At 44.4% G+C, this 133,183-nt stretch overlaps 5 protein-coding genes and 1 non-coding gene across 9 annotated transcripts; all 6 read right to left on the reverse strand.

Annotated features, from left to right (window-relative positions):
* Positions 1-19,515: 19,515 nt before the first annotated feature.
* LOC143269793 (cytochrome P450 2D20) lies at positions 19,516-25,945 on the reverse strand. 2 transcript variants are annotated; one of them, XM_076556425.1, is made up of 10 exons: positions 25,747-25,945; positions 23,520-23,775; positions 22,602-22,773; positions 22,179-22,331; positions 21,941-22,101; positions 21,116-21,292; positions 20,790-20,931; positions 20,405-20,592; positions 19,865-20,006; positions 19,516-19,764 (listed from the first exon to the last, which is right to left on the reverse strand). In XM_076556425.1, exons 2-10 carry the CDS (start codon positions 23,706-23,708, stop codon positions 19,586-19,588), a joined length of 1,503 nt encoding a protein of 500 aa, XP_076412540.1. In that variant the 5' UTR covers positions 23,709-23,775; positions 25,747-25,945; the 3' UTR covers positions 19,516-19,585. The 2 variants fall into 2 exon arrangements, with proteins under 2 accessions (XP_076412540.1, XP_076412539.1); XM_076556424.1 differs by lacking the exon at positions 25,747-25,945 and adding an exon at positions 24,687-25,044.
* Positions 25,946-34,042: 8,097 nt separating this feature from the next.
* Positions 34,043-38,446, reverse strand: LOC102915164 (cytochrome P450 2D20-like). The gene is made up of 9 exons (XM_076556420.1): positions 38,083-38,446; positions 37,149-37,320; positions 36,702-36,854; positions 36,462-36,622; positions 35,634-35,810; positions 35,334-35,475; positions 34,950-35,137; positions 34,404-34,545; positions 34,043-34,303 (listed from the first exon to the last, which is right to left on the reverse strand). Exons 1-9 carry the CDS (start codon positions 38,269-38,271, stop codon positions 34,125-34,127), a joined length of 1,503 nt encoding a protein of 500 aa, XP_076412535.1. The 5' UTR covers positions 38,272-38,446; the 3' UTR covers positions 34,043-34,124.
* Positions 38,447-48,268: 9,822 nt separating this feature from the next.
* LOC102916204 (cytochrome P450 2D20) lies at positions 48,269-93,519 on the reverse strand. 3 transcript variants are annotated; one of them, XM_076556421.1, is made up of 11 exons: positions 92,962-93,519; positions 57,296-57,401; positions 52,310-53,179; positions 51,352-51,523; positions 50,909-51,061; positions 50,671-50,831; positions 49,827-50,003; positions 49,501-49,642; positions 49,117-49,304; positions 48,635-48,776; positions 48,269-48,533 (listed from the first exon to the last, which is right to left on the reverse strand). In XM_076556421.1, the coding sequence occupies exons 3-11, from the start codon at positions 52,496-52,498 to the stop codon at positions 48,355-48,357; spliced, it is 1,503 nt and encodes a 500-aa protein (XP_076412536.1). In that variant the 5' UTR covers positions 52,499-53,179; positions 57,296-57,401; positions 92,962-93,519; the 3' UTR covers positions 48,269-48,354. The 3 variants fall into 3 exon arrangements, with proteins under 3 accessions (XP_076412536.1, XP_076412537.1, XP_076412538.1); XM_076556422.1 differs by lacking the exon at positions 57,296-57,401 and having other exon boundaries at positions 92,962-93,370; XM_076556423.1 differs by lacking the exons at positions 57,296-57,401; positions 92,962-93,519 and adding an exon at positions 54,379-55,688.
* A 3,349-nt stretch (positions 93,520-96,868) lies between these two features.
* Positions 96,869-101,286, reverse strand: LOC102916829 (cytochrome P450 2D20-like). The gene is made up of 9 exons (XM_076556426.1): positions 100,974-101,286; positions 100,011-100,182; positions 99,564-99,716; positions 99,326-99,486; positions 98,471-98,647; positions 98,145-98,286; positions 97,766-97,953; positions 97,225-97,366; positions 96,869-97,124 (listed from the first exon to the last, which is right to left on the reverse strand). The coding sequence occupies exons 1-7, from the start codon at positions 101,160-101,162 to the stop codon at positions 97,784-97,786; spliced, it is 1,164 nt and encodes a 387-aa protein (XP_076412541.1). The 5' UTR covers positions 101,163-101,286; the 3' UTR covers positions 96,869-97,124; positions 97,225-97,366; positions 97,766-97,783.
* A 12,711-nt stretch (positions 101,287-113,997) lies between these two features.
* LOC121824537 (small nucleolar RNA SNORA28) lies at positions 113,998-114,120 on the reverse strand. The gene has a single exon (XR_006066477.1). It is a non-coding gene; the product is annotated as a small nucleolar RNA SNORA28 (small nucleolar RNA).
* A 10,495-nt stretch (positions 114,121-124,615) lies between these two features.
* LOC102910874 (cytochrome P450 2D20) lies at positions 124,616-129,010 on the reverse strand. The gene is made up of 9 exons (XM_015998784.3): positions 128,700-129,010; positions 127,726-127,897; positions 127,304-127,456; positions 127,064-127,224; positions 126,229-126,405; positions 125,903-126,044; positions 125,518-125,705; positions 124,977-125,118; positions 124,616-124,876 (listed from the first exon to the last, which is right to left on the reverse strand). The coding sequence occupies exons 1-9, from the start codon at positions 128,886-128,888 to the stop codon at positions 124,698-124,700; spliced, it is 1,503 nt and encodes a 500-aa protein (XP_015854270.3). The 5' UTR covers positions 128,889-129,010; the 3' UTR covers positions 124,616-124,697.
* Positions 129,011-133,183: the final 4,173 nt, after the last annotated feature.

A 133,183-nucleotide genomic window follows, 5' to 3' on the forward strand; every position in this document is an offset into this window, starting at 1 on the left:
GGGCAGTGGGGGAGGGTAGTTGGAGCCTATGTAGTGTTCACTTCATGTCTGAGGTCATCCAGTTGATCAGGAAAGCGAGCCACACTTGGAGATTTCTCAGATCCAATCTGAGAGCGCTGATCAATGGTCTGAGAATCCTTGGGAGGCGACTAAGTTGGGCCATGAAATTGTCACATGGTGGCCTCTGTCTCTTTTCAGTCTTTCTTTCTTGGTGAGTCAACATCTTCCCCAAAAGTCTTCAACATGGAGATATGGAGGCAATGTCTTCCTCATGCCAGAGGTCCCTGGTTAGGATGGGCAGCCATGAGGAAAATGGAAACATGACTCCTGAGCCATCCAACAAATGGCACCTGTGTCCTGGGCACTGCTGGGTACACTGCACATGTCAGCTCATCTCTCTCTAGGGTCAGGGAAGGTGCAGTCCATGTCCTATCTGGTGATCCAAACCTCTGAAGACCAAAGGCTCAGATGTCCCAGTGGAATCCAGGCGGGCGCTCTCTGCTGCCCCCTCCAGTGTGGCAGAGGGAGGCAGGAGCTGAGTGAGAGGAGATGGAGTCCACAGCATGCAGCTCCTCAGCAAGGACCAGACCCTGGGTCTCCTCCCTCAGCTGCCCCTGCCACCCCCTTCCCTGCCCATGTGTATGCCACTGGGGCCTGTGGGGGACTCCATGCTTGTTGCTGGCCTGAAGCCCCAAGTCAGCTCCTGTTCTTGTGCATAGCTCTTCCCCTGCCCAACCCACTTAGGAAAATATGTCACCCTAGATTGGGGCACAGAGAAGGTTCTTTACTCTAACTCGATCTCGGTCTGAAAGAAGCCCCGAATGGGAGTCAGGATAGCAGCATGGGTCACAGTCAGGAGTGGGACAGAGACAACTGTGCTCTGGTCACTGATTGGCTCAGGTGGTGGCTTCCTCTTGTTTGCTTCAGGACCCTCCCAGGGTAACTTTTGTGGCCCGATGGTCAAACCTGGACATTATTTGTCCCACATTCTGCCTCTGTTCATTTCTCTACCTCTCTTCTGTGTGTCATGTATGACATCATGAAAGAGCAGCATGGTATGTACTCATTCATAAGTGAATTCTAGATGTAAAATAAAGAACGATCAGAGCACAACCCACACCACCATGGAGACTATATATATATATAGCATGGGGGACCCTAGGACGACTGTGACTTATAAGTTTTGGTTTTACTCAATTACTGAGCAAGCCTCAATGAAACATTTCACAATTAAGATAAGAATACCTACTGTATCAAGCTGATAATAGAAAAATAAATAAATTAATTAATTTAAAAAATAAAAATAAAAGAAAAATGCAACTATTTAAAAAAAACCAAAAAAAAATATTACTAAAGTAAAAAAAGAGGGAACTAGGGACTCATATTCCTCTCTACATTCTATTCTTTCCCTTGTTTTATATATTTTACATTTTTTATCGGTGAATTCTGCTGGAGTATCCATTGCAGATAAGCACTGGAGGTCTCCTGTTGCAAATCACCCTCTGGAACGATGGAAGGATCTTTCTACTAGCACTTGGAGGAGAACCAGTCTGGTGTTGGTGTGGGCCTGGGGATCTGTTTATGTCTTTCCTCAGGACAATGAGGTTCCTCTTTGGGTTCCTGAGCACTGTGTGTGCCCTGTGGCTGATGCCGAATCCCAGCATGGCAGAGACCTATTGGGCCTTCATGAAAACCTCTCCCCTTCTGATGCCAATGGGGATTGAGAGCCCAATATGGCCAACCTTGGCAAACATTAACATAAGCCTAGGAACTGTAGCCATGAGGTTGGATTCTCCAGAAGGTAATATATGGTAGCTGCTTTTTCAAGTATGTTGGAGAACCTGTCACCCAGACACCTTGGAGATTAAGGATAACCCTGGAGGTCACTGACCTCCATTTGTTAACAGTAGCATGCCAGCTAAGCCTTTTCATTTTCACAATCCTCCTCAAAATGATGTAGTACCTACTTTTCAGGAGTGGCTCTGTGCAACATTTATTGGCCTCCTGAAATTCATTTAGCCCCCCTTTGAAGATACCTTAAAATTTATGAGCCTGAATGTAGCCATTATAAGACCATTAGTTATGCTCCTTATGAGCTGCCTGCTTTTTCTTTATGGTTCTTAGTTGTTCTTTTGCAGAGCTGCCAGCCTAAGTCATGCTGGGATCAAGAAAAATGGGCCTTGGCGCTTTGTGTTCCTGGAGTTGTATCCATGCCAGTGGATGTCCACACACTCCAGAAGAGAATTTGACATTGCTGCTGCCGTTGTTGCTGTTATAGCAGTGGCGGCCACCGCTGCTACTGTTTCTGGGATTACCACTTCATAATTGCTTACTACAGCTAGCATAGTGGAGACCCTGGCAGCAAAAGTAGCTACCACAGTTAGTTAATCTTTCATTCTATTGGGCATGATAAATTTAATTCAATAGTTATATACATTTTGATTGGCTTTGAAAATTATAAATTTATAAACTCAAGTTCCATTTGCTTTTGGGATACCATCTTACAAGGACTCCAATTTGCAGGAAGGCTCGTTAAGGAAGGGAATGGCTCAGTTGCCTTTAGCCTACTGGCTATGGGTGGGATAGGACCTCTGTTGGTCTTTTCTGTATTGAACACACAGATTGCAAGCCCAATGCCACTTTGAGATCTTTGGCAGCAGTTAACTCTGCAGCTCACACATGATTGAGCCTGTATGATAATGAGTATTCAGAGACGGGTAATTCCTGGGGGGTGCTCACCACCTAAGACAGAGCACCTGTGTGGCCTAGGCAGGCATCTCCATGAGGGGTAAGGTGACCTGCTGACATCCCACACAACCTAAGTCAGAAGCTCATTTTTTAGTAAAAGGGGGACCTGTAGGTCCCTGGCCTCCATTTTTGGTAGCTGTTGCCTTGCTTGCTGACCTTGACCTTGATATCCTCCTTATGCTAATTCCCTGCCAGGTCCCATCCTCCTGAGCACTTCAGGGAAGTTCCTTGTCTGTGTATTCTGCATAATGGCCATTAACAGCTCAGATGCAAGATTGTAAAACATCAGTAGCAAACTTCTGCCCTCGGGTGTTCTCCCATTATGCTGTAAGCCTGTATTTAAGACCTCTTCCCTCCTTCAATAAACAGCATTCGGCATTATAAATAAATAAATAAATAAATAAATAAATAAATAAATAAATAAATAAATCAAACAAAAACCAAGAACAAATAAGAAAAAAACAGCAAAAAAAAGAAAGAAAGAAAGAAAGAAAGAAAGAAAGGAAGAAAGAAAGAAAGAAAGAAAGAAAGAAAGAAAAGAAAAAGAGAAAGAAAAAGAAAGAAAGAAAGAAAGAGCAGCAATGGTGCTGCCTGGGTCTGATTTTCCTGCTTCAGGCTAAATGAGTTCCTGTGATCTAAGTGCACCAATGAGGTGAAGGATGTCACACACTGTGTGATGTAAATATCCTGGTCTGTCAGCTGCTCCTGGGAGATGACCTGGATGCTCTGGTAACTGTCTGCCTGCTTACACTGTTTGAATCTTTCTCCTCCATCCATGCCACCTAGCCACTTGAACAATTGTGGCCTGTCATGATGAGTGTGACTTCTTGGTGACTGGGGTCTTGATATTCATGTCAGCTGCTCAGGTGTGCCATGTCTACAAGAGCAAGCTGGAACTCAGTCCCTGGTCACCAGCATTCAGGGGTGCTCCCAGTTCACAATTCTCTGTACACATGTCAACAGATACTTGATCACTGTCCTTTGGACTCCACTGGATGAGGACAAATAGGAAGGACCTGGGCATGTCTCTCCTGGAGTCTGTTCTGTGTGTCATTTCCCTTTGCTGGCTTCAACTGTCTGGGTTCACTGAAGTGAAGACTACATTTGTCTAAGGTCATTCCTGGGACCCTGCTTTCTTTCCTTAGGCTTGGTGGGAAGTGCAAACCCAGTCGGCTTGGGAAGAGTGATGTGACTCCCTGGGGTGACTGTTGTCTCTGAAGCTTCTGTCTCAGGAACACTTAGTTTGGGCAAAGGAAAGCCAAGAGACTCTTTGTGGTTGGTGAAGCTCATGGCAGAGGCCACAGCACGAGTGTTGCCCATTGTGTTCCCTATGGGATCCCAAACCACAGAACTAACACTTGAGATGCTTCACACTTGGTATGTGAAGAAATGCAGCCCAGTGTGGTGTCACAGGCCTTTAGTCCCAGCATTTGAGAGGCAGAGGCAGGTGGATCTGTGAGTTCAAGGCTAGCCTTGTTTACAAAGCATGTTCCAGGAAACTAGCACTGTTACAAAACAAAGTAAAACAAAACAAAAAATCCAGACAAACAACACTACCAAAAAAAAAAAAAAAGAAAGAAAGAAAGAAAGAAAATGAAAAAGAAAGAAAATGAAAAAGAAAAGAAAAAAGGAAGGAAGATAACAGAAATAAATACAGAATTTAAATATTTTTATTTAAATGACAAGGTAAAACAAGAAGATAGTCAAAAGTCAAAACTGAATGGAAAGGGAATCAAAGTACAATGGAAGTGTATCAGTCAGGTCCCAGCGGGAACCTGATTCTAAAGAGACAAGATCAGGTCTAAGAACGGAACGCCATGATCCCAACATCCACAACCACTGAGGCAACTGTGCTTTATAAAGATCTTTGCTTTATAACTATTCATGATAGTTGAGGAGAACTTTTAGAGACATTGTGTACACCTAGGGTGAAGCACTGAGAGAGCCCCAAACAAAGCATTAAAGGGGTTTTGATATTGTGACTTCCTGTTGTGTTGAAGAGAAGGATTCATGGATTGCTGCACCACATAATTCTGCCAGAAATGGAGGGGACTGTGCTTGACCCCACCAAGCTGACAGGCATATAGGGAACAGTGCAGGACCACACCAGGCAGACAGGAATGTCGGGAACAATGCAGGACCACACCAGGCTGACAGGAAGGTAGGAACTGTGCTGGACCACACCAGGCTGAAGGATATGTAGGAGAACCAGAGAGAACTGATTCTGCAGAGGATTCTGTAGAACCTGCTGCCCACTTCACAGAAAAGAAAATGTTTGTGGGTAGTGTTGGAAAAGATACAAGAGAAATAGAGTTTAGCCAGACAGAGAACATAGAGGTTGTAGAAGACCGAGTGGAAGGTATTGAAGTCAGGGCAGGAATCGGATGGCAGAACTAAGGCAGGGACCATGGAGGAGTGCTGCTTACAGGTTCCTCAGCCTGGATCTCAGTGGCCTCATTGAACAGTTTAACTGCCCTACCACCTGTATTCTATCCTGTCTTTCTCTGCTCACTGTCCCCCAGGTCTGGCTCCGGAGCCCCCTCTGGCCCACACAGCCTCTTGCCTTTAGCTTTGGGACCAGCGTTCCAGTATTGAAAGACGGGTATTGGGGGGCAGTCTGCAGTGAACTCTCCACAGTTCACCAGCACTTCCCGAGCTGCCTTCAGCCCATTGATCACAACCACGGGCTTTCAGGACATCTGCAGGCTGAACACGTCACCATAGCGTTGTCGAAGCTGAAGGAGAGGGACAGAGCACTTAGGAAGTGAGGTGCCCACAGATCCTTGAACTAGTTTAATGCGTAAGTATTGGCACTGTGTCCATGTGTCCGTGTGTGTGTGTCTGTGTCATTGTGTGAGTGCACAATCAGTATGTGTACATATGCTTGTGTGTTTGTGTGTTTGCTTGCATATTTGAATGTGTGTGTGTGTTGTTTGTTTTGATCCTTAGTCCTTACATTTCCTGGGCAAAAGCTCTTCAACTGAGCTCTGTGCCCTGCCTTAGACCTGGCGCACTGTGGCTGTGGAATCCCATCCTTTAAGTTCAGCAAAGGACTCATGGTAGATATGACACCTGCTGTGATCTTGCCAGAGCCTAAACACTGTCCTGGGGCCCCTCAGCATCTCAGGACACATGAAGAAACTGCTTCCTTGAGATGGGCAGTGAGGCCAGAGACCACACAGTAGCAAGAGATTCAAGCAGCCACAGCCCCTCTCCCTGCACTCAATCTCCTGACAGACTTGCTGAACTTGTCCCATAATTCTGATCCACACTAAGACCTCATCTGGAACAGGACCATAAGGGATGTGGGGTCTTCATGATTGCTGCCCTCTCCAAACAGATATGAACCTTGCTGTCACTACCTGCCTCACCTTCTGGATTTCCCCCAACCCCCGCAAACCCTTTTGTCCTAGAAAGTAGAGTGTCCTCAGACCTGGCAGTGTCTGCAACCAGAGAGCTGTTAAGCCTGTCCCATCCTGGGGGCCCAGCTCCGGTCTAACCTGTGGCTACATCCCCAGGATGTAGTGAAACAGACACTGTAACCTCAGTATCCATCCACCACGGACTCCCTCACCTTGTAGAAGCTGTATGGCATGTACCTGATGTCCACCTGCAGCAGATAGCTCGGCACGGGCAGGCACACAGGGCCAGGTGGGTATCTAGAGTCCAGTGCTGGCACCAGGGCAAGAAATCCACCAGTAACATGAAAATGACTTTGACTATGGAAACAGACCCAGGGCATGCACAGTCAGCAACTCCATGGCGGCCCCACTGCTGTCCAGGCTTCCAGGAAAACAATGTCCAACACTCACCACAGCCTCCTGGGATCAGGAAGTCCCACAGATTGGAACCTGCGACCTTATAAGGGACAGCCAATGGTGCTCTTTTGTCCTTTGTCACAAGTTTCTGTGATTTGTTTGGCCAAGAGCAGTGAGGGGCCAGAGACCTTCGGTCCATCCTGAGAGCTGAGCGTCGCGGTTCTGCTGGGCTGAGCATGATGGGCAGATGTCCAATGGAACACCTGTTTGAAGTGCATAATCATTACCTGTAGAAAAATGATCAGGTTTGCCACCCATGTGCGGCTTCGGGGGCTTTAGGACACTGCCTTGGGAAGGAATAAGACCTCACCAAAGCTTCGAGGAACGTTGTGTTGACCAGAGAGGATGGCCTGACCGTCAGTACCAGTCAGTGGCTTCTGTGGGTGTGTGAGCAGTCGAGGGTGTCTCCTGCAGTTAGGGGAAGGAGGCTGCAGCCCCACGGGGTGAGTGAGGGGCAGTGTGGGAAGGCAGCAGGAGTCCCTGTGTGGTAGTGGGGGGCAGAAAGGAAAGGCAGCGAGAGCCCCAGTGGATTAGTGGGGGTCAGTGCAGGGAGACAGGAAAAGCCCCTCTAAGTAAGTGGGGTGCAGTGGGGAGATAGCTGGATCTCCTTGGCTTAGTAGGGGCCAGTGGGAAGGTAATTTGAGCCCATGTAATCCTCAGTGGAGGCCTGAGGTCCCACACTTGTTCAGGAGTGCAAGACACACAATTAGGAGATTTCCCAGATCTGATCTTAGAGAGCTGAGAAGTGGTCTGAAAAGCCTGAGGAGGCCACTAGGTTGGGCCAGGAACTTGTCCCACGGTGGTTTCTTTCCTTTATTCACACTTTCTTTCTTGGTGGGTCAATCTCTCCCCCAACAGTCTTCCATATGGAGAAATGGAGGCCGTTTCCTCCTCATAACAGAGGCTGTGGTTAGGATGGCAGCCTTGAGGAAAATGGAAAGATGACTCCTGAGCCTTCCAACAAATGTCACCTGTGTTCTGGGCACTGCTGGGCACACTGCACAGGTCAGCTCATCACTCACTAGGGTTAGCAAAGCTGCAGTCCCTGTCCTTGTTGGGGATCCAGACCTCTGAAGACCAAAGGCTCAGAAGTCCCAGTGGAATCCAGGCGGGCACTCTCTGCTGCCCCCTCCAGTGTGGCAGAGGGAGGCAGGAGCTGAGTGAGAGAAGATGGAGTCCACAGCATGCAGCACCTCAGCAAGGACCAGACCCTGGGTCTGTCACCTCCTCTTTGCTGCCCCTGCCGCACCCTTCCCTGCCCATGTGTATGTTACTGGGGACTCTGGGGTACTCCATGCTTGTTGCTGGCCTGAAGCCGCCAAGTCAGCTTCCTGTTCTTTTCCATAGCTCTTTCCCTGCCCAACCCACTTAGGAAAATATGTCACCCTAGATTGGGGCACAGAGAAGGGTCTTTACTCTAACTCGATGTCGGTCTGAATGGAGCCCTGAATGGGAGTCAGGACAGCAGCATGGGTCACAGTCAGGAGTGGGGACAGAGACAACTGTGCTCTGGTCACTGATTGGCTCAGGTGGTGGCTTCCTCTTGTTTGCCTCAGGACCCTCCCAGGGTAACTTTTGTGGCCTGATGATCAAACCTGGACATTAGCTGTTTCACATTCTGCCTCTGTTCATCTCCACCTCTCTTCTGTGACATGTATGACATCAGGAAAGAGCAGCACTGGTGCTGACTGGGTCTGAGTTTCCTGATTCAGGCTAACTGAGTTCCTGTGATCTAAGTGCACCAATGAGGTGAAGGATGTCACACACTGTGTGATGTAAATATCCTGGTCTGTCAGCTGCTCCTGGGAGATGACCTGGATGCTCTGGTAACTGTCTGCCTGCTTACACTGTTTGAATCTTTCTCCTCCGTCCATGCCACATAGCCATGTGAACAATAGTGGCCTGTCATGATGAGTGTGACTTCTTGGTGACTGGGGTCTTGATATTCATGTCAGCTGCACAGCTGTGCCATGTCTACAAGAGCAAGCTGGAACTCAGTCCCTGGTCACCAGCATTCAGGGGTGCTCCCAGTTCACAATTCTCTGTATACATGTCAACAGATACTTGATCACTGTCCTTTGGACTCCACTGGAAGAGGACAAATAGGAAGGACCTGGGCATGTCTCTCCTGGACCCTGTTCTGTGTGTCATTTCCCTTTGCTGGCTTCAACTGTCTGGGTTCATTGAAGTGACACCACAGTTAGTCTAAGGTCATTCCTGGCACCCTGCTTGCTTTCCCTAGGCTTGGTGTGATGTGCAAGCCCAGTCTGCTTGCGAAGAATGAAGTGACTTCCTGGGGTGACTGTGTCTCTGAGGGTGCTGCCTCAGGAACACTTAGTTTGGGCAAAGGAAGGCAAAGAGACTCTTTATGGTTGGTGAAGCTCATGGCAGAGGCCACAGCACGAGTGTTGCCCATTGTGTTCCCTATGGGATCCCAAACCACAGAACTAACACTTGAGATGCTTCACACTTGGTACGTGAAGAAATGCAGCCCAGTGTGGTGTCACAGGCCTTTAGTCCCAGCATTAGAGAGGCAGAGGCAGGTGGATCTGTGAGTTCAAGGCCAGCCTGGTTTACAAAGCAAGTTCCAGGAATTTAGGACTGTTACAAAACAAAGTAAAACAAAACAAAAAACCCAGACAAACAACAACACCATCATAAAAAAAGGGAAAAAGAAAAGAAAAAATGAAGGAAGATAAGAGAAATATATCTAGAATTTAAATATTTTTATTTAAATGATAAAATGAGAAGACAGTCAAAAGACAAACTGAATGAAAGGGAATCAAAGTATAACGGAAGTGTATCAGCCAGGTCCCAGCGGTAACCTGACTCTAAAGAGACAAGATCAGACCTTAGAACGTAGTGCCATGATCCCAACAACCAGAACCACTGAGGCAGCTGTGCATTGCTTTAAAACTGCTCATGATAGTTGAGGAGAACATTTTGAAACATTGTGTACACCTAGGGTGAAGCACTGAGAGACCCCCAAACAAAGCATTCCAGGGGGTTTGATATTGTGACTTCCTGTTTTGTAGAAGAGAAGGATTCATGGATTGCTGCACCACATAAGTCTTCCAGGAATGTCTGGACGTGTGCTGGACCCACCAGGCTGACAGGAATGTCGGGAACTGTGCTGGACCACACCAGGCTGAAGGACATGTAGTAGAACCAGTGACAGCTGCTTCTGCAGAGGATTCTGTAGAACCTGCTGCCCACTTCACAGAAAAGAAAATGTTTGTGGGTAGTGTTGGAAAAGATACAAGAGAAATAGGGTTTGGCCAGACTGAGACCATAGAGGTTGTAGAAGACCGAGTGGAAGGTAGAAAGTCAGGGCAGGAACCAGGAGGCAGAACTAAGGCAGGGACCATGGAGGAGTGCTGCTTACAGGTTCCTCAGCCTGGATCTCAGGGCCTCATTGAACAGCTTAACTGCCCTACCACCTGTATCCTACCCTGTCTTTCTCTGCTCACTGTCCCCCAGGTCTGGCTCTGGTCCCTTTTCTGCCCCCATACAGCTTTTTGCCTTCCACTTTGAGACAACACCCAGGTTTTTAAGACAGGTATTGGAGGGCAGTCAGAGGTGTCCTCTCCACATTTCACCAGCACTTCCCGAACCGCCTTCAGTCCATTGATCACAACCACGGGCTTCCAGGCCATCTGCAGGCTGAACACGTCACCATAGCGTTGTCGAAGCTGAAGGAGAGGGACAGAGCACTTAGGAAGTGAGGTGCCCACAGATCCTTGAACCAGCTTAATGCATAAGTATTGGCACAGTGTCCACATGTATGTGTGTGTGTGTGTGTGTGTGTGTGTGTGTCAGTGTGTGAGTACACAATGAGGGTGTGTGCAAATGCTTGTGTATGTGTTTGCATAATTGAATTGTGTTTTGTTTATTTTGATGCTTAGTCTTCATATTTGCTGGGCAAAAGCTCTTGCACTGAGCTCCATGTCCTGTCTCACACCTGTTGCCCTGTGGCCGTGGCATCCCATCCTTTAAGTTCAGCAAAGGACTCATGGTAGATATGACACCTTCTGTGATCTTCCCAGAGCCTGGACACTGTAATGGGGCCCCTCAGCATCTCAGGACACATGAAGAAACTGCTTCCTTGAGATGGGCAGTGAGGCCAGAGACCACACAGCAGCAAGAGATTCAAGCAGCCACTGGCCCTCTCTCCCTCCACTCGGTCTCTGCCAGACACGCTGCACTAGACCTAAGATCATGCCCTTCACTCAGCCCTCCTCTGTGACAGGATCCTAAGGCCTTGGGGTCTTCATGATTGCTGCCCTGTCCAAACAGATATGAACCTTGCTGTCACTACCTGCCTACCTCCTTGATTTCCTCTAATTCCCCCAAATCCTTTTGCCCTAGAAAGTAGAGTGTCCTCAGACCTGGCAGTGTCTGTAACCAGAGAGCTGTTAAGCCTGTCCCATCCTGGGGGCCCAGCTCCAGTCTAACCTTGGCTACATCCCCAGGATGTAGTGAAACAGACACTGTAATCTCCGTATCCATCCACCACAAACTCCCTCACCTTGTAGAAGCTGTATGGCATGTACCTGAAGTCCACCTGCAGCAGATAGCTCGGCACGGGCAGGGGCACAGGGCCGGGTGGGTATCTAGAGTCCAGTGCTGGCACCAGGGCAAGAAATCCACCAGTAACATGAAAATGACTTTGACTATGGAAACAGACCCAGGGCATGCACAGTCAGCAACTCCATGGCGGCCCCACTGCTGCCCAGGCTTCTGGGAAAACAATGTCCAACACTCACAGCAGCCTCCTGGAATCAGGAAGTCTCAGAGCTTGGAAGCTGCCACCTTATAAGGGACAGCCTATGGTGCTCTTTTGTCCTTTGTCACAAGTTTCTGTGATTTGTCTAGCCAAGTGTAAGGAGTGGCCGGAGATGTTTAGTCCCTCCTAAGAGCTGAACATAGCAATTCTGCTGGGCTGAGCATGGTGCGCAGATGTCCAGTGGATCCCTCCTTCAGGGTGCACCATGATGACATGTAGTAGAACGTTTGGTCTGCCCCACATGCAAAGAGCTTGACACACATTGCCTCAGAGAGGAATAAGACCTCACAGAAGCTTCACAGTATACTTTGTTGTCAAGACATGAGGGGCCGATTGTCACCTCCAGTCAATGGTTCCCATGGGTGTGTGAGCAGTGTGAGGGTGTCTTCTGCAGTTGTGGGGAGGCAGCTGTAGCCCCCGTGGCTGAATAAAGGGCCATTGGGAAATGCAGTTGGAGCCCTGTGGGTGATTGGGGGACAGTGGGGAAGGCGGCTAGATTCTGTGTAGTGTTCAGTCCATGTCTGAGGTCACCCAGTTGATCAGGAGTGCAAGACACACTTGGAGATTTCTCAGATCCAAGCTGAGAGAGCCGAGAAATGGACTGAGAATCCTGGGGAGGCCACTAAGTTGGGCCAGGAACTTGTCCCATGATGGTCTCTTTCCTTTATTCACCCTTTGTTTCTTGGTGGGTCAATCTCTCCCCCAACGTCTTCCACATGGGATATGGAAGCAGTGTTTTCCTCATGCCAGAGGCTGTGGTTAGGATGGGCAGCCATGAGGAAAATGTAAACATGACTCCTGAGCCTTCCAACAAATGGCACCTGTGTCCTTGGCACTGCTGGGCACACTGCACAGGTCAGCTCATCAATCACTAGGGTCAGTGAATGTGCAGTCCTGTCCTTGCTGGGGATCCAGACCTCTGAAGATCAAAGGCTCAGAAGTCCCAGTGGAATCCAGGTGGCCGCTCTCTGCTGCCCCCTCCAGTGTGGCAGAAGGGAGGCAGGAAGTGAGTGAGAGAAGATGGAGTCCACAGCATGCAGCACCTCAGCAAGGACCAGACCCTGGGTCTCCTCCTCTCTGCTGCCCCTGCCGCACCCTTCTCTGCTCACGTCTATGTCCCCGGGGCCTGTTGGGGACTCCATGCTTGCTCTGGCCTGAAGCCCCCAAGTCTGTTTCCTGTTCCTGTCCATAGCTCTTTCCCTGCCCAAACCAGTTAGGATAATATGGCACCCTGGGTTGGGGCACAGACAAGGGTCTTTCATTAGTTCCAACTTCTCTTGATGGGAGCCTTCAATGAGAGTCAGGACACCAGCATGGGTCACGGTCAGGAGTGGGGGACAGAGACAACTGTGCTCTGGTCACTGATTGGCCTAGGCTGGTGGCTTCCTCTTGGTTTGCCCCAAGACCCTTTGTGCATAGCTTCTGAAGTCTGATGATTAAACCTGGATGTCAGTTGTCCCACATTCTGCCTCTCTTCAAGTCTCCTCCTCTCTTCTGTGTGTCATGTATGACATCATGAAAGAGTAGCATTGGTGCTGACTGGGTACAGATGTGCAGTGTGGCATGTGCCAACTCAGGCATGATTACTGCTTCACAGTAAGTGAGCCCTCGTGATCTAAGTGCACCGAGCAGGTGAGGGATGTCACACACTGCGTGTTATAATAATGTCCCAGTCTGTCAGCAGTTCTGGAGTATGACCTGGATGTTCTGATAAACATCTGCTTGCTACCACTGTTTGCCCCATTTCCTCCTCCATCTGTGCCTCCTCAGCCATGTGAACAAATGTGTCCTGTCTGGATAAGTGTGATTTCCAGGGCCACTGGGGTCTTGGTATTCATGTCAGCTGCACAGGTCTGTCATGTCTACAAGAGCAAGCTGGAATTCAGTCCCTGGTCATCAGGATTCAGGGTGCTCCCAGTGCACAATTCTCTGTACACATATCAACAGATACTTGAACACTGTCCTTTGGACTCCACTGGAAGAGGACAAATAGAAAGAACCCAGGCATGTCTCTCTTTGTTTCTGTCCTGCCTGCCATTTTCTTTTGCTGGCTTTAACTGTCTGGGTTCATGAAAGTGAAGACCAACAGTAAGTCTAAGAGCCATTCCTGGGTTCCTGCTTTCTTTGCCTAGGCATGATGGGAAGTGCAAAGCCAGTTGGCTTGGGAAGAGTGAAGTGACTCCCTGGGGTGACTGTGACTTTGAGAGTTTTGCTTTGGGAATGCTGGGTTTGGGCAAAGAAAGACCTCAGGTGGGTTGGGGTTGATTAAGTTTTCATACCCAGATAGTTCCTTCACTCCTCATGATATGATGGGATGTTACATATTGAATTACAAACCACAGAACCTATGCTTCAGATGACATATGTAAAATATCGAGAATCCATCTCATGTAATTCCTGGGTAAGTGCTGTTTTTCCCACAACGAAAACTAAGGAGATGCTGAGCTAGATCATCACACTGAACTAATCTCAATTCCAACTTACCAAGTTGTAGAAGTAGTGGTCAGTGGGCTGAATCTGTTCTGGAACCAAGATAGGCTCATGACTTCTGGTAACAAAGAACAGAGTTCAAGGGGATGGGGTGTAGGGCACAGTTCCAGGTGTCACTGTTTCCTAGGCAGCTGGGGCAAGGTCGTCAGTCTCCTGAGAACCTGAGCTCAAATGGAATATGGTGGACACAGTGGAGGCTCTTGGTTCTAAGTGTAGAAGAAGTGTGAGCTTGTCTGTGAGACACAAGGCCACAGCTCAGTTGAGACAATGTGTCCCAGGTAGGGGGAAAGACCATATTCATTGATCATAGACTGTATAATTGTGCATGTAGGAAACATGAGGTTTCACAATACCTTATGAGAACATCAAACAAATTCAGCAAAGATACAAAGTCAACACAAGAAAACCACTTGTTCTTTCTTCATCTAAGAATGAAGTATCTGGAACCATGTGAGAACTGAATGACAAACAGTATTATATATAAAATAGCATTACAAAGAGCCGTGTTTGAGGGCAGGGCAGTGGCTCTCACAGTGTGGCACTTGCAGTTAAACATAAGGACATGCATTCATTCCGGGGCATCTGGACTCGCCAACCTCTTCTGCAATCCCAGTGCTAGGGAGGCAGAAAAGGGAGGTGCTCAGTCGCTGGCCAGCCAGTCTAGCTCATGAGTGGGCTCCGAGTTGATGGAGACATTGTCTCAACAAACAAGGTGGTGCTTGTCCCCTTAGTGACATTACCACAGTTCCTATGCAATGATCATTGTGGGGCCCCATCTTCAATTAGAGATGTCAAAGGTCACTGTTGTGACTGGTTAAGGTTCACTGCTGAAAACTTAAACATTTAAAATGTCATATACAGAATAGTCTTAAAACAGAGTTAATATTTATTTCTATGTAAAGTTTTAAATAATTAAAATAAAACCAAAGGATTATGAGACTATTGGCAATAGAGTAATCTCTACATTTTAATTTTCTTCTGTCCCACATCAGGTGGCTCTTCTGACATGAGACAAAGATTTTGGATTTTACTTTAACAAATATGCTTGAGTTTAGAGGAGAGAACCATGCTTCTACCCTAAAGTCAGCTTTAAATTTTAATTAAATTGGGACTACAAGAAGACCATTTGCCTTTTACCGTTGTAAAGAACAACAAAAACAAACATTTAGGAAGACATGAAATTTTATCCTGTTGGAATTATACTATACCATTAGGACAATTTAACTCTCAGCTATCTCCTCTCCTCATCAGGAAGGCTCTCCTGTTCAAATCTATTCTTTACCAATCTTGATGGTATTCATAGTTTTTCTTCTCCTGTGGAAACAAAAGCAAAACCTCTCCCCCAAAATAACACATATCCTGCTTTCCATTCTGAGTTTTAATACACTTTAAAAATAAATAGGTTGACTTAATTCATTAGTTTTTTTTATTATCCAATGTCTCTCTGCAGCTGTTGTCCCTTTTTCATTAGCATTTAAGAAATTTAAAGTTAATAAACATTGTACTTTTATCTCTGGGTGTTTTTGTTACTCCCTTCTGTTTATTAATCATTTCTTTTAAAGTTCAATTAGACCTTTCTGTAACTGCTTGTCCTGTGGGGTTGTGAGGTATAACTGTAATATGCCTTGTGTTATAATATTCAAAAACGGTTTCATTTTACTACACACATATGCTGGAGTATTGTCAGACTTAATTTGTACAGGTACCCCCATAATGGCCATTACTTCTAACAGATGTGTAATCATAGAATCAGCCTTTTCAGAACTCAAAGCAGTTGCCCATTGAAATCTTGGAATATATATCTATGGTATGGTATACACATTTAAATTTTCAAATTCTGCAAAATGAAACATGTCCATCTGCCAAATTTCATGTCTTTGAGTACCCTTTGGGTTACTTCCTGCAGGTAGTGGAGTTTGGTTATACAAGAAACAAGTAGGACATTTTCTTATAGTTTCCTTGGCTTGTTGCCCAAGTGAAGGAAAATTCCTTTTTAAGCCCTTGCTATTGACATGATGTTTTTTTCATATGAATAATTGATCAATTTCATCATTACCTTGTGCTAGAGGGCCTGGCAGATCCATACGGAATCCAATATGTGTTATCTATGTGGGATGATTCCTATTCCTGACTATTTCCTGTAATTGTATAAAGCTAATACAGACTTATCAGGAATAAGTTTAGTCATTTCAGTATGTAAGACAACTCTTTCTGTGTATTGAGAGACACTAATTATATTAAGAGTTTCTGAAATTCAAAGAATAACAAATAATTCTGATTTCTGAACTGAACCATAAGGGCTTTGAATCTGACTTTTTGTTTTGTTTTGTTTTTGGTTTTTCGAGACAGGGTTTCTCTGTGTAGCTTTGCGCCTTTCCTGGGACTCACTTGGTAGCCCAGGCTGGCCTCGAACTCACAGAGATCCGCCTGGCTCTGCCTCCCGAGTGCTGGGATTAAAGGCGTGCGCCACCACTGCCCGGCTTGAATCTGACTTAGAGCCTGCCTTTCCTGATTTACTTGCATCAGTATAAGATGTAGGGGCTCCAGAAATTGGGGTACCTTTTAATATATGAGGTAAAATCCAATTAGTTTTTTAAAATAAACTGAAATCTCTTGCTTTTTGGATAGTTGTTACTTATCTCCCCCCAAAAAATTACTGCAAGCTCTTTGTCAGTTTTCATTTTCTGTCTATAATGAAGCAATTTCATCATTAGTAAAAGGTACTGTAATTTCTGCTGGGTTCATTCCTGTCAATTGACAAAGTCTTAATTTTCCTTTTAGAATTAATTCAGAATCCTTTTCCACATACATCTTTAATTTTTTGCTCTGTTTGTGTGGTGAAAATGTCTACTCTAAGATAGCATTTTCTCTTTGCTTTAAAATCCCTGTAGGGGAATGCATAGAGGGTAAAATAACCAGAATGCACTCAAACTCTGGATCCAAATTATCCACATGAGCATCCTGTAATTTCTTTCCCACCAAAGCCAATTTTTTCTCTCAGCTTCAGCTGATAATTCTCTTAAACAGTGACATTTTAAAGTTTGAAACACATTACTCAGTTCTTGATTTGTTACTCTAATAGTGGGCCATAGATAGGCAATGTCTCTCAACAATTTTTGAAAATCATTAGGAGTATGCAATTGATCTCTCCAGATTTGTCCCTTTTGAGGTTGAATTTTTTGTAAACTTATTTTTTTTCAAGACAGGGTTTCTCTGTGTAGTTTTGGTGCCTGTCCTGGATCTCGCTCTGTAGATCAGGCTGGCCTCAAACTCACAGAGATCCACCTGCCTCTGCCTCCTGAGTGCTGGAATTAAAGGCATGCACCACTACTGCCCAGCTTGTATTTTATATCCTAAGTAATTAATAGAATCTCCTCTTTGTATTTTTTTCAGAAGCAATTTGTATCCCCAAGCAAGGCAAATTTTTCTGTACTCTTCAAAAATTTTCTCTAACATTTGAATCAGCTAGTAAAATATCATCCATATAATGGTAAATTGTAGATTGGGAAAATTGTACATGAATTATTTTCAATGGCTGTCTAACAAAATATGGCCACAGGGTGGGACTGTTTAACATCCTTTGGGGGAGAACCTTCCAATGAGTTCTCTTAACAGGCTGAGGATTATTATAAGTAGGCACTATGAAGCCAATTTCTTTCTCTATTCATTTCTTGTAAAGGTATAGTGAAAAAATAGACTTTTCAATCAATAACTACAATAGGACATACTTTGAGAAATGGAGAAGTCAGGGGAATTCCAAACTGTAAAGAACTCATTGGCTGAATCACCTTATTAATAGCTCTTGGATCTGTTACTATTCTCCATTTTTCAGATTTCTTTTAAATCACAAATATAGAATTCGAAGGACTGGTTGATTCTTCAATATTTTGAGCATTTAACTGCTCCTATAGCAGCTACTCTAAGGCCTGTAATCTTTCTGTTGTCAAAGGCCATTGTACCACCCAAACAGGTTTGTCAGTCAGCCATTTTAAAGGCAGAGCTGATATTACCTTTACCAACAGCTGTGGTGCCCTGCCGATGTACAGCTTGAATGGTCTGTGACTGTTCTTGATAGTGTCTTTTGACATTTCTCTCAGAAGCATTTCTTATTTTATAGTTTGTTTCTGAGATTGGATGATGTTAATCTGAGTATTCCAATGCTGTAGTTAATCATGTCCCCATAAATTCATTGCTATATTAGCCACATATGGCTTTATTTTTCCTCTCTGTCCTGCTAGCCCTATACATTCCACCCATCTGCACTTTGTTTTATTTGTGACAAACTGTCAATTCCTAAAAGCTGAACATTTATTTCTGGACAAAGAAACACAGTTTGGCTCTGAAATTGGAACAATCTTTGCCCCTGACCAATGAAACTAATCAATCCTTGATCAGGAAAACTAACCAATCCCTGAATGGAAAATCTTTTTCCTGGAGAAACTCCGCCACTAGAAAACCCTATATAAACCACACTGCCTGCTCAGTTGTCGGCTGTCCTTTCCCATCATGGTAGAGGCAGCCACTCTGCTGGACTCCTCCTTCTCAAATAAATCTCTTTCTCAAAAGAGTCTTGAGTAAAGAACTTTATTCATCTGTGCAGTGAAGAACCTTGTTAAGTCCCCTTAGGGGACTGAGCAGAAAAAGACCTTGCAGAGACATTCCCTTAGGTGGGGCTAGTAAGGCAGAGCAGAAAAGAAGAACCTCTCTGAGACAGTGCTTAGGGGACTGAGCAAGGTGGAGCAGAAGTGACACCTTTTCCACAGAGCCAGAGGAGATTGCTACATTCATGCAAGGGTTTCCCCTTTTGCAGATTATATGGAGAATAAGAGAAGCCTTAAGGGGTGCTCCATGCCTCCATGTTCTTCCTTGTGCCACCATGCCCCCAAATATTCAAGCCCCAAGATTCTTGATCTTTCCTATTGAGTAATACCCATTATATCTGCTCCATGTGCTTGCTGGGAACACTCTCCTCAGTCTAGAGAGACAGCCCAGACAGAACAGCTGGGTCCTTCACATCCTGCATGATTCTGACCAGTCACCTTTTGCCAACCCAGATTTTCTCCTGCATCCTTTCCCTGCAGCAAGCCTGAGCTGTGAGGACAGCAGCTTGTCTAGCTTGAGAGACCTCTTAACCATTTGTGGCACTTCAGGGTCTTGGTGACCTTTACCAACATCTGTCACCAAAATAAGAATCGAGGTGATTTCCATCACGAGCCATTCACATTTCCTCTATGAACCATTGAGTCGTGATGTCTGTCTGTGGTTGGTGACCCACTCAGCGGCTTTCGAGTCTTTCTGTGTGATCTAGGGTCAATCACTGACCACCAGGACAATGACCTTTCTTCCTATGGTGTACCAAATTTCCTTACCTCCCTCCTTTCATTCCCTCCTCCTACCTGCATCACAGCCTCATGACTCCACAACCCCTTTACATAAAGGGTCTCATTAAGAAGTCCAGGCCATATACCCCTGGCTGACCTTGAACTTGCAATCTTCTTGCCTTGGCCACTGATGCGATACTGCAGGCCTGTGCCCCTGCTCTTGGCTCAGTAAACTCTTTATTCACAACATTAAAGTTGACTATAGGGGAGGTCTGGGGCAGAGGGGGAAGACTGACTGTAGACTGTTGTCTTGGGACACAGTTGAGAAAAGGATGGCGTTGGACTGAGAAAAAGTGGCAGCCACAGAACAGGTTTATTGGACTCAGCACAAGCTTGGGAGAAGGTTGGAGCTGCTGTTCTTTCTAGCGCACGACTATGCAGAGCTCATAGGGGATTGGGGTAACTGGCAATGCGTAGATGCCACGGTCGCTGGGCCGGGGCTGTCCATCAGGCACCGAGAAGCTGAAGCGCTGCAGGAGGCAGGTGAAGAAGAGGAAGAGCTCCATGCGGGCCAGAGGCTCCCCCAGGCATGCTCTGCGGCCTGTGGGTGGGAGAGGGACTCAGTCAGTCTGGGGCCTGATGGATGCTCCACCCTCCAAGGGCCCCTGGGAAGTGACAGGGAGCCAGGCGCCCCTCAGAACCTGCTGAGAATGGCATGAAGGCCTCATGCTTCACAAAGTGGCCCTGGGCATCCAGGAAGTGTTCAGGATGGAACTGGAGGGGCTTCTCCCAGACAGTCTCATCCTTCAGCACTGAGGACAGGTTGGGGATGAGGGTCGTTCCCTGGCAGGAGACACATGGTGTGAACATGGACTGGAACACGGGTAACATAACACTGGTCACCAATTCACATGCACAACCTCTTCGTGCACACACTGATTCTTTCATTCATCTCAACCTCAGAGCCTTTCAGTACCTTTTCTGGTACCAGTCAAGGCCCTGTGACAAAGTTCTCATGGGTACCCAAATCAAACCTGCCTGTGTGTATAGTGCTCCCTCAAACCCCTGTGGCTTATTTTCTTGACCATCCCTCTTCCCTGGGGGATCCTGGGCAATGGCTGCAGTATACTCACAAACAGGTTGGTCCCATCACCATGTGCAAATTCAGGATGTGGTGGTCTTGGTTTTAGTAGCCTTTGTTAGCCTAGTGGTGACCCTGGGATAAGGGACCCCATGCATACCTTGGGAATGAGGAAGCCCTGTACTTCAATGTCACGGGATGTCATGTGTGGTATATTCACTGGGACAATGTCTGCAAATCGCTGGACCTCATGAATGACAGCATTGGTGTAGGGCATGCGGGCCTGGTCTGCCATCTCTGGATGCCGCCCCTGCCCTATGACTTCATCAATCTCCTGGTGGACGCGGCCTGGAGGGACAGCATCCCCTCAGTGAAGCGGTCCCTTGATGGCTCTTCCCTGACCTTCTCCCACTGGATGAATAAGTGAATTAAGACTCCCATCAGACTTCTGGGAGTCTGGGGCAAGCTGATGCTGGAGCACCCAGCTTCTCCAGTACTTCTACCTTTCTTCCCTCACATTCCCTCCCAGTCCCAGCCAGGCTCACTCTGCACATCCGGGTGCAGGATCATGAGCAGCAGGGCCCAGGACAGTGTGGTAGAGGTGGTAACTGTCCCTGCCATGAACATGTCAGCCACCACCACACGCAGGTTCCCATCATTGAAGCTGCTCTCGGGGTTCCCCTTGGCCTGGGACAGACAGAGAAGGTAGGCTCAAAAACACAGGCAGTAATCCCCAAATCATCAACCATTGTGTTCATGCACCACAGCTGTGTGGTCCATGGATGACATATAAACCCCACCCACCTGGTATCACAAGTCACAGAACACTTCTGCCCAAAGGCACTGGCCCCATGTTCCTGGCTGTCCTCACCTTCTCTATCTCAGCCAGGAAGGCATCTGTCAGGTCTCGGGGAGGCTGGGCGGGGTCCCAGGATGTCTTGTGCTCAATCAACATCTTATCCAGTGAATCTATGAACTCGGTCAGCTTGGGGAGGGCTTTGCCAGGCAACCCAGGGATGCGAAGAAGCACTGGGACAGCATTCAGTACCTGGGAAAGAAATACAACAGTCTAGTTGCTTTTACATCTAATGAAGAATCGTGTGTGTGTGTGTGTGTGTGTGTGTGTGTGTGTGTAAGCACAGACATGTGCAAAATGGCTCCTGTTTGGTGGTCATAGAACTACTGAAGAGCAAAATCTATCTCCCACATCGGTCCCAGGGATCCAGCTCAGAACTCCAGGCTTACTTGTATGTTCCTTTACCCATTCACCATCTATCTCCTGCCCCTGGATGCTGTTTCTGCTCACTGTTCACCTGGACCAGTCTCAGATCCTGGCCTCTTCCACAAAGGACTCAGGGCCTGTTTTTTCCCACCCATAGCCTACTTCTGCCTCGCCTCCACCTCCAGACTCTAGGCTGTCTTGTACCCAAGGTGAACCAGATGACTACTCTACCCTGCAAATCTAACAGGATGTGCAGGTTCCATGTACACACGATGCAGAGTTCACTCCATCCCTAGAGCCCCTGACCTTTGTCCACTCCTCCCCTCCTGTTATCTGAGGTTTGACAACCTGCAGACCTTTCTTCCTGTATTTGACTATAACACTGGACCCTCACCCCATTCACCTGAATGCATAATTATTCTGATAGGATTTGCAGCATAGAAGTAGCCATGCACATTACCCTGAGACTCAAACCTCAGCAATGAAGCCAGAGTCCTCTCCCAAACTTTCCTGTAATGTTTTGAGCAGTTGGTTTAAGAAAGGGTCTTCATACTCAAAGCGATGCGCATAGATGAGGGATGAAATCACATTGCATACACCTTTTTTCAGGAGGGTGATGGGATTAAAGGGATGTCCTAGAAGCAGAGATGCAAGGAAGTCATGGTATTGCTCATAAGTGCCTGCCCACATCTCTATCTGGTCCATCACCCACCAGCCTCCTTGGCCAAGGCATCACAGAGGTGGCCAGCCTCCTCCGTCACCCACTGTTCCAGGGATTTCTTGCCCAAGCCGAAGTCTCGCATGGTGGTCAGAGAGAATCTTCGCTGCTCTCGCCATTCGGGCCCATAAGGCGCTAAGACAACACCTGCAGAGAGATCCGTGTGTTACTAAGGATACATGTGTCTGTGCCATCTCCTCTGCTCCCAACATTTCCCTGTGGTCAGTCTCGGCCACCAGTGCCCCAGCACTTTGCTGTCACATAGCAGCACATGCCACGTTAGTGTCTCCACCCTCCATTCCGGTGACTTCCCCTTTTGTTGCCTGAACACATCCCCTCCATTCAGTCCTGTCCATCTTCTGTCCATGGCTCCTCAAGCCCTATTCTCTGTGCCTTGTCCCCAGGATAGATCTTTGCCTTTAGATTTGTGCCCAAAGCCCATGTGATCATAGATTGGCATTGGAGGGCGGTCAGAGGTGTCCTCTCCACAGTTCACCAGCACTTCCCGAACCGCCTTCAGTCCATTGATCACAACCACGGGCTTCCAGGCCATCTGCAGGCTGAACACGTCACCATAGCGTTGTCGAAGCTGAAGGAGAGGGACAGAGCACTTAGGAAGTGAGGTGCCCAGCAGACTGGAAGATCAAAATTCAATACACAGGTCTCTGTTGCTGTCTCTGTGTGTGTGTGTGTGTGTGTGTGTGTGTGTGTGCACGCCCATGAACACAAGCACACAAACATGAGCACATTTAAATGGTACACATTATTGAGCCTTGGTCCTGCCCTGTGCTGGGCAAACGCTCTGTCACTGACTCTATCTCTATCCTGAGGTATGGGACCTTGTGAATGGGGTATCCATTCTTCTAAATCCAGCAAAGTTCTCATAGTAGATAAGGTCATTCAGAGGTGACCTTGCCAGAGCAAAGTCCTTGTCCCTTTCATACCCCATCATACAAGAGAAATTTGGGTTCCTGATACACAGCAGCAAGAGATTATAGCATACACAGTCCCTCTCCCCCACTTCTCTTTCCTGACTGACAGGCTACACTGGAACCTGACTCCTCCCCTCTGTCCCTGAGACCTCATCCAGTGAGAAGATCACAAGGGACCTGGAGCCTTCCCAACTCTGCCCTGTCCAACCAGACTCCCAGCCTGCCTCCATGGCCTCTCCATACTGAGCCTCTGCTCTTAGAAAGTCCACAGTGTCCTCAGACCCAGAAGTAAGGGCCACAAGGAAACTACTTAGCCTTCCTCCTCTTGGAGACCATCTTCCTGTCAATCCTGTGACTTCAGGGGCACCATGACCTCTACCCCCTCCACCACCTTCTGTCTCACCTTGGACAAACTGTATGGCATGTTCTCGAAGTCCACCTGCAGCAGGTTGCCCAGCCCAGGTAGCGGCATAGGGCCTGGAGGGTAGCGGGCTGTCCAGAACTTTCGTCGGTACATCAGGTCCACCAGAAGCAGGAAGACGGCCGTGAATATGACCACAGACCACAGGCCATCTCCAATCAACAGCACCATCGCTGCCTCACTGCTTCCCAGGCTGTTTGGGAACACCTGCTCCCGACTACTGGGATCGGGACAGACACTGTAGGGACAGATGGTGTACTTAGTCCTTTATGAAGGGAATAAGGCTGTAGTTTGTTTTCTGCCTTGAGCCAAGTAGCTGTGTTTACTGTTCAGTCACAGTGTGTTGTAGGGAGGGGTGAGAACAGGTGAGGGGAAGTCTGCCTCAGAGGTTCCTGCCCTTTCCCCTCTGCTCTGGTGTTTATCCAGGGGAGAAACATCACTTTCTCCACAGGAGCTGTACACTGTGGTTATGTAGGGCTGGCACTGTGAGCACAGAGGAAGATGACCAGTCGACTCTGCCTCAAGGTTCAGGATCACACAGTCCAGGGAAGTCAGTCAGTGATAGGCCACACAGGCAGAGCTCTGGGGGCCTGAGCACACTGTCTCAGAATGGTTGAGACTTTGTGAAGCTTCATGAACACTTGGCTTTAGGACATGAAGTGTGGTGGACACCTCAGGCACTATCACCGTGTGGAAGGGCCACTGAAGTGGCTTGTGTGGCTAGTCAATGAGGATGATTGACAGGCAGTGTGGGGAGGGCAGCTCCATCCCGGGGGTGGGGAGGACATGAGTACAGGTGTGAGGTCACTCAACTACGAGGAAGGCCAAACTCACAACCTGGGGTCCTTTCAGCTCCTATCTGAGAAAGCCGAATAATGGTCTAAAATGTCAAGAGAATCCTGGAGACGCCAGCAGGATGTCCATCCAGGTACTTTTCTCATGAAGGCCATTGTGTCTAATTTTACACACCTTTTGCTTCTTGGTGGGTGGAGCCCTTTGTCTACAGTTATCATAATAGGGGCGGAAAGGGTATTGTTCCTTATGCCACACAGGCAGAGTTTTGAGGGATTTGTTGATAATGCCACAGCCTGGGGTCAGACCCTCTGGAGGCTCAAGGATCACCTAGTTGGCAGGACACAAGGAACTTACAGGCCCTGGGGGGCACCTCAGCTGTCGGTGACAGGAAGTACCACTGATTGGTTTTGTGGTGAATGAGGGGTATTAGGAGGAAGTTGGCTGCAGCTTCTGGAGTCTTGTGACAGGTTGGTGGTTGTCGAATTGATCAGGAAGGCCAGATTCAGAAGCGGCCACTTCTTACATGGGGTGGAAGAAATCTGTGATATTGTCAACAACTGTCAGACAGTCCCTGGAGCCCATCGATGGGTCAGGTTCTTGTCCTATGGTGGTCTCTTTCCTTTATTCACCCTTTGGTTCTTAGTGGGTCAATCTCTCCCCCACCTTCTTCCACATGGAGATATGGAGGCTGTGTCCTCCTCATGCCAGAGGCCTGTGTTTAGGAGGGGTAGCCATGAGGAAAATGGAAACATGACTCCTGAGCCTTTCAACAAACGGCACCTGTGTTCTGGACACTGCTGGGCACACTGCACATGTCCACTCATCAATCACTAGGGTCAGTGAAGTTGCAGTCCCTGTCCTTGCTGGGGATCCAGACCTCTGAAGATCAAAGGCTCAGAAGTCCCAGTGGAATCCAGGCGGGCGCTCTCTGCTGCCCCCTCCAGTGTGGCAGAAGGGAGGCCAGAGCTGTGTGAGAGGAGATGGAGTCCACAGCATGCAGCACCTCAGCAAGGACCAGACCCTGGGTCTCCTCCTCTGCTGCCCAGCTGCTGCCCCTTTCTCTGCCCAAGTCTATGCCACCGGGGCCTGTGGAGGACTCCATGCTTGATGCTGGCCTGAAGCCCCTGTCCCCATGGCTCACTTCTTGCTCCTGTCCATTCCTCTTGGTCCTGCCCAACAGGTGGCACCCTAGATTGGTCACCAGTCAACAGCTTCCTCTAGCTCCATCCTGGCCTGAAAGGACATGCTGCACAGTACAGGACCCAACACAAGCCCATCAGGGTGGAGGGTAGGAGGCGAGCAGCAGGGCAGCGGGATCCCCCAGCTCGAGGTCCACACCCACCTTCTAACCTTCCTCGCCCAGGCCTGCTCATCCAAGAAAGAAACTTTGCAAGAGCGCGGTGCTGCCACTCACCAAAGGAAACTGAGGGCCAGGCGGAGACCAGGAGAACGGGCTGAGGCAGGCTGGAACCATGGACTCGCAGCCCGGGACAGCCGCACCAGAAGGGCACAGAGGGGCTCGCCACGCACTGTGGAATCACCCCGGGGCGCCTCTGCAACCTTGAGAAGAAAATACACAGTGCTAGCTAGCAGACAGCAAGCTGCCACGCCCCCACGTAATCTGCGCAGGCCCACGCACGCCGGAAGCCACGCCCCCGACGTGGCTCTGCTGCCCGCTGGTCCTCTAGCCTACCCCGGGCAGCGGGATGGGCTGGGAAAGAGCGCGTGTTCTGGGATTTGCCCTTGGACAGACTGGAGTGGGCGGAGGTCCCTCAGGCAGTCGCCTCCCTCCTGCAGTCACCGACTTGGGTGAAAACGGAAAGATTCAGGAGTCCCGAGAACTTGCCTTCCCAGTTGTGGCACTGCGCTGGAGAGCTGTGAGTCATTAGTTTCCCCGCGGCGGACCTGGATTTGGATTCGGATTCGGACTCTCAGTTGATGCAGCCTGTCACCTTGAACAAACCCTAGGTATCTCAGAAGAACGGGAAATACTACCAGTATGAATGGGACCGGAGGACCGGTTAGTGTAAGCCTTGCACCTCTGGTGGAAAGGTATCCTGGCAGTCAGGAGCCAAGGAATACCACAAAGTCCCTGTGGGAAGCCTCGCAGCTCCGCCCTGTGGAAGTGTTCCAGCTCTGCCAGGGGAAAGTTCCCCCAGTGCAATTGTAACAACTCTGTTAGGGCGGGGGAGGGTTTCCCCAGGGAAAGTGTTACAGCTCTGCTGTGCCAGGGGAAAGTTCCCCCAATGCAATTGTAACAATTCTGTTAGGGTGCGGGAGGGTTTCCCCAGGGAAAGTGTTACAGCCCTGCTCTGCTGGGGGAAAGTTCCCCAATGCAATTGTAACAACTCTGTTAGGGTCCCGGAAGGTTTCCCCAGGGAAAGTGTTACAGCCCTGCTCTGCTAGGGGAAAGTTCCCCCAATGCAATTGTAACAATTCTGTTAGGGTGCAGGAAGGTTTCCCCAGGGAAAGTGTTACAGCCCTGCTCTGCTAGGGGAAAGTTCCCCAACAGTGTCCCACCCTACAGCAAACCTCACAGAAGAGATTTACTAGGAGGGAAAAATCCAGAAGGGTGGCTAGAGTGAGAAGCAGCAGCAAACTGAACAGAATACAGGGTTTATATAGGAGTTATTGCGGGGAGGGTGCTTGCCAGGGTGGCTTGGGATGGGTTTTGTGGCCTGATTCTGGGACAAGCTCTGGGATTGGTGGGATTTTAAGTCCTTGGTCCTCTAGGGGTCAAGTCAGGGTATGGGCGTTTTCCCACGGCCCCCTTTCCCTACAGTTAGGATTGTGTGTAAAGCACAACTAAGATGCATTTCTTGCCTGCTCGTCAGGGCTTGTGGCGGTAGGCAGTACTAATTCAGGTAATCTGGTTACAAGTTCTTACCCAGTAAGGAGAATCATATGAACTAAGATATAAACATGTGACTGGAACTCAACAGGGCTTCAGGAAATGTTCCTTTCCTCCTTACTTGTCCCTCGAAGTGCCTGTTTTAGAACATTGGAAAAAGGTGAGAGAGGATATCCTCTTCGCGTCCTGAAAGTTCTCCCATCCTTTTGAAATAAAGATTGCTTCCTGGTGGCCTGCTGGTAGACGGTGTACTTCTGACATTAGATTAGTTCTGTGCTTTCCAATTTTAGTTTTGCTGCCTAAGCTCAGAACTAACCACTAGTTATCCATTTCTTGAGATATATAAGTCGTAAGGGTTATAGTGGGAGTTAAATATTTTTGGCAGAAACACCTGATTTAGAATGCCCCAAACCCTCTCTGCTGTTTTATCCTCTCCAAAAGTAGGGTACTGAACAGCAGAAACAAAGATGTAAAGTATAACTTCACCTGAGCGTCCTTTGACCCATCATCTGGTACAATCAGAATCATCTAGGTTACATAGGTCTGTTGACTCCAAGGTCATGGCTGGGAAACAAAGTTCATATTCCAGGATACTTGTAACTGGATGGTTCTCTCCCACCTGCCAGTTCCTGAATAACCACTCATAGGCTTATATTGATTATAAATGTTTGACCAATGGCTCAGGCTTGTTACTAGCTAGCTCTTACATTTTAAATTAACCCATATTTCTTACCTATGCTTTGCCATGTGGTTTGTGGCTTGTTGCCTATTTTCTATATGTTTTGCTCCCTATGCGGCTGGCTGGCATCTGCTCCGACTCTGCCCCTCTTCATCTCCAGTTTGATTGTACTACCTAACCTTATTCTGCCTGGCTATTGGCCAAAACAGCTTTATTTATCAACCAATGAGATCAACGCAAATACATAGCATACATGTGACCCTGGAGTGTAATTCTGGCATCTTCAAATGTAATGCTCTCTGCCACTACTTCATTCCAAGGTTATATATCATTGAATCAAAGGACTGGTTTGCTAAAGGCTGTTAGTATTCTGCCAGTTAAAACAATCTTTGAAGTAATTGTTTGTCAGGAAATTGGCTCATGACTTTCCCCACTGTTTTGGATGTGTTTTGCTTCCGTCTGTTCATGGCCATGCCTTTGCCCCTTGAAACTGAGACAAACCCAGTGAGGCAGCCATGGTGAATGAGGTCCACCATGGTACAAAGAGCAGGATGCTGAGGCAGAGTTGTGGATATGGAGAAATGGCTGAGGTTCAAAGAGGGTGCAGTATTCGGACACTTGGCCTTATGTTTGTTGGCTCCACTGTGTCTCAGGCAGAGACAGGTTTCTCTGTCTAGGGAGAGAAGTTAGTGTTTTGAAATGGGGGGGGGGGAGAATCATGTGATGGTTTTTGTTGTTGTTGTTTGTTTGTTTCAGTTGGGTTTGGTTAGCCTTTAGGTTTTTTGAGTCACATGTGTCTCAAGTCATCTCAGAGAATGTGCCTTTATCTTTCCTCACTCCCAGCCCCAGTCAGCCTCACACTGCACATTCAGATGCAGGACCATGAGCAGCAGGGTCCAGGCCATGTGGTGGAGATGCTCCCCTCTCCTGCAGTGAACAGGTCAGCCATCACCATGAGCAGGGTTTCATCATCGAAGCCGCTTCAGGATTCCCCTTGGCCTGGGCTAGGTAGAGAGGGTGGGCTGAGAGGATCATGGATAGAAGCCCACAAGAACCTTCCACTGTCTCCAGGAAGTCCAGATACTGGGTTACTGTGTGACACACAGACTCTGTCCTGCCTGTCCTTACCCAGCACTACAACCCACAACTGTCACCTTTTCTACCTCAGCCAGGAAGGCATCAGTCAAGGTTTCAGAGTAGGATCGCAGGTCTATCCTGTGAACCCATAAGTGCCTTGTGCTCTGGGAAGTCTTTGGTAAGGTGCTCTGGGATGTGCTGGAGCATTAGGACCACATTCAACACGTATGACATCCACAGAGTGTACCCAAATGCTTCTTTCCATTAGAAAATTTTAAATTAATTTCCATATTATTATTGTGTGACTTAGTGTGTATGGTGTAGGTGTTGCATAGTGTGTGTGTGTGTGTGTGTGTGTGTGTGCATATGTGTGTGTATGTGTGTGTGTGTGCATATGTGTGTGTGCATGTGTGTGTGTGTGTGTGCATATGTGTGTGTATGTGTGTGTGTGTGTGTGTGTGCATATGTGTGTGTATGTGTAGGCATACTTGCCATTGTGAGAACATAGGAGACAGAGAACACTTATGGAGTCAGCTCTTTCCATCTGAAATGAGTTCCAGAGATTGATTCATGTCCCGCAAATCCTAATTAGTCTTGATAATAAAAACTCTGAGCCAGATATCAGGGTAAACGCTGAAAGATCAGAGAGACAAAGGAGCAAGCCACAGCCACCTCTTATCTCACAACTCCTCAGCATGAAAAGAGTGAGCTCCTGTCTCCTCCAGCCTTATGTTCCTCTCTCTGCCCAGCCATATCACTTCCTGTCTCCACCTCCCTAGTGCTGGGATTAAAGGCCTGTGCCTCCCAAGTGCCTGGATCAAAGGTGTGAGCCTCCACTGCTTGGCTTTGTTTCTCTTTCAGACTGGATCAACCTCAGGTAGCCCAGGGTGGCCTTGAACTCCTGATCTTCCTGCTTCTTCTTCTCAAGTGCTGGGATTAAAGGTGTGTGCCACCACTGCCTGGCCTCTATGGTTAACTAGTGGCTAGCTCCACACTCTGATCTCCAGACAAGGTTCATGTGTTAGAGGACAAACAAAATAGCACCACAGATTCAAGTCTCCAGGCTGGCTTGGCAAATTTCTTTATTTACTATCTGGCTTGCCGAGCTGCTGCTTCTGTTTGGAGTCCACATGGATCGGTCTCAGTTTCCAGCCTCAGTTTCCAGCCTCTTCCACAAGGGACTCAGGGCCTTGTTGTGGAATATTATTTTAACTAGGCAAAGAGGCAAAGAGGTGTTACTTTTGTTTATGCTGCAGTTGCTTAACAATGGAAAGATGTGTGTTTAATGATGTAAAGATGTGTTGATTCTGTTATGCCTTACCTGCCTACAGTACCTGAATGGAAGCTGTGTGCCAAAGGCCATGGAAGAGGCCTTCTGGGAGTCCACTGCAGGAAGAAAGGCCTGGACCTTGACAAACCTCCAACGATGGGGAGTGGGGGGGGGACTGGACAAGGTCAGAGCTGAAAGGTGAGGAGCAGGGGAAGGGGTATAGGTGGAACTTCCAGGCAGGGAGATTAAGTAGGAGGAGGAATTTAGGCTCAAGGAAGAAAGAAAAGGAGACAACAGGGAGACTCCAGGAGCCAGAAAGAGACATAGAGGAAGCAGGGAAATGGGACATACACAATGAAAGAAAGGTAAAAAGTTCCAAGGCAAAATGTAGATGAATACAAACAGGTTAAAATTAGTTAAAAGAGCTAATGGGACAAGCCTAATCTAAGGCTGCACATTTATAATTAATAATAAGTCACCTTGTCTTTATTTGGAAGCTAGGTGGGGACCTAAAGAAAATTACATTTATATCTGACTCCTTACACACCACCTGTCATGAGGGTAGGAGAAGGAGGCACAGGTACAGGGAGACAGTGGACTCCTCAGTCACCCCCTGCTCCATGGAGTTCATGGCCAGGCAGGAGTTGACAAAACCACCACTGCTCTCACCATCCGGAACCCTAAGGTGAGAAGACTACACATTAACACACACAGTCTGAGTGTAGCCAAGGATACCTGGTGGTGCTGTCCTCTCTTACCCACAATCCCCTTCTCATCTGGGTCCAGTTCCACCCATGGGTCGTCCAAAATGTTGGCACCACACACTATCACATGTCCCTTGTGTTCCACCGTGAAATTCAGTGACTTTCCCTTCCATTGCTTGATCACATACCACAGTCATTGCCCCTAAACCCCATGCCCACCTCTGACCAACGGTGCCCACAGAGACTTTGGACTTTAGAGCTGGGCATGAAGCCTGGGTGGTCCAAGATGGACACTGGCAAATGGTTTGCAACAGTGTCTCCTGCATGACTTTCCTTCCATTGATCACAACCTCCAAGTGCAGGCCATCTGTAAGTGGGACACGTCTCGGCAGTAGATGGAAACTGAAGGTGAGGGTCAGAGTACCTCCAAGGTAGAGGTCCATCAACTGCCAGAACCAGGCTTGGGACATAAGCCTTTGTGTCTTGGAAGTTTGGTATTTATTGGACCCAGGTCCTCCTATGTATCACTGATCTACATGCAGAGCCTGGGTGGGATCTGGTACCTTGTATCTGGGGATGTCGCATCTTGTGAGCTTAACAAAGGACTCCTATCTGACATGAGCATCAGGATGTGACATTGAAGAGCCTGAGGATTGTCATTGGGCTTCTTAGCATCCTACCATGGACAAATGAAGTCAGGTTCCTTGAGACGGGCAGTGAGGTCAAGACCACACAGCACCTCTCTCCACTTGCTTTCTTGACAAAAATGCTCCAGTAGACCCTGATCCCTCTTCCACACCCTCATAACCTCATCCATTAGTGGGATCAGAGGAGACCTGAGTCTCCATAGCTCTGTCCTGTGCTACCAGATGCCAAATCAGCTGCCATGTCCTGCCCCACTTCCTGATCTTTCCATCACACTTTGCACTAAGATGTCCAAAGCATCCTCAAACCCCATAGAGCCTGTCGCCAGGAAGTTACTAAGTCTGCTACATAGGGGCTCAGCTCCCTGTCCATCCTGTGGCTTCAGCACCATTGGGTGCTGGTAGAGAAGCTGTGATCTCTGTTCCCCTTTATTACCAACTCTCTCTGTGTGTGAACAGGTTATACCACATGTTCTGCAAGTTCATGCACAGTACTGGCACAGGGCCTGGTGGGTAGCTGAAATTCCAGAACTTGCAGCAATCCATCAGCTCCACTAGTAAAGGAAGATGGCCATGGATATGAACACAGGCCACAGTTCATCTCTAGTCAGCTACCTCATGAGTACTTCACTCCTTCTAGGTCTTTCTGGTCATATCTCACATCAACCACAGCAGGCCCATAGGATCAGAAAGGAGACCTCTTACTGCATCCTGGCATCTGGTCCCCAATTAAGGAGGATGGCTATCCTTTGTCTTATGTCTTGAGTTGACCTCCTGTGTTTTCTCTGTAGTCTGCATGTCAGGAGGGGGTGGAGTACTCTAGGGAGGTTTACCTCAGTTTCTTGTCTCTTTCCTCCCCCAGGTGCTTACTCACTGGAGGGCATCAGGATGTGGGAGCTGACTCCACAGGTGTGCATACTGGTGATGTTAGGCTAAGGACTGTGAATATGGGGCACCAATGTCAATGAACCCCTGAACCAGGGACAGAGAAAAGTCACTCAGCTGACATGCCACCCATGTAGAACATGGGGGCTGTAGAGCATTGCATCAGGCTAGAGTAAGACCTTCCTACACCATCAAACAGGGGAAGAGGAGGGCTGTTGAGATGGCTGTACAGTGAAAAGCACTGGCTTCTATTCCTGAGGACCCAGACTTGTTTCCAGAACCCATAGGATGTGTACATCTAACTGCAACTCAGGTCCCTGGAGATCCCATGCACACATGCAGCCAAATACCCAAATATACACAATAAAAATAAAGAGGCATGGAGGGGAAGAAGAGGAGATGCTGGGAAAACATTGTGCCTATTCCTATAGCCAGCAACGAGGTAGGACTGTGAAGTAAAGTTACCCAGGGTTGGTGAGTGCTTGGTTCTGTACGTCCCAAAACCCAGTGTCTGCCTACTGAAGGGGTTTGTGGGGCTTCCCTGACATTCCTAGAAAGAGAGTCGGGGGAGGACATTTTCTTTTTCCCAAAAGGAAAACCAAAAACAGAGTGCCCACACAGATGTGTCTCAAAGCATGCCACAGAGCTCAGGGTCTTGGGATGCTTCAGTCTGGCCTCAGATTATATGAAAACTAAGATGAGCCTCAAGGGATGCTCCATGTCTCCATGTCCTGGCCTCACAAAGCCCTCAAATTTTCCAGCCCCAAGATTCTTTAGCTTTCCTAGTGAGTAAAACCCATTATATCTGTCCCATGTGTTTGCCGGGAGTCTTCTCCTAAGTCTGGAGAGATGGCTTCAGGCAGGACAGTAGGATCCTGCCCATCCTCCTGGATTCAGACCAGTCACCTTTTGTTATCCCAGATTTTCTCCTGCATCCTTTCCCTGCAGCAAGCCTGATCTGTGAAGACAGCAGCTTGTCTAGCTTGAGAGACCTGTTAACCAATTGTGGCACTTCAGGGTCTTGGGGACCCTTACCAACATCTGTCACAAAAACATGAAACGTGCTGATTTCCAGCACAAGCCATTCAAAATCCTCTGAGAACCATTGAGTCTTGACATCTACTGGTCACACACCCAGCAGCCATTGATTTGGTCTTTCCGTGTGATCTAGGGTCAATCACTGAACACCAGCATAATGACCTCTCAACCTATTGTGTGACAGGGCTTCCCTGTCTCCCTCCTTTCATTCCCTCCTCCTTCCCTGAATCACAACCTCGAGACTACAAACCCCCTGTGGATAAAGGCTCTCATTAAGAAGTCAAGGCCATACAATAGCCTAGGCTGCCCTTGAACTTGCAATCTTCTTGCCTTGGCCACTGATGCTATACTGCAGGCCTGTGCCCCTGCTTTTGGCTCAGTAAACTCTTTACTCACAACATTAAAGTTGACCATAGGGGAGGTCTGGGGCAGAGCGGGAAGACTGACTGTAGACTGTTGTCTTGGGACACAGTTGAGACAAGGATGGGGTTGGACAGACCATGTGGTATAACCTGTTCACACACAGAGAGAGTTGGTAATTAAGGGGAACAGAGATCACAGCTTCTCTACCAGCACCCAATGGTGCTGAACAGGTTTATTGGACTCAGCACAAGCTTGGGAGAAGGTTGGAGCTGCTGTCCTTGCTAGCGCACGACTATGCAGAGCTCATAGGGGATTGGCATAGTTGGCAATGCGAAGATGCCATGGTCGCTGGGCCGGGGCTGTCCGTCAGGCACCGAGAAGCTAAAGCGCTGCAGGAGGCAGGTGAAGAACAGGAAGAGCTCCATGCGGGCCAGAGGCTCCCCCAGGCATACTCTGCGGCCTGTGGGTGGGAGAGGAACTCAGTCAGTCTGGGGCCTGATGGATGCTCCACCCTCCAAGGCCCCCCGGGAAGAGACAGGGAGCCAGGCACCCCCCAGGACCTGCTGAGAATGGCATGAAGGCCTCATGCTTCACAAAGTGGCCCTGGGCATCCAGGAAGTGTTCAGGATGGAACTGGAGGGGCTTCTCCCAGACAGTCTCATCCTTCAGCACGGAGGACAGGTTGGGGATGAGGGTTGTTCCCTGGCAGGAGACACATAGTGTAAACATGGACTGGGACAGCAACAACATGACCCAGGTCACCAAGTTCACAAGCATAAATAATCTCTTCATGCACACACTGGAATCTTTGATTCACCTCAACCTCAGGTCCTCTCAGTACCTTTTCTGGTACCAGTCAAGGCCCTATGACAAAGCTCCCATGGGTACCCAAATTAAACCTGCCTATGTGTGTAGTGTTCCCTAAAATCCCCATGGCTTATTTTCTTGGACATCCCTCTTCCCTGGAGGATCCTGGACAATGGCTGCTGTATACTCACACCCAGGTTGATCCCATCACCATGTGCAAATTCAGGATGTGGTGGTCTTGGTTTTAGTAGCCTTTGTTTGCCTAGTGGTGACCCTGGGATAAGGGACCCCATGCATACCTTGGGGATGAGGAAGCCCTGTACTTCAATGTCACGGGATGTCATGTGTGGTAAATTCACTGGGGTAATGTCTGCAAATCGCTGGACCTCATGAATGACAGCATTGGTGTAGGGCATGCGGGCCTGGTCTGCCATCTCTGGATGCCGCCGCTGCCCTATGACTTCATCAATCTCCTGTTGGACGCGGCCTGGAGGGACAGCATCCCCTCAGTGAAGCAGTTCATTGGTGGCTCTTCCCTGACCTTCTCCCATGGGTCAATAGGTAACTATAGATTTTTATCAGACTTATGTGAGTCCTGGTCAAGGTGGTGCTGGAGCCAGGAATTTCTCAAGCACCTCTCTCTTTCTTCCCTCACCTTCCCTCCCAGTCCCAGCCAGGCTCACTCTGCACATGGGGATGCAGGATCATGAGCAGCAGAGCCCAGTACAGTGTGGTTGAGGTGGTCACCATCCCTGCAGTGAACAGGTCAAACACCACCATGCGTAGGTTCGCATCATTGAAGGTGCTCTCGGGATTCCCCTTGGCCTGGAACAGACAGAGAAGGTAGGCTCAGGGACACAGGCAGAAAGGCCAACATGATCTACCTCATGCACCTCAAGTGATGGGTCCATGGGTGACATGGCATCACAAGTCAGAACACTTCTGCCAAAAAGCACTGGCCCCATCTTTATGGCTGTCCTCACCTTCTCCATCTCAGCCAGGAAAGCATCTGTCAGATCTCGAGGAGGCTGAGCGGGGTCCCAGGATGTCTTGTGATCAATCAACATCTTATCCAGTGAGTTTACCAATGCTGTTGTATTGGGGAAGGCTTTGCCAGGCAGCCCAGGGATGCGAAGAAGGACCGGGACAGCATTCAGCACCTGGGAAAGAAACACAACAGTCTAGTTGCTTTTACAGCTAATGAAGAATCGTGTGTGTGTGTGTGTGTGTGTGTGTGTGTGTGTGTGCGCCTGCATATACACTCATACATACACAATGGCTCCTGTTTGGTAGTCGTAGAATATTATAGAGTAAGATCCATCTCCCACATGGGTCCCAGGGATCCAGCTCAGATCTCCAGGCTTACTTGGTAAGTTCCTTTACCCATTGACCATCTATCCCTTGCCCCTGGATGCTGTTTCTGCTCACTGTTCACCTGGACCGGTCACAGATCCTAGTTTCTTCCACAAAGGACTAAGGATCTGATTGTTCCCACCCATAACCTGCTTTTCAACCATTCCAGCCTCTTGGCTGTCTTGTAACCCAAGATAAACAAAATGACTATTCTACTGGAAATCTAAGAGGCTTGTGCCGTTTCCATGTAGACAGGGGGCAGAGGTCACTCCCTTCCTAGAGCCCCTGACCTTTGTCCACTCCTCCCCTCCTGTTATCTGAGGTTTGACAACCTGTAGGCCTTTCCTCCTGCATTTGACTCTCACAATAGACCTTCACCCCATTCACCTGAATGCATAATTATTCTGATAGGATTTCCAGCATAGAAGTAGCCATGCACATTACCCTGAGACTCATACCTCAGCAATGAAGCCAGAGTCCTCTCCAAAACTTTCCTGTAATATTTTGAGCAGCTTGTTTAAGAAAGGGTCTTCATACTCAAAGCGATGGGCATAGATGAGGGATGAAATCACATTGCATACACCTTTATTCAGGAGATTGATGGGATTAAAGGGATGTCCTAGAAGCAGAGATGCAAGGAAGTCATGGTATTGCTCATAAGTGCCTGCCCACATCTCTACATCTCACACATCACCCACCAGCTTCCTTGGCCAAGGCATCACAGAGGTGGCCAACCTCCTCCATCACCCACTGTTCCAGTGATTTCTTGCCCAGGCCGAAGTCTCGCATGGTGGACACAGAGAATCTTCGCTGCTCTCGCCACTCGGGCCCGTAAGGGGCAAACACCACACCTGCAGGAACATCCGTGTAGAAACATGGATACATGTGCCATGTGTAAACAAGGATACATGTGTCTGTGCCATCTCCTCTGCTCCCAACATTTCCCTGTGGTCAGTCTCAGCCACCAGTGCCCCAGCACTTTGCTGTCACATAGCAGCACATGCCACTTTAGTGTCTCCACCTGCATTCCAGTGACTTCCCCTTGCATTGCCTGAACACATCCCCTCCATTCAGTCCTGTCCATCTTCTGTCCATGGCTCCTCAAGCCCTATTCTCTGTGCCTTGTCCCCAGGATAGCTCTTTGCCTTTAGATTTGTGCCCATAGCCCAGATGATTAAATATGGGCACTGGAGGTCGGTCAGAGCTGTCCTCTCCACAGTTCACCAGCACTTCCCGAACCGCCTTCAGTCCATTGATCACAACCACGGGCTTCCAGGCCATCTGCAGGCTGAACACGTCACCATAGCGTTGTCGAAGCTGAAGGAGAGGGACAGAGCACTTGGGAAATGAGGTGCCCAGCAAACTGACTATAAGATCAAAATTCAAGTCTCTATGTGTGTTTGTGTTTTTCTGTATGTGTGTGTGTGTGTGCATGGCTGTGCCTGTCACCAATGCAAGCACACAACGGTGAGCACATTTGTATTGTACACATTATTTGAACCTTGGTCCTGCCCTGTGCTGGGCAAATGCTCTGTCACTGACTCTATCTCTAGCCTGAGACATGGCACCTTGTGAATGGGGTATCCATTCTTCTAAATCCAGCAAAGTTCTCATAGTAGATAAGGTCATTCAGGTGTGACCCTGCCAGAACAAAGTCTTTTCCCCCTTCATACCCCTCCATACAAGAGAAATCAGGTTCCTGAGATGGGCAACAAGGCCTGAGTTCACAGAACAGCCAGAGATTATAGCAGACACAGCCATCTCTCTGCTTTTCTTCCCTGAGTGAGGCTACAGCTGAGTGAGCCTCCCCTCTTTCCCTGAGACCTCATTCAGTGAGGGGATCACAAGGGACCTGGAGCCTTCCTGACTTCTGTCCTGTCCAACCAGACTCCCAGCCTGCCTCCATGGCCTCTCCATACTGAACCTCTGCTCTTAGAAAATCCACAGTGTCCTCAGACCCAGAAGTAGATGCCACAAGGAAACTACTCAGCCTTCCTCCTCTTGGAGACCATCTTCCTGTCAATCCTGTGGCTTCAGGGGCATCATGACCTCTACCCCCTCCACCACCTTCTGTCTCACCTTGTACAAACTGTATGGCATGTTCTCGAAGTCCACCTGCAGCAGGTTACCCAGCCCAGGTAGCGGCATAGGGCCTGGAGGGTAGCGGGCCGTCCAGAACTTTCGTCGGTACATCAGGTCCACCAGAAGCAGGAAGACGGCCGTGAATATGACCACAGACCACAGGCCATCTCCAATCAACAGTGCCATGGCTGCCCCACTGCTTCCCAGTCTGTTTGGGAACACCTGCTCCTGACTACTGGGATCAGGACAGACACTGTAGGGACAGACTGGGGCCTGGTCCCTTATGTAGGGGATAAGGCTGCACTTTGTTCTCTGCCTTGAGCCAAGTAGCAGTGTTTACTGTTCAGTCACAGTGTGTTGTAGGGAGGGGTGAGAACAGGTGAGGGGAAGTCTGCCTCAGAGGTTCCTGCCCTTTCCCCTCTGCTCTGGGGTTTATCCAGGGGAGAAACATCACTTTCTCCACAGGAGCTGTACATTGTGGTTATGTAGGGCTGGCACTGTGAGCACAGAGGAAGATGACCAGTCGACTCTGCCTCAAGGTTCAGGATCACACAGTCCAGGGAAGTCAGTCAGTGTTAGGCCACACAGGCAGAGCTCTGGTGGCCTAAGCACACTGTCTCAGAATGGATTGAGACTTTGTGAAGCTTCATGGAACACTTGCCCTAGGACATGAGGTGTGATGGACACTGCAGGCACTATCACTGTGTGGAAGGGCCACTGAAGTGGCTTGTGTGGCTGGTCAATGAGGATGATTGACAGGCAGTGTGGGGAGGGCAGCTCCATCCCGGGGGGCCATGAGTACAGGTGTGAGGTCACTCAACTCCGAGGAAGGCCAAACTCACAACCTGGGGACCTCTCAGCTCCTATCTGAGAAATCCCCCCCCCAAAAAAAAACAAAGACAACAACAACAAAAAAAAAAATTACAACTGTCAGAGAATCCTAGGGAAGCCAGCGGGATGTCCAGGTTCTTTTGTTATGGAGGGCAGTGTGTCTAAATTTATTCATCCATTTGCCTCTTGGTGGGTGGATCCCAGTGTCTACAATGACCATAATAGGGATGAAAGGGTGTTGTTCCTCCTACCACATAGGCAGAGTTTTAAGAATTTGTAAACATCGCCACAGTCTGGGGTCAGACCACCCTGGAGGCTTAGTTGGCAGGACACACCCCCTGTCTCTAAGAGTAAATGCCACTGATTGGTCTTGTGATGAGTGAGGGGCAGTGGGAGGAAGCTGTCTGCAGACTGTGGAGCCCGGTGGACAGGTTTGTGGTTGCCAAGTTCATGTGGAGGAGCAGACTCAGAACCTGGGCTCTTCTATGAGATCTGAGAAAGCTGTGGAAATGTCAACAAGTGTCAAAACCTCCCTGGAGTCTGTTACTTGACTCAGGTCATTACTTGTCACTTGGTGGTCTCAGTCTTTTATTCCCCGTTTGTTTCTTGGCATGTCCTCCTCATGCCAGAGGCCGTGGATAGGATGGGCAGCCATGAGGAAAATGGAAAGATGACTATTGTGAGCTGTTGTTTGTTTTTGTTCTCTTGAGGGGCGTGCCACCCAGCACCCAAATAAATCACACGGAGGTTTATTCTGACTTATAAATGCCCGGCCTTAGCTTGGCTTGTCGCCAGCCAGCTTTTCTTAAATTGTCCTGTCTATCTTTTGCCTTGGGTTTTACCTTTTCTTACTTCTGTAATCTTACTTACAATTTTTTTCTTTTGTTTTATTTTACAATACCATTCAGTTCTATATATCAGTCACTGGTTCCCCTGTTCTCCCCCCTCCCACCCCCTGCTCTTACCCATAGCCCCCCCCATCCCCACCTCCTCCAGGGCAAATGCTCCCCCGAGGACTGCGATCGACTTGGTAGACTCAGTCCAGGCAGGTCCAGTCCCCTCCTCCCAGACTGAGCCAAGCATCCCTGCATAAGCTCCAGGTTTCAAACAGCCAACTCATGCAATGGGCACAGGACTCGGTCCCACTGCCTAGTTGCCTCCCAAACTGATCAAGCCAATCAACTGTCTCATCTATTCAGAGGGTCTGATCCAGCTGGGGGCCCCTCAGCCTTTGGTTCATAGTTCATGTGTTTCCATTCACTTGGCTATTTTTTTTCAATAATTGAGTAAAACCGAAATTTATTATAAGCCACAGTCCGTCCTAGGGACCTCCATGCTATATATATAGCCTCCATGGTTCTATGGGTTGTGGTCTGATTGTTCTTTATTTTATATCTAGAATCCACTTATGAGTGAGTACATACCATGATTGTCTTTCTGGGTTTGGGTTACCTCACTCAGGATGATTTTTTCTAGTTCCATCCATTTGCCTGCAAATTTCAAGCTTTCATTGTTTTTCTCTGCTGAGTAGTACTCCATTGTCTATATGTACCACATTTTTCTCATCCATTCTTCCATTGATGGGCATCTAGGTTGTTTCCAGGTTCTGACTATTACAAATAGTGCTGCTATGAACATAGCTGAGCATGTATCTTTATGGTATGAATCAGCATTCCTTGGGTACATGCCCAAGAGTGGGATGGCTGGGTCTTGAAGTAGTTCGATTCCTAATTTTCTGAGAACCCGCCATACTGATTTGCACAGTGGTTGTACAAGTTTACATTCCCACCAACAGTGGAGGAGTGTTCCCTTTGCTCCACATCCTCTCCAACATTGACTGTCATTGGTGTTTTTGATCATAGCCATTCTGACAGGTGTAAGGTGGTATCTCAGAGTCGTTTTGATTTGCATTTCTCTGATGATTAAGGATGTTGAGCATTTCTTTAAATGTCTTTCAGCCATTTGTGATTCTTGTTTTGTGAATTCTCTGTTTAGCTCTTCAGCCCATTTTTTAATTGGACTGTTTAGTATTTTGATGTCTAGTTTCTTGAGTTCTTTATATACTGTGGAGATCAATCCTCTGTCAGATGTGGGGTTGGTGAAGATCTTTTCCCATTCTGTTGGCTGTCTTTTTGTCTTATTGACTGTGTCTTTTGCCCTGCAAAAGCTTCTTAATTTTGAGAGGTCCCATTTATTAATGGTTGTGCTCAGGGTCTGTGCTGTTGGTGTTTTATTTAGGAAATGGTCTCCGGTGCCAATGCGCTCAAGAGTGCTTCCTACTTTCTTTTCTATTAAGTTTAGTGTAACTGGATTTATGTTCAGGTCTTTGATCCACTTGGACTTGAGTTTTGTGCATGGTGACAGATATGAATCTATTTGTAATCTTTTACATATTGACATCCAGTTATGCCAGCACCATTTGTTGAAGATACTTTCTTTTTTCCATTGTATAGTTTTGGCTCCTTTGTCAAAAACCAGGTGTTCTTATGTGTATGAATTAATGTCAGGGTCTCCAATTTGATTCCATTGGTCTGTATGTCGGTTTTTATACCAGTACCAAGCTGTTTTTATTACTATAGCTCTATAGTAGAGTTTGAGGTCAGGGATGGTGATGCCTCCAAAGGTTGCTTTATTGTATAGGATTCTTTTAGCTATCCTGGGTCTTTTGTTTTTCCATATGAAGTTGAGTATTTTTCTTTCCAAGTCTGTGAAGAATTGTGTTGGGATTTTGATGGGGATTGCATTGAATCTGTAGATTGCTTTTGGTAAGATTGTCATTTTTACTATGTTAATCCTACCTATCCATGAGCATGGGAGATCCTTCCATTTTCTGATATCTTCTTCAATTTCTTTCTTTAGAGATTTAAAGTTCTTATCAAAACGGTCCTTCACTTGTTTAGTTAGTGTTACCCAAGGTATTTTATATTATTTGTGGCTATTGTAAAGGGTGATGTTTCTCTGACTTCTTTCTCAGTTCTTTTATCATTTGTGTATAGGAGGGCTACTGATTTTTTGAGTTGATCTTGTATCCTGCCACTTTACTGAAGGAGTTTATCAGCTGTAGGAGTTCCCTGGTAGAGGTTTTTGGGTCACTTATGTATGCTATCATATCATCTGCAAGTAGTGAAAGTTTGACTTCTTCCTTTCCAATTTGTATTCCTTTGATCTTTTTTTGTTGTCTTATTGCTCTAGCTAGAACTTCTAGTACTATATTGAATAAATATGGGGAGAGTGGACAGCCTTGTCTTGTTCCTGAATTTAGTGGTATCGCTTTGAGTTTCTCTCCGTTTAATTTGATGTTTGCTGTTGGCTTGCTATAAATTGCTTTTATTATGTTTAGAAATGTTCCTTGTATTCCTGCTTTATCATGAAGGGGTGTTGGGTTTTGTCAAAGGCTTTTTCAGCATCTAATGAGATGATCATGTGGTTTTATTCTTTCAGTTTGTTTATATGGTGTATTACATTGACTGATTTTCATATGTTGAACCATCCTTGCATCCCTGGGATGAATCCTACTTGGTCGTGATGGATAATTGTTTTGATGTATTCTTGGATTCGGTTTGCCAATATTTTGTTGAGTATTTTTGCATCAATGTTCATGAGGGAGATTGGTCTGTAGTTCTCTTTCTTTGTTGCATCTTTGTGTGGTTTGGGAATCGGGGTAGCTATAGCCTCATAAAAAGAGTTTGGTAGTGTTCCTTCTGTTTCTATTGTGTGGAACATTTTGAAGAGTATTGGTATTAGTTCTTCTTTGAAATTCTGGTAGAATTCTGCACTGAAACCATCTGGTCCTGGGCTTTTTTTGGTTGGGAGACTTTTGATAACTGTTTCTATTTCTTTAGGGGTTATTGGTCTATTTAAATGGTTTATCTGTTCTTGATTTAATTTTGGTATGTGGTATTTATCCAGAAAATTGTCCATTTCTTCCTGGTTTTCCATTTCTGTGGAGTACAGGTTTTTGAAGTATGATCTGATGATTCTCTGGATTTCCTCGTTGTCTGTTGTTATGTCTCCCTTTTCATTTCTGATTTTGTGAATTTGGGTGCTCTCTCTTTGCCTTTTGGTTAATTTGGTTAGGGGTTTGTCTATCTTGTTGATTTTTTCAAAGAACCAACTCTTTGTTTCATTGATTTTTTGTATTGTTCTCTTGTTTTCTATTTCGTTGATTTCAGCCCTCAATTTGATTATTTCCTGGTGTCTATTTCTCCTGGGTGAGTTTATTTCTTTTTGTTCTAGAGCTTTCAGTTGTGCTGTTAATTCATTGGTATGGGATTGCTCCATCTTCTTTATGTGTGCATTTAGAGCTATGAATTTTCCTCTTAGCACTGCTTTCATAGTGTCCAATAAGTTTGGGTATGTTGTACTTTCTTTTTTATTGAATTCTAGGAAATCTTTAATTTCTTTCTTTATTTCTTCCTTGACCCATTGATGTTTCAGGTGGGCATTACTCAATTTCCATGAGTTTGTGGGTTTTCTATAACTTTTGCTGTTGTTGAGGTCTAACTTTAAGGCATGGTGGTCTGATAAGATACAGGAGGTTGCCGGGCAGTGGTGGCGCACGCCTTTAATCCAAGCACTTGGGAGGCAGAAGAGAACTCTCTGTGAGTTCAAGGCCAGCCTGGTCTACAAAGTGAGTTCCAGGAAAGGTACAAAGCTACACAGAGAAACCCTGTCTCTAAAAAACAAACAAAAAAAAAGATACAGGAGGTTATTCCAATTTTTTTGTATCTGTTGAGATTTGTTTTGTGTCCAAGCATGTGGTCAATTTTTGAGAAGGTTCCATGGGGTGCTGAGAAGAGGGTATCTTCTTTTGTGTTAGGATGGAACGTTCTGTAGATATCTAGTAAGTCCATTTGAGTCATAACATCTGTTAGGTCCTTTATTTCTTTGTTAAGTTTCAGTCTGGTAGATCTGTCTTTTGGTGAGAGTGGTGTGTTAAAATCTCCCACTACTAACGTGTGGGGTTTGATGTGCATTTTAAACTTTAGTAGTGTTTCTTTTATGAATGTGGGTGCTTTTGTATTTGGAGCATAAATGTTTAGAATGGAGACTTCATCTTGGTGGATTTTTCCCGTGATGAATATGTAATGTCCATCCTGGTCTCTTTTGATTGATTTTAGTTTGAAGTCTATTGTATTAGATATTAGGATAGCTACACCAGCTTGTTTCTTTGGTCCATTTGCTTGGAAAGCCTTTTCCCAGCCCTTTACTCAGAGGTAGTGTCTGTCTTTGAAGTTAAGGTGTGTTTCTTGTATGTATCAGATGTATGGGTCCTGTTTTCTTATCCATTCTGTTAGCCTGTGTCTTTTTATAGGTGAGTTGAGACCATTGATATTGATGGATATTAATGACCAGTGATTGTTAATCCCTGTTATTTTTTGTGGTTGTGTTGTGTTGTCCTTCTTTGGTGTATGTTGGTGTGGGATTATCTATTGCTTGATTTTTCATGGATGTGTTTAGCTTCTTTGGGTTGGATTTTTCCCTTCTAGTGCTTTCTGTAGGGCTGGGTTTGTGGACAGGTATTGATTAAATCTGGTTTTATCCTGGAATATTTTGTTTACTCTGCCTATGGTGATTGAGAGTTTTGCTGGGTATAATAGTCTGGGTTGGCATCTGTGGTCTCTTAGTGTCTGCATAAGATTTGTCCATGATCTTCTAGCTTTCATCGTCTCTATTGAGAAGTCTGGTGTTATTCTGATGGGTTTGCCTTTATATATTACTTGGTCTTTTTCTTTTGCAGCTCTTAATATTTTTTCTTTGTTCTGTGTGTTTAGTGTTTTGATTATTTGTGGTGAGGTGATTTTTTTTTTTTGGATCCAGCCTATTTGGTGTTCTGTAAGCTTCTTGTATCTTCATAGGTATTTCTTTCTTTAGGTTAGGAAAGTTTTCTTCTATGATTTTGTTGAATATATTTTCTGTGCCTTTGAGTTGGTATTCATCTCCTTCTTCTATCCCTATGATTCTTAGGTTTGTTCTTTTCATGGTGTCCCAAATTTCCTGGACATTTTGTGTTATGACTTTTTTGTCTTTAGTGTTTTCTTTGACTGATGAATCTATTTTCTCTATTGTGTCTTTAGTGTCAGAGATACTCTGTTCCATCTCTTGCTATTGTTTATGCTTGTTTCTGTAGTTCCTGTTTGTTTAGTCAGGATTTCTATTTCCAGCATTCCCTCAGCATGTGTTTTCTTTATTGTCTCAAATTCGTTTTTCAGATCTTGGAATGTTTCTTTCATCTGTTTAATTGCTTTTTCTTGGCTTTCCTTGATTTCTTCCCATTTTTTTGTTCGTTTTTTCTTCCATTTCTTTAAGGGAGTTTTTTATTTCCTCTTTAATGGAGTTTTTCATTACCTCTTTAAGGGAATTTTTTATTTCTTCTTTAAGGAAATGTTTTATTTCTTCTTTAAGGGCCTTCTTTAAGGGCCTTCTTAAAGTCGTTTTTAGGGTTGATTTCTTCTGTTTCTTCTGTCTTGGTATGTTCAGGTCTTGCAGATGTAGAATCACTAAGTTCTGATATTGCCATATAGTTCTTTATGTTGTTGCCTGTATTTTAGCACTGGCGTCTACTCATCTCTTCCTCTGCTGGGTGAAGGTGGTGTCTGTGTCTGAGAGTGCCTCCCTTGGTCTAATTTTTAGTCTTGGTTCAGTAGGAGTTCTTGGTTAAATTGGTGCTATTGGGCTGTTTCTTCAGGGGCAGCTGATCTCAATCGGTGAAGTATATACTTATGATTCTGGTGATCTGGTTTGGTGGCTGGGCAGCGCCTTCTTCTGTGTTCCCAGGTCACGTTTTGTTCATTCGTCAACTCCTCAGCTGATCTTGTTTCTTCAGACTTCAAACTGTAGGGATCTGAATCCTCTCCCAGGTGGATTTCAGCTGAGCGGGGTAGTCTCACCAACACCTCTAAGTTGTTGGGTTTTGCAGGATCAGCAGCTGGGTCCTGGGTTGTCCTCAGACAAAGTGTTCAGATTCGTTCTGGTTCCGTCCCATGGAGATAGCTTCTTCCCTGGGTGTTGGGCTTAGAGGCGTCCCTGCCTCTGCTTGGTGCTGCTGCCGGACTCGTCTATCTCTGCAGGCCGCCACTGGGCCTGTATGTCCCTGTCAGCCACCGCTGCAGGGCCCATCTACCTCTGCGGGCTCCTGCCGGGCCTGTATGTCTCTGCCGGCTGCCACCGCGGGCCTACCTGCCTCTGCTTGTTGCCACTGCAGTGCCTGTCTACCTCTGTGGACCGCCGCTGGGCCTGTATGTCTCTGCTGGCCTCCGCTGGGTCTGTATGTCTTTGCTGGCTGCCGCCGGGGGCCTACCTGCCTCTGCTTGTCACTGCTGCCGGGCCCGTCTGATCTCTGTTATTCTTAATCACCACCTCTATTGGATAAGCTATATGGATGTTCTCCAGGTCCACATGCCACCAGTACTGGCATAGGAGCTGGCGGGTAGCTGAAATTCCAGAGCTTACAATAATCCATCAGCTCCACCTGTAGAGGAAGATGGCCATGATTATGACAAAGGCCACAGTTCATGTCCAGTCAGCTACCTCATGAGTACATCACTGCTTCTAGGTCTTTCTGGCCACATCTCACATCAACCAAAGCAGCCACCTAAGATCAGGAAAGAGACCTCTTACTGCAGCCTGGCATCATGTCCCCAATACATAAAGAAGGCTATTCTTTGTCTTACGTCTTGAGTTGACCTGCTGCATTTTCTCAGCAGTCTGTGTGTCAGGAGGGATTGGAGCAGCCTAGGGAGCTTTACCTCAGTTTCCCACCTCTTCTTCCCTCCCCAGGTGCTTATTCACTCCTGGAGGGCATCAGGATGTGGGAGCTGACTCCACAGGAGCTGTGCATACTGGTTATGTTGGGCTAAGGACTGTGAATATGGGGTACCAATGTCAATGAACCCCTGAACCTGGGACATAAAAAGTCACTCATCTGACATGCCACCCATGTAGAACATGGGGGCTGTAGAGCATTGCATCAGGCTAGAGTAAGACCTTCCAGCACCATCAAACAGGGGAAGAGGAGGGCTGTTGAGGTGGCTGTACAGTGAAGAGCACTGTCTTCTATTTTTCAGGACCCAGACTTGATTCCCAGAACCCACAGGATGTGTACATCTAACTGCAACTCAGGTCCCTGAAGATCCCAAGCACTCTTCTGTCCTCTTTGGGAACTGCATTCATGCAGGCAAATACCCATGCATATACAATCAAAATTAATGGGGTGGAGGGAAGCAGAGGAGATGCTGGGAAAGCAATGGGTCTATTTCTATAGGCAACAAGGATGTGGGAATGTGAAGTAAAGTTACCCAGGCTTGGTGAGTGTTTGGTCCTGTACATTCCAAAAGCCAGTGTGCAACTACTGAAGTGCTGTGGAGGGCTCCCTAACATTCCTAGAAAGAGAATCAATGGGAGGACATTTTCTTTTTCCCAAAAGCAAAACCAAGAACAGAGTCCCCAAACAGCGATGTCTCAAGGCATGCCACAGAGCTCAAGGTCTTGGGATGTTGCAGTCTGGCCTCAGATTTTATGAAAACTAAGATGAGCCTCAAGGGATAATCCATGCCTCCATGTTCTACCTGGCCCCACCAAGCCCCAAATATTCGAGCACCAAGATTCTTGAACTTTCCTAGTGAGAAATATCCATTATATCTGTCCCATGTGCTTGCTGGGAACACTCTTCTCAGTCTGGAGAGACGGCCCCAGATAGGACTGTAGGATCCTGCCCATCCTTCTGGAGTTGAACCAGTCACCTCTTGCCAACTCAAATTTTCTCTTGCATCCTTTCATTGCAGGAAGTCTAGCTGTGAGGACAGCAGCTTGTCTAGCTTGAGAGACCTCTTAACCATTTGTGGCATTTCAGGGTCTTGGGGACCTTTACCAACATCTGTCACCAAAATAGGAATCATGCTGATTTCCATCACAAGCCATTCATAGTTCCTCTAAGAACCATTGTTTGGTATGTCACCCACCCAGCGGCCGTTCTTGGGTCTTTCCATGTGATCTAGGGTCAGTCACTGAACGCCAGCACAATGACCTCTCTTCCTACTTCTTCACAATGTTTTCCCCTCTCATTCCCTCTTCCTCCCTTTTTGTTAAACACCTCGTGGCCACCTCCATCTGCCACCACTTTTTATAAAGGATCTCATTAAGAAGTCCAGGTCACATAGACCAGGCTAACCTGGAACCTGCAATCTTCTTGCCTCAGCCTCCCACAAGCTCTACTGCAGGCCTGTGCCCCTGCTCTTGGCTCAGTAAACTCTTTACTCACAACATTAAAGTTGATCATAGGGGAGGTCTGGGGCAGAGAGGGAAGACTGACTGTAGACTGTTGTCTTGGGACACAGTTGAGACAAGGATGGGGTTGGATTTGAAGAGTGGCAGCCACAGAACAGGTTTATTGGACATGGAACAACACAGTTTGGGAAAAGGTTGGAACTGATGTGCTTTCTAGCGCATGACTGCACAGAGCTCGTAGGGGGTTGGGGTAACAGGAAATGTGAAGATGCCATGGTCGCTGGGCCGGGGCTGTCCATCAGGCACCGAGAAGCTAAAGCGCTGCAGGAGGCAGGTGAAGAAGAGGAAGAGCTCCATGCGGGCCAGAGGCTCCCCCAGGCATGCTCTGCGGCCTGTGGGTGGGAGAGGGGCTCAGTCAGTCTGGGCCCTGATGGATGCTCCACCCTCCAAGGCCCCCTAGGGAGAGACAGGGAGCCAGGCACCCCCCCAGGACCTGCTGAGAATGGCATGAAGGCCTCATGCTTCACAAAGTGGCCCTGGGCATCCAGGAAGTGTTCAGGATGGAACTGGAGAGGCTTCTCCCAGACAGTCTCATCCTTCAGCACGGAGGACAGATTGGTGATGAGGGTCGTTCCCTGGCAGGAGACACATGGTGTGAACATGGACTGGGACACAGCTAACGTAACACTGGTCACCAAGTTCACACCCACAACCTCTTTGTGCACACACTGATTCTTTCATTCACCTCAACCTCAGATCCTCTCAATACCGTTTCTCTGAGTGTAGTGCTCCCTCAAATCCCTGTGGCTTATTTTCTTGGACATGCCCCTTCCCTGTGGGATCCTGGGCAATGGTTGTTGTATACTCACACTCAGCTTGTTCCCGTCACCATGTGCAAATTCAGGATGTGGTGGTCTTGGTCTTTATAGCCTTGTTTGCCTAGTGTGACCCTGGGACAAGGGACCCCATTCATACCTTGGGGATGACGAAGCCCTGTACTTCAATGTCACGGGATGTCATATGTGGTATATTCACTGGGACAATGTCTGCAAATCGCTGGACTTCATGAATGACAGCATTGGTGTAGGGCATGCGGGCCTGGTCTGCCATCTCTGGATGCCGCCCCTGCCCTATGACTTCATCAATCTCCTGTTGGATGCGGCCTGGAGAGACAGCATCCCCTCAGTGAAGCAGTCCCTTGGTGACTCTTCCCTGACCTTCTCCCATGGGTTAATAGGTGACTATAGATTTTCATCAGATTTGTGTGATTCCTGGTCAAGGTGATGCTGGAGCCAGTAATTTCTCAAGCATCTCTATCTTTCTTTACTAACCCTCCTTTCAAACCCCAACCAGGCTCACTCTGCACATCCGGGTGCAGGATCATGAGCAGCAGGGCCCAGGACAGTGTGGTTGAGGTGGTCACCATCCCTGCAGTGAACAGGTCAAACACCACCATGCGTAGGTTCGCATCATTGAAGGAGCTCTCGGGATTCCCCTTGGCCTGAGACAGACAGAGAAGGTAGGCTCAGGGACACAGGCAGTAAGGCCAACATGATCTACCATTGAGTTCATGCATCCCAAGTGTTGGGTCCATGGGTGACATATAAACCCCACCCACCTGGTATCACAAGTCACAGAACACTTTTGCCCAAAGGCACTGGCCCCATGTTCCTGGCTGTCCTCACCTTCTCCATCTCAGCCAGGAAGGCATCTGTCAGGTCTCGGGGAGGCTGGGCAGGGTCCCAGGATGTCTTGTGATCAATCAACATCTTATCCAGTGAATTTCCGAATGCTGTCGTCTTGGGGAAGGCTTTGTCAGGCAGCCCAGGGATGCGAAGAAGCACTGGGACAGCATTCAGCACCTGGGAAAGAAACACAACAGTCTAGTTGCTTTTACAGCTAATGAAGAATCGTGTGTGTGTGTGTGTGTGTGTGTGTGTGTGTGTGTGTGTGTGTTTGCATGCCTGCATATGCACTCACACACATGTACAACAGCTTCTGTTTTGTAGTAAGAGGAAAAATTGTAGAGTAAGATCTATTTCCTACATAGGTCCCAGGGATCCAGCTCAGATCTCCAGGCTTACTTGGTAAGTTCCTTTACCTAGTGACTCTCTCTCTCTTGGCCCTCGATTTTGATTCTGCTCACTGTTCACCTGGACCGGTCACAGATCCTAGTTTCTTCCACAAAGGACTAAGAATCTGATTGTTCCCACCCATAACCTGCTTTTCAACCATTCCAGCCTCTTGGCTGTCTTGTACCCAAGGTGAACCAGATGACTACTCTACCCTGCAAATCTAACAGGATGTGCAGGTTCCATGTACACACGATGCAGAGGTCACTCCCTTCCTAGAGCCCCTGACCTTTGTCCACTCCTCCCCTCCTGTTATCTGAGGTTTGACAACCTGTAGACCTTTTCTCCTGCATTTAACTATCACACTAGACCCTCACCCCATTCACCTGAATGCATAATTATTCTGATAGGATTTGCAGCATAGAAGTAGCCATGCACATTACCCTGAGACTCATACCTCAGCAATGAAGCCAGAGTCCTCTCCCAAACTTTCCTGTAATGTTTTGAGCAGCTGGTTTAAGAAAGGGTCTTCATACTCAAAGCGATGGGCATAGATGAGGGATGAAATCACATTGCATACACCTTTATTCAGGAGATTGATGGGATTAAAGGGATGTCCTAGAAGCAGAGATGCAAGGAAGTCATGGTATTGCTCATAAGTGCCTGCCCACATCTCTATCTGGTCCATCACCCACCAGCCTCCTTGGCCAAGGCATCACAGAGGTGGCCAGCCTCCTCCATCACCCACTGTTCCAGGGATTTCTTGCCCAGGCCAAAGTCTCGCATGGTGGACACAGAGAATCTTCGCTGCTCTCGCCACTCGGGCCCATAAGGGGCAAACACCACACCTGCAGGAACATCCGAGTAGAAACATGGATACGCATGCCATGTGTAAACAAGGATACATGTGTCTGTGCCGTCTCCTCCCAACATTTCCCTGTGGTCAGTCTCAGCCACCAGTGCCCCAGCACTTTGCTGTCACATAGCAGCACATGCCACTTTAGTGTCTCCACCCTGCATTCCAGTGACTTCCCCTTTTGTTGCCTGAACACATCCCCTCCATTCAGTCCTGTCCATCTTCTGTCCATGGCTCCTCAAGCCCTATTCTCTGTTCCTTGTCCCCAGGATAGATCTTTGCCTTTAGATTTGTGCCCATAGCCCAGGTGATCATAGATGGGCATTGGGGGTCGGTCAGCGGTGTCCTCTCCACAGTTCACCAGCACTTCCCGAACCGCCTTCAGTCCATTGATCACAACCACGGGCTTCCAGGCCATCTGCAGGCTGAACACCTCACCATAGCGTTGTTGAAGCTGAAAGAGAGGGACAGAGCACTCTGGAAGATCAAAGTTCAACACACAAGTCTCTATGTGTGTTTGTGTTTTTCTGTATGTATGTATGTGTGTGTGTGTGTGTGTGTGTGTGTGTGTGTGTGTGTGTGTGTGTGTGCATGGCTGTGCCTGTCACCAGTGCAAGCACACAACCATGAGCACTTTTGTGTTGTACACATTATTGAACCTTGGTCCTGCCCTGTGCTGAGCAAATGTTCTGTCACTGACTCTATCTCTAGGCTGAGGTATGGCACGTTGTGAATGGGATCCATTCTTCTAAATCCAGCAAAGTTCTCATAGTAGTTATGGTCATTCACGCATGACCTTGCCAGAGCAAAGTCCTTGTCCCTTTCATCCCCCATTATACAAGAGAAATTTGGGTTCCTGAAATGGGCAGCAAGGCCTGAGTCCACACAGCAGCAGGAGATTATAGCACACTCAGCCATCTCTCCACTTCTCTCTCCTGACTGACAGGCTACACTGGAACCTGACTCCTCCCCTCTGTCCCTGAGACCTCATCCAGTGAGGGGATCCCAAGGGACCTGGATCCTTCCCAACTCTGCCCTGTCCAACCAGACTCCCAGCCTCCCTCCATGGCCTCTCCATACTGAGCCTCTGCTCTTAGAAAGTCCACAGGGTCCTCAGACCCAGAGGTAAGAGCCACAAGGAAACTACTCAGCCTTCCTCCTCTTGGAGACCATCATCCTGTCAATCCTGTGGCTTCAGGGGCACCATGACCTCTACCCCCTCCACCACCTTCTGTCTCACCTTGTACAAACTGTAAGGCATGTTCTGGAAGTCCAACTGCAGCAGGTTGCCCAGCCCAGGTAGTGGCATCGGACCTGGAGGGTAGCGGGCTGTCCAGAACTTTCGTCGGTACATCAGGTCCACCAGAAGCAGGAAGATGGCCGTGAATATGACCACAGACCACAGGCTATCTCCAATCAACAGTGCCATGGCTGCCCCACTGCTTCCCAGGCTGTTTGGGAACACCTGCTCCCGACTACTGGGATCAGGACGGACACTGTAGGGACAGACTGGGGCCTGGTCCCTATGAAGGGGATAAGGCTGCACTTTGTTCTCTGCCTTGAGCCAAGTAGCTGTGTTTACTGTTCAGTCACACTGTGTTGTAGGGAGGGGTGAGAACAGGTGAGGGGAAGTCTGCCTCAGAGGTTCCTGCCCTTTCCCCTCTGCTCTGGGGTTTATCCAGGGCAGAAACATCACTTTCTCCACAGGGAGCTGTACACTGTGGCTATGTAGGGCTGGCACTGTGAGCACAGAGGAAGATGACTAGTCGACTCTGCCTCAAGGTTCAGGATCACACAGTCCAGGGAAGTCAGTCAGTGATAGGCCACACAGGCAGAGCTCTGGGGGCCTGAGGACACTGTCTCAGAATGGATTGTGTTCTTGTGAAGCTTCATGAACACTTGGCTTTAGGACATGAGGTGTGACGGACACTGCAGGCACTATCACTGTGTGGAAGGGCCACTGAAGTGGCTTGTGTGGCTAGTCAACGAGGATGATTGACAGGCAGTGTGGGGAAGGCAGCTCCATCCCGGGGGGCCATGAGTACAGGTGTGAGGTCACTCAACTCCGAGGAAGGCCAAACTCACAACCTGGGGACCTCTTAGTTCCTTTCTGTGAAATCCAAAAAAAAAAAAAAAAAAAAAAAAAAACTGTCAGAAATTCCTAGGGAAGCCAGCGGGATGTCCAGGTACTTTTGTTATGGAGGCCAGTGTGTCTAAATTTATTCACCCATTTGCCTCTTGGTGGGTGGATCCCAGTGTCTACAATGACCATAATAGGGATGAAAGGGTGTTGTTCCTCCTACCACATAGGCAGAGTTTTGAGAATTTGTAAACATCGCCACAGCCTGGGGTCAGACCACCCTGGAGGTTCAAGGAACACTTAATTGGCAGGACACACCCCCTGTCTCTAAGAGTAAATGCCACTGATTGGTCTTGTGATTAATGAGGGGCAGTGGGAGGAAGGTGTCTGCAGACTATGGAGCCCGGTGGACAGGTTTGTGGTTGCCAAGTTCATGTGGAGGACCAGACTCAGAACCTGGGCTCTTCTTCCATCAGATCTGAGAAAGCTGTGGAAATGTCAACAAGTGTCAAAACGTCCCTGGAGGCTGTTAGCTCAGGTCACTACTTGTCATTTGTTTTTCTCAGTCTTTTCTTCCCCATTTGTTTCTTGGCATGTCCTCCTCATGCCAGAGGCCGTGGATAGGATGGGCAGCCATGAGGAAAATGGAAAGATGACTATTGTGAGCTGTTGTTTGTTTTTGTTCTGTTGAGGGGTGTGCCACCCAGCTCCCAAATAAATCACACAGAGGTTTATTCTGATTTATAAATGCCCGGCCGTAGCTTGGCTTGTCCACAGCCAGCTTTTCTTAACTAATTGTCCTGTCTATCTTTTGCCTTGGGTTTTACCTTTTCTTAGTCCTGTAATCTCACTTACACTCTTACTCCATGGCTGACTGGGTGGCTGGGTGACTGGGTGGCTGGATCTTATGTCCTCCCCCTTCCTCTCTTGTTCCTTGACCTTTGTTCTCCCAGATTTCTCTTCCTATTTATTCTCTCTGTGTGACTTGGTGCCTGGCCTACTCCTGCCTTGCTGTTGGCTTTTCAGTGTAGCTGGAGTTTTCTCCAGGTCCCACCAAGCCCCACCTCCTCGCCCCATGCACCCCTCAACCACTTATAAAATAATCACTCAGAAACATATATTAATTAAACTGCTGGGCCATTAGCTCAGGCCTACCACTGACCAGCTCTTAAACTTGACTCAGTCCATTTCTGTTAATCTATCTGTTGCCACGTGTTCCATGGCCTTACCTGTTGCCTTTACATGCTGCTTTCTGGAAGGCGGGCTGGCATCTCCTGACTCAGCCTTCCTGTTCCCAGAATTCTCTTCTCTGCTTGTATCGCCTATATTTCCTGCCTGGCTACTGGCCAATCAGCATTTTATTTACACAGAGTGATAAACACAGCAGTTAGCTCTTTATTAGACTACCAGGTATTTTAGACAGGCACAGTAACACAGCTTCACAGGGTTAAACAAATGCAACATAAACAAAAGTAATACACCATAAAATAATATTCTACCACATTTTCCCGTTTGTGTCTAAATAAGAAAGGTTTTAACTTTAGCATAGTAAAACTAGACACAACAAAACAGTTATCAAATAAGAATTATATTTACAATATTCTGTCCATTTGTAGTTAGCATATAGGGGAAATAATGCATTATCTAGTCTGTCTTAGTGAATCCAAAGTTTTATACATAACATACTTTCTATCATAACTAAGGAAAACTACAACTATGACTATCCAATCATCTACTTCATCAAAGACCCAGAAGGAGGTAATATTATCTAACAACAGAGACATTTTGCTACCTGGACAGTCACCCCAAGTTTCTCTGCAATGTTGGGGCATCCATCTTCAGCCTACAGGCCCAGAATATCTGGCAAACTTTTCAGTGAAGCAGGAAATTTGAAGGCCTGTCCTGCCCTGTTTTTTCAAAGTTCAACAGTCACTGTCCTATGTGTCCTGCAGAATATATGACAGACTCTTCTGTGACACAGGAATTTTGAAGGCCTGTCCTGCCCTGATTTGGCAAAGTTCAACAGTCACTTTCCTATGTGTCCTGCATATCCACTCTGCACAGCACATTGTTAGCAGTCAAGGCAAAAACAGTTTCTTTGCCCAGTAGCTAACCTTGCCACAGTGAAAGCAAACTCCATAAGGAGTTTCTTCAGTGCCCATCATCTCCGACGAAAATTGGTACTGCCAGGAGCAGATGTGTCATGAAGAATCTTAGGTTAGCAAAATGTTTTAAATGCCATATTCTTTATATTTTTGAAGTGTTTGAAGACCATTTACCTATCCAAAACACCCATTTAATCTAAAAAACATATCTAATGTGACTACAAGTTCAATTATTATAGATTAACTACTAACCTCATTTCTTAATTATACACTGCATTTTAAATGAGCTGCATAAGCACAATACCCCAAAGAAGAGTAGAAACATATATACAGTAAAATTAACTTTAAACATGTATCAATATTCCAAAATTGATGCCAATGCAAAATATCTGATATTAATAGTTGTCTTTTTAGTCCTATATTGATATATTCCCCTAAATATAACAGACATCCATAATCCGACAAATAACCAAGGACCATACACCCCCACTCTTGGGAATATGGATGTCATTTTCTCTAGACTGCTTCCTCTTGTCTGTAGGCAATCAGCCTTAGGGTCCCAAGGAGAAAATTTGAGATAATGGCCAAGTCCTGGGAAGACCAGCTATAACCTTTGCTGATAGATATCACCTATCAAGATTCAGGAGGTCTCTCTTGATCATACCTGATCAATATTATTCCTGAAGGAATCTATAGCCTTTCATTTCCTATGGTAACAAAACTCAAAAGCATTTTTTATTTCCATTTGACCAATCTATTGTTTGACTTATTTTTAAAAGTCAAGGCATTCCTTAAGTATTTAGATTGGTACATTTTAGCAGTCCAGTTCATAATTCCATGTCTCCTAGCAACTGTCTTTTGCTTCTCAATAATCAAAACATTAAAAAAATCAACACAATATCATACAGCATCAAGATGCCTGTGTATTTCCCACATCTATGTGGCTTATTCTTTCTTATTATTTTACTTCTCTCTTTAAAGATTTTATTATGTTTAAACTATTTCTTTCTTTCTATGGCTGTTCAAACTTTTTTTTCTTTCTTAAGCCTACACACATTGTAAAACACATTGGAACCTGTTGAGAGGTTTTTATCCATCTAGACCTATTTACTGTGTATCTTTTAGCCTTTTTTGACTGTGTGAGCAAACCTTTAAACAGCTAACGTACACTGCAACTCTCTGTGTGGTTCTCTTGGCTGGCTCTGCCTACATCCTGCGTCCTGAAAGCCAAGCATAAAGCTCTCAGCCCAGTTGGAGGTTTGTGACCAAAAACTGCATTCCACCTTCCTAGCATTCTAGAATACAGATGCTTGAACGGTGGCAAGCATTTTTACTTTCTTTTTTTTGTTGTTGTTGTTGTTGTTCCTACTTAATGTACTACCTGCTCAAGGGCTCATTGTCTGGTAGAAATTGTCCAGCAGAAATTCTTAAAGGAGCTGGGGTCTTTTTGCTTGTTTGCTTTTTTTTTTTTTTTGACACTTTCTCAGGCATTATGGTAATTTCAGCTCCATGCTGGGTACCAAAATGTTGTTGGTTGTTTATTCTCTTTGCTCTTTTGTGGGGCCCACCATCCAGCTCCCAAATAAATCACACATAGGTTTGTTCCTAGTAATAAATGCCTGGCCTTAGCTTGGCTTTCTTCTTGCCAACTTTCCATAACTTTAAATTATCCCATCTATCTTATATCTCTGGGCTTTTACCTTTTCTGTAATCTTACTTTCACTCTTACTCTGTGGCTTGCTGTATGTCTGGGTGGCTGGTCCCTTGGGTTATCCTCCTTCCTCTCTTGTTCTTTGATCTTTCTTCTCCCAGATTTCTCCTTCTATTAATTCTTTCTGCCTGCCAGCCTCACCTATCCTTTCTCCTGCCTGGCTATTGGACATTTAGGTTTGTTTTTGTTTTTTTTTTAATTAGATCATCAGGTGTTTTAGACAGGCAAAGGAACACAGCTTCACCGAGTTAAACACTAATGAGCCTTCCAAGAATTTGCACTTGTGTCCAGGGCACACTGGGCACACTGCAATGCCAACTCACCACTCACCAGGGTCAGCAAAGGTGCAGTATCTGTCGTTCCTGAGGATCCAGACCTCTGAAGACCAAAGGCTCAGATGTCCCGTGGAATCTAGGCAGGTGCTTTCTGTTGCACCCTGCAGTGTGGCAGAAGGGAGGCAGGAGCTGAGTTAGATGAGGCCCCGCCAGGCAGAACCACAGCAAGGACCAGACACGGGGTCTCCTCTCTGCTGTCCCTGCCTCCCATTTCTCTGTCCACTTCTATGTCACCACGGCCTGTGGGGGACTCCATGATTGTTGCTGGCTTGAAGCCCACACCCCCTGGCTCATTCCTTGCTTCTGTCTATTCCTCTTGGCACTGACCAGCAGAGTTATGGTAAGGTGGCACCCTGGATTAGTGAACAGTCAACAACTTCCTCTAACTCCATCCTGGCCTGAAAGGAAATGCTACACAGTACAGGAACCCTGGTGCCCAACTTTTGGACCAAAAATTCACAAAAAAAAAAAAATTGCTTGCCTGTCACTTTGCAGCCACCAGCACAGGCTGGAGCTACACATGGCAGAGTCTCCACCCTGCTGGTTTAGTTTCTGCTGCAGCCTATCTGTAGCAAACTCCCCAGGCTCTTGTGCTCCAAACCCCCAGGATTTAGCCACTTTTGCACATCCCCACATGCACACAGCTGTCTCTTTCCCTTCTTTCCTCTCCCAGCGGGTTGTAGCTTTCCTTGGACCCCCTCCTCTGGCTGCTGCCACACTAGGTAACTGCCTAACTTCATCATCTTCTGAATCATCATTGTCAGCAGATTTGGTGAGTCAATTGGCATTTATTGAAGGGAGGATTCGTAAAAAGAGGTTTTTTCCCTCACATTAAAAAATGGGAAACATTTTTGCAATGGAAGGGGTTTGGTCTCTGTTTGATAATATGCTAGATGTTTTCAAAATAAAACAATTGAATGAGAGGATAATTAACTTAGTTGGGATTTACACAATGTCAGTCATAAATATTATTGGTTTGATCATTTTTATTTTATCCCTAAAACAGTTGGTTTATGAGTTCCAAGTTGGTTGATATCGGTGCCAAGATACAAGTCTTAGAAAAACATATTAAAACAGATCATAGAGATATTTAGACCCAGATACAGGAATTTAAAGGAGAACCCATCTCAGAATTGTATTATAAGGTTACAATGAAACAACTAAGGTTTTCACAGAGCCAAACTTAATTCATCCAGTAACCTTACAGGAACTACCAAATGATACATATCCCCAAAACTATGTAAAAGCTGAATGGACTCCTGTGCAAATGTTAGATTTGAGGAGATTCAAGGAAGCGATAGTCTCATATGGCATGCACTCCCCTTTTGTGAAGTAGATATTAAACTCTTGATCAACTTGTAATGAATTATCCCTCAAGACTAGAGAGACTTGGTTACAGCAGTTTTGAGGATAGCCCCCAATTACAATGGAGGACCTGGTGGAAGGATGAGGCTAAGAACATTGAACAACAAAGCAGTGCTAGAGGTATGGAAATCTCCCCACACCAACTTCTTGGAGATGGAGATTATACTAATGTAGAAAGGCAATAACTATATGAGACCACACCCTGGCTTTATGCCAAAGAGCAGCATTGAATGCCTGGGACAGAATTGAAGAAGTAGAATAGAAAATTGAGTCCTTTATTAAAGTCATACAGGGCCCAAAAGAATCCTCCACTCATTTCTTACAAAAAAATTGACTTCAGCAGTAAATAGAATGATAACAAATTCAGAAGCTAGACAAATAATAATTGAATCTCTGGTTTTCTAAAATGCCAATGCATAATGCAGAAGTGTAACTAGGCCATTAAAAGCAAGATCATCATCCATGTAGGAATGGATCTGAGATACAATCAATATTGAATCTCATGATCATGATGATGCTTGGATAGGAGAGGTGATTTCCAGAGGTTTGTAGAAAAATAGTAATGCCAAATGCTTCAATTGTGGTCAACAAGGTCACCTAGAAAGGGAATGTAAACAGGGCATTCCCAGAAACAATATTTTTTTCAAGGAATAATCCCAACAATACTTGCCTCCCTTCAGGATTATGCAGAAGGTGTGGCAAAGGCATGCATTAGCCTAATGAAAGTTGATCAACAAGGTACAGACAAGGTAATCCCTTGTCTTTGCCCCCCAGGAAATGCCCTGAGGAACCTCTCACAGGCCCCTATGTCAAATTTGGTTCTGTCGTTCCCTGTCATCATGGAGGAAATTCTTTCCCAGAGCAATTAAAGAACCTAATGCCTAATATAAAAAAACATACTGCTTTGGATGATAGAAGAGCTATAGGAGAGAGAAATAAATCAGGAGAAATCATAAATCAAAATTGAGAAAAATTAGATTTGGAAATTCCCCAAAGTTAGGGTTGGGGAAAGGTTTCATTTTTTTTTTCAGGAAAATAAAAACAGCCAATATGAAGAATTTAAAGATTTTTATGACAAGTAGGTATCCAAAGAAGAAGGGAGAACTACCAAGAACAATTACCAAGAAAAGGAATAGTGTGACCTAATGCTATCTCTGAAATCTCCCAAAAGATGATGTGGCCCCACAAGGATTACTCCACATGGACTATGATAATGCCACTAAGCTGACAATCATCATCATTTGAACTACAAACTGCTCAGGACAATTTTGAGATGGCTAGCTGTGATGATTCAGCATCACAGACTATGCAGGCAGGACTTGAGACAAGCCATGCACTTTCCCATTATGTAGAGACCAGACAACAAATGATACAGCTACCTCTCCCAGGACTTGACAATTAACCCAAATTTTTCTTTTCAGTATATCCTAAATATGCTGTCACCCCCAGACAGCAGGAAGTAAATTTAAGAACATGACACTCACATTCCCAAGAGGTGGGGTTGGTGGTTTTTGGCCGTTCAATGAGTTATGAATATTTGTCATTTTATGGTAGTTGATTACAAGTTGTTATTGATATATGTCAGGAAAAAAGCTAAACAAAGGAGAATAGATTCAGGGTTCTTGTTTGACGAAAAAAAGAGAAAAAAGGTTATAGATATGATAAGTTAAAAAAGGTAGATTATTGGCTTTTCCCACGGCCACAGAACAACATGGCACCGCAGAAAGACAAGAAGCCTAAGAAGTCAACCTAGAGGTTTCATTTGGACCTTACTCATCCAGTAGAAGATGGAATTTTTGATTCTGGAAATTTTGGTACCTTCCCTAGTGACTGTCTAGGGTTTTCTTCCCTAGTTTTGCATTTTTTCTGTTTGAAAACAGGAACAGTTTCTAGGGGAGAAGGTTAAAGTCAATGGAAAATCTGGAAATCTTGGGAATGTTGTCCACATTGAACGATTGAAGAATAAAATCACAGTTGTTTCTGAGAAACAATTCTCTAAAAGGTATTTGAAATATCTTACCAAGAAATACCTTAAAAAGAATAATCTCCGAGATTGGCTTCGTGTGGTTGCATCTGACAAGGAGACTTATGAACTTCGTTATTTCCAGATTAGTCAAGATGAAGATGGTTCAGAGTCTGAGGACTAACTAGTAGACTTTTGTAGACTTAAAAAACAACTAAAATTGGATTTTGTCAGCAAATAAAAATCATTGTACACTTTAAAAAAAGGTAGATTATTGAATCTACTCTGAAAAAAATACCGAAATGACCTGATTTAAGGGTAGATTTTTGAATCTACTCTGAGAAGAAAAAAGAGAGAATATGGATATGATAAGATAAAAAGGTAGATTATTGCATCTACTTTTAAAAAGCAACTACTAGTTTTAAATATTTTACATTGGATTGAATTTTTTGTATACAAATTTTGAATATTAATACAAATTTTAGATTAATTTTGTTAGAATATACTATACATATATTTCTACTCATGTTCAAGGTATTATACCTATGCAGCTCATTTAACATTTTAATACAAATTGCTAGACCTGAAAGTTATTATTACAAACTAGGATAATACAGAAATTCAGGTTAGTAGTTAATCACCTATTACAATCAAACTCGCAGTCATGTTAGGTATGTTTTCAAGGTCAAACAGATAAATATTTTAGATAGTGTTCAGCCACTTCAGAGATCTGCAGAATATGGCATTAAAATGTTTTAATAACACAGATTCTTTTTTATTTTTTATGACAATGAGACTTGTCTGCTCCTGGCAGCACCAATCTACTTCAGAGAAGATAACGGGCACTGAAGAAACTTCATATGGAATTTACTTTCTTTGTGTAAAAGGTGGCCACTGGGATAAAAGGTGTCTTTGCCTTGATTGCAGACACTATGCTGTCCAAAATGGAAAAGGCAGGACACAAAACAAAGGACTGCCAAACTTTGCCAAGACAAGGTATGACAGCCCTTCAGAGAATATCTTGCTTCACAGATAAGTCTGTCAGATATTCTAGACCTGTAGGCCAAAGATGAATGCCCCAACACTGCAGAGGAAACTTGGGTGACTGTACAGGCACCATGATAAATGAAGACCCATTTGAATAGGAAGAAGCAGAGTGCTAGAGAGGTCCCCAAAAATTCATACACATATCTCCACAATAGACTACTGGCAACGGTCAAAAGAAAAACCCGAGCTGACCTACTCTGGTGATCGGATGGCCAAACACCCTAACTGTTATGATAGAATTCTCATTCAGTGACTGATGAAAGCAGATGCAGAGATCCACAGCCAAGCTCTGGTGGAGCTCCAGGAGTCCAATTGGCGAGAGAGAGATTATATGAGCAAGAAATATTGAGACCATGATTGGAAAAAGCATAGGGACAAATAGCCAAACTAGCGGAAACACATGAACTGTGAACCAATAGCTGAGGAGCCCCCATGGAACTGGGTCATGTAGACAGAGGACACAGGTTCTCTCCCTCCTGTCCTGTTGTCAGAGGTTTGCCAAGCTCCAGGCCTTTCCTCCTGCAGTGGACTCCCAGAAGGCCTCTCCCATGGCCTTGGCACACAGCTTCCTCTGGGAGGATGGACAGCATAGATGTGGCTCTGCAGGCTGTCCTGAGCCTCCTACCTCAGCAAGGAAGCCAGTACTTCCTCTCAAATGTTCTCTTAACATTTTCAGTTGTTTTCAACAGAATCTCAATCATTTCATTTCATCAATAAAGACTCAGGCGCCAAATGCTGGGGTGAAAGTCTGCTAGCTCAGAGAGGCAAAGAAAGCACCCAGCTGAACTTCCTCCTCACCCAACATCCCAGAAAAAACTCTGTCCTCCACTGCTGTCTCAAACAATGATGTCTCCAAACTTCATAATCCTCCTTTCTACTTCCTGTATCCATCCTCCTGACACCCCTTTATTCTCTGTGGTTTTTACTAATAACCCTATGTTTACTTCAAGTCAGCTGATTACTTGCTCTGCCTCTTGATCTATGGTTGACTTTATTTAATTCTGTTTACAATACTCAAGCAGAAAGCACTTGGATTAAAAATGTTTGCTAGGGCCTACCCACTACAACTGGAACAGGTTTTTCTAGGGAATAGTGTAATCTTGTGGTTCACATAGTGATCAATATCTTGCAACATTCAGCATCTGGCCAAATCAAAGGAGTTTGTACTCAAAGTGATGGGCATGAATGACAGACACAATCACATTGCATATGGTTTTGTTCTGGTGGTGATGGTGTTGGGGCTAAAAGGAAGTCCTAGGAGTCAAATATATATATATATATAAAATAAGTCAAGATGTTGTGCAATTCTGGCTGTTGCAGAATATTTTACTATGTAAAGATGTGTTACATTTGTTAAACTATGTAGAGATGTATTGCATTTGTTTATGATGTGGAATATTTGTTTAACTCTGTGAAGATGTGTTGCATTTGTTTAATTATGTAAAGATGTGTTGCTGTTTTACCTTGCCTACCTAAGGCACATGATTGGTCTAATGAAAAGTTGAATGGTCAATAGTGAGGAAGAATGTATAGGCAAAATTCCCGGCAGAGAGTAAGTAGGAGGAAGAATTTATGCTAGAGGAAAAAAGAAAAGGAGACATAGACAAACACCATGGGCCAGCTGGCCCACACAGAGGAAGCAGAAAAGTAGGACATACAGAATGAAAGAAAGACAAAAAGAAATGTCAAGGCAAAATGTAGATTAATAGAAACAGATTAAATTAAGTTAAAAGAGCAAGTTGAACAAACAGCCTAAGCTAAGGCCTAGAACTCATAGCTAATAATAAGTCTTCATGTCTTTATTTGGGAGCATGTTGGAAACCTAAGGAAAATTCCAACTTAATGGCCCCTAGTGTGGGGCCTTAATTTCCCTATAAGGTCTGAGAAAGTAGAAAAAATAGAAGAAACCTGGTATGGCTCCTTTCAAATGCACTGCTGTGCAGAAGAGCATCTGAGCAGACAGCACACTGAGTAGAAACAGCAAGCGAAGTAGAAATGCCGGCCACAGTGTGGGTACCAACTTCCTTGAGCTGGGATGGCTCAATGCAGCTCTCACTTATAGGCAGTTCCCAGTAAAACATCCCTTAGCCAGGCCTGCAGGCTTAAGGCTCAGCTCTCACGGACCCAAGGAGACAGGGGAGCTTTTACCAGTGAGGCATGGCTTGGGCCTAACTGCCATTTAGCAGTTTAAGGTTTGGCTCTTGTATTCAGAGAATGCTACAGGAGCACAGGAAAACAGGTCCAGAAAGAAAAAAAAATCTTTAAACAGGTTACAGTGTACCTAGGTGCTTAAGAAAGAAAAGAAAAAAAAATGGGTATAGACAGTCACAAGAAAAAAAATAGTTTAAAATATTTATGTAAAATCCTTAAAGAAAAAGTAAAGTAATATAAAAAGAATAAGCCACGTAAAGATGGGAAATATACAGGGCATCTGGATCCTGGATAATGCTTTGTTGACTCTGAATTTTTTGAATACTGATGAGAAAACAGCAGCTGCTGAGAGACAGAGTATGTAAAAGGAACTGCTGAATTTAACCTGCCTTGTTGCTTGAATCCTAATTGACCTTAATAATAAAAACCCAGAGTCAGATAAAGGGATAAATGTTGATAGATCAGAGAGACAAAGGAACAAGCCACAGCCGTCTCTAACCTCACCAACTCCTCATCTGAAAGCACTGAGCCTCTGTCTCCTCCTACCCTATATTCCTTTCTATGCCCAGCCACATCACTTCCTGTCTCAACCTCTCTAGTGCTGAGATTAAAGGCATGTGTGCCTCCCAATTACTGGGAACAAAGCATGAGATCCCAAGTGTGGGGATTAAAGATATGTGCCACCACCGCCTAGCCTCTTTGGCTAACTAGTGGCTGGCTTTGTCCTCTGATCTTCAGGTAAGCTTTGTTAGATCATACACAAATATATCACCATGTTTCCCCTTTTGGTCTAAAATTTAAAAAGATTATAACTAATATAAGAAAAACTATATACAATAAGTATATACAATATATACAGGCAATAATTATATCAAAAATGTCTCATCCAGTAACACCTGAAAAATTCAGAGAAAATACTATCTTGGTGAGTCCAAAGTGTTATACCTAATCCACTTTTTATTGTATTACCAACTGAAAACTATCTTTTGATGTCTCTCAAATTTATACACTTTACACTGCTTTAGTGAGTTTCTTTTCTGAACTTGTTAGCAAGGAAAACTATTACTATAATTATGTAGTCTTCAACTCCAGAGACCCAAGAAGGAAACAGTATTAACTAGTAAGCAGGAAGTTCAAGCAAGCAACTTCCAAAAATTGTAAGAAATGACAGAAACAGCTGGCTGCCTGGATAGTCACCCAAGGTTCCTCTGCAAAGTTGGGGCATCCATCTACGGCATACAAGCCTAGCATACCTAACAGAGTTATCTAAGAAGCAGGATTTTCTGAAGGGCTGTCTTACCTTGTCTTGGCAAATTCTGGCAGTCCTTTGTTTTGTGTCCTGCCTTGTCCATTTTGGACAATATACTGTCAATAGTGGAGGCAAGAACACTTTCTTGCCCAGTGGCTAACTCTTGCCACAAAGAAAGTAAACTCCATATGGAGTTTCTTTGATGCTTATCATCTTCTCTGAAGTAGATTGGTGCTACCAGGAGCAGACATGTCTCATTGTCATAAAAAAGAAAACTTATGTTATTAAAATATCTTAATTCCATATTCTGCAGATCTCTGAAGTGTTTGAAGACAGTCTGTCTATCTCAAATATATCTCTGTTTAATCTTGAAAATATACATGATATGACTACAAGTTCGATTGTAATAGGTGACTAACTACTAACCTGCATCTCTTTATATCCTAATTAACTTGTGAGCAGTATGGTTTCTTACAATAGGTGTTAGGTTCTTTAATTGCTCTGGGAATGAGTTTCCTCCATGATGACAAGAAACAACTGAACTGAATTTGACATGGGGGCCCATGAGAGGTCCCTCAGGGTATTTCCCAGGGACAAGGACAGGAATTACCTTGTCTGTCCCTTGTTGATCTACATTCATTAATCCAATGCCTGCCTTTGTCACACCTTCTGTAAAATCCAGAAGGGAAGGGTGTTCTGTTGGGATTATTCTTAGCAAAAACATGTCTTCAAGGAATACCTTGTTTACAGTCCCATTTCAGGTGACCTTGTTTACCCCAACTGAAACACTTAACATTTCAATTTTTCTTTAAACCTCTGGAAATCACCTCTCCTATCCAAACATCATCATGGTTATGAGATTCAATATTGATTGTATCTCGGATCCATTCCTACAAGGGTGATGATCTTGCCTTTAATGGCTTAAAGACTCTTTCACATTGTGCATTAGCATTTTCAAAAGCCAGAGATTCAATTATTATTTGCCTAGCTTCTGAATTGTTATTATCCTATTTACTGCTGAAATCAATCTTTGTAAGAAATCAGTGAAGGTTTCTTTTGGGCACTGCATGACATTAGTAAGTGACTCAATTTTCTTCCCTACTTCTTCAATACTGTTCCATGTATTCAAGGGTGCTGTTCAGCATAAAGCCAGGGTATAGTTATCATATAGAGATTGCCTTTCTACATTTGCATAATCTCCCTCTCCAAGAAGTTGTTCTTGAGAGATTTCCATACCTCTAGAATTACTTTGTTGTTCAATGCTCTTAGCCTCATCCATCCACCGGGTCCTCTATTGTAATTGAGGATCAGCCTCCAAAACTGCTGTAACCCAATCTCTCCAGCCTTGAGGGATAATTCATTACAAGTTGACCAAGAGTTTAACATCTGCTTCACAAAATGTGAGCACATGCCATGAGACTATTTCTTCCTTAAATTTCCTCAAATCTAACATTTGCACAGGAATCCATTCAGCTCTTACACATCTGGGATATATGTACATTTGGCAGTTCCTGTAAGGTTACAGAATAAATTAAGGTTGGCTGTTTGAAAGCCTTAGGCTGTTTCTCTATAACCTTATAATGCAATGATGAGATTGGTTCTCCTTTAAATTCCTCTGTCTGGGTGTGAATATCTCTATGATCTGTTTCAACAATTTTTTTTCAAAAACCTTTTACTTGGCACTCATATAAGCTAACTCATTTAGGGATAAACAAAAATGATTGAAAAAATGATATTTATAATTGACATTATGTAAATCCCATGTGAATTAGTTATCTTCTCATTTAATTACTCTATTTTTAAACCTTCTAGCATATTATCAAACAGAGACCTAACTCCGTCCATTGTAAAAATGTTTCCTATTTTTAATGTGAGAAAAAACTTTTTTTAAAACTAATTCCTCCCTGGAAGAAATTTCAATTGACTCACCAAATCTGCTGACTGATTCAGATGATGGTGAAGTGAGGCAGCTACCTAGTGTGGCAGCAGCCCGAGGAGAGGGTCCAGGGAAAGCCACAACCCACTGAGAGAGAAGAAGCCAGACTCACTCAGAGGGCTTGGGGAAGAAAAGGAAAATCTACCCAGTACAGTAGTGACTCTGGCCACATGTAGCTCCAGCCTGAGCCAGTAGCTGCAAAGCCATAGGCAAGTGGCTTTTTTGAGAATTCATGCCCTAATAGTTGGATGCCAGATGTTGCATTAATCCTAATTGGCCTTAATAATAAAAACCTGGAGTTAGATGTAGGGATGAACGCTGCAAGATCAGAGAGACAAAAGAGCAAAAAAGAGCCACAGCCACCACCTCTTAATTTGCCAACTCCTCAGCCTGAAAGAGATTGAGCTCCTCTCTCCTCCAACCTTATATTACTTTCTCTGCCCAGCTATATCATTTTCTGTCTCAATTTCCCTAGTGCTGGAATTAAAGGCCTGTGTGCCTCTCAAGTACTGGGAACAAAGGCATAAGATCCCAAGTGCTGGAATTAAATGCTTGTGCCACCATTGCCTGGGCTCAATGCCTAACTAGCTGCTGGCTTTGCCCTCTGATCTTCAGGCAAACTTTGCTAGATCATACACAAAATATCACCACACTGCCTAGATACTTAAGGGATGTCTTAACTTTAAAACGGAATTCAGAAAATGTATTCTGTTGAGGGTGAGGTTTTGCTTCTGTTTCCACAGGAAATGAAAGATTGTGGATTCCTTCAAAATTAATAGGGACCAGATTTGATTACAGGAGACCCCTGAAAATCTTGGCTGCTTTAACCTTTCCTAGGATAAAGAAATAAACCTAGGAAAACAACAAGACAAGTGACATATATGCAGATCCCTTGACATGGGAAGAGCTGTGAGACCAGATGAGACACGATAAATCTTGTTGGTTACAGAGTCCTTATGACTTATTATTACATGTCATCCTTTCATATGGCATGGATAGAGGTTTGGTTATACAATCCAAACAAACTTAAAAAGTTGACAGATGGACTAGAGAGATGGTTCAGAGGTTAAGAGCACTTGCTGCTCTTCCAGAGGTCCTGAACTCAAATCCCAGTACCCACATGGTGGCTGACAACCATCTGTAATGAGATCTGGTGCCCTCTTCTCATGTGCAGATATACAAGCAGATAGAATACTATATACATAATAAATAAACCTTTAAAATTAAAAAAAGTAAATCTTTGCCAGGTGGTGATGGTGCATGCCTTTAATCCTAACACTCAGGAGGCAAAGGCAGGTGGATCTCTGTGAGTTTGAGGCCAGCCTGGTCTACAGAGTGAGTTTCAGGACAGCCAGAACTACTTCACAGAGAAACTCTGTCTTGAAAAAAGGTTGACAGATGTCTTTTACCTTCTCAAACATAAAACAAAAAATAATCTTTGGCTGGCTTGTGTATAACACATAGTCCATACTTGTGTTAACGCAGATATGTATGTTACCTTTGAAAGTTTGTGGCTTTTCAGAGCAAGGAGACCAAACACCAATGAAGAAGGTTTACCCAGGTGCTCCAGCATCTCAGAGTGCCTCTTTTGCAGTTTCCTCAGAATTATGCATTCAGAACAGCTTCAAGGCTGCTAGCTGAGATGGTCTAGCCTCACAGACTATTCTAGCCAAGAGTTCAGAGAATGGACAACAAATGTGATAATTAGTTTTCTTAGAATTTGATCATTATCTCAGGTTTCTCAGGTTCCCTTGGGGATGCCATTGCCCACAGACAACAGGAAGCAAGCATTTTAGAGAATGCAACACACACATTCCCAAGAGGTGGGGTGGGTGGGTTTTGGTCATTTGGTGGGTTATGGATGTTTGTTATCATTTAGTGGAGATATAGGAATATAGGATGAAAAGACAACTATTCATATCAAAACATTTTACATTGGTATGGTTTTGTATATTGATATACATTTACGGTTATTTTTCTTATACTGTATATACTCTTGTTTAAGGTATATACCCATGAGCTCATTTAAAAATGTAAAATAAAGTTTTAGTCCTTGAAAGCTATATTACAGACTGTTTAGGATAATAAAGAAATGCATGTTAGTAGTTAGTCATCTATAACAATCAAACTTGTAGTCTTGTTAGGTATGTTTTCAAGGTTAAACAGATAAATTTTGGATAAGTAATTGACAAATGATTCAGAGACCTACAGAACATGGCATTTAAGATGCTTGATAAGCCAAGATTTTTCATGATCTTGAGACACATCTGCTTCTAGCACCACCAATCTACTTCATAAAAGGATGATGGGTGTCAAAGAATCTCTGTATAGCATTTGCTTTCATTGTGGCAAAGCTAGCCACTTGGACAAGAAACTGCCCTTGACTCAACTGCTGACAGTATGCTAGACAACCAGGACACAAAGGGAAAGAGTGCTGAACTTTGCCAAGACAAGGTGGGGCAGTCCTTCAAAATTCCTGCTTCACAAGAAATTCTGTCAGATATTCTAGGACTGTAGGCTGGAGGGATGCCTCAATGGTGCAGAGGAACCTTGGGTGACTGTCCAGGCAGCCAACTGCTTCTGTTGTTTCTATAGTTTTGGAAGTTACTTTCTCTGCACTTCCTATTTATTCAGGTAATATTATATCCTTCTCAGGTCTCTGACGGAGTAGAAAATGAGATAGTTATAGTTTTCCTTGTTACCAAATTTAGAAAAGAAACTTATATAAGAGATGTAAAGTTTATAAGGTTGAAAAACAAAAAAGCTTAAATTGTTTATCTAAAAAAACATTTTGAGGTCTAAAAAGATAATTTTGGTTGGTAATACAAGTTAAGAAGGAAAGTAGATTTACAACTTTGGACTCACCAAGATAGGATTGATAATGGAGTATTTTCTCTGAATTTACCAAATGCAAATGGACTACATATTGTATACGTAATTTTTACTTGATTATCATTCTTTTTTTAAATTTATTTTTAAAATTACACTCATAATATTCATTACTTACACTCACGATATTAATCACATTTGTGGTATTAATTGATTACATTCACAGTATTCACTCAAATATATATATAATTTTAAATGTCGAATGTCATTTCTTGAAGGGGGTAGGAGGTCTTAAATACAGGCTTACAGCACAATGGGAGGACCCCGGAGGGCAGAAGTTCGCTACTGATGTTTTACAATCTTGCATCTAAGCTGTTAACACCCATTATTCAAGATACACAGACAAGGAACTTCCCTGAAGCATCCAGGAGGGGGGAACCTGGCAGGGAATTAGCATAGGGAGGATATCAAGGTCAAGGTCAGCACGCAAGGCAACAGTTACCCAAAAAGGGGGCCAGGGCACTGCAGGTTCCCCTTTTATTAAAAAACGAGCTTCTGACTTGGGTTGTGTGGGACATCAGCAGGCCACCTTACCCCTCATGGAGACGCCTGCCCAGGCCACACAGGTGCTCTGTCTTAGGTTGGTGAGTGCCCCCCAGGCATTACCCGTCTCTGAATACTCATTATCATATAGGCTCAGTCGTGTGTGAGCTGCATAGTTAATTGCTGCCAAAGATCTCAAAGTGGCACTGGGCTTGCAATCTGTGTGTTCGATACAGAAAAGACCAACAGAGGTCCTATCTCACCCATAGCCAGTAGGCTAAAGGCAACTGAGCCATTCCCTTCCTTAACGAGCCATACTATGCATTGGAGTCCTTGTAAGATAGTATCCCAAAAGCAACTGGAACTTGAGTTTATAAATTTATAATTTTCAAAGACAATCGAGATGTATATAACTACTGAATTAAGTTTATCGTGTCCAATAGAATGAAAGATTAACTAACTGTGGTAGCTACTTTTGTTGCCAGGGTCTCCACTGTGCTAACTGTAGTAAGCAATTATGAAATGGTAATCCCAGAAACAGTAGCAGCGGTGTGTGCCATTGTTATAACAGCAACAGCGGCAGCAGCAATGTCAAATTCTCTTCTGGATTGTGTGGACATCCACTGGCATGAATACAACTCCAGTAACATGAACCGCCAAGGCCCGTTTTTCTTGATCCCAGCATGACTTTAGCTGGCAGCTCTTCTGGAGAATCCAATCTCATGGCTACAGTTCCTAGGCTTACATTAATGCTTGCCAAAGCTGTCCATGTTGGGCTCTCAATCTCCATTGGCATCAGAAGGGTAGATTTTTTTCATGAAGACCCATTAGGTCTCTGTCATGTTAGGCTTCAGCAACAGCCACAGGGTGCGTTCAGTGCTCAGGAATCCAAAGAGGAACCTCATTGTCCTGAGGAAAGACAAACCAAACTCTGGGGCCACACCAATTCTAGATGGAGTATCCTCCATGTGGTAGCAGAAAGATCTTTCCATCACTCCAGAGGGTGATTTGCAACAGGAGCCCTCCAGTGCTTATCTGCATTGGATCCTCCAGCAGAATCCACCAATAAACTCCAGCAGAATCCACCGATAAAAAAATTTAAAATATATAAAACAAGGGAAAGAATAGAATGTGGAGAGGAATGATAAGTCCCTAGTTCTCCCTTTTTTTAACTTTAGTAAAATGTTTGTTTGTTTGTTTGTTTAATATTTCAAATTTTTCTTTATTTTTTATTGTTTAAAAATAATTTATTTATTTATTTTTCTGTTATCAGCTTAATAGAGTATGTATTCTTATCTTAATAGTGAGATGTTTCATTGAGGCTTGCTCAGTAATTGAGTAAAACCAAAATTTATTATAAGCCACAGTCGTCCTAGGGACCTCCATGCAATTATGTAGTAAGCAATTATGAAATGGTAATCCCAGAAACAGTAGCAGCGGTGTGCGCCATTGTTATAACAACAACAGCGGCAGCAGCAGTGTCAAATTCTCTTCTGGATTGTGTGGACAATCCAATTGTTATGGTTCTGTGGGTTGTAGTCTGATTGTTCTTTATTTTATATCTAGAATCCACTCATGAGTGAGTACATACCATGACTGTCTTTCTGGGTTTGGGTTACCTCACTCAGGATGATTTTTTCTAGTCCCATCCATTTGCCTGCAAATTTCATGCTTTCATTGTTTTTCTCTGCTGAGTAGTACTCCATTGTGTATATGTACCACATTTTTTTTCATCCATTCTTCAGTTGACGGGCATCTAGGTTGTTTCCAGGTTCTGACTATTACATACAGTGCTGCTATGAACATAGCTGAGCATGTATCTTTATGGTATGTATCAGCATTCCTTGGGTATATGCCCAAGAGTGGGATGGCTGGGTCTTGAGATAGTTCGATTCCTAATTTTCTGAGAAACCGCCATACTGATTTCCACAGTGATTGTACAAGCTCACATTCCCACCAACAGTGGAGGAGTGTTCCCTTTGCTCCACATCCTCTCCAACATTGGTTGTCATTGGTGTTTTTGATCTTAGCCATTCTAACAGGTGTAAGGTGGTATCTCAGAGTCGTTTTGATTTGCATTTCTCTGATGATTAAGGATGTTGAGCATTTCTGTAAGTTTCTTTCAGCCATTTGTGATTCTTGTTTTGTGAATTCTCTGTTTAGCTCTTTAGCCCATTTTTTAATTGGACTGTTTAGTATTTTGATTTCTAGTTTCTTGAGTTTTTATATACTGTGGAGATCAATCCTCTGTCAGATGTGGGGTTGGTGAAGATCTTTTCCCATTCTGCTGGCTGTCTTTTTGTCTTATTGACTGTGTCTTTTGCCCTGCAAAAGCTTCTCAATTTTGAGAGGTCCCATTTATTAATTGTTGTGCTCAGGGTCTGTGCTGTTGGTGTTATATTTAGGAAATGGTCTCCGGTGCCAATGCGTTCAAGAGTGCTTCCTACTTTCTTTTCTATTAAGTTTAGTGTAACTGGATTTATGTTCAGGTCTTTGATCCACTTGGACTTGAGTTTTGTGCATGGTGACAGATATGGATCTATTTGTAATCTTTTACATATTGACATCCAGTTATGCTAGCACCATTTGTTGAAGATACTTTCTTTGTTCCATTGTATAGTTTTGGCTCCTTTGTCAAAAGCCAGGTGTTCATATGTGCATGGATTAATGTCAGGGTCTTCAATTTGATTCCATTGGTCCATATGTCGGTTTTTATACCAGTACCAAGCTGTTTTTATTACTATAGCTCTATAGTAGAGTTTGAGGGATGGTGATTCTTTTAGCTATCCTGGGTCTTTTGTTTTTCCATACTATTTTTCTTTCCAAGTCTGTGAAGAATTGTCTTGGGATTTTGATGGGGATTGCATTGAATCTGTAGATTGCTTTTGGTAAGATTGCCATTTTTACTATGTTAATCCTACCTATCCAAGAGCATGGGAGATCCTTCCATTTTCTGATATCTTCTTCAATTTCTTTCTTTAGAGATTTATTTAAAGTTCTTATCAAAAAGGTCCTTCACTTGTTTAGTTAGTGTTATCCCAAGGTATTTTATATTATTTGTGGCTATTGTAAAGGGTGATGTTTCTCTGACTTCTTTCTCAGCCCTTTTATCATTTGTATATAGGAGGGCTTATGGTGGTATTTTATTTGTACTGAAATGTGATTTTAATTGTATGTTAATAAATAAAGTTGCCTGGGGGTCAGAGCTATTACAGCCATAGCAAGAGCGTGGCAATGGTGGCATATGCCTTTAATCCCAGCGCTTGGTAGGCAGAGCTAGGTAGATCTCTGTGTGTTCAGAGATACAGCCAGCATTGGAGACATACACCTTTAAGACCTGGAAGGCTGTACTTACAGGCAGTGATGAGGCAGTGTTTGGGTTTATAACCAATGAGAAGGCAGAACAGAAAGACTATGTAAAGACATACACACAGGAAGTAGCTCTCTTTCGGGGAGGTAGGAGCACCGCAGGAAGGGTAAGCTTTTAGCTCTGAGCTCCAACCTCTCAGCTTTCTCTTTTACATTGGTTCTGTGTTTCTTATTTAATAAGATAGTTGGTTACATCTACATCTGGCACCCAACGTGACAAGAATCCATTAAAAACCGCTTGGCTTGGCGGCAGGTCCGGTTTACCACAATGGCGGTCGACTCCCTAGGCTGGGAGACCGGCTCCCTAGTCTGAGCAGTTGGCTCCCTAGTCCGGGCCCAGGTCTGCTTGGCCTCAGGCCAGACTAACCGTGAGCTGCTTGCTTAAAGCCGGTACTACAGCGGGCGGTGGTGGCACACGCCTTTAATCCCAGCACTCGGGAGGCAGAGGCAGGCGGATCTCTGTGAGTTCGAGGCCAGCCTGGGTGACAAAGAGAGATCCAGGAAAGGCGCAAAGCTACACAGAGAAACCCTGTCTCGAAAAACCAAAAAAAAAAAAAAAAAAAAAAAAGCCGGTACTACAAACAACTCAGGCCTGCCCTGCCAAACAGGGCCCCTGCCTGTAAAGCCAACGCACATGGTGGGAGCTTAAGGAAGCCAGAGCCAAGCCTTGACTCGGCTCAAGAGGGAACACATGGCTGGATTTAAGCTTTAGCCGGCTATGCTTTCTTGCTCTCTCTCTCTCTCTCTCTCTCTCTCTCTCTCTCTCTCTCTCTGGATTCACACCTAGGACACTAGGTGGCTGTTTTGAAATTTCCTCGGATTTCTACTCTTCTACGCAGATTTGGTAAGTCATAACATATCAGATATTTTAAAGGAAACTATTTAAATAGAAATTTTTTCCACATTAAAAAAAATGGGCAGGGCAGTGGTGGCGCATGCCTTTAATCCCAGCACTCGGGAGGCAGAGGCAGGTGGATCTTTGTGAGTTCAAAGCCAGCCTGGTCTACAGAGCGAGATCCAGGAAAGGCATCAAAACTACACAGAGAAACACTATCTTGAAAAACCAAAAAAAAAAAAAATGGGGTTTGTTTGAAATTTTAGGCAGTCTGACAATGGAACAACTATATGAGAAGATTAGTATTGTTGGAATTATGCAGTGTATTTCTATGCTTATCCTTATTTTACTATTTAAAAAGTTAGTCAATTTAAGTGCTAGGATGACAGCTTTAAAAAAACTTGTTAAACCTGTAAAAATTCAGACAGAAGAAATTAACAGTGAAGTTATTTCAAGTTTGTATCATAAGGCTACAGAAAGAAAGCCTGTTTTCACACAGTCACCCTTAATTTATCCTGTAACAGTTCAGCAGTTGCCTGATCAAATGACTACACAAAATATTTGTGCTCCAATTGAAATGTTGGATTTATGAAGGTTTAAGGAGGCAATAGTATCTTATGGCATGCATTCCCCACATGTAAAGCAAATGTTAAACTCTTGGTCAACATATAACAGGATTGTACCACAGGACTGGCAGGAGCTGGCACAAGCTGTTCTGGAACCCAGCCAGAGGTTACAGTGGCTAACTTGGTTCAAGGATGAAGCTAAAAACATAGAAAAACAATGGAGGGATAAAGGAATACAAGTTTGCCAGGATCAGCTTATTGGAGAAGGCCAATATGCTTCAGTACAAACACAATGTTTATATGATGTCCAAACCCTAATTTTATGTTGAACAGCAGCCTTTAATGCATGGGACAGAGTTGAGGAACCAGGAAAAAACTGAGTCATTTACAAAGGTTATGCAAGGCCCAAAAGAATCTTTCACAGATTTTTTTACCAAGACTGGCTTCAGCAGTAAAGAGAATGGTCTCAGATTCAGAAGCTAGTAAGATAATAATTGAATCTTTGGCCTTTGAGAATGCGAATGCAGCATGCAAAAGAATAATCAGGCCGTTAAGGGCAAGATCTGCACCTTTGGAAGATTGGATTAGAGACAAGATTAATGTTGAGGCTCATGAGCATGAGATGTGGGTAGGAGGAGCAATTTCAAGAGGTTTGAGGAATGTTACATGTTTTGGATGTGGAAAGCAAGGACATTTGAAAAGGGACTGTAAACAGGTCATTCCTAGAAACAATGTTTCTTCAAGGAACAATGGCAACAGAATGCCTCTTCCTTCTGGAGTATGCAGAAGGTGTGGTAAGGGAAAACACTGGACCAAAATGTAGATCAACAAAGGACAGACAGGGTAATCCTTTGCCTCAGCCTTCGGGAAACTCCCAGAGGGGCTTCATGCAGGCCCCCATAGCAAATCCAGTTCAAACCTTTCCTGCAGCCATAGAGTAAACCCCTGCTCAGAGCAATTAAATAGCCAAATGCCTATTGGAATAAATCATGCTGGTCAACATGATGAAACAGAGAGAAAAGAAAATTCAGGAGAAAACATAAAGAAAATTTTTTGGCAAACTTCTATTAATGAACAAAGACCAAAATTAACGATAAAAATAAATGGTGTTTTGTTGTCTGGTCTGGTAGACACAGGTGCGGACGTTACCATAATTGCACCAGAATTTTGTCATCCAACTTGGCCTCTTCAGGAGGTAAACATTCAACTGTTAGGAATTGGGACATTATCTCAGGTGAAACAGAGTGCAAGATGGCTCGAATGTATAGGTCCAGAAGGACAGAGAGGAAAATTAAAACCATATGTGGCTAACATAGCTATGACCTGTGGGGTCAAGACTTGTTGCAACAATGGAATACTCAGATTAGCATCCCTCCAATCTCAGAAACAAATCATAAACTATCACATGTTTCTGAGAGAAATATTAGAAGGCATTGTTTTGAGTGGTCACCAGCCATCCATATTATACAAGAACAGGGCACAACAACTGATGATCTTCCAAAGACACCAACAGCTCTACCTTTAAAGTGGTTAACAGACAAGCCTCTATGGGTTCAGCAATGGCCTTTGACAACAGAGAAACTCCAGGCTTTAGAAGAGCTGGTAGAAGAACAGTTAAATGCTCATCATATTGAAGAATCAACCAGCCCTTGGAATTCTCCTGTATTTGTTATTAAAAAGAAATCTGGTAAATGGAGAATGGTAACAGGCCTTAGAGCAAATAACAAAGTAATTCAGCCAATGGGCTCTCTACAATCTGGGATGCCTTTGCCTGCTCTGTTACCAAAAAGATGGCCTCTCATATTTATTGATTTAAAAGACTGTTTCTTTTCAATACCCTTACAAGAAAGACAGAGAAAGATTTGCTTTCACAGTGTCTACTTATAATAATTCTCAACTGGTTAAAAGATTTCAATGGAGGGTCCTCCCACAGGGAATGTTGAATAGCCCAACTCTGTGCCAATATTTTGTACAACAGCCATTGAAAGTGATACGTAACAAATTTCCTAAATCTTTTTTTTTATAGTTTTTTTTGTGATATATATTTTTTATTTTACAATACCATTCAGTTCTACATATCAGCCATGGGTTCCCCTATTCTCCCCCCTCCCACGCCCTCCCCTTACCCCCAGCCCACCCTCCATTCCCACCTCCTCCAGGACAAGTCCTCCCCCGAGGACTGTGATCAACTTGGTAGACTCAGTCCAGGCAGGTCCAGTCCCTTCCTCCCAGACTAAGCCAAGTGTCCCTGCATAAGTTCCTGGTTTCAAACAGCCAACTCATGGAATGAGCACAGGACTTGGTCCCTCTGCCTAGATGCCTCCCAAACTGATCAAGCCAATCAACTGTCTCACCTATTCAGAGGGCCTGATCCAGCTGGGAGCCCCTCAGCCTTTGGTTCATAGTTCATGTGTTTCCATTCATTTGGCTATTTTTTTCAATAACTGAGTAAAACTGAAATTGATTATATGCCACAGTCATCCTAGGGACCTCCATGCTATATATATAGCCTCTATGGTTCTATGGGTTGTGGTCTGATTGTTCATTTTATATCTAGAATCCACCAATGAGTGAGTACATACCATAACTGTCTTTCTGGGTTTGGGTTACCTCACTCAGGATGATTTTTTCTAGTTCCATCCATTTGCCTGCAAATTTCATGCTTTCATTGTTTTTCTCTGCTGAGTAGTACTCCATTGTGTATATGTACCACATTTTTTTTCATCCATTCTTCCGTTGATGGGCATCTAGGTTGTTTCCAGGTTCTGGCTATTACAAATAGTGCTGCTATGAACATAGCTGAGCATGTATCTTTATGGTATGTATCAGCATTCTTTGGGTATATGCCCAAGAGTGGGATGGCTGGGTCTTGAGGTAGTTCGATTCCTAATTTTCTGAGAAACCGCCATACTGATTTCCACAGTGGTTGTACAAGTTTACATTCCCACCAACAGTGGAGGAGTGTTCCCTTTGGTCCACATCCTCTCCAACATTGGTTGTCATTGGTGTTTTTGATCTTAGCCATTCTAACAGGTGTAAGGTGGTATCTCAGAGTCGTTTTGATTTGCATTTCTCTGATGATTAAGGATGTTGAGCATTTCTTTAAATGTCTTTCAGCCATTTGTAGATCTTGTTTTGTGAATTCTCTGTTTAGCTCTTTAGCCCATTTTTTAATTGGACTGTTCAGTGCTTTGATGTCTAGTTTCTTGAGTTCTTTATATATTGTGGAGATCAATCCTCTGTCAGATGTGGGGTTGGTGAAGATCTTTTCCCAATCTGTTGGGTGTCTTTTTGTCTTATTGACTGTGTCTTTTGCCCTGCAAAAGCTTCTCAGTTTTGAGAGGTCCCATTTATTAATTGTTGTGCTCAGGGTCTGTGCTGTTGGTGTTTTATTTAGGAAATGGTCTCCGGTGCCAATGCGTTCAAGAGTGCTTCCTATCTTCTTTTCTATTAAGTTTAGTGTAACTGGATTTATGTTCAGGTCTTTGATCCACTTGGACTTGAGTTTTGTGCATGGTGACAGATATGGATCTATTTGTAATCTTTTACATATTGACATCCAGTTATGCCAGCACCATTTGTTGAAGATACTTTCTTTGTTCCATTGTATAGTTTTGGCTCCTTTGTCAAAAACCAGGTGTTCATATGTGCATGGATTAATGTCAGGGTCTTCAATTCGATTCCATTGGTCCATATGTCGGTTTTTATACCAGTACCAAGCTGTTTTTATTACTATAGCTCTATAGTAGAGTTTGAGGTCCGGGATGGTGATGCCTCCAAGGGTTGCTTTATCGTATAGGATTCTTTTAGCTATCCTGGGTCTTTTGTTTTTCCATATGAAGTTGAGTATTTTTCTTTCCAAGTCTGTGAAGAATTGTGTTGGGATTTTGATGGGGATTGCATTGAATCTGTAGATTGCTTTTGGTAAGATTGCCATTTTTACTATGTTAATCCTGCCTATCCATGAGCATGGGAGGTCCTTCCATTTTCTGATATCTTCTTCAATTTCTTTCTTTAGAGATTTAAAGTTCTTATCAAAAAGGTCTTTCACTTGTTTAGTTAGTGTTATCCCAAGGTATTTTATATTATTTGTGGCTATTGTAAAGGGTGATGTTTCTCTGACTTCTTTCTCAGCCCTTTTATCATTTGTGTATAGGAGGGCTACTGATTTTTTTGAGTTGATCTTGTATCCTGCCACTTTACTGAAGGAGTTTATCAGCTGTAGAAGTTCCCTGGTAGAGTTTTTGGGGTCACTTATGTATACTATCATATCATCTGCAAATAGTGAAAGTTTGACTTCTTCCTTGCCAATTTGTATCCCTTTGATCTCCTTTTGTTGTCTTATTGCTCTAGCTAGAACTTCTAGTACTATATTGAATAAATATGGGGAGAGTGGACAGCCTTGTCTTGTTCCTGAATTTAGTGGTATCGCTTTGAGTTTCTCTCCATTTAATTTGATGTTTGCTGTTGGCTTGCTATAAATTGCTTTTATTATGTTTAGAAATGTTCCTTGTATTCCTATTCTTTCTAAGACCTTTATCATGAAGGGGTGTTGGGTTTTGTCAAAGGCTTTTTCAGCATCTAATGAGATGATCATGTGGTTTTATTCTTTCAGTTTGTTTATATGGTGTATTACATTGACTGATTTTCGTATGTTGAACCATCCTTGCATCCCTGGGATGAATCCTACTTGGTCGTGATGGATGATTGTTTTGATGTATTCTTGGATTCGGTTTGCCAATATTTTGTTGAGTATTTTTGCATCAATGTTCATGAGGGAGATTGGTCTGTAGTTCTCTTTCTTTGTTGCATCTTTGTGTGGTTTGGGTATCAGGGTAATTGTAGCCTCATAAAAAGAGTTTGGTAGTGTTCCTTCTGTTTCTATTGTGTGGAACACTTTGAAGAGGATTGGTATTAGTTCTTCTTTGAAAGTCTGGTAGAATTCTGCACTAAAACAATCTGGTCCTGGGCTTTTTTTAGTTGGGAGACTTTTGATGACTGTTTCTATTTCTTTAGGGGTTATTGGTCTATTTAAATGGTTTATCTGGTCTTGATTTAATTTTGGTATTTGGTATTTATCCAGAAAATTGTCCATTTCTTCCTGGTTTTCCATTTTTGTGGAGTACAGGTTTTTGAAGTATGATCTGATGATTCTCTGGATTTCCTCATTGTCTGTTGTTATGTCTCCCTTTTCATTTCTGATTTTGTGAATTTGGGTGTTCTCTCTTTGCTTTTTGATTAATTTGGCTAGTGGTTTGTCTATCTTGTTGATTTTTTCAAAGAACCAACTCTTTGTTTCATTGATTTTTTGTATTGTTCTCTTGTTTTCTATTTCGTTGATTTCAGCCCTCAATTTGATTATTTCCTGGCGTCTATTTCTCCTGGGTGAGTTTGTTTCTTTTTGTTCTAGAGCTTTCAGTTGTGCTGTTAATTCATTGGTATGGGATTGCTCCATCTTCTTTATGTGTGCATTTAGAGCTATGAATTTTCCTCTTAGCACTGCTTTCATAGTGTCCCATAAGTTTGGGTATGTTGTACTTTCATTTTCATTGAATTCTAGGAACTCTTTAATTTCTGTCTTTATTTCTTCCTTGACCCATTGATGTTTCAGGTGGGTATTATTCAGTTTCCATGAGTTTGTGGGTTTTCTATAATTTTTGTTGTTATTGAGTTCTAACTTTAAGGCATGGTGGTCTGATAAAATACAGGAGGTTATTCCAATTTTTTTTGTATCTGTTGAGATTTGTTTTGTGTCCAAGCATGTGGTCAATTTTTGAGAAGGTTCCATGGGGTGCTGAGAAGAAGGTATATTCTTTTGTGTTAGGATGGAATATTCTGTAGATATCTGTTAGGTCCATTTGAGTCATAACATCTGTTAGGTCCTTTATTTCTTTGTTAAGTTTCAGTCTGGTAGATCTATCTTTTGGTGAGAGTGGTGTGTTAAAGTCTCCCACTACTAATGTGTGGGGTTTGATGTGCGTTTTAAACTTTAGTAGTGTTTCTTTTATGAATGTGGGTGCTTTTGTATTTGGAGCATAAATGTTTAGAATGGAGACTTCATCTTGGTGGATTTTTCCCGTGATGAATATGTAATGTCCATCCTGGTCTCTTTTGATTGATTTTAGTTTGAAGTCTATTTTATTAGATATTAGGATAGCTACACCAGCTTGTTTCTTAGGTCCATTTGCTTGGAAAACCTTTTCCCAGCCCTTTACTCGGAGGTAGTGTCTGTCTTTGGAGTTAAGGTGTGTTTCTTGTATGCAGCATATGGATGGGTCCTGTTTTCTAATCCATTCTGTTAGCCTGTGTCTTTTTATAGGTGAGTTGAGACCATTGATATTGATGGATATTAATGACCAGTGATTGTTAATTCCTGTTATTTTTTTTGGTTGTGTTGTGTTATCCTTCTGTGGTGTATGTTGGTGTAGGATTATCTATTGCTTGATTTTTCATGGATGTGTTTAGCTTCTTTGGGTTGAATTTTCCCTTCTAGTGCTTTCTGTAGGGCTGGGTTTGTGGACAGGTATTGATTAAATCTGGTTTTATCCTGGAATATTTTGTTTACTCCGCCTATGGTGATTAAGAGTTTTGCTGGGTATAATAGTCTGGGTTGGCATCCATGGTCTCTTAGTGTCTGCATGAGGTTTGTCCATGATCTTCTATCTTTCATAGTCTCTATTGAGTAGTCTGGTGTTATTCTGATGGGTTTGCCTTTATATGTTACTTGGTCCTTTTCCTTTGCAGCTCTTAATATTTTTTCTTTATTCTGTGTGTTTAGTGTTTTGATTATTATGTGGCGAGGGGACTTTTTTTTTGGATCCAGCCTATTCGGTGTTCTGTAAGCTTCTTGTATCTTCATAGGTATTTCTTTCTTTAGGTTAGGAAAGTTTTCTTCTATGATTTTGTTGAATATATTTTCTGTGCCTTTGAGTTGGTATTCTTCTCCTTCTTCTATCCCTATTATTCTTAGGTTTGGTCTTTTCATGGTGTCCCAAATTTCCTGGACGTTTTGTGTTAGGACTTTTTTGTCTTTATTGTTTTCTTTGACTGACGAATCTATTTTCTCTATCGTGTCTTCAGTGTCAGAGATTCTCTGTTCCCTCTCTTGTAATTGGTTGGTTATGCTTGTTTCTGTAGTTCCTGTTCGTTTTGTCAGGATTTCTATTTCCAGCATTCCCTCAGCATGTGTTTTCTTTATTGTCTCAAATTCATTTTTCAGATCTTGGAATGTTTCTTTCATCTGTTTAATTGCTTTTTCTTGGCTTTCTTTGATTTCTTCCCATTTTTTGTTCGTTTTTTCTTCCATTTCTTTAAGGGAGTTTTTTATTTCCTCTTTAATGGAGTTTTTCATTTCCTCTTTAAGGGAAGTTTTTATTTCCTCTTTAAGGGAGTTTTTTATTTCCTCTTTAAGGAAAGTTTTTATTTCCTTTTAAGGTAGTTTTTCAATTCCTCTTTAAGGAAAGTTTTTATTTCCTCATTGAGGGAATGTTTTATTTCTTCTTTAAGGGCCTCTATCATCTTCTTAATGTCATTTTTAGGGTTGATTTCTTCTGCTTCTTCTGTCATGGTATGTTTAGGTCTTGCAGGTGTAGAATCACTAGGTTCTGATGTTGCCATATAGGTCTTTATGTTGTTGCCTGTATTTTTGCACTGGCGTCTACTCATCTCTTCCTCTGTGAGGTGCAGGTGGTGTCTTTGTCTGAGAGTGCCTCTCTTGTTCTAATTTTTAGTCTTGGTTTAGTAGTGGTTCTTGGTTAAATTGGTGCTATTGGGCTATTTCTTCAGGGGCAGCTGATTTTGATCGGTGAATTATATACTTATGATTCTGGTGATCTGGTTTGGTGTCTGGGTAGCGTCTTCTTCTGTGTTCTCAGGTCACTTTTTGTTCATTTGTCAACTCCTCAGCTGATCTTGTTTCTTCAGACTTTAAACTGTAGGCATCTGAATCTTCTCCCAGATGGGTTTCAGCTGAGCAGGGTAGTCTCACCAACACCTCCAAGTTGTTGGGTTTCACAGGATCAGCAGCTGGGCCCTGGGTTGTCCTCAGATGGAGTGTTCAGATTCGTTCTGGTTCTGACCCACGGAGATAGCTTCTTCCCCAGTTGTTGGGGCTAGGGGCGTCCCTGTTCCAAGCTGCGTCTGCTTGTCTCCGTCCCTGGGCCTGTTTACCTCTGCGGTCCTCCGCCAGGCCTGTGGTCCCTGTCAGCTGCCGCTGGTTCTGTCTGCCTCTGGGGGCCGCCACCGGGCCTGAATGTCTCTGTCAGCCGCTGCCGCCGGGCACGTCTACCTCAGCGGGCTGCCGCTGGGTCCGTCTACCTCCACAGGCCGCCGCCACAGGCCTACCTGAATCTGCTTGTCTCCGCCGCCGGGCCTGTCTACCTCTGTGGACCGCCGCTGGGCCTGAATGTCTCTGCCGGCTGCCGCTGGGTCTGAATATCCCTGTCGGCTGCCGCCGCTGGGCACGTCTACCTCAGCGGGCTGTTGCTGGGCCCGTCTACCTCCGTGGGCCGCCGCCGCAGGCCTACCTGCGTCTGCTTGTCTCTGCTGCCGGGCCTGTCTACCTCTGTGGGCCGCTGCTGGGCCTGAATGTCTCTGCCAGCTGCCGCCGGGCCTGAATGTCCCTGTTGGCCGCTGCCGCAGGGCCCGTTTACCTCAGCGGGCTGCTGCTGGGCCCGTCTACCTCTGTGGGCCGCCGCTGGGCCTGAGTGTCTCTGCCAGCTGCCGCCGGGTCTGAATATCCCTGTCGGCTGCCGCCGATGGGACCGTCTACCTCCACGGGCCCCCCGTCACAGGCCTACCTGCGTCTGCTTGTCTCCGCCGCCGGGCCTGTCTACCTCTGTGGACCGCCGCTGGGCCTGGATGTCTCTGCCGGCTGCCTCTGGGCCTGAATATCCTAAATCTATAATTTATCATTATATGGATGATATTTTACTAGCTGACTCAAATGCAGATACTTTAGAAAGAATGTTTGAAGAAGTAAAGAAAATTTTGCCTTGCTGGGGATTACAAATTGCTCCTGAAAGGATACAAAGAGGAGATTATATTAATTACTTAGGATATAAAATAGTGCGACAAAAAATTAGACCCCAAAAGGTGCAAATTAGGAGAGATAGACTACAGACTCTTAATGACTTTCAAAGATTATTTGGAACTATTTCTCATCTACGAACTATTGTTGGGGTAAAAAATGATGAACTGAATAATCTGTTCAAAACCTTAGAAGGTGATAAGGACCTAAATAGTCCAAGAGAATTATCACCTGAAGCTGAGAAAGGATTGGCCTTGGTAGAAAAGAAAGTACATGAAGGGCACGTGGATCGTATTGGTCCAAAGCTGGATTGCATTTTGGTTATTTTACCTTCTAGACATTCTCCTACAGGAATATTAATGCAGAAGGAAGATATTATATTGGAATGGATATTTTTACCAAATAAACCAAATAAAAAATTAAAAACTTATGTGGAAAAAATCTCTGACTTGATTTGGAAAGGAAAATTGAGACTTCGTCAATTAGCAGGAATAGACCCAGCAGAAATTGTCGTACCTTTAACTAAGGAGGACATTGAAAAATTATGGACAGAAAGTGAACCTTGGCAAAGAGCTTGCAGTAATTTTTTGGGAGAAATCAACAGCAAATATCCCAAAAACGATAGAATTGATCTTATAAAGAAAGCTGATTGGATCTTGCCTCGAATTGTACGGGAAAAACCCATATCTGGAGTTCATACATTTTATACAGATGCCAACAAACAAGGAAAGGCAGGTTACAAATCAGAAAATTTAAGTAAAGTGGTTCAAAGTCCTTATAATTCAGTTAAAAAATCAGAATTGTATGCTATTCCGTTGGTATTAATGGATTTTTCAGAACCTCTCAACATAGTAACTGACTCTCAGTATGCTGAAAGAGTGGTATTACATATTGAGACTGCAGAATTTATCCCTGATGCTTCAGAATTAACTTCACTATTTATTCAATTACAAGATACAATCAGGAAAAGGAGTCATCCTTTATATATAACTCACATTCGATTCCCTACTGGTCTGCCAGGCCCTCTAGCACAAGGCAATGATGAGATTGATAAATTATTGATAGGAGATGTGCTGGAGGCCTCAGAATTTCATTAAAAACATCATGTCAATAGTAAAGGTTTTAAAAAGGGTTTTTCCATAACCTGGCAACAAGCCAAAGAAATAGTAAAGAAATGTCCTACTTGTTCCTTCTACAATCAAACACCATTACCAGCAGGATGTAACCCAAAGGGTACTTGGAGGAATGAAATCTGGCAGATGGACATGTTTCACTTTGCAGAATTTGGAAAAATTGAAATATGTACACCACACCATAGATAGTTATTCAGGATTTCAATGGGCAACTACTTTGAGTTCTGAAAAAGCTGATTCTGTAATCACTCATTTGCTAGAAGTTATGGCCATCATGGGTATACCTGCACAAATCAAAACTGACAATGTTCCATCATATGTCTCTGTTAAAATGAAACAGTTTTTTGCTTATTATGATATAAAGCATATTACAGATATACCACATAATCCTACAGGTCAAGCAGTTATAGAAAGATCAAACTGAACTCTAAAGGATATGCTAAATAAACAGAAAGGGGTAACAAAAACCCCCAGAAATAGACTGCATAATGCTCTATTAACTTTGAATTTTCTTAATGCCAATGAGAAAGGAACAACAGCTGCAGAGAGACATTGGATAATAGAAAAAACTACAGAATTAAATCAGCCTATATACTTTAAGGATGTGCTGACCTCAGAATGGAAACCAGGGCATATATTACATTGGGGATGAGGTTTTGCTTTTGTTTCTACAGGAGAAGGTAAGCTGTGGGTACCATCAAAATTGATAAAGATTCGATTTGAACAAGAGAAACCTCTTAATTAGAGGAGGTAATAGTTCATCAACCAGCATGAACATCCAATTTAAACTAACTTGTACCAGTAACACATGCCTTTTCATTTAATCAGATAATAACTTGCCAAAAAGGAACATCCCCAAAATTAGTCTTGGGGAAAGGTTTTTGTTTTTGTCTTTTAGGAGAATGAAGGTTAAGGAATCTGAAGAACACTGGACAACTGAGACAACTGAAGAAAAGGGACAAATCATCTATCCCAGGAAACAGAGTGAAAAGGCATATGGGTATATATTATCTAAAAAATTTTATGTCTTCCTAAATGTTTGTTTCTGCTTTTCTCTAAAGATTTAACACTATTGGTCTTCTAATAGTCCCAGTTCAATTAAAATTTAAAGCTGACTTTGGAGTTGGAGAATGGCTCTCTCCTTCTTTAAACTCAAGCATGTTGTTAAAAGGAAAATGCAAACTCCCTGTATCATGCCAGAAGATAAGAGCCATCTTCTGCTATGGGACAGGACAAAAGCCAAATTAATTAAGGGACTATTCTATTACTAATCTCAACTCTTTGATTCTATTCTGATTCTTTAAACTTTTCATAAAGTATGAATTTCATATCAAAATTTACAAGATTAATATGTAGATATATAGATATATATACATTTTAAACTTTGTTAAGATATGAATGGTCATATAGAGCACTAACTAATTCTAAAAAGAAAAAAGGCTTCATTAGCTGCATATATATGTCTTTGTGTTTGAGTCTCTTATCAGTTTTCTGCAGGAATTCACGGCCAGGCCTAACATCAACTGAAGTCTCCAGGAAGAAGATGGGGCCCCACAACAACAACAATTCCACGTGGACAATAATAATATCATTAAGCTGACAAACATCATCTACAGATCAACTTTGAACTACAAGACATGTCGGCTCCTGGCAGTACCAATCTACTTCAGAGAAAATATGGACATTGAAGAAACTGCATATGGAGTTAACTTTCATTATGGCAAAAGTTAGCCACTGGACAACAAAGTATCCTTGAATCAACAGGACAAAACAGACAGACAAAACACGAAACAAAGGACTACTGATTCTTGCCAAAACAAGTGTGGTTATGGCTTTATCAAAAGGCATCTTCTGAGGCCAGGACAATATGGCACCATCCCTAAAGTGGCCTTCACAATTCGGAAAAGGATTCACAATCCAGAAAAGGCAGCTGAACAGGCAGAGGGCCGATGGCTTCTGTTGTGCAATGGAACAGCAGCTGAAAGTTCATGCCTCTCAATGGTAGACTGGCATTTACTAGAGGGATGTGGAGAAGAATGGGATGCTGAGATGAAGCCATATATACACAGCCAAGAGGAATGGACAGCTGAATTAAAAAAACGTCAACAAGTTTTAGAGTAATGGGTAAGATTGTCTGAAATTCTGGCAAGAAGTGTAGTATGATGATGATTACCATGGCATCATTCTGGATTGGGTAGAGTTGTTGTTGTTGGGGCCCCATCTTCCTTCTGGTGACTTCTGAGATTGCTATTGAAAAAACTTATTTGTTATCAAAATGGGAGGTTTGGATTTAAAGAGGACATAGCATGTAAGAAAGGATTCTGAGAAATCAAGAGTAAGCATGGAGAGAATTAGAATTTAGAAGACAATGGTCCCTTTTTATTGGTTTCCTTCTGTCTCACACCAGAGGGCTCTTCTGATATGGGACTGAAGAATCTCTTAAACTTTTCTTTTAGCAATATGCTTGGGTTTAGAGAAGGAGTGAGCCAATTCCATCTCCAAAGCCAGCTTGGCTATAATTGAATTGGAACCACAACTTTTCTAGATTGATAGAGAGAAAGATGTTAGACAGTGAGATTTTACCATGTGTAGATTGGTACCAATAGATTCTTCCTTTCTGCTGTAAACATCTGGATATCCAAGGCCTTATGAGTTTTGGAAGATGGGTATTTCCATTATCCTGGAAAGACAAAAACAGAACCCTACCCCACCCTTTGATTGTTAAATTTTTCTTACAACTTGTAGAGATGTCACATTGGTGGATGATCTTTTACTTCTCTTCATCAAGGGGTTTTTCCTGTTCGAATCGAATTTTTATTAATTTTGTTGGTATCCATAGCTTTTCTTCTCCTGCAGAAACAAAGGCAAAACCCCTTCCCCAACGTAGAACATATCCAGGTTTCCATTCTGAGGTCAGCACATCCTTGAAATAAACTGGTTGGTTTAGCTCAGGAGTTTTGTCTGTCGTCCAATGTCTCTCCGCAGCTGTTGTTCCTTTCTCATTAGCATTGAGAAAATTCAAGGTTAATAAAGCACTATGTAGTCTATTTCTAGGAGTCATTGTTACCTGTTGCTGTTTATTTAGCATATCCTTTAAAGTTCAATTGGATCTCTATGACTGCTTGGCCTGTGGGATTGTGTGGTATACCTGTAACATGCTTTATATTATAATAAGCAAAGAACTGTCTCATTTTATTGGAGACATATGCTGGGGCATTGTCTGTCTTAATTTGTACAGGTATTCCCATGATGGCCATAACTTCTAATAGGTGTGTAATCACAGAATCAGCCTTTTCAGAACTCATAGGAGTTGCCCAATGAAATCCTGAATAGGTGTCAATGGTATGATGTACATACTTTAATCTTCCAAATTCTGCAAAATGAAACACATCCATCTGCCAAATTTCATTTCTTTGTATACCTTTTGGATTACTCCCTGCAGGTAATGGAGTTTGGTTATAGATGGAACAAGTAGGACATTTTTTTCACAATATCCTTAGCCTGTTGCCAAGTGATTGAGAAATCCTTCTTCAAACCTTTGCTATTTATATGGTGTTTCTTATGATATTCTGAAGCTTCTAGCACATTACCTATTAGTAACTGATCAATCTCATCATTACCTTGTGCTAAAGGTCCTGGCAGACCTGTATGGGATCTGATATGTGTTATATATATAGGATGTTCCCTTTTTCTGATGATTTCCTGCAATTGTATGAATAATGAAGTTAATTCTGTATTATCAGGAATAAATTCAGCAGTTTCAATATGTAAGACAACTCTCTCTGCATATTGAGAATTAGTGACTATATTGAGGGGTTCTGTGAAGTCCATCAGTACCATAAGAATGGCATACAGTTCTGCCTTTTGTACAGAGCTATATGGACTTTGCACCACTTTACTTAAGTCTCCTGACTTATATCCTGCTTTCCCTGATTTATTTGCATCAGTATAGAATGTGAGGACTCCAGAAATTGGCTTTTGTCGTACAATGTGAGGAAGGACCCATTCAGTCTTCTTTATGAATTCTATTCTCTTGCTTTTGGGATAGTGGTTGTTAATCTCTCCCAAAAAGTTACTGCAGGCTCTCTGCCAGTATTCATTATCTTTCCATAGTGATGAAATTTCCTCATTAGTTAATGGTACTACAATTTCTGCTGGGTCCATTCCTGTCAACTGGCGAAGTCTTAATTTACCCTTTTGAATCAAATCAGAGATCTTTTCTATATAAGTCTTTAATTTCTTATTTGGTTTATGTGGTAGGAATATCCATTCCAATATAATATCTTCCCTCTGCATCAAAATACCTGTTGGGGAATGTCTGGAGGGGAATATGACAAGAATGCATTTAAGTTCTGGATCCACACGATCCACATGTGCTTCTCGAATTGTCTTTTCTACTAGAGACAATTCCTTCTCAGCTTCGGCTGATAATTCTCTTGGACTATTTAATTCTTTGTCCCCTTCTAGAGTATTAGCCAAATTTTGTAGTCCATCTTTGGGTATTCCCATGATACCCAGTAAGTTGAAAATGCTTCCTAATAACTTTTGAAAATCATTAAGAGTCTTCAATCTATCTCTTCTTAGTTGTACCTTTTGAGGTCTAATTTTTTGTAGCTCTATCTTATATCCTAAGTAATTAATAGAATCTCCTCTTTGTATTTTTTCAGGAGCAATTTGCAGTCCCCAGCGAGGCAAAACTTTTTTTACTTCTTCAAACATGCTTTCTAATGTATCTAACTTTGGATCAGCTAATAGGATATCATCCATATAGTGATAAATTATGGATTGTGGAAACTTTACACGAATTATCTCTAATGGTTTCTGCACAAAGTATTGACACAAAATAGGGCTGTTTAACATTCCCTGTGGGAGGACCTTCCATTGATATCTCTTGACTGGCTGAGAATTATTATAATTAGGTACTGTGAAGGCAAATTTTTCTCTATCATTTTCCTGTAAGGGTATGGTAAAGAAACAGTCTTTTAAGTCAATAACTATTATAGGCCATTCTTTTGGTAGCATAGAGGGCAAGGGCATCCCAGTCTGTAGGGAGCCCATTGACTGAATTACTTTATTAATAGCTCTCAGATCTGTCAGCATTCTCCAATTACCAGATTTTTTTTTTAATAACAAATACAGGAGAATTCCAAGGACTGGTAGATTCTTCAATGTGTTGAGCATTTAACTGCTCTTGAACCAGCTGTTCTAAAGCTTGTAGCTTCTCTTTTGTCAAAGGCCATTGTCCAACCCAGACAGGTTTATTAGTTAGCCATTTTAAAGGTAAGGCAGTTGGTACTTCTGAGAGTTCAACAACAGTCGTGCTCTGTTTGTGAACAGCCTGAATGGTTGGTGACTGATTTTTATAGCATGTTATGATATTATTCCTAGAAACATGCATTGGTCTGTATTTCTTTTCTGAAAGTGTAGGAATTTTAATCTGGGTATTCCACTGTTGTAACAGATCTCGGCCCCAAAGATTTACTGCTACATTTGCTACATAAGGCTTCAGCCTTCCTCTCTGTCCTTCTGGCCCTATGCATTCAACCCATCTCGAACTCTGTTTTATCTGAGATAGGGTGCCAATCCCTAACAGTTGGACATCTACCTCTTGAAGAGGCCAATTCAGATGCCATGATTTTGGTGTAATTATAGTCACATCTGCACCTGTGTCTACCAGGCCCTCCAGAACCAGGCCATTAATTCGAATTCTAAGCTTTGGTCTTTGTTCATTTATGGAAGTCTGCCAAAATATTTGTTTTATAGTGTTCTTTGTAAACTGTGATCCAGCTATCAAAGCTGTTTTATCATCCATTGCAGTATCGGTTTTTACATTAGGCATTGGTTTATTCAGTTGTCCTGGAGAGGAATTTCTTCCACAGTGGCAGGGAATGTTCGTACTACGTTTGGTTTGGGGGCCTGCAAGAGGCCCCCTGAGGCGTTTCCCGCCAGTAAAGGGTTGCCTTGTATATCTATTTTTGATCTGCACTCACTGGTCCAATGTCGGCCTTTGCCACATCTTCTACATAATCCAGGAGGTGGTTGGGGTCTCCTGTTTAGGCTATTCCTAGAAGGAGTATTGCTTCTAGGAGTACCCCATGTACAGTTTTTACTTATATGACCTGGTATACCACACTTAAAACATTTGGTAACATGGGGCCTTCTTTCACCTCTGGGATTTGTCTCTCCTATCCAAGCCTCATTACTGTAGTTAAGAGACTGAACACCATTAGTATATTGAATCCATTCTTCCAAAGGAGCTGATCTGATCTTTAATGGTGTAAGTATTCTTCTGCATTCTGCATTAGCATTGTCGAACACCAAGGACTCAGTTAATACTTTTCTTAATTCTTTGTCTGACACAGCTCTTGTTATAGCTCTGTTCAGTCTTTGTAAAAAATCAGTGAAGGGTTCGTGCGGTCCCTGAAATATCTTTGTGTATACCTCAGTTGGTTTTCCAGGTTCTGGAATTTTTTCCCAAGCATTTAGAGCTGCTGTACGGCATAGGGATATTGTATGCTCATCATAAGTGGCTTGTACATTCCTGTCAGCGAAACATCCCTCACCAAGTATTTGATCTTGGGAGATCACAAAACCTCTGATTTTACCTTGTTGTTCTAAATTTTTTGCCTCTTCTCTCAACCAGCTTTTCCACTGTAACTGCTGGCTATATTCTAGAACAGCTGAAATTCCAGTCATCTGGAATGATTCTATGTGAGGTAGACCACGAATTTAACATCTGTTTTACATATGTGGAGTGTATCCCATATGTAACTACTGCTTCCTTTATATTTTTAAAGTCCCTTGTTGAAATTGGTAATAATGTATATGTCATATATGGCTCGGGGTGTGTGTCATCTGCTGGCTTCTCATGGACAATAACAGGATAAGCCATTGTATGAGAGCCATTTGGAGATGTTACAACCTCTATGGTCTTGACCTTCTGCTTATTAGTTCCCTTGTCATGTTTACTGAGAGTTTCTTCTAGGGCTTGCAAATGAGCACCTAGGGTCTGTTCTAGGAAGTGAACCTCCTCTCTTGCAAGGGACTCCATATTTCTCATGGAATCATAGAAGTTTTTATGTTCCTCAGAAACACATGATTCCATGGACCTTATCCTATCAATTAACGATAATATTTCTTCCTTATATACTGTCTGAGTAGCCACAACTTCACTCTGGAGAGTTAGTGTTCTATCCATTAAATATTCATATTTATTATCAATAAAATCAATTTTGGGTACAAGCCTGTTTTGTAAATCCTGATTAGCAGATTCTAGAGAAAGAATCTTTTTCTCTAAGCCTTCATTGCTATCTTTTAAAGCAGATTCCAGAGAGAGAATCTTTTTCTGTAAGCCTTCATTGCTATCTTTTAAAGCCTGTATCAGTCCCAATAATGACTCATCTTTGTTCTTAAACCATTGTTTGAACACTGTGAATTATTATGATAAATGCCAAAATGGTATAGCCCAGATATGCCTTAGGAATGTCGTATATTTCCAGGAAGATGTCATTCATCATACAGGCAAAAAGGTTTTTAAATTCTTGTGAGGTAATGTTGTCGGCCATATTACACGAATTACTCAAAATTTGTTAGTCAATTTTAAGGAGTAAAATTATCAAGTACCTTTACTTGAAACAATATGCTTACCTTTCGTGGGTTTGGGGGCATGTAGTAGCACTTTTCAGCCAGTAGGTGGCGTTGGTACAGCTCCGAAACAGGGCCCGCTGGGGATCTTGGCTGGAGTCGAAGGGAGATGGCAGAAATGGCGGAGATGGTGGAAATCGGAGCTAGCACTCTCCTGCCTCTTTCGCTGGTCTGGGGCTAAGCTAGGGAATTGAGATCGGACTAGCTGCTCCCTTTTTCGGGAATGGAACCGTGTAGGTGTTCCCTGGTTATATGGAACTTTGCCGGCGGGTTTAGGTACCCGCCAGCTAGGGAGGAGACGGTGGGAGCCGCCCAGGCCTTTGGAGTTTGCCCCACGTGAGCGCCAGATATTGGCGAAATTATTTTGGCCATTCCACGTAGTTAAAAGGATATTTATTTAATGGCGTAACTCACAAATTAAGTAATGGGTAGGTCGCAGGGTCTGGGGAAGGTGTAACGCAGTCCAGCAGTGTTCTCCGGAGCTCTGCACAGTCAATCTCCACCGGTCAGCGTTCCGGCACCGAGAGAGCACCCAGAGAGAGCGCTGGCCCATCCAGCTCTCAGGTCCCCAGGCGCCTCCCCTCGCCCCCGCCTTGTAGGCGTGACAGTTGCCAGAGTCTCAATGGGGGTTGGAACTTCCAGAACCAAGCTGGAATGGCTACCCACTACAGTTTGATGTGCGTTTTAAGCTTTAGTAGTGTTTCTTTTATGAATGTGGGTGCTTTTGTATTTGGGGCATAAATGTTTAAAATCGAGACTTCATCTTGGTGGATTTTTCCCGTGATAAATATGTGATGTCCATCCTGATCTCTTTTGATTGATTTTAGTTTGAAGTCTATTTTATTAGATATTAGGATAGCTACACCAGCTTGTTTCTTTCTTAGGTCCATTTGCTTGGAAAGCCTTTTCCTAGCCCTTTACTCAGAGGTAGTGTCTGTCTTTGAAGTTAAGGTGTGTTTCTTGTATGCAGCAGATGGATGGGTCCTGTTTTCTTATCCATTCTGTTAGCCTGTGTCTTTTTATAGGTGAGTTGAGACCATTGATATTGATGGATATTAATGACCAGTGATTGTTAATTCCTGTTATTTTTTGTGGTTGTGTTGTGTTATCCTTCTTTGGTGTATGTTGGTGTGGGATTATCTATTGCTTGATTTTTCATGGATGTGTTTAGCTTCTTTGGGTTGGATTTTCCCTTCTAGTGCTTTCTGTAGGGCTGGGTTTGTGGACAAGTATTGATTAAATCTGGTTTTATCCTGGAATATTTTGTTTACTCCACCTATGGTGATTGAGAGTTTTGCTGGGTATAATAGTCTGGGTTGACATCCGTGGTCTCTTAGTGTCTGCATAAGATTTGTCCAGGACCTTCTAGCTTTCATTGTCTCTATTGAGAAGTCTGGTGTTATTCTGATGGGTTTGCCTTTATATGTTACTTGGTCTTTTTCCTTTACAGTTCTTAATATTTTTTCTTTGTTCTATGTGCTTAGTGTTTTGATTATTATGTGATGAGGGGACTTTTTTTTGGATCCAGCCTATTTGGTGTTCTGTAAGCTTCTTGTATCTTCATAGGTATTTCTTTCTTTAGGTTAGGAAAGTTTTCTTCTATGATTTTGTTGAATATATTTTCTGTGCGTTTGAGTTGGTATTCTTCTCCTTCTTCTATCCCTATGATTCTTAAGTTTAGTCTTTTCATAGTGTCCCAAATTTCTTGAACGTTTTGTGTTATGACATTTTAGTCTTTAGTGTTTTCTTTGACTGACAAATCTATTTTCTCTATGGTGTCTTCAGTGTCAGAGATTCTCTGTTCCATCTCTTGCAATCGGTTGGTTATACTTGTTTCTGTAGTTCCTGTTTCTTTAGACAGGATTTCTATTTCCCACATTCCCTCAGCATGTGTTTTCTTGTCTCAAATTCATTTTTCAGATCTTGGAATGTTTCTTTCATCTGTTTAATTGCTTTTTCTTGGCTTTCTTTGATTTCTTCCCATTTGTGTTCTCTTTTTTTCTTCCATTTCTTTAAGGGAATTTTTTATTTTCTCTTTAATGGAGTTTTTTATTTCCTCTTTAAGGGAATTTTTTATTTCCTCTTTAAGGGAATTTTTTATTTCTTCTTTAAGGGCCTCTATCATCTTCTTAAAGTCATTTTTAGGATTGATTTCTTCTGTTTCTTCTGTCTTGGTATGTTCAGGTCTTGCAGGTGTAGAATCACTAGATTCTGATGTTGCCATATAGGTCTTTACATTGTTGCCTGTATTTTTGCACTGGCGTCTACTCATCTCTTCCTCTGCTCGGTGCAGGTGGTGTCTGTGTCTGAGAGTGTCTCTCTTGTTCTAATTTTTAGTCTTGGTTCACTAGGAGTTCTTGGTTAAATTAGTGCTGTTGGGCTGTTTCTTCAAGAGAGGCTGATCTCAGTCGGTGAAATATATACTTTTGATTCTGGTGATATGGTTTGGTAGATGGGCAGTGCCTTCTTCTGTGTTCCCAGGTCACATTTTGTTCATTCATTGACTCCTCAGCTGATCTTGTTTCCTCAGACTTCAAACTGTAGGGATCTGAATCCTCTCCCAGATGGATTTTAGCTAAGCAGGGTAGTCTCACTAACACCTCCAAGTTGTTGGGTTTTGCAGGGTCAGCAGCTGGGCCCTGGGTTGGCCTCAGATGGAGTGTTCAGATTCATTCTGGTTCCGTCCCATGGAGATAGCTTCTTCCCCGGGTGTTGGGATTAAAAGTGTCCCTGTTCCAAGATCTTGATTAAGAGCTTGTTTTCACTAGCTCTTCAGCAGGTAATAGCTCAGTTTCTGGTCTTTAGTGCAACTGTGTTTCGGCCGCCGCCTGCTGGGCCTGTCTGCCTGTCCCAGGCCTGCCTACCTCTGCCGGGCCTGTCTACCTCTGTGGGCCGCCACCAGGCCTGTCTACCTTTGCAGGCCACCACCGCCAGGGCTACCTGCCTCTGCGGACCACTGCCAGGCCTACCTGTCTCTGCCGGCCGCTGCTGGGCCTACCTGCCTTCTATCATTCTAATTGTATACAGTCTTACTATATTAAAGCTAAAACCTTTCTTTTCATTTAGAAAAAGGGGGGAAATGTTGCGAAATCTTTGTTTATGCAGATATGTGTTGCATAATTTTATTTTGTAAAGATGTGTTGCGCTGCAGAATATTTGTTTACCCATGTGAAGATGTGTTGCATTTGTTTAATTATGTAAAGATGTGTTGCTGTTTTACCCTGCCTGCCTAAGGCACCTGATTGGTCTAATAAAAAGCTGAATGGCCAATAGCAGTGGAGAAATTTGAGGTAGGCAGAGTAAGAAGGAGGAGGAATTTAGGCTCAAGGAAGAAAGAAAAGGAGACAACAGCAATATCTAAGGCAACATCCAGAGGCAAAGGAAGCAGGAAATAGGACATACAGAATGAAAGAAAGGTTAAAAAGTCCCAAGGGAAAATGTAGATGAATAGAAGCAGGTTAATTAAGTTAAAAGAGCTTTGGACAAGCCTAAACTAAGGTTGAGTATTCATAATTAATAATAAGTCTCTTTGTCACTATTTGGGAGCTGGGTGGGGCCCCAAAGAAAATTCCAACTATATTCTACTTCATCACAATGTTTTCCCTTCTCATTCCCTCCTCCCGTTTTTATTAATCACCTCGTGACCACCTCCACCTGTCCCCACTTTGTGATAAAGGGTCTCATTAAGAGGTCCATGCCATATAGGCCAGGCTAAGCTTGAACTTGCAATCATCTTGTCTTGGCCTCCTACAAGATATTCTCCAGGTGTTTGCCATTGCTCTTAGCACAGTAAACTCTTTACTCACAACATTAAAGTTGATCATAGGGGAGGTCTGAGGCAGAGGGGATGACTGACTGTAGACTGTTGTCTTGGGACACAGTTGAGACAAGGATGGGGTTGATCTGGGAATGAGTGGCAGCCACAGAACAGATTTATTGGACATCAATTAGCACAAGCTTGAAAGAAGGTTGGAGCTGCTGTTCTTGCTAGCGCACGACTGCACAGAGCTCGTAGGGGATTGGGGTAACTGGCAATGCGTAGATGCCATGGTCGCTGGGCCGGGGCTGTCCATCAGGCACCAAGAAGCTAAAGCGCTGCAGGAGGCAGGTGAAGAACAGGAAGAGCTCCATGCGGGCCAGAGGCTCCCCCAGGCATGCTCTGCGGCCTGTGGGTGGGAGAGGGGCTCAGTCAGTCTGGGGCCTGATGGATGCTCCACCCTCCAAGGCCCCCTGGGAAGAGACAGGGAGCCAGGCACCCCCCAGGACCTGCTGAGAATGGCATGAAGGCCTCATGCTTCACAAAGTGGCCCTGGGCATCCAGGAAGTGTTCAGGATGGAACTGGAGGGGCTTCTCCCAGACAGTCTCATCTTTCAGCACGGAGGACAGGTTGGGGATGAGGGTCGTTCCCTGGCAGGAGAAACATGGTGTGAACATGGACTGGAACACACCTAACATAATTCTGGTCTCCAATTCACATGCACAACCTCTTCGTGCACACACTGAATTCTTTCATTCATCTTAACCTTGGAGCCTCTCAGTACCTTTTCTGGTACCAGTCAAGGCCCTGTGACAAAGTTCTCATGGGTACCCAAATCAAAGCTGCCTCTGTATGTAGTGTTCCCTCAAAACCCTGTGGCTTATTTTCTTGGACATCCCTCTTCCCTGGGGGATTTTGGACAATGGCTGCTGTATACTCACAAACAGGTTGGTCCCATCACCATATGCAAATTCAGGATGTGGTGGTCTTGGTCTTTATAGCCTTTGTTTGCCTAGTGGTGACCCTGGGATAAGGGACCCCATGCTTACCTTGGGAATGAGGAAGCCCTATACTTCAATGTCACGGGATGTCATGTGTGGTATATTCACTGGGACAATGTCTGCAAATCGCTGGACCTCATGAATGACAGCATTGGTGTAGGGCATGCTGGCCTGGTCTGCCATCTCTGGATGCTGCCCCTGCCCTATGACTTCATCAATCTCCTGGTGGATGCGGCCTGGAGGAACAGCATCCCCTCAGTGAAGCAGTTCATTGGTGGCTCTTCCTTGACTTCTCCCACTGGGTTAATAGGTGACTAAAGATTCCCAATGGCAGGAGTCAGGATCAAGCCGGTGCTGGAACCAGTAAATTTTCAAGCACCTCTATATTTTGTCCCTAACCATCCCTCCCAACTGCAACCAGGCTCACTCTGCACATCCGGGTGCAGGATCATGAGCAGCAGGGCCCAGGACAGTGTGGTTGAGGTGGTCATGATCCCTGCAGTGAACAGGTCAAACAGCACCATGCGCAGGTTCGCATCATTGAAGGTGCTCTCGGGATTCCCCTTGGCCTGAGACAGACAGAGAAGGTAGGCTCAGGGACACAGGCAGTAAGGCCAACATGATCTACCATTGAGTTCATGCACCACAGGTGTTGGGTCCATGGGTGACATGTAAACACCACCAGCCTACCATCACAAGTCACAGAACACTTCTACCCAAAGGTGCTGGCCCCATCTTTATGGCTGTCCTCACCTTCTCTATCTCAGTCAGGAAGGCATCTGTCAGGTCTCGGGGAGGCTGGGCAGGGTCCCAAGATGTCTTGTGTTCAATCACCATCTTATCCAGTGAGTCTACTAATGCTGTCAGCTTGGGGAAGGCTTTGCCAGGCAGCCCAGGAATGCGAAGAAGCACTGGGACAGCATTCAGCACCTGGGAAAGAAACACAACAGTTTGGTTGCTTTTACTACTGATAAAAAATCATGAGTGTGTGTGTGTGTGTGTGTGTGTGTGTGTGTGTGTGTGTGTGTGTGTGTTTGCATGCCTGTATAAGCACTCACACACATGCACAATGGCTCCTATTTGGTTGTGAGAGAACAACTTGTAGAGTAAGATCTATCTCTCATTTGTGTCCCAGGGATCCAGGTCATTTCTCCAGGCTTACTTGGTAAGTTCCTTTACCCATTGACTGTCTGTCTCCTGCCCCCTGGATGCTGTTTCTGCTCACTGTTCACGGGGACCAGTCTCAGATCCTGGCCTCTTCCACAAAGGACTCAGGGTCTGTTTGTACCCACCACCACCTGCTTCTGCCTCCGTTCCAGCCTCTAGGCTGTCTTGTAGCCCAAGGGAAAAAAAATGATTCTTCTACTAGAAATCTAAGAGGCTTGTGCAGTTTCCATGTAGACAGGGGGCAGAGGTCACTTCCTTCCTAGAGCCCCTGACCTTTGTCCACTCCTCCCCTCCTGTTATCTGAGGTTTGCCAACCTGTAGACCTTTCCTCCTGTATTTGACTATAACACTGGACCCTCACCCCATTCACCTGAATGCATAATTATTCTGATAGGATTTGCAGCATAGAAGTAGCCATGCACATTACCCTGAGACTCAAACCTCAGCAATGAAGCCAGAGTCCTCTCCAAAACATTCTTGTAATGTTTTGAGCAGCTTGTTAAAGAAAGGGTCTTCATACTCAAAGCGATGGGCATAGATGAGCGATGAAATCACATTGCACACACTTTTATTCAGGAGGGTGATGGGATTAAAGGGATGTCCTAGAAGCAGAGGTACAAGGAAGTCATTGTATTGTTCATAAGTGCCTGCCCACATCTCTATCTGGTCCATCACCCACCAGCTTCCTTGGCCAAGGCTTCACAGAGGTGGCCAGCCTCCTCCGTCACCCACTGTTCCAGTGATTTCTTGCCCAGGCCGAAGTCTCGCATGGTGGACACAGAGAATCTTCGCTGCTCTCGCCACTCAGACCCGTAAGGGGCAAACACCACACCTGCAAGAACATCTATGTATAAATATGGATACATGTGCCATGCGTAAAAAAGGATACATGTGTCTGTGCCATCTCCTCTGCTCCCAATATTTCCCTGAGGTCAGTCTCAGCCACCAGTGCCCCAGCACTTTGCTGTCACATAGCAGCACATGCCACTTTAGTGTCTCCTCCTGCATTCCAGTGACTTCCCCTTGCATTGCCTGAACACATCCCCTCCATTCAGTCCTGTCCATCTTCTGTCCATGGCTCCTCAAGCCCTATTCTCTGTGCCTTGTCCCCAGGATAGATCTTTGCCTTTAGATTTGTGTCCAAAGCCCAGATGATTAAAGATGGGTATTGGAGGACGGTCAGAGGTGTCCTCTCCACAGTTCACCAGCACTTCCCGAACCGCCTTCAGTCCATTGATCACAACCACGGGCTTCCAGGCCATCTGCAGGCTGAACACGTCACCATAGCGTTGTCGAAGCTGAAGGAGAGGGACAGAGCACTTAGGAAGTGAGGTGCCCAGCAGACTGGCAGATCAAAGTTCAACACACAGGTCTCTCTCTCTCTCTCTCTCTCTCTCTCTCTCTCTCTCTCTCTCTCTCTCTCTGTGTGTGTGTGTGTGTGTGTGTGTGTGCACACCCATGAACACAAGCACACAAACATGAGCACATTTGGATGGTACACATTATTGAACCTTGGTCCTGCCCTATGCTGAGCAAATGCTCTGTCACTGACTCTATCTCTAGTCTGAGGTTTGGCACGTTGTGAATGGGATCCATTCTTCTAAATCCAGCAAAATTCTCATAGTAGATAAGGTCATTCAGGGGTGACCTTGCCAGAGCCAAGTCCTTTCCCATTTCATACCCCTCCATACAGAGAATTTAAGGTTCCTGAGATGGGCAGCAAGGCCTGAGTCCACACAACAGCTGGAGATTATACAGACACAGCCATCTCCCTGCTTTGCTTCCCTGACTGAGGCTACAGCTGAACCTGACTCCTCCCCTCTGTCCCTGAGACCTCATCCAGTGAGGGGATCACAAGGGACCTGGAGCCTTCCTGACTTCTGCCCTGTCCAACCAGACTCCCAGCCTGCCTCCATGGCCTCTCTGTACTGAGCCTCTGCTCTTTTAAAGTCCACAGGGTCCTCAGAGCCAGAAGTAAAGGTCACAAGGAAACTACTCAGCCTTCCTCCTCTTGGAGACCATCTTCCTGTCAATCCTGTGGCTTCAGGGGCATCATGACCTCTACCCCCTCCACCACCTTCTGTCTCACCTTGTACAAACTGTATGGCATGTTCTCGAAATCCACCTGCAGCAGGTTACCCAGCCCAGGTAGTGGCATCGGACCTGGAGGGTAGCGGGCTGTCCAGAACTTTCGTCGGAATATCAGGTCCACCAGAAGCAGAAAGATGGCCGAGAATATGACCACAGACCACAGGCCATCTCCAAACAACAGTGCCATGGCTGCCCCACTGCTTCCCAGGCTGTTTGGAGGACACCTGCTCCAGACACCTGAGATTAGTACACACACTGTAAGAACAGACTGAGCACCTGGTCCCTATGTAGGGGATAAGGCTGCACTTTGTTCTCTGCCTTGAGCCAAGTAGCTGTGTTTACTGTTCAACCAGGGTGTGTAGGGAGGGGTGAGAACAGGTGAGGGGAAGTCTGCCTCAGAGGTTCCTGCCCTTTCCCCTCTGCTCTGGTGTTTATCCAGGGGAGAAACATCACTTTCTCCACAGGAGCTGTACACTGTGGTTATGTAGGGCTGGCACTGTGAGCACAGAGGAAGATGACCAGTCGACTCTGCCTCAAGGTTCAGGATCACACAGTCCAGGGAAGTCAGTCAGTGACAGGCCACACAGACAGAGCTCTGGGGGCCTGAGCACACTGTCTCAGAATCGATTGAGACTTTGTGAAGCTTCATGAACACTTGGCTTTAGGACAGGAGGTGTGGTGGACACCTCAGGCACTATCACTGTGTGGAAGGGCCACTGAAGTGGCTTGTGTGGCTAGTCAATGAGGATGATTGACAGGCAGTGTGGGGAGGGCAGCTCCATCCCGGGGGGCCATGAGTACAGGTGTGAGGTCACTCAACTCCGAGGAAGGCCAAACTCACAGCCTGGGGACCTCTCAGCTCCTATCTGAGAAAGCCGAATAATGGTCTAAAATTGTCAGAGAATCCTGGGGAGTCCAGCAGGATGTCCATCCAGGTACTTTTCTCATGGAAGCTAGTGTGTCTAATTTTACACACCTTTTGCTTCTTGGTGGGTAGAGCCCTGAGTCTACAGTTATCATAATAGGGGCAGAAAGTGTGTTGTTCCTTATGCCACACAGGCAGAGTTTTGAGGGATTTGTTGACAATGCCACAGCCTGGGGTCAGACCACCCTGGAGGTTCAAGGATCACTTAGTTGGCAGGACAGACCACCTGCTGTAAGAGTAAATGCCAGTGAATGGTTTTGTGGGGGTGAGGGGCAGCGGGAAGAAGGTGGCTGCAGCCTGTGGAGTCTGGTGGATGGGGTTGAATTTGCTGAAATGATCAGGAAATCCAGGCTTAGAACCTGGGCCCTTCTTCCATCAGGTCTGAGAATTGAGAAAATATCAGCAACTGTCAGAGAGTCTCTGGAGGTGATTGGCTCAGGTCAGGTACTCATCACAGGGTGGTCTCTGTCTTTTCTTCACCCTTTGTTTCTTGGCATGTCCTCCTCCTCCAATGCTTGAGATGATGTACACCTGGTATATAAAGAAATGTAAAGTACTGAGAATCAATGTCACAAAATTCCTGGATGAGTGTTTTGTTTATTCCTAAAATGAAAATAAAGGGGATGCTGAGCTAGATCACCACACTGAACCATCTCAATTCCAACTTACCAAGTTGTAGAATTAGTTGTCAGTGGGCTGAATCTGTTCTGGAACCAAGATAGGCTCATGACTTCTAGCAACAAAGAACAGAGTCCGAGGGGGTGGGGTGTAGAGCACAGCCAAGCAGCCAATAAATCAGGTTCCAGGTGTCACTGTTTCCTATGCAGCTGGGGCAAGGTCATCAGTCTCCTGAGAACCTGAGCTCAAATGGAATATGGTGGACACAGTGGAGGCTCTTGGTTCTGAGTGTAGAAAAGTGTGAGCTTGTCTGTGAGACACAAGGCCACAGCTCACTTGAGATGATGTGTCCCAGGTAGAGGGAAAGACCATAATCATTGATCATAGATTATATAATTGTGCATGTAGGAAATGGAGGTTTCACAATACCATGTGAGAACATCAAACAAATTCAGCAAAGATACAAAGTCAACACAAGAAAACCACTTGTTCTTTCTTCATCTAACAACGAAGCATCTGGAACCATGTGAGAACTGAATGACAAGCAGTATTATATATAAAATAGCACCACAAAGAGCCGTGGTGAGGGCAGGGCAGTGGCTCTCACAGTGTGGGGCTGGCAGTTAAACATGAGGACATGCATTCATTCCGGGGCATCTGGACTCGCCAACCTCTTCTGCAATCCCAGTGCTAGGGAGGCAGAAAAGGGAGGTGCTCAGTTGCTGGCCAGCCAGTCTAGCTTGTGAGCGGGCTCCAAGTTGACTGAGACATTGTCTCAACAAACTAGGTGGAGAAGAATTGAAGATGACATTCAACTTTGACCTCTGGCTTCCACACAAAAATGAGGACATGCATACATGTGCATTTGTTCCCCTCTGATGCTGTCTCTCACACACAAACATGTACACACACACACACACACACACACACACATACACACATGCAATGAATAAAATGTTTGTACAGTAACCTATAAAAACCATCAGAAGTGACTGGCTAATATGTAAATGGAATACATTGAAGAAGTAAAATTTTAATGATGACGTTAAAACTGGAAGGCTTGCTTTATTGTTCATGGGTTGGAAGAAAGTTCTGGGGAAAGATCTGTTACTCAATGGGATCTCAGTATTCAATGCAATTCCTATCAGATTCCAAATTTCCTAAAATTTGTATGGAATATTGAGACCACAAATGCTGCCAAACCTCTTCAAAGAATGATGAGGTACAGGGACAGAGAGATGGCTTAATTGGTAAACAACTTGCTACAGGAACATGAGGACTTGAGTTCAGATCTCAAGAATCCAGCAGTGTCTCATGCCTGTAATCTAACGGCACCTTGGGGTTTGGTACCCAGGTAGTCTAGTCACATTGGTGAGAACCAGGTTCAGAAAGCAGCCTTGTATCTAAAAGCAAAATGGATAGTGATTGAGAAAAATGCCTGACATTAACCACTGACTTCTACATGCATGTTTCTATACATGCCCATGAATACACAGACACACACACACACACACACACACACACACACACACACACACACACATTGGAAAACTCACATTTCTTCTTTTTTGTTGTTTATTTGTTTTGTTTTGGGTTTTTTTGGGGGGGCAGGGTTTTTTTGTGTAACCTGGATGTCCTCGAACTTGCTCTGTAGACCAGGCTGGCCTCAAACTCAGAAATCTGCCTAATGATGGGATTAAAGGCGTGTGCCGCCACCATTACCACCACCACCACCACCACCACCACCACCACCACCACCACCAGACTAAATTTCCTGTTTTAAACAGGACTCAGCTCTGGCTTATGATAGGGCTAAATCCCAGAATACCCACTGCATAAGCTACAATGTATTTTACACTCTGACCTACATCACTGCACCATGGCATGTTACAGAGCCTTGGAGAGTCATTCTTGAGACACTGGGGCCAACTGAGAGCTAAAACTAGTTCCCAACTGCCATCGCCAGAGGTTCCTAATCACATGGGCAGGCTAAGAAGATAACATCCAAAACCTGGAGTATGCACTGAGTGTGTGATATGTTCTTGTGATCTCAGCATTTAGGGTTCTGAATTAGGAAGTCTGAGATTACCCAGAACAGCCTGGGCTACCTAGTAAGACATGGTTTCAGCAAAGAAAACACAAGTCAAACAAGAGTAAAAACATATGAGGTTTAGTTACCACTGGGATTGATTGCACCACTGTGGATACAATACAGTCAAAAAAGCCTGTCACACCGATATCTGGATTATGCATATGAACCTAATCATGGCATTATTATGCCAAGAAGCTATACCCCAAAGGAGACCACCTAGAAATCAGTCCCCAGGGACAATCATGTGACCCGTAAGTGCCTTTCAGTGAGAGGTCACACGCATGTATGGACGGAGTGTGGTCAGATTATAATGGCGCTGAACTCTTTCTGTCACCCAGCCCCACTGGACTCATCGTCTGTGGCACTGCTTGGTAGCCTCGGAGCAGCCTGCTCTGCCTTCCACCATCTAAGTTTGAACTGGTAAGGCTCTGTGATTTGCCTGAGGAAATTGTCTAATGAACTTTCCAGAACTCAGCCCCTGGTGTAATCTAGATGGGCGAATGACGAGCCCTAACACCATTCCATACAGAAGACCGTGTGGAATGGCCCTGGGCAACCCGATAACGACGCGCACAAGAATGCAACCCCCAGGAGCTAATACTACACACAACAAGGAAGTGTAAAGGGATCAAAGACCTGAAGGTGTGAGTTCACCTGTAAAGATGCTGGGACAGATGCTTCAGTACGGTGAGTTGTCAGCGGTCACTTGGATAGGACACCAGAGGCGCAAACGTCAAAGAACTGAAGACAAACTGGGATTTTTAATAGTTCAATTCCCAGCACCCACATGGCGGCTCACAACTATCTGTAATGAGATCTAGTGCCCTCTTCTGTGTACATAATAAATAAATAAATCTTTAAAAAAAAAAAAAAAAAAAAAAAAAAAAAAAAACTTCGTGTCTCACGAGTCACTCCCTGGGCTGGTGAGATAGTTTAGTGGGTAAAACACCTACAACCCAGCTCCACAATCTGAGCCCGATCTCTTGAAGCCACATGGTGGAGGGAGAGTCCCAGCACCTTCCTGTAGAGCCAACCCCCTCTTACCTCCACAGGCACACGTGGCACACACCTACACCCACCTAAATAGAACATAAGTGTTCCTTAAGATGGTCACTGTTAAAAGAGGGGAGGAGAGGCAAACCATGAGAGGGAGAAGCGAATGACAGCCCCAGGTCTGACTAGACAGTCATCCCCAGAAAACAAACCAACCAACAAAATCTAATAACCACATATATATCAGATATCTAAAGCAAAAAATAAAATAAAATAAAATGAGCCAAAAGCTTGCATAGACATTTCTGCAAAGGAAACAGGCAAACCACCAACAGGCACATAAACAATGCCTGGTGTCACTCATTATTAGGACAATGAGGCCACAACACACTGAGACACTTCAGACTCATTAGTGTGGCTTCTGTCACAACAGCCCTGGGAAACACAGGCTACCAGGAGGTGGAGCTGGCGGAGCCTTGGGCATCCTTCACAGGAATATCAACTGGTACAAATGGCACTGAGGGCAACTGTACAGTAATTCCCCAACCAAACCACTAAGGATGCCACCACCCAGGAGCCCCCCTCTGAGAACACATACAGAATGAAAAGGAGGTTCACAGAAGGGTCACCGGATATCCACACTCACAGCTCCATGGTTCACGAGTGTCCACTGACAGATGAGTGGGCAAAGAAAACATGGGGCAGTAGTAGTCCATCCCCCCCAACTTTCCTTGGTACTAAGCTCCACAACCACTCTAAAATGGCTGATAGATCCGAATATAAAACATATTATGGCTTTTCGTATGCACACACTGATAGGTAAATGGCGCTGGTTTAGGCACTGGGTACCTCATGGAAAGGTCACAGTCACATCAGAACCCAGTGTCAGTTTTTAGAGGTTTATTAGGAGAGAAAAGGGGTGGAGGAGAGAGAGGGGAGCCAGGCCTGGCGGAAGGGAGCAGAAGCAGAGCAGAGAGCAGAGAACAAAGAGAGAAGGTGCAGATTGCATGACCATGTAGTCACCAGCGTCCCCTGATGACATAAGATGCAAGACCCCGAGCTACGCATGTGTGGGAGTGAGGGCAGGATCCTAACACACACAACTATACTAAAGTGCTGTATTAGGGCAGTGAGACTCAATAGCATTAATAGAGCAATGGTGATGATAGAGACAATGGGAGTTTCTGAACGAGGCCCTCAAGATGCTCCTGTGCTAGACACACTGCTCGTGGAAGGAAGGGAGGTGATGCACCAAATTCTACTCCCTTTCTGTTGCTGCCATAAGACACCATGACCAAACAACTCGGGAGAGTGATGCTCTTATTTTGCTTATACTTTCAGGACACAGTCCATCACTGAGGGAAGTCGGGCCAGGCACTCAAGCAGGAACTTGAAGGAGAAGCCATGGAGGAATGCAGCTTGCTGGCTCACTTGCAGACTCATGCTTCGTTAGCTTTCTTCCACAGCCCAAGACCATCTGCCTAAGGGTTGGTGCCACCCATAGTGGGCCGGGTCCTCTTGTGTCAGTTAAATAGGCAGGACAACTCCCTACATGTGCACAGACCAACATGATCTAGGATATTCCTCACCTGGAATTTTCCTTTCAGATGATTCAAGTTGTGTCAAGTTGACAGTCAAGGCTGAATAGGACACACTGCCTATTTGAAGAGGTGAGATGAAGGGAGGATGCGGGTATTGTGACATGCCATTTCTCTGCTATGGTGGGTTTTTTTTTTTAATTATAGGCAATATACTCACACAATATTCAATGTGATAACAGGGCCCTCTACTGTGGGCGCCATGGGCCCTGGCCCCCGACTGGGAGTGGCTGCGGCCTTGCTTGCTTGACCTTGATCAGAATTCCTCCCTATTCGGATTCCCTGCCGGTATCCACCCTTCTGAATGCTTAAGGGAAGTTCCTTGTTGTGTATCCTGTATTCTGGGCGTTAACTACTTAGATGCTAGATGGTCAAACATTGAGTCTGGAATGTAGACCATTGACAGCGAACTTCTGCCCTCCGGGGGTTCCTCCATTTGTGCTGTAAGCCTGTACGTATTTAAGGTTTCTCCCCTCTTTCAATAAACGGCATTCGACATCCAAATGTACGAATGACTCGCTGTCTCTTGTCTCTATTTTTTAATCCGCAGCCCTTCGCTCAGACGTGGTGAACGGTTAGCGGTGACGCGGGCGTTACCGCAACAAATGGAGGTCCCACCGAGATCTGAGAAAGAAAGGACCAGCTGACGGACACTCTTGGAAGGCCGGCCGGCATTTTAAAGGTAAGAGTGGATTGAAATGTTGAAATGGGTGCAGGTAGCTCACAGTCAGTTAATTGGACTGTTGAAGCAGGAAGGCACCAAAGTTAAGAAAGGGCAAGACAGCTAAAGATTTTAAATGAAAAAGGAAATCTTCCCAATAGAGAAGAGGGAAGGAAAGGAAATTTCCCGTTAAAAATGGGGGAAAAATTTTAATCAAGAAAAAAGAATTTTTCCGGTAAAAAGGGGAAAAATTTTTGAAACTAGGCCTAAAGATTTGGGCCCTGTAGAGGAAGGATGAACAAAAGAGAGAAGCCTCTTCCAGTGGTAATGGAGAATGTAAAGACTTTTTCCAGTTGTAGAGTTTTCAGGATAGCTGAAACTCTGAGCTTTTTCTTCCCGCCAGTGCAGAGCGGCAGCATCTGAATTACAAAAAATCGACAGGTAGGCCTCATTGTTGCTGGCTGAACAGCAAGCGAGCCCAGAGCTTAAAGTTTTGCTGTCTGTGTGCTTAATTTTGTTTCAAATGTTTTTTTATTTTTTCCCTCAGATTGGGAATAATTCAATATTTGGGATCCCTTTGTGGGAAATGTTTTTCTGTTTTCCCTTATGGTGGGAATAACTCGTTATTAGGTATTCCCTTCATGGGAGTAGGAAGTTTAAATGTGAATTTGTGTGTGCGGGGCGCGCCCAGCAGCTGTGGCGGACAAAGGCGTACAGGAGATAGCCCGAAGCAGCGGGCGGACAGGTACGCGCCGGTGGGAGGCAGGGCCGTGATAGAGTGCGGCCCAGGCAGGCGCTGGCGATAGAGCCTGAGCACTGGGCAGAGCCAGCGAGCTGGGGCTGGAAAGGGACTAGCACTAAAAGTTTAAACCCTGCCTAACTTCTGGTGAAAAATGGTTTCGGTCAGGACATTGAATGCTAAGTCAATGCTCTTTGAATAAAGGATGTTCTGTTCTCTTGATTGTCTTGATACATGTTTGGATGAATGTTTGGATTTTCATGGTTGATAAACTAAAGGAACAAAATTCATAATTTTAAACTATATATTAGGTATGGTCTTGTCTGTTGATCATTACTGAAAATTTGGCTCTGCAATTTAAGTTGCTTTCTAGAAATTCTTGGTTTAATTCTATAAAAAATATAACACCTGAAATGAATTGGGTTGTTAGCTTATTAAATAATGTTGCTAAAATAATCCATAAATAATAATCTCTTCCTGATAAAGAGGTTACAAAATTAATTTTCCAGTAAATAAAATACAGGTAAATTGTTTGGTCCACATTGTTAATAATTGGCTATTTGTGCTAATGTGTTACTTGAAATTTATAAGAAAGGAATCAAGATCAGTGTTCAAACTTTTGGTAAAGAGCCAGATATTGTGGTGACCCCATACACCCAGTCTCAAGTAGCATGGTTGCAAGCTAATGATAATGATTGGGCCATATTGACATGCTCCATGCAGGGTCAGTTTGATACTCACTACCCCTCCAATGATGTGTGTCAATTTTTTAAATTGCATCCTGTTATATTTCCCAAGATAGTACAAATGACTCCTATTCCTCAGGCCCGTGTGGTATTTACTGATGGCACTTCACGTGGTTTTGCTGTGGTGGTTTCTGGTAACATAGTAAAGAGAATAAAAGTCCAGGGCACTTCTGCCCAGGTGGCAGAGGTACAGGTGCTGTTGCTTGCTTTACAGATGTTTTCTGATGAGAGTGTAAATATTTATACTGATAGTCAATATGTGGCACATGCCATTATGCCTTTGGAAACAACAGCCTACATACCATCCATTTCTTCCATTCATGAATACTTATTGCAAGTGCAAGGACTTATATGGTCTCGCTCACATAACCTTTATGTGGGCCATATTAGAGCTCATACTCAATTGCCTGGACCTCTAAGTGAAGGTAATCAGAGGGCTGACGCCATTACTCGTATGGCTGTCACATTAGTCTGTTCTGCCTTTGATAAGGCTACTCAGTTGCATCAGCGTTATCATCTTAATGCTGGATCTCTCCGTTATCATACAGGCATAACCCGGGAACAAGCCATCCAGATAGTTAAATCATGCCCTATTTGTGTGGAATTTTTACCTGTTCCTCATTTGGGAGTCAATCCTCGAGGACTTTTACCTAATCATGTGTGACAGATGGACGTCACACACGTGCCTTCCTTTGGAAAATTACAATATGTCCATGTGTCTATTGATACATATTCTTCTCTAATTTTTGCTTCTGTCCATTCAGGGGAAAATGTTAAGGATGTAAAAAATCATTGTTTTCATGCTTTTGCTTACATGGGAGTGCCAAAATGCATAAAAACTGATAATGGTCCCGCCTATAGTAGTACGGGATTTTCAAAATTCTGCCAAGATTTTTCTATTGTTAATAAGACTGGTATTCCTTATAATCCTCAAGGGCAGGCTATAGTAGAACGCTGCCATCGTACCTTAAAAACTTATATTACTAAAGTAAAAAGGGGGGAGTTAGGGGCTCATCTCTCCTCTCCACATTCTATTCTTTCCCTTGTTTTATATATTTTAAACTTTTTATCGGTGGATTCTGCTGGAGTATCCGCTGCAGATAAGCACTGGAGGGCTCCTGTTGCAAATCATCCTCTGGTGCAATGGAAAGATCTTTCTACTGGCACTTGGAGGGGACCCGATTCGGTGTTGGTGTGGGCCCGGGGATCTGTTTGTGTCTTTCCACAGGACAATGAAGTTCCTCTCTGGGTTCCTGAACGCTGTGTGCGCCCTGTGGCTGCTGCTGAATCCCAACATGGCAGAGACCTATTGGGCCTTCGTAAAAAGCTCTCCCCTTCTGATGCCGATGGGGATTGAGAGCCCAATACGGCCAGCCTTGACAAACATTATTCTAAGCCTAGGAACTGTAGCCATGTGGTTGGATTCCTCAGAAGGTAATGTATGGTAACTTTTTTCAAAAAACATTGAGAATGTATCACACCTTAGAGATTAAGGATAACTCTGAAGGTCAATGAACTTCAGTTGTAAACAGTAGCATGCCAGCTAAGCCTTTTTCGCATTTTGCAACCCCCCTCAAGCTGGTGCAGTACCTACTTTTCAGGAATGGCTCTGTGCAACATTTATTTGCCTCCTGAAATTCATCTAGCCTTTTTGAAGATACCTCAAAATTTGTGAGCCTGAATGTGGCCATTATTGAGGCCATTAGTTCTGCTCCTTGTTTGCTGTTTTTGTTTTCTGTTTTCTTTGTTTCTCAGTTGTTCTCTTGCAGACCTGCCAGCCTAAGTAGTGCTGGGATCAAGAAAAATGGGCCTTGGTGGTTCGTGTTCCTGGAGCCGTGTCCATGCCAGTGGACCGTGGCAGCTAGACACAGATGATGCTCACACGCTCCAGAAGAGACTCTGACATCGCTGTTGCCGTTGTTGCTGTTTTAGCAGTGGTGGTCACTGCTGCTATTGTTTCTGGGATTGCTATTTCATAATTGGTTACTACAGCTAGCACAATGGAGACCCTGGCAGCAAAAGTAGCTACTACAGTTAGTTAATCTTTCTTCTTATTGGGCATGACAAATTTAATTCCACTTTTATACATTATAATTGGCTTTGTAAGTTGTAAAAAATTATTAAAACTCAAGTTCCATTTGCTTATGGGATACCACCTTACAAGGACTCCTATTTACAGCAAGGCTCGTTTTAGAAGGGAGTGGTTCAATTGCCTTTAGCCTCCTGGCTATGGGTGGGTTCGGACTTCTGTTGGTCTTTTCTGTGTCACACAGATTGCAAGCCCAGTGCCACTTTGAGATCTTTGGCAACAGTCACTCTACAGCTCACATGGTTGAGTCTGTATGATAATGAGTATTCAGAGACGGGTAATGCTTGGGCGGCTGCCACCAACCTAAGACAGAGCACTTGTGTGGCCTGGGCAAGTGTCTCTATGACGGGTAAGGTGGTCTGCTGGTCCCACGCAACCTAAGTCAGAAGCTCATTTAATAAAAAGGGGGGAACTGTGGGCGCCATGGGCCCTGGCCCCCGACTGGGAGTGGCTGCGGCCTTGCTTGCTTGACCTTGATCAGAATTCCTCCCTATTCGGATTCCCTGCCGGTATCCACCCTTCTGAATGCTTAAGGGAAGTTCCTTGTTGTGTATCCTGTATTCTGGGCGTTAACTACTTAGATGCTAGATGGTCAAACATTGAGTCTGGAATGTAGACCATTGACAGCGAACTTCTGCCCTCCGGGGGTTCCTCCATTTGTGCTGTAAGCCTGTACGTATTTAAGGTTTCTCCCCTCTTTCAATAAACGGCATTCGACATCCAAATGTACGAATGACTCGCTGTCTCTTGTCTCTATTTTTTAATCCGCAGCCCTTCGCTCAGACGTGGTGAACGGTTAGCGGTGACGCGGGCGTTACCGCAACACTCTACAAAGTGACTGTCTGCAAAGTGACCAATAAGTCTGCGACTGCACAACTTGCATATGGTGGGAAAGGCATCGTTTGTATCTCCACCAAGTGGGAATGAAGCTCAGGCAAGACTCAGTCAAAAAAAGGAAAAGAAAAAAAGGAAAAGGAAAAGGAAAGAAAGAAAGGATGGAAGGAAGAAAAGAAGGAAGGAAGAGAAAGAGAAAAAGAAAAACAGCGGGTATCTAACTCATTGGTAGAGCACTTTGCCTGGCACATGCATCTGGGGCTCTGCTCTGTGACACTTCACCTCATGAATGACATCATGGTGAATGGCAGGCTGACCTGGTCTGCCATCTCTGGATGCCACACCTGCCCTCTGACATCATCAACATTCTATTCGATGTGGTCTGCTGGGACACAGCTCCTCAGTGAAGAAGACCCGGAAGACTCTCCCATGATCCTCTCCTACCTCTGATATAAGGGCTGGATTCATTTGAGTAGGGTGGCCATCATTCTTGCTGGATCTTGGGTCAAGCTACTGCTGGGAGCCATAAGTGTCTCAAGTCATCTCAGAGAACATGCCTTTACCTCTCCTTCCCCTGAGCCCCAGCCAGACTCACACTGCACTTCCAGATTGAGGACCATGAGCAGCAGGGCCCAGGCCCATTGTGGTGGAGGTGCTCCCCTTCCCTACAGTGAACAGGTCAGCCACCACCATGTGCAGGTTCTCATCATTGAAACAATTTCAGGATTTCCCTTGGCCTGGGCCAGGTAGAGAGGATGGGCTGAGAGGATCATGGGTAGAAGCCCACAATAACCTTCCACTGTCTCCAGAAGTCCAGATCCTGGGTTACTATGTGACACACAGACTCTGTCCTGCCTGTCCTTACCCAGCACTACAACCTACAACTCTCAGCTTCTCCACCTCTGCCAGGAAGGCATCAGTCAGGTCTCAGGATGGTTGGGCAAGATCCTGGGTCATTCTATGCTCGGGCAACAGATTATCTTGTGAACCCATAAGTACATTGTGCTCTGGGAAGTCTTTGCCAAGATACTCGATGATGTGCAGGAGCACTGGGATCCCATTCAACATCTATGATAGTCACAGAGTGCACGGGAAGTTTCTTCCCTTTAGTAGCCTTTAAATTGATTCCATTATTATTAATGTGTGTAAATATATGCATAAGTATATGTGTATGTATACAAGTGCATGTGTGTGTGTGTGTGTGTGTGTGTGTGTGTGTGTGTGTGTGAAAATGTATATAAGATATTGAAAAGTTACTATTATCAAGACAAAATTTTTGAAAAGTTCTGGACTAGATAAGCACAAGTATAAGGGTGACCTGTTTTAGCACCAGAAAAATATTCTCTCAAATTTGTATGTAGTATCAAGTTGAAAATGCTGAGTCCCTGGGTCTCTAGGACCATAGTTTAGTGAGAGGCAGATGTGACTAATGCTATTTAAAAAAAAAAAAAAGCAAAAAGGCTCAATTTTAACTAGGTGGCACCTATCCTCAACTGGACTATTAGACTTGTCCTCAAATCAAATACAGGTAAGTCCAGAATGGGAGCTGGAAACCTGCCATCATGGCCAAAGCACAGCAAAGTTCCAGAGAAAACAAACCTTCACATGAAACATGACCATTATACAACTAACTCCATTCATGACTTGCTTAAAATATGGTTTCTTCTCCACACACCACCATTGGCTGTTGCCACCATTACATAATTATAATTCTTTGTTTCTTAAATATTATTTGAGCCTATATAACAGCTTGTCTCATGAGGAAGAGAAGACCAGAATAGGTTAGACTTTCTCGCTATAGCAAGCTCAAGTTGTGTCAGATAGTTTGTTCATCTGCCAGAGTGTTGCTTGCCATCAAGTAAAGATTATATTCACAATGTACTTAATTCCAATTCTTTTGTTTCTGGTAAATTTAAATAAAATTGTTGTGGGCCGCAGGAATATATCATAAGAACTCAGCTGGTTATGGCAAAGTCACTACCTGGAGGGATCATGGAATTCCTCCAGAGGAAGCCAAATCCCAAGGAGTTTTTGGTGTTACTTGGCTTGTTATATATCAGCTGTCTTCTGTTATGAAAATCATGTGTGCCTTCATAGCTTTCCCAATTGACTTTTCCCTAAGAAGGACTAACAGTGTAGACTGAGCACTCTCTGGACATACACATTCCAGGTAATTTGGAGAACAGCCTCAGGGAAAGGCTTTCTCTGGAATCAGATTATCTCCCTTAGCCACTTTCAAGGACTACAGGAAACACCACCCAGGTGGGCACCCATTGTTAGTCCCAGGTGGACTAACAATGATAACAGCCCACATGCAAGTCTCCTGACTTACGGTAAATTCCACAAGGAGACACCGCCTAGGAGAGGTGGACGTTAAGTAATAGCTTTACACAATTTAGCTCGGACCCTCCTTTTTATATACCGGGACTTCCAGGGCACTAGGAAGAAGAGAGAAGAGAATGGAAGAACGAGATGGGTAAGAACTTGAGAGGAGCGAGCTGAGATGGGGAAGAACTAGATTGAAGAGCTAAAAGAGAGGACTAGAGGAACGAGATGGAAGATGAGAAAGAGCCAGATGGGGAAGAACAAGATGAGAAAGAGCCAGATGAGAGAGAAGGAGATGGGAGAGAAGCTGATGGGAGAAAGAACTAGATAGATGAGAACCTAGAAGGGACAGAACTAGATGAAGGAATTAAGATAGAACCTAGAGGGGACAGTAGATAAATATAGAGAGAAATCAGGCAAGAAAGGAGCTAGACATGAGAACAGAACTGAAGCTGTGTATAAAGGATGTTATGCCAGAGGAATAAAAGTGAATGGACCAAAGAACTCTGCGTGCGTAGACTGATTTACCGACCCTAAAGAACAGATTCTCTGCTGGTTGATAGAGTCTTCCGCGGACCCTGGGAGGGGACTATCGAGGGGCTGGACCCCCATAGTCCTCGATATAAAATATTCCTTAGTCTATCCTACCTTAGTACATCCAAAATTTTATACCTAATTTACTTTCTATCATATCTAAGTAAAACTGCAACTATAACTATATAACTTCAACTCCATCAAAGGCCCCAAAGGATATAATATTATTTAAGTAAACAAAAAGTGCATTGCAAACAACTTCCAAAACCTCTAGAAATGAGAGATACATCTGATTGCCCGGACAGTCACTCAAAGTTCCTCTGCAATGTAAGGGCATCCATCTTCAGCCTACAGGACCATAGTGTCTGGCAGACATTTCAATGAAGCAGGAAATTTGAAAGACTCTGCCTATATTGGCAAAGTTTGTTAGCCATTTTCCTCTGTCTCCTGGTAAATGTCTGGCAGTTTTTTTCCATGAAGCAAGAACCCTGAAGGACCATCCCACCTTGTTTTAGCAAAGTTTAGCAGTCACTTTCCTGTGGGTCCTGCACGTCCAGTTTATGCAACATACTGTCAAGCAGTCCAGGCAAGAGCAGCTTCTTGCCCAAATGGCTAGTCTTGCCATATTGGAAGCAAACTCCATAAGGAGTTTCTTCAATGCTCATCATCTCTGAATTAAATTGGTGATACCAGAAGCAGATGTGTCTCATTATCATGAAAAGTACTACAATAACAAAACATTTTAAATTCCGTATTCTGTGAATCTTTGAAAGGTTTGAAGACTATCTGTCTAACTGACATATATCTCTATATGATCTGAAAGTATACCTAACATAACTACAATTTTGATTGTTATAAATGACCAAACACTAACCTATGTTTCCTGATTTTCCTATATAGTTTATAATAATAGCTTTCAAAAGCTAGAACTTCACCTTACATTTTCAAATAAACATCAGAGGCACACTACCTCAAACAAAAAAAGAAACATACATACAATATGTTCTATCAAAAATAACCTTAAATTTTTATCAATGTACAAAAATCCCCCAAATAAGAACAGAAATATACAAACAGTGTATTGCAACAAAAATTACCTTAAATTTGTGTCAATATACTTTTTTTTTTTTTTTGGTTTTTCAAGACAGGGTTTCTCCATGTAATTTTGGTGCCTGTCCTGGATCTTTCTCTCTAGACCAGCCTGGCCTCAAACTCACAGAGATCTGCCTGGCTCTGTCTCCCAAGTGCTGAGATTAAAGGTGTGCACCACCACCGTCTGGCTTGTGTCAATATACAAAAGTTCTTGCAAACAGAAAATATTTGAGATCAATAGTTGTCCCTTAGTTTAAAGCAGATTCAATAATCTATCCTATTATTTAAAGTAGATTCAATCATGTACCTTTCTATCTTATCATTCTTATATCCCCCTCTCTTTCTTCTTTTTTCAAAGAGATCCCTAAATGTAATATCATTTGTATAATATCCTCCCTTTCCAATACTAGGAATAATTAATAAACAACCCCCATAAATAATGACAATCATCCATAACCCACCAAATGACCAAATACCATTCTCCCCACCTCTTAGGAATATGGGCATTGTGTTCCAAAAATACTTCCTGTTGTCTGGGGGTGATAATACTCCGAAAAAACTGAAATATTGGCCATGTCCTAAGCATACCAGCTGCAACACTCATTGTCCAGTCTCCATGTAATGGGAAAGTGCAGAGCTTATCTAAAATCCTAGCTAAAGTATCCTATGAGGCTGGACCCTCTCAACAAGCAACTTCAGAGTTGTTCTGAGCAGTTTGTAGTCTGATACTGATCTTTGAGTGGGTACCTGTCCCCTTAATGGCATTACTACAGTCCCTATGCAAGCATTGTTGTGGGGCCCTACCTTCTATTAGAGATGTTAAAGATCACTATTGTGACTGGTTAAGGTTCACTGCTGAAAACTTAAACGTTTAAAATGTCATATACAGCTGGGCGGTGGTGGCGCACGCCTTTAATCCCAGCACTTGGGAGGCAGAGCCAGGCGGATCTCTGTGAGTTCGAGGCCAGCCTGAGCTACCGAGTGAGTTCCAGGAAAGTCACAAAGCTACACAGAGAAACCTTGTCTCAAAAAAACCAAAAAAAAAAAAAAAAAAAGATTCATATACATAATAGTCTTATGAACTTAGAGCTAATATTTATGTGTATGTAAAGTTTTAAATAATTAAAATAAAACCAAAGGATTATGAGGTTATTAGCAATAGAATAGTCCCTACATTTTGGTTTTCTTCTGTCCCACACCAGGTGGCTCTTCTGACATGAGACAGAGATTTTGGATTTTACTTTAACAAATATGCAGCCAGGCGGTGGTGGCGCACGCCTTTAATCCCAGCACTCGGGAGGCAGAGGCAGGCGGATCTCTGTGAGTTCGAGGCCAGCCTGGGCTACCAAGTGAGTCGCAGGAAAGGCGCAAAGCTACACAGAGAAACCCTGTCTCGAAAAAAAACAAAAAAACAAACAAACAAAAAAAAACAAATATGCTTGGGTTTGAGGGGAGAGGCATGCTTCTACCCTAAAGTCAGCTTTACATTTTAATTAAATTGAGATGACAAAAAGACCATTTGCCTTTTATAGTTGTAAAGAACAACAAAAACAAACATTTAGGAAGACTTATGAAATTTTATCCTGTTGGAATTATACTATACCATTCAGCCAATTTAACTCTCAGCTATCTCCTCTCCTCATCAGGAAGGCTCTCCTGTTCAAGTCTATTCTTTACCAATCTTGATGGTATCCATAGTTTTTCTTCTCCTATGGAAACAAAAGCAAAACCTCTCCTACAACATAACACATAGCCTAGTTTCCATTCTGAGTTCAATACATTTTAAAAATATAGCTGGGCAGTGGTGGTGCATTCCTTTAATCCCAGCACTTGGGAGGCAGAGGCAGGTGGATCTTTGTGAGTTCGAGGACAGCCTGGTCTACAGAACGATATCCAGGAAAGGCACAAAGCTACACAGAGAAATCCTGTCTCAAAAAAAAAAAAAAAAAAGGAAAAAAAACCATATATATATATATGTGTGTGTGTGTGTGTGTGTGTGTGTGTGTGTGTGTGTGTTGATTTAACTCATCAGTATTTTTTATTATCCAATGTCTCTCTGAAGCTGTTGTCCCTTTTTCATTAGCACTTAAGAAATTTAAAGTTAATAAACATTGTACTCTATCTCAGGTTTTTTTGTTACTCCCTTCTGTTCATTAATCATTTCTTTTAAAGTTCAATCAGACCTTTCTGTAACTGCTTGTCCTGTGGGGTTGTGAGGTATAACTGTAATATGCCTTGTGTTATAATATTCAAAAATGGTTTCATTTTACTACACACATACGCTGGAGTATTGTCAGACTTAATTTGTACAGGTACCCCATAATGGCCATGACTTCTAACAGATGTGTAATCATAGAATCAGCCTTTCCAGAACTCAAAGCAGTTGCCCATTGAAATCTTGAATATATATCTATGGTATGGTATACATATTTTAATTTTCCAAATTCTGCAAAATGAAACACATCCATTTGCCAAATTTCATTTCATTGAGTGCCCTTTGGGTTACTTCCTGCAGGTAGTAGAGTTTGGTTATACAAGGAACAAGTAGGACATTTTCTTATAATTTCCTTGGCTTGTTGCCAAGTGAAGGAATATTCCTTTTTAAGCCCTTGCTGTTGACAGGACTTTTTTATGAAACTCTGAGACCTCCAGTACAATTCATATGAATAATTGATCAATTTCATCATTACCTTGTGCTAAAGGACCTGGCAGACCCATATGGGATCTGATATGTATTATATATATGGGATGATTCCTATTCCTGACTCTTTCCTGTAATTATATAAAGCTAATTCAGACATATGAGGAATAAGTTTAGTGGTTTCAATATGTAAGACAACTCTTTCTGTATATTGAGAGACACTAATTATATTAAGATTTTCTGAAAAATCAAAGAATAACAAATAATTCTGATTTCTGAACTGAACCATAAGGGCTTTGGATCTGACTTAGAAACTGCCTTTCCTGGTTTACTTGCATCAGTATAAGATGTAGGGGCTCCAGAAATTGGGGTACCTTTTACTATATGAGGTAAAATCCAATTAGTTGTTTTTTAATAAACTGAAATCTCTTACTTTTTGGATAATTGTTACTTATCTCTCCAAAAAAATTACTGCAAGCTCTTTGTCAGTTTTCATTTTCTGTCCATAATGAAGCAACTTCAGCATTAGTAAAAGGTATTATCATTTCTGCTGGGTTCATTCTTGTCAATTGTCGAAGTCTTAATTTTCCTTTTAGAATTAACTCAGAATCCTTTTCCACATGTCTTTAAATTTTTGCTCTGTTTGTGTGGTAAAAATGTCCACTCTAAGTTAGTATTTTCCCTCTCCTTTAAAATTCCTGTTGGGGAATGCATAGAGGGTAAAATAACCAGAATGCACTCAAACTCTGGATCCAAATGATGCACATGAGCATCCTGTCATTTCTTTCCCACACAAGCCAATTCTCTCTCAGCTTCAGCTGATAATTCTCTTAGACCATTTAAGTCCTTGTCACATTTTAAAGTTTGAAACACATTACTCAGTTCCTGATTTGTTACTCCAATAGTGGGCCATAGATAGACAATGTCTCTCAACAATTTTTGAAAGTCATTAGGAGTCTGCAATTGATCTCTCCAGATTTGTCCCCTTTGGGGTTGAATTTTTTGTAAACCTGTTTTATATCCTAAGTAATTAATAGAATCCCCTCTTTGTATTTTTTTCAGAAGCAATTTGTAACCCCAAGCAAGGCAAAATTTTCTTTACTTCTTCAAACATTTTCTCTAAAATTGAAGTGACTAGTAAAATATTGTCTACATAATGGTAAATTATAGATTGGGGAAATTATATATGAATTATTTTCATTGGCTGTCTAACAAAATATGGGCACAAGGTGGGACTGTTTAACATCCCTTGTGAGAGAATCTTCCATTGATAGCTCTTAACAGACTGAGAATTATTGTAAGTAGGCACCATGAAGGCAATTTTTTCTTTATCCTTTTCTTGTAAAGGTATAGTGAAAAAAAAAAACAGTCTTTTAAATCAATAACTATAATAGGCCACACTTTTGGTAATAGAGAAGTAAGGGGAATTCCAGAGCATAAAGAGACCATTGGCTGAATCGCCTTATTAATAGCTCTTAGGTCTGTTACCATTCTCCATTTTCCAGATTTCTTTTTAATAACAAATATAGGATAATTCTAAGGACTGGTTGATTCTTCAATATGTTGAGCATTTAACTGCTCCTGTACCAACTATTCTAAGGCCTGTAATTTTTCTGTTGTCAAAGGCCATTGTACCACACAAACAGGCTTGTCTCTCAGCCATTTTAAAGGCAGAGTTGTTGGTACCTTTACCAACAGCTGTGGTGCCCTGCTGATGTACAGCTTGAATGGTCTGTGACTGTCCTTGATAGTATCTTTTGACATTTCTCTCAGAAGCACTCCTTATTTTATAGTTTATTTCTGAGATTAGATGATGTTAATCTGAGTATTCCAATGCTGTAGTAAATCATATTCCCATAAATTTATTGTTATATTAGCCACATATGGCTTTATTTTTCCTCTATGTCCTTCTAGTCCTATACATATTGCACTTTGTTTTACTTGTGACAAACTGTCAATTCCTAAAAGCTGAACATTTATTCTTGAAGAGGCCAACCTGGATACCATGATTTTGGTGCAATTATGGTTACATCTGCACCTATGTCTACCAAACCCTCAATTTAAATGCCATTTATTCATATTTTTTAATTTTGGTCTTTGGCCATTTATAGAAGTTTGCCAGAATATTTGCTATATGGTTTCTCCTGAAAATTCTGTTTTATCTTCTAAAGCTGTTCTGGCATACAGATCAGTAAGGTTTTTAACAACAAGCATTAAATCATTTAATCATTTTCTGGACAATTATCCCCAATGCTGGCAAGAAATGATTAAACTACATTTGATATTGTAACTATGAAAGGCCCCACAGAGTGTTTCCCAATGGCAAAGGGTTACACTGCCTGTCCATTATTGATCTACATTCATTAGTCTGATGCCAGCCTTTGCCACACTTTCTGCATACTCCAGAAGGCTGGGGCCTTCTGTTTGAATTATTTCCAGAATAAACATTGTTTCTAGGAGCACCTTGTCTATACTCCCTTTTCAGTTGACCTTGTCTACCATGATTAAAATACCTAACATTTTGATTTTTCTTCATCTTTTTAGAAAGCAGTACTCCTATCCAAGTGTCATTAGAGGTATAGGAGACAATATCAACTGTATTTCTGATTCATTCTTCTCAGGGTGCTGATCTTGCCCTTAATGGCCTAGTCACACTTTTACATTCTGCATTAGCATCTTCAAAAGCCAAAGTTTCAATTAATATTTGTCTAGTATCTGGAGCACATATCATACTATTTACAGCTGATGTTAATCTGTGTAAAAAAAATCAGTGAAAGCTTCTTTCAGGTCTATATAATTTTAATTATATATAATTTTAATAAATGTCTGATTCTTTAACACTATCCCAAGCACTGAAAGCAGCTATATGACATAAAATCAGGGTGTTATCATCGAACATACACTGTCTTTGCAAATCAACATACTGACCTTACAAGAATTTGGTTTTGGGAAATCTCATGATCTCTATCCCTGTCTCATTGTGCCAGGGCCCTGCTTCTCTCTTTACTGAGTTCCCCATTGTAATTGAGGACCAGCTTCTAATACTGCTGAAACTAAATCTTTCAGTCTTGTGGAATAATTTTATTCCTAGTTGTCCCTCCAGAGTTGTAACACTCGTTACACTTGCTCTCTTTATTTGGGAGCTGGTTGGAAATCAAAGAATATTCCAATTTAATGGAATCCAATGTGGTGCCCTAATTTTGCCACAGGGCCTGAGAAAGCTGAAAAGAAAAGAAAAAAACTGGAATTGTCACTGGGATAATTAGCATCCTACCATGGACAAATGAAGTCAGGTTCCTTGAGATAGGCAGTGAGGTCAAGACTACATGGTACCTCTCTCCACTTGCTTTCTTGACTAAAATGCTCCAGTAGACCCTGATCCCTCTTCCACACCTCATGACCTCATCCATTACTGGGATCACAGGGGTCTTGAGTCTCCATAACTCTGCCCTGTGCTACCAGATGCCAAATCAGCTGCCATGTCCTGCCCCACTTCCTGATCTTTCCATCACACTTTGCACTAAGATGTCCAAAGTATCCTCAGAACCCACACATCCTGTCACCAGGAAGCAGCTAAGTCTCCTACTTATAAGCTCAGCTCCCTGTCCATCCTGTGGCTTCAGCACCATTGTGTGCTGCTAGAGGTGCTGTGATCTCTGTTCCCCTTAATTACCACCTCTGTGTGTGTGTGTGTGTGTGTGAGAACAGGCTACACCACATGTTCTGCAAGTTCATGCCCAGTAGAGGCACAGGGCCTGGTGGGTAGCTGAAAGTCCAGAACTTGCAGCAATCCATCAGCTCCACCAGTAAAGGAAGATGGCCATGGATATAACCAGAGGCCACCACAGTTCATCTCCAGTAGCTACCTCATGTGTACATCACTGCTACTAGGTCTTTCTGGTCACATCTTACATCAACCACAGCAGCCACCTGGAAGAAGACCTCTTACTGCAACCTGGCATCTGGTCCCCAATAAAGGAAGAAGACTGTCTTATGTCTTGAGTTGACCTCCTGTATTTTCTCTGGGTCTGCATGTCAGGAGGGGCTGGAGCAGTCTAGGGAGGTTTGCCTCAGTATCCCACCTCTTCTTCCCTCCCCAGGTGCTTACTCACTGTAGGGCATCTGGATTTGGGAGCTGACTCCACAGGAGCTGTACATACTGGTTATGTTAAGCTAAGGACTGTGAATATGGGGCACCAATGTCAATGAACCTCTGTTCCAGGGACATAGGAAAGTCACTCATCTGACATGCCACACACGCAGATCATAGGGCCTGTAGAACATTGCCTCAGGCTAGAGTAAGACCTTCCTACACCATCAAACAGGGATAAGAGAGGGCTGCAGAGATGGTTCTACAGTGAAAAGCACTGGCTTCTCTTCCTGAGGATCCAGGCTTCATTCCTAGCAACCACAGGATGTGTAGAACTAATTGCAACCCAGGTCCCTGGAGATCCCAAGCACATTTCTGTCCTCTTGGGGAACTGCACCCATGCAGGCAAATACCCATGCATATACAATAAAAATAAGGAGGGGTGGAGAGGAAGAAGAGGAGATGCTGGGAAAACAATGTGCCTATTCCTATAGCCAGCAACGAGGTAGGACTGTGAAGTAAAGTTACCCAGGGTTGGTGAATGCTTGGTCCTGTACATTCCAAAAGCCAGTGTCTGCCTACTGAAGGGGTTTTTGGGGCTTCCCTGACATTCCTAGAAAGAGAGTCAATGGGAGGACATTTTCTTTTTCCCAAAAGCAAAACCAAAAACAGAGTGCCCACACAGCTATGTCTCAAGGCATGCCACAGAGCTCAGGGTCTTGGGATGCTACAGTCTGGCCTCAGATTATATGAAAACTAAGATGAGCCTCAAGGGATACTCCATGACTCCATGTTCTACCTGGCCTCACCAAGCCCCCAAATATTCAAGCCCCAAGATTCTTTAACTTTTTTAGTGAGTAACATCCATTATATCTGTCCCACGTGCTTGCCAGGAGCACTCTCCTCAGTCTGGAGAGACAGCACCAGACAGAACAGCTGGGTCCTGCCCATCCTCCAGGATTTTGACCAGTCACCTTTTGCTACCCCATATTTTCTCCTGCATCCTTTCCCTGCAGAAAGCCTGAGCTGTGAGGACAGTAGCTTGTCTAGCTTGAGAGACCTCTTAACCATTTGTGGCACTTAAGGGTCTTGGGGACCTTTACCAACATCTGTCACCAAAATAAGAATCGTGCTGATTTCCATCACAAGCCATTCACATTTCCTCTAAGAACCATTAAGTCTTGATGTCTGTCTGTGGTTGGTCACCCACCCAGTGGCCTTTGATGAGTCTTTCTGTGTGATCTAGGGTCAATCACTGACCACCAGGACAATGACCTCTCTTCCTATAGTGTGTAAAATTTCCTTACCTCCCTCCTTTCATTCCCTCCTCCTTCCTGAATAACAGTCTTGAGACTACACACCCCTTTTTGATAAGAGGTCTCATTAAGAGGTCCAGGCCATATAGGCCAGGCTAAGCTTGAACTTGCAATCATCTTGTCTTGGCCTCTTTCAAGATATTCTGCAGGCCTGTGCCATTGCTCTTGGCTCAGTAAACTCTTTACTCACAACATTAAAGTTGAGGGGAGGTCTGAGGCAGAGGGGGAAGACTGTAGACTGTTGTCTTGGGACACAGTTGAGACAAGGATGGGGTTGGACAGAACATGTGGTATAACCTGTTCACACACAGAGAGAGTTGGTAATTAAGGGGAACAGAGATCACAGCTTCTCTACCAGCACCCAATGGTGCTGAACAGGTTTATTGGACTCAGCACAAGCTTGGGAGAAGGTTGGAGCTGCTGTCCTTGCTAGCGCACGACTACACAGAGCTCGTAGGGGACTGTGGTAACTGGCAATGCGTAGATGCCACGGTCGCTGGGCCGGGGCTGTCCATCAGGCACCGAGAAGCTAAAGCGCTGCAGGAGGCAGGTGAAGAAGAGGAAGAGCTCCATGCGGGCCAGAGGCTCCCCCAGGCATGCTCTGCGGCCTGTGGGTGGGAGAGGGGCTCAGTCAGTCTGGGGCCTGATGATTGCTCCACCCTCCAAGGCCCCCTGGGAAGAGACAGGGAGCCAGGCACCCCCCAGGACCTGCTGAGAATGGCATGAAGGCCTCATGCTTCACAAAGCAGCCCTGGGCATCCAGGAAGTGTTCAGGATGGAACTGGAGGGGCTTCTCCCAGACAGTCTCATCCTTCAGCACGGAGGACAGGTTGGGGATGAGGGTCGTTCCCTGTCAGGAGGCACATAGTTTGAACACGGACTGGGACATGGCTAACATGACCCTGGGCATCAAGTTCACATGCAAAACCTCTTCGTGCACACACTGATTCTTTCATTCACCCCAACCTCAAAGCCTCTTAGTACCTTTTCTGGTACCAGTCAAGGCCCTGTGACAAAGCTCCCATGGGTACCCAAATCAAACCTGCCTCTGTGTGTAGTGTTCCCTCAAAAACCTGTGGCTTATTTTCTTGGACATCCCTCTTCCCTGGGGGATCCTGGACAATGGCTGCTGTATACTCACAAACAGGTTGGTGCAAAAACCAAATGCAAATTCAGGATGTGGTGGTCTTGGTCTTTATAGCCTTTGTTTGCCTAGTGGTGACCCTGGGACAAGCGACCCCATGCATACCTTGGGAATGAGGAAGCCCTGTACTTCAATGTCACGGGATGTCATGTGTGGTATATTCACTGGGACAATGTCTGCAAATCGCTGGACCTCATGAATGACAGCATTGGTGTAGGGCATGCGGGCCTGGTCTGCCATCTCTGGATGCCGCCCCTGCCCTATGACTTCATCAATCTCCTGTTGGACGCGGCCTGGAGGGACGGCATCCCCTCAGTGAAGCGGTCCCTTGATGGCTCTTCCCTGACCTTATCCCACTGGATGAATAAGTGAATTAAGACTCCCATCAGACTTATGGGAGTCTGGGGCAAGCTGATGCTGAAGCACCCAGCTTCTCCAGTACTTCTACCTTTCTTCCCTCACATTCCCTCCCAGTCCCAGCCAGGCTCACTCTGCACATCCGGGTGCAGGATCATGAGCAGCAGGGCCCAGGACAGTGTGGTAGAGGTGGTAACTGTCCCTGCCATGAACATGTCAGCCACCACCACACGCAGGTTCCCATCATTGAAGCTGCTCTCGGGGTTCCCCTTGGCCTGGGACAGACAGAGAAGGTAGGCTCAAAAACACAGGCAGTAATCCCCAAACCATCAACCATTGTGTTCATGCACCACAGGTGTGTGGTCCATGGGTGACATATAAACCCCACCCACCTGGTATCACAAGACACAGAACACTTCTGCCCAAAGGCACTGGCCCCATGTTCCTGGCTGTCCTCACCTTCTCTATCTCAGCCAGGAAGGCATCTGTCAGGTCTCGGGGAGGCTGGGCGGGGTCCCAGGATGTCTTGTGCTCAATCAACATCTTATCCAGTGAGTCTATGAACTCGGTCAGCTTGGGGAGGGCTTTGCCAGGCAGCCCAGGGATGCGAAGAAGCACTGGGACAGCATTCAGTACCTGGGAAAGAAATACAACAGTCTAGTTGATTTTACAGCTAATGAAGAATCGTGTGTGTGTGTGTGTGTGTGTGTGTGTGTGTGTGTGTGTGTGTGTGTGTGTACGCACAGACATGTGCAAAATGGCTCCTGTTTGGTAGTCAGAAAACAACTTGTAGAATAAGATCCATCTCTCACATGGGTCCCAAGGATCCAGCTCAGATCTCCAGGCTTACTTGTATGTTCCTTTACCCATTCACCATCTATCTCCTGCCCCTGGATGCTGTTTCTGCTCACTGTTCACCTGGACCAGTCTCAGGTTCTGGCCTCTTCTACAAAGGACTCAGGGTCTGTTTGTTCCCACCCATAACATGCTTCTTCCTCTGTTCCAGCCTCTAGGCTGTCTTGTAGCCCAAGGTGAACCAGACGACTACTCTACCCTGTAAATCTAACAGGATGTGCAGGTTCCATGTACACACCATGCAGAAGTCACTCCATCCCTAGAGCCCTGACCTTTGTCCACTCCTCCCCTCCTGTTATCTGAGGTTTGACAACCTGCAGACCTTTCCTCCTGCATTTGACTATCACACTGGACTTCACCCCATTTTCCTGAATGCATAATTATTCTGATAGGATTTGCAGCATAGAAGTAGCCATGCACATTACCCTGAGACTCAAACCTCAGCAATGAAGCCAGAGTCCTCTCCCAAACTTTCCTGTAATGTTTTGAGCAGTTGGTTTAAGAAAGGGTCTTCATACTCAAAGCGATGGGCATAGATGAGGGATGAAATCACATTGCACACACCCTTTTTCAGGAGATTGATGGGATTAAAAGGATGTCCTGGAAGCAGAGATGCAAGGAAGTCATGGTATTGCTCATAAGTGCCTGCCCACATCTCTACATCTCACTCATCACCCACCAGCTTCCTTGGCCAAGGCTTCACAGAGGTGGCCAGCCTCCTCTGTCACCCACTGTTCCAGAGATTTCTTGCCCAGGCCGAAGTCTCGCATGGTGGTCAGAGAGAATCTTCGCTGCTCTCGCCACTGGGGCCCATAAGGCGCTAAGACAACACCTGCAGAGAGATCCCTGTGTTACTAAGGATACATGTGTCTGTGCCATCTCCTCTGCTCCCAACATTTCCCTGTGGTCAGTCTCAGCCACCAGTGCCCCAGCACTTTGCTGTCACATAGCAGCACATGCCACTTTAGTGTCTCCACCTGCATTCCAGTGACTTCCCCTTGCATTGCCTGAACACATCCCCTCCATTCAGTCCTGTCCATCTTCTGTCCATGGCTCCTCAAGCCCTATTCTCTGTGCCTTGTCCCCAGGATAGATCTTTGCCTTTAGATTTGTGCGCAAAGCCCATGTGATCATAGATGGGCATTGGAGGGCGGTCAGAGGTGTCCTCTCCACAGTTCACCAGCACTTCCCGAACCGCCTTCAGTCCATTGATCACAATCACGGGCTTCCAGGCCATCTGCAGGCTGAACACGTCACCATAGCGTTGTCGAAGCTGAAGAAGAGGGACAGAGCACTTAGGAAGTGGAGGTCCCCAGCAGACTGGAAGATCAAATTTCAACATACATCTCTCTCTCTCTCTCTCTCTCTCTCTCTCTCTCTCTCTCTCTCTCTCTCTCTCTCTGTGTGTGTGTGTGTGTGTGTGTGTGTGTGTGTGTGTGTGTGTGTGTGTGTGTGTAGGAGCACAGGCACAGAATCATGAGCACATTTGGATGGTACACATTATTGAACCTTGGTCCTGCCCTGTCCTGGGCAAACGCTCTGTCACTGACTCTATCTCTAGCCTGAGGTATCGCATCTTGTGAATGGGGTATCCATTCTTCTAAATCCAGCAAAGTTCTCATAGTAGATATGGTCATTCAGAGGTGACCCTGCCAGATCAGGGTTCTTTCCCCCTTCATACCCCTACATATGAGAGAAATTTGGGTTCCTGAATCCACACAGCAGCAAGAGATTATAGCATACACAGTCCCTCTCGCCCACTTCTCTTTCCTGACTGACAGGCTACACTGGAACCTGACTCCTCCCCTCTTTCCCTGAGACCTCATCCAGTGAGGAGATCACAAGGGACCTGGATCCTTCCCAACTCTGCCCTGTCCAACCAGACTCCCAGCCTGCCTCCATGGCCTCTCCATACTGAGCCTCTGCTCTTAGAAAGTCCACAGTGTCCTCAGACCCAGAAGTAAGGGCCACAAGGAAACTACTCAGCCTTCCTCCTCTTGGAGACCATCTACCTGTCAATCCTGTGGCTTCAGGGGCATCATGACCTCTACCCCCTCCACCACCTTCTGTCTCACCTTGTACAAACTGTATGGCATGTTCTCGAAGTCCACCTGCAGCAGGTTGCCCAGCCCAGGTAGCGGCACAGGGCCTGGAGGGTAGCGGGTAGTCCAGAACTTTCGTCGGTACATCAGGTCCACCAGAAGCAGGAAGATGGCCGTGAATATGACCACAGACCACAGGCCATCTCCAAACAACAGTGCCATGGCTGCCCCACTGCTTCCCAGGCTGTTTGGGGACACCTGTCCAAACTACTGGGATCAGGACAGACACTATAGGGACAGAATGGGGCCTGGTCCCTTATGAAGGGGATAAGGCTGCACTTTGTTCTCTGCCTTGAGCCACGTAGCTGTGTTTACTGTTTAGCCAGGGTGTGTAGGGAGGGGTGAGAACAGGTGAGGGGAAGTCTGCCTCAGAGGTTCCTGCCCTTTCCCCTCTGCTCTGGTGTTTATCCAGGGGAGAAACATCACTTTCTCCACAGGAGCTGTACACTGTGGTTATGTAGGGCTGGGCACTGTGAGCACAGAGGAAGATGACCAGTCGACTCTGCCTCAAGGTTCAGGATCACACAGTCCAGGGAAGTCAGTCAGTGATAGGCCACACAGGCAGAGCTCTGGGGGCCTGAGCACACTGTCTCAGAATGGTTGAGACTTTGTGAAGCTTCATGGAACACTTGCCCTAGGACATGAGGTGTGATGGACACTGCAGGCACTATCACTGTGTGGAAGGGCCACTGAAGTGGCTTGTGTGGCTAGTCAATGAGGATGATTGACAGGCAGTGTGGGGAGGGCAGCTCCATCCCGGGGGGCCATGAGTACAGGTGTGAGGTCACTCAACACCTGAGGAAGGCCAAACTCACAGCCTGGGGACCTCTCAGCTCCTATCTGAGAAAGCTGAATAATGGTCTACAGCTGTCAGAGAATCCTGGGGAGGCCAGCAGGATGTCCATCCAGGTACTTTTCTCACGGAAGCTGGTGTGTCTAATTTTACACACCTTTTGCTTCTTGGTGGGTGGAGCCCTTTGTCTACAGTTATCATAATAGTGAAGGAAAGGGTGTTGCTCCTCATGCCACACAGGCAGAGTTTTGAGGGATTTGTTGACAATGCCACAGCATGGGGTAAGACCACCCTGGAGGCTCAAGGATCACTTAGTTGGCAGGACAGACCACCTGCTGTAAGTGTAAAAGCCAGTGAATGGTTTTGTTGGAGTGAGGGGCAGCGGGAAGAAGGTGGCTGCAGCCTGTGGAGTCTGGTGGATGGGGCTGAATTTGCTGAAATGATCAGGAAATCCAGGCTCAGAACCTGGGCCCTTCTTCCATCAGGTCTGAGAATTGAAAAAATATCAGCAACTGTCAGAGAGTCTCTGGAGGTGATGAGCTCAGGTCAGGTACTCGTCACAGGGTGGTCTCTGTCTTTCCTTCACCCTGTGTTTCTTGGCATGTCCTCCTCCTCCTCCAATGCTTGAGATGATGTACGCTCGGTATATAAAGAAATATAAAGTACTGAGAATCAATGTCACAAAATTCCTGGATGAGTGTTTTGTTTATTTCTAAAATGAATATAAAGGGGATGCTGAGCTAGATCACCACACTGAACCATCTCAATTCCAACTTACCAAGTTGTAGAATTAGTTGTCAGTGGGCTGAATCTGTTCTGGAACCAAGATAGGCTCATGACTTCTGGTAACAAAGAACAGAGTTCGAGGGGGTGGGGCTGGGGCACAGCCATGCAGCCACCAAATCAGGTTCCAGGTGTCACTGTTTCCTAGGCAGCTGGGGCAAGGTCATCAGTCTCCTGAGAACCTGAGCTCAAATGGAATATGGTGGACACAGTGGAGGCTCTTGGTTCTGAGTGTAGAAAAGTGTGAGCTTGTCTGTGAGACACAAGGCCACAGCTCACTTGAGATGATGTGTCCCAGGTAGGAGGAAAGATTATAATCATTGATCATAGATTATATAATTGTGCAAGTAGGAAATGGAGGTTTCACAATACCATGTGAGAACATCAAACAAATTCAGCAAAGATACAAAGTCAACACAAGAAAACAACTTGTTCTTTCTTCATCTAACAACGAAGCATCTGGAACCATGTGAGAACGGAATGACAAGCAGTATTATATATAAAATAGCACCAAAAAGAGCCGTGTTGAGGGCAGGGCAGTGGCTCTCACAGTGTGGGGCTGGCAGTTAAACATGAGGACATGCATTCATTCCGGGGCATCTGGACTCGCCAACCTCTTCTGCAATCCCAGTGCTAGGGAGGCAGAAAAGGGAGGTGCTCAGTCGCTGGCCAGCCAGTGTAGCTCATGAGTGGGCTCCGAGTTGACTGAGACATTGTCTCAACAAACAAGGTGGAGAAGAATTGACGATGACATTTAACTTTGACCTTTTGGCTTCCACACAAAAATGAGGATGTGCATACATGTGCATTCGTTCCCCTCTCAAGTGGTCACACACACACACACACACACACACACACACACACACGCAATGAATAAAATTTTTGTACAATAGCCTATAAAAACCACCAGAAATGACTGGATAATATGTAAATGGAATGCATTAAAAAAGTAAAATTGTTTTGTTTAGGTTTCGGGGGTGGAAGGATTGAGACAGGGTTTCTCTGTGTAGCTCTGGCTGTCCTGGAACTTGCTCTGTAGACCAAACTGGCCTCAAACTCATTGAGATCCGCCTCTGCCTCCCAAGTACTGGGATTAAAGGCCACTCTGTATTCTGGCAAGAAGTAAAATTTTAAAGAGAGCATTAAAACAGGAAGACTTGCCTTGTTCACGTGTTGGAAGGAAGTTCTGGGGAAAGACCTGTTATTCAAGGGGATCTAAGCATTCAATGTAATTCCTACTAGATTCCAAAATTCCTAAAATTTGCATGGAATATTGAGGCCACAAATGCTACCAAACATCAGCTACATACAGTGTGAATGAACCAGAGGTGAAAGAAGCCATTCATAAAAATAAAACCTGTGGGATTCTACTATGTAAATTCATGTGAACACTGTTGTTGTTAGCAGCTTAATGGAGTGAGGAATGGGGAGCTATTATCTACAAACAGATCTTAAAATTTTTTTCTTTTAAAATGTGTTTGGTGTGTGCTTAATGTGTGAGCACAGATGGAGTTCAGAGGACAATTTCAAGGAGTTGGTTCTTTCCTGCTACCTTCCCATGGGTCCTGGGGATCAAATTCAAGTCTCTAGTCTTGTGTAACCAGTGCCTTTACTGGCTGAGCCATCTCTCTGGCCTAGAGCTTCAGTTCTGATGATGATGAAATCTGTGGATGGACAGTGAGGGTGGTAGCATGTTATCAATGGACTTGACAACACTGAGTCTAGATTGAGAAATGCCCTTGGAGGTTGTTAGTAAAGTACTAACCTGTCTTGGGCCTTTCCAGAAATAATTAGATCATGAGGGTTTTGATCTAGAGATGGGATTAATCCATTGATTCATTCAAAACATAATAGTTTTATTGGACAATGGTGAAAAGCCAGCTGTGGTGAAAGTTAGAGGTGGCTGTGGCTTGTTCCTTTGTCTCTCTGATCTTTCAGTATTTACCCTGATATCTGGCTCTGGGTTTTTGTTATTAAGATCAATTAGAATTCGAAATACATCTGATATCCAACTTGTGGCGCATGAATTCATGAAAAAGACGCTTGCCTGTGGCTTTGCAGCCACCGGCTCAGGTCAGAGCTACATGTGGCCAGAGTCACTACCCTGCAGCTAGATATTCCTTTGCTTCCCCAGCCCTCTGAGGGAGTCTGGGATTTTTTTCTGTTGTAGCCTCTCTGCAGCAGACTTCACAGACTCTGGGGCTTCAAAAGTCACAAGGGTTAGCTGCTTTTGTACATTCCCATGTGCAGACAGCCGGCTCTCTGGCTTCTTCTCTCACAGTGGGTTGTGGGCTCTCCCTGGACCCCCTCCTTGGGCTGCTACCACACTAGGTAGCTGCCTTGAAACCCACTCAGGCTTCTATTGTTCTACACAAGGGCAGTCAGCCTCACATCTGAATCATCATTGTTGGCAGATTTGGTGAAACAAGTGGGAATTCTTAAGGGGAGGAATTAGTTAAAAGAGAGAGTTTTTTTTCCCCACATTAAAAAAATGGGAAACATTATTACAATGGAGGGAGTTAGGTCTCTGTTTGATAATATGCTAGTCGGTTTGAAAATGAAGCAATTAAATGAGAGGATAATTAATTAAGATGGGATTTATGTAATGTCAACTATAAATATTATCTGTTTGATCATTTTTGTTTTATCATTTAAAAAGTTGGTTAATATGAGTGCAAAGATAAAAGTTTTAGAAAAACATGTTAAAACAGATCATAGAGATATTCAGACCCAGATAGAGGAATTTAAAGGAGAACCAATCTCAACATTGCATTATAAGGTTACAGAGAAACAGCCTACGGCTTTCAAACAGCCAACCTTAATTTATCCTGTAACTTTACTGTTACAGGAACTGCCAAATGATATATATCCCTCAGACTGT

This window comes from Peromyscus maniculatus, chromosome 20 (assembly GCF_049852395.1).
Source record: "Peromyscus maniculatus bairdii isolate BWxNUB_F1_BW_parent chromosome 20, HU_Pman_BW_mat_3.1, whole genome shotgun sequence".
Lineage (NCBI taxonomy): Eukaryota > Metazoa > Chordata > Mammalia > Rodentia > Cricetidae > Peromyscus > Peromyscus maniculatus.

Excerpts from the sequence above, each read along its gene's own strand:
- LOC102910874 (XM_015998784.3), bottom strand. The coding sequence starts at position 128,888 with ATGGCACTGTTGTTTGGAGATGGCCTGTGGTCTGTGGTCATATTCACG. Across the intron at positions 127,457-127,725 it reads CTTTGCGCACAAATCTAAAG|GTGTTGTCTTAGCGCCTTAT; the intron begins GCAAAGATCTAT and ends ATCTCTCTGCAG. Across the intron at positions 126,045-126,228 it reads TCCTGGCTGAGATAGAGAAG|GCCAAGGGGAACCCCGAGAG; the intron begins GTGAGGACAGCC and ends TGTCTGTCCCAG.
- LOC102916829 (XM_076556426.1), bottom strand. The coding sequence starts at position 101,162 with ATGGCACTGTTGTTTGGAGATGGCCTGTGGTCTGTGGTCATATTCTCG. Across the intron at positions 99,487-99,563 it reads AGCCTTGGCCAAGGAAGCTG|GACATCCCTTTAATCCCATC; the intron begins GTGGGTGATGGA and ends CTCTGCTTCTAG. Across the intron at positions 98,648-99,325 it reads ACTCTGGCTTCATTGCTGAG|GTGCTGAATGCTGTCCCAGT; the intron begins GTTTGAGTCTCA and ends TTTCTTTCCCAG.
- LOC102916204 (XM_076556421.1), bottom strand. The coding sequence starts at position 52,498 with ATGGCACTGTTGATTGGAGATAGCCTGTGGTCTGTGGTCATATTCACG. Across the intron at positions 51,062-51,351 it reads CTATGGGCACAAATCTAAAG|GTGTGGTGTTTGCCCCTTAT; the intron begins GCAAAGATCTAT and ends ATGTTCCTGCAG. Across the intron at positions 49,643-49,826 it reads TCCTGGCTGAGATGGAGAAG|GCCAAGGGGAATCCCGAGAG; the intron begins GTGAGGACAGCC and ends TGTCTGTCTCAG.
- LOC102915164 (XM_076556420.1), bottom strand. The coding sequence starts at position 38,271 with ATGGCACTGTTGATTGGAGATGGCCTGTGGTCTGTGGTCATATTCACG. Across the intron at positions 35,811-36,461 it reads ACTCTGGCTTCATTGCTGAG|GTGCTGAATGCTGTCCCGGT; the intron begins GTATGAGTCTCA and ends TTTCTTTCCCAG. Across the intron at positions 35,476-35,633 it reads TCCTGGCTGAGATGGAGAAG|GCCAAGGGGAATCCCGAGAG; the intron begins GTGAGGACAGCC and ends TGTCTGTTCCAG.
- LOC143269793 (XM_076556425.1), bottom strand. The coding sequence starts at position 23,708 with ATGGTGCTGTTGATTGGAGATGGCCTGTGGTCTGTGGTCATATTCACG. Across the intron at positions 22,774-23,519 it reads TGCCATACAGTTTGTCCAAG|CTTCGACAACGCTATGGTGA; the intron begins GTGAGACAGAAG and ends CCTCTCCTTCAG. Across the intron at positions 20,932-21,115 it reads TCCTGGCTGAGATAGAGAAG|GCCAAGGGGAACCCCGAGAG; the intron begins GTGAGGACAGCC and ends TGTCTGTCCCAG.